The 114,441-nt window shown below is 42.7% G+C and overlaps 1 protein-coding gene and 1 long non-coding RNA gene across 5 annotated transcripts; one reads left to right on the plus strand and one right to left on the minus strand.

The window, feature by feature from the left end:
• Positions 1-15,260: 15,260 nt before the first annotated feature.
• C9H8orf48 (chromosome 9 C8orf48 homolog) lies at positions 15,261-76,330 on the minus strand. 4 transcript variants are annotated; one of them, XM_005279510.5, is made up of 8 exons: positions 76,308-76,330; positions 65,577-65,836; positions 62,063-62,185; positions 45,086-45,318; positions 42,286-42,438; positions 40,741-40,831; positions 28,865-28,948; positions 15,261-17,978 (listed from the first exon to the last, which is right to left on the minus strand). In XM_005279510.5, the coding sequence occupies exons 2-8, from the start codon at positions 65,779-65,781 to the stop codon at positions 17,965-17,967; spliced, it is 903 nt and encodes a 300-aa protein (XP_005279567.3). In that variant the 5' UTR covers positions 65,782-65,836; positions 76,308-76,330; the 3' UTR covers positions 15,261-17,964. The 4 variants fall into 4 exon arrangements, with proteins under 4 accessions (XP_005279567.3, XP_042709194.1, XP_005279565.2 ...); XM_042853260.2 differs by lacking the exon at positions 76,308-76,330 and adding an exon at positions 76,022-76,301; XM_005279508.5 differs by lacking the exons at positions 28,865-28,948; positions 76,308-76,330 and adding an exon at positions 76,022-76,301.
• LOC101942569 (uncharacterized) lies at positions 22,836-36,823 on the plus strand. Its single transcript, XR_254643.5, has 2 exons — positions 22,836-23,153; positions 34,218-36,823. It is a non-coding gene; the product is annotated as an uncharacterized LOC101942569 (long non-coding RNA).
• Positions 76,331-114,441: the final 38,111 nt, after the last annotated feature.

Raw genomic sequence — 114,441 nt, forward strand, 5'->3', positions numbered from 1 at the left:
TCCCAACCCCCTGCCCTGAGCCCCCTCTTGCACTCTGCACCCCTCCTGCATCCCAACCCCCTGCCCTGAGCCCCCTCCTGCCCCCTGCACCCCAACCCCCTTCCCGGAGCCCCCTCATACACCCCGCACCCCTCCTTTGCCCCAATCCCTTGCCCTGAGCCCCTTCCTGCACACTGCACCCCCTCCCACACTCCCTCCCACACCCCAACCTTTATGATGTTTGCCTTTAAAAAAAAATTCCCTGTGTGCACACCCTAATGAAATGTGCTGCGCACGCCTTTGATTATTAAGCAAATAAAACAAAACACGCAAACTAAGCTTGATTCACTAAAGAAATTACTACAAATAGTAATTTCTCACCCTAAATATTGTCACAGGCAGGTATTATTACTCACAGGCTAGATGCCATTCCAGACTGGGCTCAACTCTTCTCCCCTCAGTTCAGTTCTTCTTTCCAGGTGTTTCTCAGTGTCTCTTTGGGTGGGGAGGCAGAGAATCACCACCATGATGTCACTACCCTGCCTTACATCGTTTTTGTGTATGGCGGGAACCCTTTGTCTTCCAGTGGAAAAACACTGGCATTCCAATGGGGGGAGGGGACGGGTCCAGTACCAGGTGCCTCAGTCACATGTCTTGGCAGGGGCATAGTAGCCATTACTCGTAGGCTATCTGGAGCATCCACAGGAAGACTTAGCTCTTTCACAGTCCATTGTCTTTGCTGATGGGCCATAGGCCTTGTCTAGCTTTTTCATTGTTGTATCTGAAGGGCTAGTTGTGGGTGTCACCCAAAGTAACACATTTGAAATATAGATACCGGGTCAATATTCCTAACTTCAGATACTGAAATGATACAGGCATACACATTGGATAATCACATTCAGTAAATCACAACCTTTCCAATGATATCTTACACGAGCCATCTTGCATAAAGTATATCTCAGTTATGCCATATCCATATCATAAGAACATTTCCATAAGGAATATGGAGTGTAACATCACAATACCAACATACGTTGCTAGTGTAGCCCAAGCCTTAGGCTTTCCATCCCTGAAAATGTGGATTCAGATCCAGCTTAGATTTTTTAAGGTCAGAAGGGGACCATTATAATAATATAATCTGACTTTCTGCATAACAGGCCACATAATTTTGCCTTCTATATATGAATATGGGGCCTGATTCTCCTCTCACAGTGGTGTAAATCATCTCTGTTAGAGATATACTGCTGTAAAGCCACTCTGAGAGGACAATCAGGCCCTTGCTGATTTCATACTGGTCTGTCTACATCACACAAACCTCCACCCACCCTGTCTTTGCTTAGGAAAGGCATAAAACTCCAATAAAAAGGGATCAGAAAGTCAGAATTAAGATGCATTTCTACCTGTGCAGGGAAAACTTGCACAACATATCTGACCACATCAACTGTGGAAACATGGTCCAGCTATAACCGCACAAGATTAGAGCCAGGACTCCTGTGTTCCATGGTTGGCTCTGCTTCTGTGTGTGGCCTTGAGCAAGTCGCTTGGACACTTTTGAAAATATTGGTCTAGTAATCATGGGTTCTTTTGTTTCTGATGAGCAACTTTTAGACACAGGGGATCTGATTTTCAGAGACACTGCACACCTGCAGTTCCCCCTCAAGTGAATTGGAATTGTGGGTGCTCAGCATCTTTGAAAATCCAGCTCTAGTTTATTGAATTGAGCACCCAAAAAGTGAGAAACCCCACAACAAATGTGCACTTTGATAATGTAGGCCATAGCCTCCCTGTACTCTAGTTCATCTATCTGTAAAGTGAAGACAAAAATGCTTGCTTCATGGGGCTGCTGAGGGGCTTAATTAATGTTTGTAAATCACCTTGAGATCCTTGGATGAAAGGCACTATATTATTACTGCCTTTTTTAAAAGAAGAAAACGGACATTCTTGTTTCATATAAAGTAAAATTGCAGTGTATGAGTTTGAATGTGTGAAAAGGTGTCTGCCCCCTCAAAAAGTGACAGAGAAGCTAGAAGCAATGTGCCCAAGCATTCAGAAGAGACTGGACTTTTGGTCAGCAAGGGGCATCTTGTTCTCTACTCTGTTCCTCCTGATGCAGTAGACTTTCCCATCAGGCACTCAGCACCCAACTCCATAGCAGGCAGATGACACAATGTGAAAGGTTTGCTGGAAGGATTCTGACAGGTTAAATTCCATTATAACCATGTCATGTTACATTATGTTGGATCCCTTTCCAGACAGCGCAATCAAATGTAACTCAAAGTGACAACCTGCACTGTACCGTGACCTAACTCAGAGTGACAGAAATGCAAAACTCAAAGGACCAGAATCCAAGAGATAGTATTGTGGAGAGGTGGGAGGAGCAAGGTGGTAATTAGAAAATATGCTACTCAACATGGGCATGGAATGCTCAGCTGTCATTCACTCCCTCCTGAAGTGCTGTGGGCTGCAGTGGCTGCTGTTTGTGTCAAATGTGCTTTTGTGAAGGCTCCTCTTTCCTTCCCATTGGGGACTACAACACCGGAGAGCTGCTCATTCCCAGCCAAGCAGCTCTAAACCTACCCAGAATCAGGCAGAATTCCAGTCGAACATCAGCTCAGAATCAGCGTGCTGGTGCAAAGTGATCCACTAAGACCTAATGAGCTCCTTCCACTAATTTTCTTTTTGGGCCTATTTTCCATCTTTTTATAACTAAAATGTCTTTTAATTTCTTCGGTGAATTTGGTACTGGTAATGGTTACCAAACTGACAAACCTGGAGAGTTCAATTATCTGATCGAATCTATCAATCCAATTTCTAATGGATACCTTCACATGGTATCTAGGCAACATTTAGCCACAGAACAGTTGTGGCATAGGCTACAGCAATGCAAGCTCTCCTGTTTGCCTTGCCATTGTGACATAATCCCTCCAGATCAGAGTTATCTATAGGGTCAAGAGGGAAGTCTAGTCTCCATGGCTTATTCAACCTTTGTCCCCATCCACATGCTAAGGCTGCCAACACAGATGTAATTTCATTTTCAATAGGAAAAAAGGTTTCTGTGTGTGTTTCACTAGGAACTGGCCTCTCTGAGACCCCCATTTCATTTCACATAAGCAGGGCCGGCTCTGGCTTTTTTGCCGCCCCTGGTGGGGAGCGCGGCAGGGGAGGGCGCCGAGCCCGGCTGCGGCCCCGCTCTCTCCGGCTGGCCGGAGCGCTGCGGGGAGGGCGGTGAGCCCGGCCGGGGTCCCGCTCTCCCCGACTGGAGTGCCGGGAGGAGGGCGGCGAGCTTGGCCACGGGCCCGCTCTGCCGGGCTGGCCAGAGCGCCGGGAGGAGGGCGGAGAGCCTGGCCGGGGCCCCGCTCTCCCTGACCGGCCGGAGTGCCGGGAGGAGTGCGGCCCCGCTCTCCCTGGCCGGCCAGAGCGCCGGGGGGAGGGTGGCGAGCCCGGCCGGGGCCCTGTTCTTCCCGACAGGCCGGAGCGCCGGGGGGAGGGCGGCGAGCCCGGCCGCGGCCCCGCTCTCCTCGGGTGAGCGCCGCCCCACTCCAGGTGCCGCCCCAAGCACATGCTTGGTAGGCTGGTGCCTGGAGCCGGCCCTGCATATAAGCCATTAGATATTCACTGGACGATAATGACTTTTAGCCATGATAGAGCTGAAATGGATTCCAAACTGTGGCCTAGAGATTGAAGGCTGTGTGTGCTATTTCAATCCCTAAAAAAAATATTTGGGGAACTGTGGCAGGGTGGACTAGGTGCAGAGGTCCCCTGCTGGAAGCCTTGTAGCACTCCATCACCCTGCCCCAGGATAGAGAAGTGAGAAATCCTCCAGGCAGCCTAGAGTGGCTGCAGAAGAGTGGCCAATCAGAAGGGCTGATGGAGCAGTCAATCAAAGTCCAGAAAGGCCCTATATAAGATAAACAGCAGAGCATAAAAGTTCAGTTGCTGTATAGAGCTTGATGAGGGAGGACTGGGTGCCTGACTGACTAGATGAGCAGCAGGCCATGGACAACTCACTACAAAGAGCTCACCAGGCAGAACTGAGCCCAGGGAAGGCTGCTAAAGACCTGGTGCCTGGCTGGATAGAGTAACAGCAGGACCATGAAAAGGTCAGTGCAGGCAGGCTGAGCTCAGGGGACTGAGCCTAGGACTTGGCCAGACCAGGTAAGGGTACCGAGATGGGCCCTGCTGCTCTGGTTGTGGACTGAGGGCTGCTGAAAAGGACACCAGTGGAGGGTACTGAGATGGACCCTGGTTGGGTGGTTGAAGAAGGCAGTGACTTGGGGAAGAAGCCTGAGAGCTAGGGCCCCATACCAGGGCCAAGAAAGAACTTGGACTGTATATGCCAGAAGGGGGGGACAGTGTGTGCCACTTGCCTGGAGGGCTGAGCTGCTGAAGACCAGCTAAGAGAACCAGCGGCAGGGGGAGGGTGCTTATGAGAGGAAAGTGTCACCCTGATGTAAAACCAAAAAATAAAAGCAGGCTCATCTAATTGAGAGAAAGGTGCGTCCCCTGCTGCGTAAAAAGAACTGTTTGCAGGCACTATTGACCAGGGAGAAGGGCATTCATAAGAGGCGGATGCTACCCCATTACAGGGACAAAAAGCTAGTAGAACTTTTTAAAGCTTAAAAACAGTTCAAGTTTGAATTAAATTTGGGACAGTCTTTGGAACTTGTGTTCCTATCCTGAATTACACATTGCATCTACTGCACTGATCCAGAGATTCACAGACACACAAACCTCCAGGTCCATTTTATATCTTCTAATTTTGCAGCACTAATAAGCAGAGCAGTCCATGTCTGTAGAAGGAAGCTGTTGTAGCTTTGGGCAATTGAAAGAAGCAGGAATTAGTACATGCAATACCTGTGTTGAGTAGATGCTGTTGCTGTATTGCCAGCTCCCACAATTTTATCACTGATCTAGTGATATGATATTTTTCTTAAGGCCCCAGATGCTGGAGTTGTGAGACACTCATTTTAATTAAAAAAAAAAAAAGTTTCTAGCCTTCATGGCTGTGTAGAAAATCTGGGAAACATGAATGTAAGGGTTTATAAACCAGAAGGCAAATAGCATTAAACTTATTTTAAAAATCTCGTGATTTTTGAATGCTTGGGATTGGCAAGCCTGTAATGGTTATGTACATATGTGAGGTGTGGCTGCAGAGACCAAAGGCCATGCCTCCACTTTGGAAGACACAGCTTAGGACAGAAGAGAGCCCAGAGGATACAACCAACACCAGTCTGTGGTTGCTATTGTTTTACAGTTATGTAATGTTTACAATAAAATAATCAACTGTTAAATATAAGCTCTCCCTGCATTAATAAGGAGGACACAAAGTGTTTAATAACACAAGCCACTTGATAACACTAGTGGGACCAACACAAGAAAAAAGATGAAGGACCAAAGTCAGGCTGGAAAGTCATTACAGTTTTTGAGTTAGCCTTAAGTCTGGTTGTGACACTGGACCCTATATTCTTCAGTGATATTATGATATGATTAAACATAATTATGATGTATTATGTAAGATAAATCATATGAGGTATCATTGGAAAAGTTATGATTTGCTGAATATGAATATCCTATTTGTATGCATGATCATTCTTGTATCTGAAGTTATAAATACTGTGTATCTGTACTTCAAATGTAGTTACATCTATGTAACCTCCACTAGATGAGATGCTTTCAGTCTAGACAGCTGGTTGCCCTGAATTGGGAAAACAATAGGCCTTAGGAGAAGCTTATCTCCTGGTGATCCTTCCTGAGAACACTCCAGACAGCCTGTAAGTAATGGCTGCTATGACTCTACAAGGACATGTGACCAGGCCACATGATTCTGGACTCCATCTTGGGATGTCAGTATTTTTACACAAATCAGTCTAGGAATCAAGCTTTGAAACAAAAGGTTCCCACCATATGCCAATGCTATAAAAGGCAGGGAGTGACATCTGTGGTTCTTCACTCCCTACACAAGATAACTCCTAGAAAGACCTGAGGAACAAAGACTGGGCTGGGTGAAGTGCTGGACCCAGGCTAAAAGGATTTCTAGCCTGTGTATGAAACATCTGGGGATTCCAAGCTGCAAAACAAGTGTAGCTTGTGCCTTAAGAATCTACAAGTCTGCCTGTACCATCAGTTTGGATATGAATACAGGTCTGTCGCATCTTATGCGCATTTAACATGTGCGATTTCAGCTTTACGCAGTCGGTAAAAACCAAAAAAAGAGAAATAACAATTTTAATACTGTACCTGTAGTGTGGGCGATTCTGCCCGCCATTGAACTCAATGTAATTTTGACTATACGCCGTTTTCACTTTACGCGCTAACAGCGGAATGGAACCCCCCTGTAAGATGACTCGCCTGTAGTAGATGCTCACCCTAGCTATCTAGTATATTAAGCTTAGATTGCATTTTTCTTATTTGCTAGGTAATCTACTTTGATCTGTTTGCTATCACTTATACTCACTTGAAATCTATCTTTTCTAGTTAATAAACTTGTTTTTGCTTTATCTAAACTAGTAAGCTTTGACTGGAGTGTATGGGGAAAATCTCTGTTTGGTTACCACAAGTGTGCATGGTTTTCTTTAGATTGAGGGAGAGGCGAACCGGGTATTAAACCTGTATACTGGCCAGATTTGCTCAGGGCAGGATGGTACTCCTGTGGGGTCCTAGCCTGGGAAGCTGGTGGTTAGAGAGCCTGTGTGTAACTGCAGCTGGGTGTGTCCCTACCTGTGTGAATGCTGGTGAAAGTGCAGACTGGAGGGCTTTGCAGCTTGTCACAGCAGCACAGTGTGAAAGGGAACCTAGGCTGGTGGGTCAGAGCTCAGTGGTACCCCAGTTCCAGGTCGGGGAACCTGTCACAGTGGTTCTTGACTGAAAAGTGACTAAAATGTCATAACAGGCATTTTTCTGCATGTTGATTATATCTTGTGTGATCAAACATGCTCAGAAAAAAAATAAAGATGCTGGTTTTTAACTGTGTAAGGTATCAGAACACAGCTCAACTCTCTCATATAGTAGCAGCAGCAGTAGTAAAGGTGCTGCAGGCTAAATTAAGCCCTCATTCACAGCTGGGTAAACACATTGCAGTCCATGGGTTTACACAGGTGAATCAGATTTGAATTTCGTATACAATGCTACAAGAAGACTCCAGCTCAGTCTCCCAAGGTGGCGCTGGCTCATTAGGGCATATGAGACTACAAAGCAGTAAAAATTATTTCTGTCAATGAATGAAGCAGATATGACTCAGTATGCACAGGGAACAGATCTGTCAGGCTTGGCCATTTGTACACTGTCACTTTTGGAATAAACTGCATTAGAAATAGAATGCAGTTCTATCCTTCTCATCACCAGCTTTCTTCTGTCAAAACACAACCACAACATAGCCACAGTAGGTGGCATTTTTTTTAAATAAGCAGAATTCAGCACATCTTTCGCCCCCCCTCCCCCCCCCCCAGTTTAATTCGTTCTCATTTAAGCCTTTAAAAGTTATTACACATTATTAGCACTTCAGGACTCATTTTACAGCCACTTGCTTTAATCCTCAGCTTATTCAAGTCAGTTCACACTGAGCTGGTTCATAACTTGTTTAATAGTTAATTTGTTTGGACTTCATTAAAAGCTCCAGGCAATGAGGAGGTGCCGATTAACTTGTCAAGTGATTTAAAGTTAAGAGGGGAAGTGGGAAGAGGAAGTTCAGAGCCTAGTAGCTCTTGCAAGGGAGAAACATGAAGAGAACAGGCTACTGTCTTCCTTTAAGCAACAGATGGTCTGGAATCCCACAGCTACAGCCTCAAAGATGTGTATTTGTGGATCATTTATTCTGGGTGTTCAGCAGTTGCTGAGCGTCTGGGACCTGAAATGTGCATGTGAAATATCATCTTTAAGCAGTTCTGTCATTATGAAGACAGATTTAGTTGCTAATAAAACTTAAGCCACTAAAACAGAAGGTTGGAGAAATAGCCTTCTGAGAAGTGGCATATTTGACAGGATTTTTTTTAATTAACTGTCTTTTGACAGAACTGTCCCACATTCCCTGTACAATATAGAATCTACAGCACAACATAGCAGAATTTCAGATCAGAATTTCACAGCACCTTTAATGATACCAAAAATATTCTGAAAAATTGGGTTTTAGGCCTTGTCTATAATAGGAGGGTTTTGTGGATATATTTATACATAGTTAAAACAGCAAAACTCTCTAGCATGAATGCCATTACAGCCGTATAGAAATGCTTATGCTAGAAACCAGCATAAACTACATTAGTGTAAGCACAGTTATACTACATCTATAGTAGGGTTTTTACCAGCATAGTGCTATGAGTATTAAAAAAAAATTGCACCCCTAACTGACATAGATATGCCAGCAAAACTTAAGTGTAAGCCATGCCTTTGCTGAGGGCTATAATACAGAAAATGACAGCTACTGAATGGAGTGTTAAGAGAGCCAGGAGATCCAGTAGCAACTGGCCGGTGGAAAGAAGGGAGCAAAGCACTTCAGGATTCATTTTACAGCCACTTCCTGAACAAGTTGGAAAAGCAAGAAATACTAGGGTCTTTGAAATGGGAAAAGTGACAGTGCTGTGATCACACATGAGTAAACACAACTTTTTACAGGTCAACACTAAATCACAAGCTGTTTTGGGAGCTAAACACATGATCTCAATTTTTTCTGAAGGCACCAGAGCCAACGTGATGGATACCACTGAGGAAAAATTTTCCAGCGACTGTGTTTGGGATGTGCACACACCTACATTGGAAAGGACACGTGCAATCACTTGAAGAAACTCTGACCTGTACATAATGTCAGGAAAAATAGGGTCTGACACCATCACAATATTCAAATCTAGATCCAAATTGTCCCTACCTTTATAATGGGCTGAGCTAAAATCCCTAATCAAGAACTTCGGAGTGGGGAGTGGAGTGTTTGAAATCCAGATCCAAATTTTACAGCTTGAGTCCAGTTATTAGGAAAATGCAGAAATGTCATGGAATCAAAGCAGCAATAGATGATTCCTATAACTGATACAGTTATTAGGTTAGATGTATTAGGCTATGGAATAATCTCCCAAGGGAATCACTGAAAGAATCATTGCCTTAGGCTTTTAAACTAGAATGGACAAAACACTGGCACTTGGGGGTGGACTGGATAATCTAATAGGTCTCTTCCATCTCTAAATTCTGCCATTCAGTAGGCCACATAATCTGTCCTCAGGTGGCTAAGTACAGGATTGTTCTCTGCAGAATGTTCTCTAGTGCTCTGTCCAGTCTAATGTGTGGTAGGGAACTTTATTTCTATTGTTGTTTATTACCTGGGAAATGCCTGGTTCATTGCTTGAGTGCTCTTCAGATGGATAGAGGTTACACCAGGCAAAGTGACTGAGAAATAGGTATCACAAGTCATTCTGCAGTTCTGCCATGTCTTCTTTATTTGGAGGGAGCTTTGTTTATTCTGCCTGTATCAGAAGCCATGTGTTATGTTTGCTGTACCAGGGGTACTGTAGGGTCTCAAAGTGTGATACATGAGCTGTTTGCTGTTTAAGTCTGCATAATCAGGAAGCAGTCTTGTCTGGCAAAATTTAAACTTAAAGATTGCAGTATAAAAGTTTTATAAAAACCTAGGCACTTTTAAATCAGGAGTGCTTAAACCATACTTGCTCAGATATATCTAGTCTGAAGGCATCAGATCCACCTAATTAATCCTCTGCTTTCTGATATTTTAGGGCTGTAGAGTCTGATTCATATTTATTTTGTTTACTTTTCAGTTCACAAAATTTCATCCATCAAACTTCTGGGTGCATGAATAACAGTTCCAAAAGTAACAAACTGATGAATGCTAACCCAGAGACAATGACCATTGCCCGTCCCTCCACCCCACAGATGCATGCAGTCACAGCAGCCAGTTGCTCTATTCAGGTCCTGTCCTTCAAATAAAAGCCTGAGTGAAGAGGAGCGCCTAGCCTCGCCTTCCCTGAATGCCAGCGATCTGGATCTGGACCAACTGGGGAAGTAAATTACTGAGTCTAAAGCCTTTCTCTAAGAGTGCCCATTTCAGATCTAGATAGTGGAAGCCAAAACCTGCTCGACAATGCCAACCGTTGAGACTATCACTTCTGGCATGTATGGAAGAAATTCTGCCAGACAAAGGGGATTTCTAAATAAAATAAAATATGGGAGGAAAATTTCCTTTGCCCCACTGAAAAAAATTTCTCCACAGAAATGTGGTGCAGTATTATTTTATGACTTTCCTGCTAACAGGAACAAGTAACATATAGCACTAATCTTCAAAGCCCCTTACAATCATTAGCAAATTAATCCTCCTAATACCTTGGTGAGTATTATCATTTTACAGATGGGGAGGAAGGGTCACAGAGAAGTTACGGGACTTGCCTAACACCGCATGGCATGTCAGAGCCAGGACAAACGCTCAGGGGTTCCTGGCTCCTAGTCTTGTGTTCAGATCATCAAACAACCACAAGGCAGCAAAATCCATGCACATGGTAAAGAAATTAAATAAGAAAGAGCATAAGAATGAAGGGCACAGAGGACAAAAACAAAACAAGAACAGAAATAATAAAATAATGCTTCAGTTGGAAGATGTTTTCAACCCTGAACTGACTTTCCCTCTAGTTCAGGTAGAGAAAACTAAACAATTAGCATTTATACAGTGCTTTTCATTGTAGGGGATCTCAAAGAACTGAGCAATCACACAGGAATCTCTTCACCACCAAACTGTAGCTACCTCTGGGAATAATGGACAGCACCTGGGAGAAAAACACATGTCAAACCTATGGCACAGTTATGGGCAAAGACACTGGGGAAATCCCTATTCTTACAAAAAATTACCATAAGACCTTTCGTTTACCGCTTTTAAGGTGTCATCTGAAAGAGGCCACCTAGCAAATTATGTGGAATTGAATTTATCTACATGGGAAGGATAACAGAGTAAGCCTATCCTGCCAGGAGTTAAACTGGTGGTTTCTGATAGTCTATATGTTTCTAAAGTCCTGTTTAGAACACTAAGGCTACATCTACACTACAGGGGGGAGTCGATTTAAGATACGCAAATTCAGCTACGTGAATAGCGTAGCTGAATTCGACGTATCGCAGCCGACTTACCCCGCTGTGAGGACGGCGGCAAAATCGACCTCTGCGGCTTCCCGTCGACGGCGCTTACTCCCACCTCCGTTAGTGGAGTAAGAGCGTCGATTCGGGGATCGATTGTCGCGTCCCAACGGGACGCGATAAATCGATCCCCGAGAGGTCGATTTCTACCCGCCAATTCAGGCGGGTAGTGTAGACCCAGCCTAAGTCATCACCCCTGCTATGTGGCCAGACTCAGCAGTAATTCCACCACTGCTGGACATAAAGTAAAACAGTGAAGAGTTCATTAATAGCTGAGAGTTCCACTGGCAGATCCAGAGCCCTAGCATTTGCTCCTCTCTGGAAACCTTTCTTGGGAATTTACAGATAATCTGACACTGAATAGTTTTAAACACTTATTGAAATAAGATACCAGTTTTTCTGCCGAGTGCAGTTTAACATCTCTCCATAAAGTGTGTCACTTCCTTCTTGATGTATTTGTACATGTATCAGCAAGGAAGTGACAAACAGTATTGTGAGTTTCCAAAACTCATCTGTATGACCCTATTTCCTCTTACCTCTGTCTAAGGTTCACTGAACCCTTATGGGTATGAACTAGGAGTCCTTTCTTGTCCTTTTTAGCAATCAGATATCTGCTTCTACAGTTACAGTACCAGAGGCAAAGGATTCAGTGCAGGAAGAATATCTCACACAGGTCAAGGAAACTAGTACCAGAATGAAAAGATTATTCTTTATGCATAACGGATGAAATCCTAAAATCCTCACTCATTTCTCATTCTATTGTTACTCAGGTCAAACTCCTCACTGACGTTAATAGGACTTTGACTGGGGTAAAAGATAAGTAAGGTCTTCAGGATTTGGCCTGACAAACTGTAAACATAGTAATTAAATGCTGTTTGTGATGGCACAAAACCATTTTGTCACTTGAGTTTCCTAAACTCACTGAAATTATCTTTTTAGAATTGCCTAATTTTAATTCTAGCAGGAGAGGTAGAAGCATGGGAATTGTTCCCTAACAGATCAGACCATTGGTCCATTTATTCAGATTCCCTGCCACCAGCTGCAGCCAGTACCTGATGTCATTAGACGATGAACCTCGAGTCCATTACATCTGGCCAGCTGAGCAATGCTGTGCTTTGGGGGAGGGCATGCCTCCTGGATACCTACAGGTGATCCATTTAATCTCCACTGTTATAAGAGATTATCAAATCAAATCTAGACTATGTAACTCTGCAGCCATTCCACACACAATCTTCAATGGGAGTTTTGCAAATGAAACAACTATAGGTCCTAAAATCCTATCCATGATATTTTTCATGATGTCCTTCTGTTGTAAATATTCTAGAAGTGGCCTTGAAAAGTTATTTACATCATTAGTTCCAAATGTATTGACCTTTCTCTTGTATAAAGATTCTAGAATGGGTAAAGTGGAGAGAATGCTCAGATTTCACTCTGCTCTTTATTTCTGAATAATCCAAACAGGACTTCTCTAAGGTTCCATTTCCCTAAGATCACTAAAGAGGTACCTTAAAATGTGGTTCTGCTCTGAAGTGTCTAAGTAAAAACCATACTTTCCTATTCAAAAGACCTGTTCCCTATGTGTATTCAAATATATATTTGCTTATTTTAATAGCTAGTATACATTTTTGCTATCTTTTTTTTACTCTAGTTCAGGGATAGGCAACCTGTGGCATGCGTGCTGAAGGCAGCATGTGAGCTGATTTTCAGTGGCACTCACACTGCCCGGGTCACCGATCTGGGGGGCTCTGCATTTTAATTTAATTTTAAATGAAGCTTCTTAAACATTTTTAAAACCTTATTTACTTTGCATACAACAATAGTTTAGTTATATATTAGACTTATAGAAAGAGACCTTCTAAAAACGTTAAAATGTATTACTGACAAGCGAAACCTTAAATTAGAATGAATAAATGAAGACTTGGCCCACCACTTCTGAAAGGTTACCAACCCCTGCTCTAGTTAGCAATGCAGAGCCTACCCAGAAATGGGAAAGGGAGCTAGAGTGTATTCTGGCTCTAGCATTATCAACAGAATAGTTAACTAAGTTCTGACTGCAGAATCTTTTTTGTTAGTGATATGTGACAGAGCAGACCTCAGCTTGACTCTCAGATCCCATGCTGTGTTTGCAGCTGGCAGTCATGAAGAAAAAAAAAGGCATCTTTTTACTTGTGAACGGGGCACATTTGATAGAGACATCACGGAGACACATTAACCACAAAACCCCACCATGGCGTTTTTAGAGTCACTTGTCAGAACAGAACAGCAGCACACCTCAGAGAGAGGGGTTTTTTTGTATTTTGCTCTATGAAATACAGTGGAGAAAAATGGTGGGAGGAATCCAACAGGCCAACAAAGATTCCATTCTGTGTAAATATCTCACTCCAACCACTCAGTTCCTAACCTTAAAGGATTCCAAAGGCCATAGCTCATTTTAGCATACCAGCTGCTTCCACTTTGAATATGGTGACAGCAGGCAGTGTGAAACTGACATGATTTGGAGACAAGCCAGTTTTATTATAAAACAATATTTATACACACACACACAAATGATATTAACAGAACATTATTCAGGTTACAAAGTCAAGCACTCAAAAAATAGGAAATGCATAAGTAAAGTTGCCTGTGCAAACTTAATTTGACCCCTTTGTGCATATGCTCTATGCTACAGTATTTAATTATATGATTATACACTGTTTATTTCCACCGGACCACTGTATCATGCAATGCACAGAAAGGGAGAATGGGGGACACATGGTGCCTCTGACATCTGGTAAACAGACCCCACAAGTTCAAACACCTCAGTAACTGTCTATAGATCAAAGACCCCAGGCTCTCATTAACACCTCCCAGCATAACAGTACCCCACATCTCACCTCTGCCCATTTTCCCAGTATAGTTTAAAAAGTGGACACCCTGAATGACTTATCTCCCAGACTAAAAGAAAATAAATAAGAAATGCGGTAGGAAGAGGGAAATGAGGGCACATGGAACCTCTGCCCAGAAGGGAAGAATAGGAGACAATGATGTTGGGAGCGAGGGGGACATACAGCCACTGTCATGTGGTGGAGGCAGGGATGGGAGGGCACACAGAGCTCCTACTAGGGTGGAAAAGGGGAGAAAAGGGGGAATGAGAGGGCACAAGGAGCCTCTGACATGGGAGGGCAGGAGGGAGAATGAGATCCTGGAAGGGGTGAATGGGGGGGGACACAGGGAGAAGGGGGGCAATGGCAGCACACACAGAACCCCTGGCATCGGGGAAGAGGGCAGAGAAGGGTATAGGGGAAGGGGGAATGTGGGACACAGAGCCCCAGGCATGAGGAAGGGGATGAGGTGTGGGTTGCAGGGAGTCTCTGAAATAGAGGGGAAGGGAGGGTAGCATACAGGAAGCTTGGGGGTGGGCGAGATGGAGGAATGTAAGGAACCCCTGGTGTGTGTGATGGAGTTGGCCTACAGAAGCAACTAAGTGTTTGAGCCTCCTATACACGCACAGCACAGGAGTAGTCCAGAGCAGGGAGGCTAACCTGACTTTAATCCACTTTTGCATCCTCCCAAATCTAGACTCTGCAACATATGCAACCCTTGCCCAGCTGCACGTAGGTCACAGTACTACCCACAATCTCCACTGCACTATGCACTGCAGCCGTGTCCCTCCCATCCCCAACAGGCGTCTCCTGTCCTTCCCTGTCCCTCCTCCCCCAGCACACTACACTGCCCTATGTCAGAATCAGCATGGAATTCTCCTGGCCAGCTTTTTCCAGTCCCATTACACCACAGCAGCAGCATACGTAGGCTGGGCCAAGGTGGAATGCGGAGATAGAGATAATGATGGCATTTTACTGTCAAAGCTGAGGTTCCAAAACCTAGAACGTATGTGATTTTATGGGTGAAAACAGAGTTTGTTTTAAAAAATCAGGATTTAATAGAAACTCTGGCTTTCTTCCTGAACCACATTAAATTCAAACAGGCTGCTATCGGAAGCAAAGAGGTTTGGATTTTACTGGGTGAGATGGTTAAATCCGACCTCGAGTTTGGGATTCTATATTAAATAAAATGAAATAAAAATGGTTTATAGTAGCTATAAATGTGTTACACTATTATTTTCTGATTGAGTGTAGGGCATGTATCTCTATCATCACATATATAGAGGCACAAATACATACATACAAACATAACACAGACATTTTATTAGCACAATAATACATTTTGCTTTGATTAGCTGTATACATGTATATGCATTTGGAGTGCTAGAATATTAATTTGCATGCATATGCTGCAAGTTTATCTAAGGGCATCAAAACAGGTTACAAACTTTAATGAACTAAGTCTCACAACACCTTGTGAAGTGGATAGAAAATGTTAATTTCCCTGCAATTCTATCAGACTCTTGCATCTACAGTCTTTTATCTGTTTTATTTCACAATACAGTTGAAGACAAGATATGAAAATACTCCACTTTCTAACACTTTTTTGTGGTCAGTTAGAGGACATAAATTGGTGGTGGAAACAGCAGGCTGAATATACTTCAGAGAGCCTAATTCTGAGAAGAGCCTTACTCCTCAGGTAGCCCACGAAAGCTTATGCTCAAATAAATTTGTTAGTCTCTAAGGTGCCACAAGGACTCCTGTTCTTTTTTCCTCAGGTAGCTTTCTGGAATTCAGTGAAACTACTGGAGAAGCATGGTGCTACTGAGGGTAAGTTTTCACTAGCTGATTGCAAATTAACTCAAGGTAGTTGCATGTTTGTAACGGCTACTATGGACACACTCCACACATTTCACCCAGGCTACAAACATTTGTTTTTTTTATGCTAGGGATCATCATTGGGTAAAGAACAAAAGTTTTTAGTGTTGTAGACCAAATACGTGGGGATTGTCCACACTAGCTTTTACAAACATGTTAACTACCTTGAGTTAACTGGCAGTCAATTAACTCCAGGTACAAAAATCTAGTGATGACGTACTCTATGTGCAAGTGTGGCAGAAGTGGGCCCAGAGTGTTGTAGTTCTTTTGCTAAGTGCATGCAGCACAGGCACTCAAAACATGGCTGAAAGGTCTAAAGTACACTCTGTGGCTGTAAATTGAATGTTCTTGCCATGCTGAGAATCCACTAACACAAAGGCTGATTTATGTAATGACATCACAAGCTGTTCATGAAAAATATGGCTCTCTTTAAAGACAAGTGCAACCCAACTATCTGCTATTGCCCTCCAAAAATTCTGGGTTCTCATCACAAGCTGATTTGTGTCATCATGACAAGGCTGACACCACCAGATGTTACGGAACATAATGACAATGTGTTAGCCAAGACAAAAATCATACATACACAGTAAGTAGTTTTTGAACAATTATACCCTCAATAGGGAGTTTTACAAAAGTGTATTTCTTTATGATCCAGGGGAAATGAATGGGTTGCCTCCCATGGTGAGGAGAGTCAAGGTCAGGTAAAGAGCAAAGAACTTAGGAATCTGGGGGTTCAAATAAAGGGAGTCAAAATGTTGACCCCTTGCACTCAAATACTATTGTGATGGGTGCGAAAGAGGTAGAAAGACAGATAAATGCAGACCATAGCAGCAGACTTACCAGAGTTTCCTTCTCCTACAGACCCATCAGAGTAGGTAATTCCCTGCAGAAAAGCCCAGGCACATTTCTTCTATGGCTAAGCTACTGCAGGGATTGCTTGGAAAAGACAGGCAGTTGTTGTAGCTTCCCTTTCGAAGAAAATGAGCCTGTTAACCTTAGATCTGCCAACTGATGGATGGGCCCTTCCTCCCCTCTGAAAGCTTCTCTATTTTCTTTTTAAAATGAAAATCAGAGGAAAAAGTCAACTGCAGATACAAAACAAATGAAGATATGTTCAGTGCCTGAAACTTCATTTACAGAATGCTTTTACTTCTCTGTGTAAAGCGAGAGTTGCCATCCAGAGATGTGATCGGTGTTTAAATTTAACTGGCTCTCTCTATGAGTCAAGAAAGACAACAAAAGAACCTCCAAGAAATGACAAGGTTGGTACTGGCAGAGATCTATTCTGAGATTACTCTGGGTCATTTTGAAAGCATGCTGGATTCTTTAACAGTTCTGTCCTTTGCAATATAGCAGTGTAAAACCTGTCTTACATGCATTAGAATACTCTTATTAGATTTCATATTCCAGAATATTTCTTTTATAGTTTTTTTTTAATCTTCCCAAAGAAACAGTGATTTTCCAGCCAATAGTATCAGGGCTAGAAAATTATGCATGTGTACATTCATACAATTGCATCCCAGTAGTTGACCGCAAGGAAGTTACTCAAGATTTATATGGATGGAACTGAGATCAGAATCTGTACTTTTGTCTGGAAGAGGTGGTAGAACCATTTTTATGGTAGGAACATAGGAATTGACTCAATGGATCAGACCAGTGGTCCATCTAGTCCACTGGCTCTGAAACTGGCCAGTTTCAGATACTTCAGAGGAAGGTGAATTAAACCATCTAATGGAAAATTAAAGACTAACCTGCTCAAAGACGAAGTTTCCATCTAACCCTGTCAGGTAGTGGCTGGATTATGGCCTGAAGCATGATGGTTTATGTCCCCTATACATTTTTTTAAAATTATCCTATCGTATTAACATATTATATTTAACTATGGATGTTCTCATTCCCCTGTGAATGTTGAATCCTACTAAGCTCCACCCCTTGATGCTATCTTGTAGCAGTGAGTTCCACAGGTTAACAATGTGCTGTGTTAAAAAGTATTTCCTTTTAACAATTTTAAATATATTGCCTTTCAGTTTCGAGTGCCTTCTTGTTCTTGTATTCTGAGGCAGGAAAAATAGGAGCTCTTGATTTACCTTCTCCATATAATTCATTATTTTATGTAGCTCTATCATGTTCCTTCTCATTTGCTTCTTTCTGGAAAAAAAAAAAGTTCCCAACTTTTCAATATGCCCTCATACAGAATTCCATGACTACCCCTGTACAACATTACACCTGTTAGTAGGACAATTTGCTGATAACTCTAAACAATTGATTTGAAATCTACTTTCAAACCTCTGTGTTTTATGAGCAAGTTAAAGATAGTGATAACAGTTCATATGGTGACAGCACTGATGTGAGCCATTTTTATACTATGTTCTCTTCCAGGAGTAAAGTGTAAACTGATTTTTCAATAAAATAAATTTTATGTCTACCAATAAAATCATACTTTCTCCCTAATACTGGACAGAAAGAACAACAAATACAAGTTATTGAAGCTTTTTACGTAACTTAATTTTATTTCATTATGTTTGGCAAAAAATCTTGGCTCTTTTCATGCAGTCAATATTTATAACTTCACCAGATGAAGAGGAGATCTGATGGCCTGTTTTTTATGAGAAATTTAGCTTTTAATCACTCTTTTTTTTAAACGTATGTCTGTTCAGTTTTGGATTCCAATAGTTCCATATAAAGCAGAAATCATAAGTAATGGTACATTCCTTTCTCTCTGTAGCAAGGTGAAACAGTAATCATTACACCTAAAGGGTTTTCTGCTGAAATTTTTACATAACGAGATATCACCTTGACAACAAAATAAGTGCTGAAGATAAGATATGGTAAAACATTACCTCGAAAGCAATCCCTATATACCTTTTACCTATGCCACACAGTCAGCGTCAGGCTTAGTTAATGTTTATAAAGCCCTTTAAACCCTTAGATAAAAGGCAATCTAGAGGTGTGAAGTGTTACTAATTATATAATTTTTAAGACATGTAACCGATTATTTTAGTTTATTATCCATTTATTGTGTGATGTTATGATTAATCAATATGTTATATCATATATATTCATTGTATGTTAATTAGAATGAATTTGTAGAATTACAAAAGTATAAGATGGTTCTTCTATATACTGATCAAAGTATTAGACATGGGTAAGACAAGCTGAAATGCAAGAACCTGTAGGATGAGGCCTGCAAGACTTTAGCTTAGCTATTTTAGGCCTTGGAGACAAGAAATTATGACATACGTAACCAGAAAATAACCTGATGCCCTAAGACTATGGGAAAAGAGGTACTAACTGGTAAGATTGCAAAAAATTACCCAGAATATAAATATTAGATCATAAAAATACTGTAAAGTCGCATCTGTCTCTGACATGTGTCTTAACCACAGTATACAGGTTGTGAGTCAGTGCTAATGAGAATAAAGGGAACTGACACAGCCTATAGAAAGTTGGGGTCCCTTAAGTTTCCAGGGGTCACAGACCAATAAGAGAAAAGAGGGTTGACACTTTTGGACATGCGTGGAATGTAAGTCTAGACAGAATCACATTATAAGAAGGGGATGCCCAGAACGGGAAAATTGAGCTCCCAATGGGACACTCCAGCAGGAATCATCCCTCTACAGATGATCAAGCCATGAGAGATCCATCAGACCCTAACGCTATTGTTAAGGATGGGAGTATAACTATATTTGTAACTTGTACATAGGTCTATATAGAATTTCTCTATGCCTGGGTAATCGTAACTTTAATAAAACTTGTAAAAAACAGTCTAGACCTTGTACTTGTGAATGTATGTGTGGTCACTATCTTTGTTCTTTGTGTTCCTAGAGACTAACTCTGAAGCAAGTAGCAGAGGTAACTTTCACGCTGTTAAACTTGAAACTGTAGCTGCCAGAGCCAAACCCACAGTGGTGTAATACCACGTTACAAAATTCACTTTAAATAAAATAAAATGCTACAGACACAATGAGCAGTTGAAATGTCAATAATTTGATTGGGATGCCAAAGCTTTCCATGATAAAAAACAAAGAGCATTTCACTGCAGATTAGGAGAGAATCTCTCAATCCATTTCAGTGCCTGAAGATCTTGTCGAGCTGTTCGTTTTCAAGGCTTCATCTGTCAGAACAGAATATGATCTTTCCTTTGACTTCAACGGGCTTTGGATCAGGCTCATGGCCATTCTGTCTTGTCACGGACGCAACTATGATATAGATGATTTATTGCACCTTTGGATTTCTTAAGATCATCTTTCTGAAGCAGACAGGGTGATGCCACACAAATACATTTTCTATATCATTCTTTTAGTGGGTCAATAGTCTTGTTATCCAGTGATATTCTTCAGATTGGCTGAGTCTGGTCACATGACCACATACATGACTTGAAATAAAGAAAGTTCAGCAAATAGCAAATCTGATGGACTGCAGACCATTTTAGCTTGTTAGGCATGTTGCTAGACTAAAAACAAATGTTGTAGAAAATAAGAGTCTATGTAGCATAAAAATAAATGAGAATACTTTCAAACACTCCCACAGATACAAGGATGTCCTCCTTTTGTCCAACAGTGTTCAGAGACCACACAAAAAAAATACTCTTTCAAAAAAGTGCATGGGGAAGGGTGCAGTAGAGGGGGAGGGGAGCCTATTAAAATGAAGAGAAAAAACTCACTTGCATTAATCCAACCTAGTAGAAGCTTCAATTGTTAGAGCTTTGTAACTGGCCACACAGCTCTTTCAACTGAAAAAGACATTTCAGTAGAAGGGGTGTGTATAACAATAATTTGAAAGTGCTTCAGTCTAACTGCCAAAGCTGGTTTATTTTCTGCTTGTAACAAGCAGAACCCACCACCACGGCACCTCCTGCTGGCCGTCCTAGAAATTAGCTCTCGGCTCTTCAGCTAGTGGTGTCATGCCTGCCATCACTGCTGTCTCCACTCTTTGGACCCACATCGCTCTCCAGACTGCAACATCCTCTTCTGGGCACAGTACTCCAGCTGTGCCCCCACTCCAGTATCTCCCTGCTTCTGAGGGACCAGCAGTCCTTAGTCCCACTACTTACTTCAGCAGCCAACTACAGTTCAAGGTCCAGCACTTCACTTCAGGGGCAAACTGCAGTCTGGATACCAGCCACTCTCCTCATTGGAAGATGGGATGCAAGTGGTTGGGGGGCCCAGGCCCACCCACTACTCTGGGTCCCAACCCAGGGTCCCTGAAGCCAGCAGCCACCTACTGCCCTCATCCAACCTGCTGCCTATTGTCCCTGGGCCACTTCCCTTGTAGCTCCAGCCCCCTCTCAGACCTTATAGCCAGGCCCTAGTCTGGCAGTGGTCAGCCAGCAGCTCTCCCTGCCCCTGTAGCATTTCTTCAGACAGCCTCCTCCCTTGCCTTCCAGGGAGAGACTCCCCTCTGCTCTCCTGAGCAGCCCTTTCTATATGGCCCTTGCCGGCCCTGATTGGCTGCTCCAACAAGCCTTCCCCCTATTGGTGGGCTCAGTAAATCCTTTCCTGATTAGTGGGTTCTGCACAGCTTCCCTGGTGCTGCTTTTAACCCCTTCTTCTCTCTGTGTGGGGCAGCCACCCCACCACACTACTAGTTCGGAAGAGAGAATGCTACTCTGTGGATAGTCACACTCTGTTGGTTGGCTGAGTCATTTTTTGTTGTTTGGAGTGCATAGCCCTTTTCCAAATAATTTTATTTTAACAGAATATATGCTAATCATTTTGGCTTTATGGGGCATCTTTATGGTTAACTCCCTGAGTTTCACCAAAGGCTGGTTTAATATGGGGCGTGGCAGGGGGAAGGGGGTTGATCAGGGCTCAGTCCTACATATCCATTCCCTTACTGATTTCCTTTTGTCTGTATTTTTTTTTATAACCTGTTTGGGATAGGGAATTTATTTCAGCACATAAAATATAGCCTGATTTTCAGAGGTGCTTAGCACTCTTCTTTCCCATTGAATTTACAGTCTAAAACAAAATGCAGACAAAGAAAAGGTGGCATGGGGAGGGATGCAAAATAAAAGCATATTGGAAAAAAGGAGCAACAGTTACTCAGCTTCTATAAATATCAGGCCACTTACAGAAAGCAGGTGCCGAAATATGTGCTTAGGTTCCCAGCTTGAGGCATCCAAGTTTGAACATTTTGGCCACTAAGTTTCATTTATCTAAATGTGATTTATCTAAGTCCATCCTAGATTGTGTGGGGTTTTGAATGTGTATTTGGTGGTGGAACAGACAAGGCAATGACATGTCTGGTCATGCTGTAACAAATCCTTCAGAACAGATGGATAGCTCTTTTCCTAACTACGCTCCCACTGAAGTCAACAGGAGGAGGAGGATGGTGGCCATAGGCCATTGTTCTCTACAGGACACTGCAGAAACTTCTACCACCACTCTTCAGCCACTGAGACACTGAGACCTTGGCTATCAGGCCTCTCTCTTTTGTTTGATCAACAGATGTAAATTGAGAATTGGAATCACAGACACCATTGTGAAAATGATATTATTCCCTGTGGGATTTTGATATGTTTTGGGGTGTATCTATGACTAGATCATACAGGAAACCCTCCAAATATCCAGGATATAGACAGAGGGATAGACAAGGTAAATAATGTTGAGTCCTTGGTTTAAAAAAAAACTGCCCAAAATAGAACAAAACAAACAAACCTGTACAAATCTTAAACTAACAGCCAGTAAAAAAAAAAAAAAAAAAAAAAAAAAAAGGAAAGAAAAAAAAGTGCCAACAGCACTTGGAAGGTGAAAACAGTTCTTTCCCATTCTAATTTATTCTTGACTAAATGAGTAAAACTCGCCTGTTAAAAAGAGCAATAGATTAGCCTGATAAATGACATAGACAAGAGAGGAAAACAGCGATGCTTTTAATTCCTGTGAGTATCTCCTGGCTTTGTCTCAGCCTGCTTTATATGCCTGGATTATGCTAACACTATTAATCTTTGTGTCTATGACTAAGTCGTGGCTTTTTACGTTAGTGACCTGATTTTGCACTAACATGCTCCTCCCAGCTTGGTGAAGCTCCTCATGTGATCCATTCTTCCTCCTAAATAAAGTTGAACATTTTGGCTGGGATCAGTGAGTGCTGCTGAGGTGGCTGGCGTGTGCAGCTATTCCAGCCTCGCAGGGTCTGCAGCGCGACCAACCCGCATATCCAGCACTAGCTGCCTCTCCGTTTTAAAGAGCACGGCGGAGGAGAATGGTTAGTTAACACCGTGGCAGACTTCATGCTCGGGGCTGTTTTGCCAGCCCCACAGCCCCTGACAACCCTCCCTCTCCAAAGTAGCCCCTGGGGCTGAGAAAGATGTGGCCGGGCAAGGTAAGTGCTGCACGGTTCTGATGAATCCAATTGTATCCTTTGTGCGGAGTGGCGGGTTCGGCCGGGGGTGTTTTTGTTTGTTTTTAAACAAATTCTAAACCCTTTATTTTCCTGTTGTGCAAGAGGGCAAGGCGGAGGGCACGTGTGGCCTTTTCCCGGGAAACCTGTCTAATGAGCTGATTTTGTGACCACCTGGGGCTTGAAGAAGGGGAAAGCGTGAGGCGATCAGAGCACTGAACAATGCATGCTCCAGACGTGCCTTTAGTCCGGAGGGGCAGGCGGCTGCATCGCAAAGAGAGCGGCTGGCAGGAAGTTGCAGTGTTGCATTTTGCTTTAGTCAGCTACCGCAAGCCGTCGCCTCTTTGCATAAAACCGGCTGGAGAGAAATTCAGCACCTGGACAGCTCCAGACCCGCACGGCACAGCCCTGCCCTGACTTGGAGAGACAAAACACTTCCAATGATGGCAAAGCTACAAGGCAACCTTGGCGGTTTGCTGCACTTTGAACGGTTTAGTGGACTCCTTTTATATATGACCCAACTCTATATAAACATACATGATGCATTCACACACATGTAACATGCCGTCCCTTTCCCCACACACATACACTATGCACCCTCCCCACACAGCCCCTTGCCCCCTCACAGATAACACGCACCCCTTCCCCCTTCCACACATACATGCCATGCACACACCCCTTCTTTACATACATATAACAGGCACCCTACCCCTCCCACACAGGTAATTGTACCCCCATCTCTTCCACACACATGCACTCATCAGGGACGCCCTTCCACACATGGAACATGCACCCTTCTTCCACACATACAGACAGACACACGTAACATGTAACCCACCCTTACACACATACCATACATTCTCTTCCGCACATACCTAGAACATGTAACCTTCCTTTCACATGCCTACACTCATACATGTAACACACACACTAATATATGTCATGCCCATTGGTCTGAAATGCAGTTCATATAACTTCTCAGTTCTCTGACTGTGCTCTTTTAGGTTAAAGGCAAAGCGAGCCCCCATTAGAATATCCAGAATGTCAAAGGAAAATCTGTCTCCCTCTCCTTCACTGCATTGTTCTTCAGCCTCAGCTCAGACAGAGCCCAGCTCCACTGCACCTTAGTTCTTCTATCCCCAAAAGGAGATTACTTCTGTTTTAAAGTGTGGGTGGGGGAAACAGGAGGCTTGATGCTTTTCCTGCTCTATCACCCTTTATCGTTAGGGATCCAGACAACACCCAGCCCACGGATGGGAGTGGGGGGAAAGAGAAATAAATGTGATCTCCTTCCAGAAATCCACAGATACTCTGCATATGCATCCAAAATACCATCCCTCACTGCCCACCCGCTCCACTTCTTTCCTCCAGCTTGTTATTTTTCCTGCACATCTTGGAAGGTGCAATTCCCACAGTGCTGAATACATTACAGTGTTACGCTGGGTCTATTCACCCAGAACAGGCACACTGGCTGGAATGTGAGAGCCTTGCTTTTCTAAATGAGTTAGATGAGCAATTGAATGTTCACAACATTATCTTCTGCTCTTTGGCAACTTCAAAAAATATTATCCCTGTATGAGTTTCAGTCTTGCCGTTTCGCTTTTTCATTGAAAATCCATGGAAACATCCCATTCATAATTATATTTATCACGAGCATGGTAAAGGAAAAAAGAGAAGGGGTCGGGGGAGAAGAGAGACTCAATCATTCATTTCCCTTTTACAACCAATCCATTAACTCTGAAACAGAACTTTCCTGCATCTGCAGAGAAAATCAGAAGTTAATGGAAAGGGAAATGAAGGTTTTGAGATTTTAATTTATTTTGTGAGGATTCTGCTTCCGGTTTAAAAAAAAAAAAGTTCCAAGCAGCTTTCAGGTTTTTAATCCATTCCTTGTTTTATGGGTTGACTAAAACAATCCACTTGGATCTGGGCTGGTGAGCATTTGCTCTGACTCTGAGAGATGTAAGATGGAGCACTGGGGACAAGCTGATCTTTAAAAAAAATTACCATACATTCACAGAGAGATTTTAAGCATTGGATATGCAGGTTCTGAGAAACATTAGGGTCTGTTTGGAATTCAGAATTGTGTTTTCACAGAATAATGTATCATAAAAATCTAGACCATTTATAGATCTCCTAGTATGCTTGATAATTACCCCTGATTTTGAAAGGTGAGAGAGGTGGGAATCAGTGTAGAGACAGGTATGGAAGGACAAGAATGTGGAACTAAAAGAAGAAAAAAGTTGTCCAAGAAGGACAAAAGGATGCGCCTGCTTGTGTGAGGGACATTTTGGATCTGATTATGTAAGACTGTTTTTCTGACAGGAAAAAACAAATTGTGGCTTATCCTCAAGAACCATCCTATGAGGGGAAATATATTGTATGTAGTTTTGAGACCAGAAATATCAAAACAATTTTAACAATGAAGCCTACTTCTAAGTGCATACGTTAAAGGAACAGACCTGTTCAAATGCTCAGAGAATAACATTACAATACAACATGGTTCTCCATATACTGATTTCCTAACTTGTATTTTAAATAAATTGAATGTGGACACCTGAAAGGAACAACACCCTATGACAGTGGCTAAAACTATGCATTATAGCCCAGAAGGGCTGCTATAGGTAAGGGTTATTCAACACAACCATCATCATTATCTAATCCTACAGGTTCACAACTGCACTGTAAACTATTGGCAAACAAGTTTCTCAGAGCTTAAGACTATCAGCCACCCTTTCACCCCAACATACATACTGAAGTTAAAATAAGTGTTGCACATGTATAACTAGAAAAGCACTGATTTGGGGGGCATTAATTCATAAAAATATGCAGTGCATGAAAGACAGTAATCATGCCTAAGAAGACATTAATGTGTATTAAGTCATAGCTGCACACAATTAACATGTTAGATCACCACAACTGAGAAGAAACCATTAAGGTCAATGAGATAAATATGAATGTCAAAAATAGGTGAAACACAAAACAATAAAATAGGTCTGTTGCCTCATCTTTCCTGTACTTTGAGATTTTCTAGTTTAAAATAAAAAAAATTAAAAAATCAAATATGAATCCTTAAGAGTTTTATATAAACCAGAAAAACTGAGGAAATTCAGTAATCCTTAACATGCTATATTTTGCCTAAACTGAGCAGCAAATATGGTGTATAAAAACACATATTAGAGACTTCTGCAATATATAGGCAAAAGAGGCCACATGCTGAATAGTGCTGCACTAAATCTAAATCATTGGGAATTGTGTGTGCTCAGCTTCTCAGAATTCAGCTCATTGAGCTAGCAAGAACATTAGAATTGGAATTCCAAAAGGATATTAGAATTGGAAAAGGTACAGAGAAGGGCAACAAAAATGATTATAGGTATGGAACAGCTTCAGTACTAGGAGAGATCAAAAAGGCTAGGTCTGTTCAGCTTAGAAAAGAGACAAGTAAGGGGAGATAAGACAGAGGTCTATAAAATCCTGAACAGTGTGGAGAAAGTGAATACAGAAGTGTTATGTACGCCATCATGAAACACAAGAACTAGGGGTCATCCAATGAAATCAATAGGTAGCAGATTTGAAACAAACAACAAGAAGTACTACTTCACACAATGCATAATCAACCCGTGAAACTCGTTGTCATGGAATGTTATGAAGGCCAAAAGTATAACTGGGTTCAAAAAATAATTAGATAAGTTCATGGAGGATAGGTCCATCTATGGCCATTAGCCAAGACAGTCAGGGATGCAACCCTATGCTCCGGGTGTTCCTAAACCTCCAGCTGCCAGAAGCTCAGATTGGATGACGGGCGATGCTTCAGTCTAAATTGCCTGTTCTGTTCATTCCCTCTGAAACATCTGGAATTGGCCATTGTCAAATACAGGCTACTAGGCTGGATGGACCATTGGCCATTTTTATGTTCTTAAGGACAGTGTCAGTTTCAGCTCTGAAGTGACTTGCTTTTGTCAATTTAAATCTGTCCCTAAAAGCTACCTGAAAATACTATAGTGTTTTCTTGGAGAAATTGGTCTCATTAGAGTTGGTGTCTATAGGAACAGGACTGGGTCTTCTGTTGAGTTCATGAATCTCACACCAATGCTGAAAAGAGTATTATGAGTAACACTAAAGGCTGCAGCCTTGCTTTGCAGTGGAGAAGGCAACAACACAGAGAAAGAAATAGGAAATAAACACTATCCCTCCACAAAACGTAACTATTAAAACAGCTAGAAAAGCAAAGTCATATTTCAGAATACAGTTTAATGAAGCTAAACAGGAGTCACCAGACTGAAAACTGTTAGAAGCTGAGTTGTCTCTCTCATTAAGATAAAAATAGAGTAAAGTATGCTAAGAGATTAGGGCTGGAATTTTATAGATTTAATTAAAGAACTAATTGACTTGCTTAAATCTTCATCTAAGTGTCCTGTTATATCACAGGACATAATAGCAAAGGGTTCTTTTTAATGCAAAATGTTATTTTTGGGAGGGGTGTGTGCATAAATATAAGTCTGATGTAGCACAGGTTGTGGCTTTACTTTGGGACACAAGGTTGGGAAGATTAAAATAAAAGTAGGTTGTATTTCTGGACTTCTCAACTAAACTGATCAGGTGCTGATTCCTACACTTAGTGACATCACAAGCATGCCTTGATGAGGCTTCTGCTCTGTCATATCCCCAAGTTTACTTTTAAGTCCTTATCTTAAAAGGCATCCAGCACCTTCTGTGATGTATGAACCACTGTCAGCTCCCCATGACGTTAGCAGGAGTTCAGGTTCCTCAGCTCTTCACAGGTTCAGGAACAGAGGGCCAGTTTTACAAAGGTATTTAGGTGCCTAAAGATGGAGGCAGGCACCTAGTGGGATTTTCAGAAGTGCCTAGGCACTGTAAGTGCTTTTGAAAATACCACTGAAGTGCCTATCTGCATCGTAGGATGCCTAAATACCTTTAAAAATATGGCCGTTGGTCCTGTGCCGGAGACAATGAAAAATCCCTTGCACAACCAAAATTCAGTTGCCAGCCAGAAACCTCATACTATTTGCTTCTTGAAGTCTTTCCCTGTCCCTTATTTGTTCTCACTCTGGTTTTCATCTGCTGTTTTGCATAGGAGTATATTACTCATTGTCTTGCCACACAGGTTCTGAAGGAAGAGAGGCAATATTTACATATCTGGCTTACACCATGATGGATATATTTACTACAAATATCCCTCCATCAAACAGATGTAAAAACAGAAAAACCAGGAACACTATTCCGTAATACAATAAAACACAATATACCATTCAAAAGGCAGCATGAAAATCTACAAGATATCTGAAGGAAGAATGACACCCTATAACTAGATATACAAAAATCCCCAAATATATATTTAAGATGCTACAACTGCTAGAGGTAATACTATTTTATTTAAAAATGGAGGATGTGTATGTTACAACTCAGGGGCCAGACATCTTGCTTGTACTGAAACCAATGTGAATTTTGCCTCTGATTTCACTGGAGTAGAATTATAGCCCACCCTAATAGCCTTAGAGAAGATCTTTTGGCCACTAGTGGATGACACCACTTCTCACATTTGTTGGTGATTTATAAGACCCTCTAATCCATTCCTATTCAGCTGATACAATCTGAAATTCAGACAAGCAAGATCTGGATCAATTACAAAAATGCACAGTATATATTCATAGACTCATTAACATTTCTCATACCTAACCTGAAAATTCTGGGCCCAATCCTTCCAGTGGAGGTAAAGGTCATCAGCACCTCACAATATTCAGCCCTTCCTAATTTAACTGCAATAAAGATTGGCAAAACATAGTTATACAAAAAGGAAATTGGAAAAAAACATGAAGAAAGCTCTGTCTCCGATCCAGTGTTTAGTTTTAAAGGATTCTGCAAATGAGTCAAATGCGAATTGTTAGTTTATTATTAAAAAGCACAGTGATAAATAGAGTAGGCCATATTCTGCTCTCACATACAGGGCAGGCAACTTCCTATATGAAGTCACAAAGCTGTTGATTAACATTAAACAAAGTTATCTTTGTCTGAGGCACTCTTTTATTTGGGGGGAGGGCAAAGAAGGGGAGGACCAAGAATGCTTTTCATGCAAATGATAATCAAACATTCAATTTTTCCTCTATCTCCCAAAACTGCAAGAAAATTCAAAATCCACCTGCTGACTCCCTATTGGAGAATTCCATTTAGAAGTACAGAGAACACACTTCAGGAATGTATATTTGTTCAATCAAATACAATTATTAGAGGCCAACACACAAGAAAAGACAATCCCTGCACTAAGGATCTTACAATCCAATTCTGCTTCCCTAACTCAAATTGAGTAGTACGGTAGCTCAGAATAAGAAGATGCTACTCAACATGAGCAAGGGCGACAGAACCTGACTCTAAACTGTGATACATACTGTATCACTAGCATATCTTTTGTTTCTGATCAACAATCTGAGCCACCTTATACATCCTTAGTGCGAGACATTTTGTCACCTTAAAATTAACGGGTTTTATTCACTCCGTTGTAATGTGCTCAATATACTCGTTAAACGTTATTGGAATTTAGGTGTACACATTATTGGGGTATTAGATCTCTAAGAAAGTGAACTCCAACAATGCTTAAGCAAGAGACACCAAAGACATTTCACTTTCGCTTTCATGATACATGAAAACAACCAAACAACATAGGAAATAATTTGTTGCCCAATATTCAGAATGAACCAAATACATTTGCATTTTTATTGCTGAGGGTCAACTTCAAGGAGGGACATTCTTGTTTTGTGTGAGATTTTTCTGTGAAATACGTTTAGCTTTTAATATATGTTCCACATTAAAGATTTGTTTGTCATTCAAAAGATGCAATGATAACTAGTAAAAAAAAACCCTTTGAAAACCATTTAATTTAGAAACAAATCTGCCTTTGTCTTTTTTTCCCATTTACACTGTAATTAACTACCGGTCCTTGCTTGAAAACTCTCGCTGATTTCAATGGAGCCAGAATTTCACCCTGAGTCTTTAAATTCTAAAAAGTTCAGGTGGTGGAAAACCAGCAGGGGCAGGCAAATTCTCCACTTGGAAGTGTTTTTTCCCTCTACTCTGGCACAAGTTTAGCAGTGTATATGATAAATACAGCAGAACTCTCCTACATATTAAGGGCCCAGGGCTGTTTCTGGTCCTAAATGACTGTGCGAATGAAATTAGGTATTAAAAAAGGGCATAGATCCCACTGAATAGTTTTTAAATGGGAAGTTTCCCCACAAGAGGCTATTGACTTTTAAATTTCAATGGGAGGAGCAGTTGACCTTACACTCACAGTTTGATATGTAAAAAGAACGAGGAGTACTTGTGGCCCTTTAGAGACTAACAAATTTATTTGGGCGAAAGCTTATGCCAAAATAAATTTGTTAGTCTCTAAGGGTATGTTTTCACTACCAGCCGGATCGGCGGGAAGCGATCGATCCAGGGGGGATCGATGTATCGTGTCTAGTCTAGATGTGATAAATCGATCCCCGAGTGCTCTCGGGTCGACTCCTGTACTCCAGCTCGGCGAGAGGCGCAGGCAGAGTTGACGGGGGAGCGGCAGCAGTCGACTCACTGTAGTGAAGACACCACGGTAAGTAGATCTAAGTATGTTGACTTCAGCTACGTTATTCACGTAGCTGAAGTTGCATAACTTAGATCGATCCCCCCCCCCGCCCCAGTGTAGACCACGGTTAAGATGCCACAAGTACGCCTCATTCTTTTTGCTGATACAGACTAACACGGCTACCACTCTGAAATTTGATGTGTGTACTTTTTTGTGTGTGGCTAATATGATGATTTAAAGGCAACCCTAAAGGCCCTGGGCTAAATTTAAACATAGCACTAAGGGTCCCATCCTGTCAGCAAAGGTTTCAGGAGAAAAAATATCAGTTACTTTAATAGAAGCAGATGCTAGGATTTCTTTCTTCTCTTATACATTCACTATGCAGAAAATGTATTAATCTTCCAAGGTTCTGCAACAATTTTCGCAAAATACTGCAGGTGGTTGGAAATTTTAACTGCTATCCTTCTGCTCAAAAGAACAGATCATATGAACACAGATTAATTGCTAAGTGGAGATTGGGATCTTTGAAGGTCATTACTTTTAAAGTACTCTGTTTTACTTAAAAGACTGATGAGAATTACAGATTAACAACACAGTATAGTTTGCACTTTTAAAATGCAGAAGAAAAAGGATGAAATTGCCTCAGTTGGAGGATCTTTTCAGGTTCTTTGTTATTTAAAAAAGGATTAAACACTTTTATGAAAAATAATAATAATATGTGCCATACCATGAGCTAAAATGAAAGTTCAGAGCTACTAATACTCATGTTTTGAACATAAACTGATTGTAAAATACATCCTGGGACAATTCTGATTTTTCATATGTTGTTCCAGTGTCTGTGGGGATCCCTGAAATACCTTGTGCTTTAATTTCATCAGTCAAAAGATTCACAGGGACATAGGAATTACCAGACTGGATCAGACCTATGGTCCATCTAGTCCAGTCTCTGACCATGTCCAGCACCACATGTTTCAGAAGAAGGTTCAAAAAACCTTACAGTAGGCAGTGGGATAATCAGTTATTTTATGAAGGTCTCATCCTGCTCTCTTACAGTTTGAGATTGGCTTAAACCTTGAAACATGCCATTTTATGTCCCTTCCAACATTCTCTTTTAGCATTAACTTTTCATAACTCTGGATATTCTTGTTATCCATAAAAGTGTCCAATCCTTTTTTGAATCTTGCTAATTCTTGGTCTTGCTGTGGCTATGAGTTCCGCAGTCTAATTAAACATTGTGTGAAAAGGTATTTCCTGCAGGTTTTTATAATTACTAGGTGTTTGTTCCAGAGGTAGTTGTACTGCTATACATTTTTTTAACATGTCTAACTCTTCATATAAGGAGTATTGGTTTTGCTTCAACCAGTATTCAGGGTCAATTCTTGTCATAACATGTCAGATGACAACACTGCAGTGTGTGTCTGATGAGTAGAAGATTCAGTCTAGGCAGTACAAAAGCTCTGCTCCGGCTAGGAAAGAGGGGGTATCCTGTGGTTCCTTTGTCTCTCACTTCCCTCCTCTCTATGGTTGCCAGAAGCATGAATGGGAGGGCAGCAATGGATAGCGATATGCAGGAGGAAGAGGCAAAGAAAAGCTTTTCTTTGAGCTACTCCACTGCTGCAGGCGGAGCAGATTATTATTTATCACTGTAGTGCCTAGAGGCCTTGACTGATATTGGGGCCCCACTCTGCAAAGCATGCATAAACATATAGTAAAATATATTCCCTGCCCCAACAAGCTTACAAATTGAATAGACAAGACAGACAAAAGAAGCATTAACATCCCCATTCTACAGATGGGGAACTAAGGCACCTGTTGTTTTCTTATATGTGATTTGCCCAAAATCACAGAGGGAAACTGTGTCAGAGCTAGGAACTGAATGCTGAGACCTCCTGATTCTGATTGTCAAGCCAGTTGCCTTACAGATAAACAGATTCTAAGTTCAGAAAGGACTATTGTCATCATCTAGTCTGACCTCATCCATAACATAGGCCGTAGAACTATCCCTTAACCACAAGACCATTGTTGCTTTTCAACCAAAGAAAGGAGCAAAAATTCAGAGCTCTAGTTTACAGTCCTAAAATATCTTGACATAAAAGCACCCCAATTTTGATTTTGAAAACATGGCCACCTTCACTGATTGTCAAATGGAGCCGGGAAGAATCCCCACTCATCTTCACATTATAGTATTGTATACCTGGCCGGGTGTCTTATGAAGATTTTACATCTTTTTCTGATGTATCTGGTAAAAGCCAGTTAGAGAAAGGATACTACGTTAGATGGATGTTTGGTTGGGTAAGATATGACAAGACCTACTTTTTCAGAGGCACTGAGCATACTCCATGCCCATGGACTTCAGAGTGGGTGGTGGGCTTTCAGTGACACTGAAAATCAGACAGGCAGTTCCTAATGGTCTTAAATCCCTTCATCCCAGTTTCCTGCCTTAGGCTGCTTGACAACGGTGCTGTTTGTGGAGTTGGATAGCATTATAATAACCGTGTTGCTCAAAACCTCCTGAGATATCCTTTTTGAACAGTGCAAACAGTAGACTTACTCATTAAAGAAGCTGGGTGTTCTCCATCTATAGTTTTCTTATAACTATACTTGTTCTTTCCCAACAAGTTTTTTGTTGTCCTAAGCTAAACTAAATGCTGGCTTTTAAACTTTCTTTAAAATAGACATTTATTTTTCACTTTGTGAACATATTGTTTCTAACTGGCAAGAACTGCTCATTTACATCTTCTAACATCAACAGAATGCTAATCTATAGTAAACAGTCTTTATTACAGTCAAGAATGGCTTAGAAGTGCTGTTAATTAGTAAAACAGACCCTCAGTTCTCTGCTAGCCTGAGTGGGATGAGCCACAGCTTTTCATAAGTAGGATCAGTTACAATTGCATCCTGTTATATGGAGAATCTTAGAACAAATGCTTGTGATGCAACATCTCCAAGACCTAATTTTGGCCTTGAAGCATTTGGAAGTCGGGTGGAGGGGGTTTGGAGCAATCTGTTACTTCAAATAAATAGCTCTAAAAATGTTCATCACTCTCCTTCCCAAAAGAAAATGTTATGGGGCCAAATCCTGCTATCCTGACTGGAGGGAGAAATAAATTACTTCAATGGCAGTTCTGCCAGAGTCAGGACAGCAGAGTATGGTCCCTCCTGACTTTATATTGAACTTCAAAATGACACCTGAAGCACAATGAGGTTCTGATCCTGCAAACCCTTCCTCACACCAGTTGTCTTCACTAGACTAACCCCTTTTGACTTCAGTGGAACTGCTCGCATGATTAAATTTTTGCAGGATTGGGCTCTATGTCGATATTCATGGCAAACAGTAATAAAACAATTCTTGTGGTTTTAAGCTATATCACAAGTATACAAAATCAAGTCTTTAAAATTCTAGCTTTTAGCTCATGTGACAGCTGATGAAAGCAAAACTCTTGCCTAACCCTATGTTATTCTTAACCTAGGTAATTTTTCCAGACCCCAGCTTTGCAATCAGTGATGACATCTCTGAATTTCCAGTTTAAAAAGGACAAAAAATAAAATCTCTTCCAGACAAGGTGAATGTGAGAACAAATATTAAAGAAGAGGAAAAAAAATCCGTTCATTAGAATGAAAGATTTTTTTCTGTAACTGATTTTGTTAGAAACTATGATGTTAGAAAAACCAAGTCTGCCTCTCAGCAAAAAATCTGCCTTTGATTTTATTGTCTTTGGGGAATACTTCAGGGGAAAGAAAACACTCACTGTGAAGCAAATTCATAAGATGTAAACTATGCTCATTGTAGCGCTTATTTTTCCTTTAAGCCTGAGGAGGAGCCCTGCCACCAGAATGTTACAGGAAAATTGATTTGATTTTCTCTAATTATCCATTCAAGAAAACAAAGATTCAAAAACTGGCAGTGAGATCAGCAGCTTTTTCTTCTGACAGAGAAGGTGACAGTGAGCACCAGTTTCTGACTTATACACCGTGTGGATATAGATGACGTGCATTGTTAACTTTCTGACACATCCTCTTCCTTATAAACTGCATGGCTTCATAAACAAACAATACTTCTGAGCCCCATCTATGCCTTGAGAAGCCGAGAAAAAAAATTTTTATGGACAACGTTGGCTACATGGGAATCCTAGTTCATGTTTCTTCAGAAATTTTGAGTGAGTGAGAGCAACTACTGAATCCCAATGAGGCCCAAGTTCAATGAAACTCCTGTACCTGCACTTTTGGCTTTGACGGAATATGAAAACTTTGCTAAGCTGAATGCAACAGGAGACACTGAAACTAAACAGCTAGAAGGGTCCCTCTCATCCACGGTTGCACTAATAATAGTGCTGATCATTATTTTCTCTTTGATAATGACATCCTTAGTGACCTACTGTTTCCACAAGTGGCAACTGAGGGGTAAAAAACTGCAGAAAGCGCAGGAGGAATATCAGCGAGACCATGAAAAGAGCATGTTCCAAAGCATGTCAGGACTTGTTTCATAAAAGAAATCAATCCAACATGAAATATTCCTGCATTACCTGAACGTGAAAAATAACTAACTATTGGAAGCTACATATTGAAATGTCCACCTAAATATATCCTGGTTTTACCTAATTTGTAAGAATTTTTAATAGTTTGGAAATTTCCAACGGCTTCCTTATAAGTCAAAAATATTCAGTTGTCTCATTTGTGCAAAGTAAAATAAATGCAACCATGTATTTTAATCCGCATTTTATTTACAAAAAAAACCAGTAGATCAAACCCTGCTGTCCTTACTCTATCAAAATTCCCATGGAAGTCAAAGGGCCAGAGTCTCAGCTCGTTCCAATCAGCATAGCTGATAGGAGTTGATCATTAGCAGATGATCTGGCTCGAAATTTGATAAACTAATGAAAGCTTTATCTGAGTAAGGTCCACAGGATTTTCCAAATTACCACCCAATCCTGAAAGCCTTCTGGGGCAGAACTCCCAAAGACTTCAAGAAGAGTTCCATGCACAGATTGAGCCCTAAGTTTGCTAGCAGACTGTATGTTGATAATAATTCCATTTATTTTGTTTAGGGTCCATGGGAATTGAGGGCACTCAACACCTCACATGATGGTCCCAGACTTATTAAGGAGCATGCAAGCTGAACACACTTTTTTAAAGCTTGCCATTATTTTTAACCAGGCTTACAATGGCGTGTTTCTATTTTTGTAGCCTGTAATGTTATGTCATGCAAAAGATGCCGACTCTATTGTGGGTAACATATGTAAGTAATATTTTCTAACAAAGTGTTGGATGTAACATCAGTATAAGTAGCTGTTTTAAAATGTAGAAAATATGTAAAAAATGCAAACAAAAACCCTGCTCAAGTATATAGCTTGCTTGCAATTACCATTAGCTGGTGCTGTATGTATCTTTAATACTGTGATAATGCTGTACACTTGCTTCTGTAGGCAAAAAAGTTCAATTTAAAAACTGGCAAGAAGATTTAAGATGTAAATGTTCTTAACAGTGCTAACAACAAAAATATGGATTTTCATAGGATATTCTAAAGACAGACTCTGTTACATGCTATGGATCTATTTTACAGTGTATTTATGGATCATACACACTATTCATTGTGAGACCAAACAGTACTATTTTATTAATAAATAAATAAATAAGCAAGCAAGCAGTGAATGCCCATGTCCAGAAGGTGGATAATGCTTTCATAGGGCCTCCTGATCTATTTTATTAGCAACTTGAAAGGCATGTTCTGAAAAGAACAAGGTACCCACTACCTTATTTGGGGAAAGGGCAAAGTGGCATTCCCCCCCCCACCCCTCATAACTCATCAATCCCATTTTCATGTCTGTGTAGGTAAAGACCTATAGTATATCAACTACGTGAGAGAAAGGGACAGTACACTGGGGAAGACAAAAATGCAAACCTAATCCACACATTATTGATATATACATTTGTGAAAATAAAAAACTGAAACATTTTACATTTTTAACAAAATGCCACTTACTATAACATGTATGCAGCAGCAATTTGCGCATGTTTGTGTGTCCAGCTACATTTTTATTCAGTGGAGACAATAAAAGGTCATTTCTTTGTCATACCAGATAATATTTAAGTTGTAACTTGAAGACACGGGGCACATTATTATTTTGAAAACTATACGTATTAGAACAACTTTCACACTCGATACCAGGGTATATATTCTGGGTTAACTGCACTGAAATCAGTAGAGTTAGTCCAGATTTGCAGCGGCGTAGAAACTGGGCACTATGTCCATACGATGATTCATCCCCACAGGAGGGCACTATTCTTTAAAGCAGTAAACCTTTCACTTCATTGCCACCAGTTCAACGCTCCTGACAAACTTTCTATTTGAATGAATGGGATCGGACTGGCTTCATCGGCTCTGATGACATTGGCTACAGTGAAAGGTGTCTCAAGGAAGGAAAGGTGAATTTGTATAATCTTGGCACTAATGAAGCTTTGTAGATTGTTGATCAGGAATGAGTTTCTGACAAGGCAGGGGGCACTAGAGAGCTTGTGGCACTTCTAAACTTCTCTCCCAGTGAGTGTGGCCTGCACACAATGAAGAAATTTAAAACTGCTATGAGGCTTACTGGTGAAGAAACTAGCCAAGCAGCAGAGAGCACAAGGGATCGGAAATGAGATATACAGTTTTTCACCTCTGCCCTTGTTTAAATCCAGTCCAGGTCAGTAGCAATCGAACATCATTACCATCTTAAGGCATTGCAATGGCCTATGGGGAATGAAATGGATATTTTGGCCTATTTTCTAGTGGCAAGCATCCATATCATAGAGTCCCCTCATATAACTGGTGCTCAGAAAAGAGGCTAAGGAATGAATGGTCTTGGAGTTAACTTCATCCCCCTCAGAGTTGACCTCTTCAGGGAGAGGTGGGACAGTTCAGGGGAAGATTGCCCTGCCATAGTAGCCAATGCTGTATCAGTCTGGTGCTAGTTTCAGGATAATAATCTTTCAGGTTGTCAATTCAGCAACATTCATGGTCAGGTTAGCAAGAAATAAAGTGCAGCCTCACAAAAACCATTACTAATGAATATGTAAAATAAATCAGTGTATGTAACAAAAACAAATTACTTCTGCATTTGCAAGATGTTCATAGCAATAAACTCTAGTACTTCACAAATCATTCAGAGGATTAAAAAAGGGTAAGAGTGTGCAGTATGAAAACCAAAAAAGAAAAACTCTAAATGACACTTAACAATGGATGGACTAATTTGTTTCAGTGCCACATCTGCTTCTTGTATGACTCACCCCGCATCCGTCTTGCTCCTTTTATACCCCAATGAGCACAGACAAGGAAACCAGATGAATAATTTTTTCTTGATCACAGTTTTAAAGATGTTTCTCCAGATCAAAACAAAAATCTCTCTCAAAAAAATAAATGGCTCCTGGGGAGTGTAAAAGGAAAAGCACTGATCTAGGCGCCTTTCTGTGGTCTCCATGTCAAAATTCTTTGGTTACTAGTCTCAAGCCCTGCAGGAGTATGAAATAAGTAATTTACAGGGCAAGCTCTCTCATTTGCTTCATACTGTACATCAGCAATAGCTGCAACCAGGTAACAGAAAATAAGTGTTCAGATCCCAGAGTTACTGTTGATAAAATATGAAAGAGAAGAACTCCAAAACTGTTCTGAGCCTGCAGTACTGAGCAGCAGAAAAAGATACACACCACAGACCATACGGCTGCTGAATTTTTAAATGAATTTTCTGAACGGCCTCTCTAAATTGGGTGTGAATGGTGCACTGCGGGAAAATAAAATTGGTAAGTGCCTGATCGAAAGAACTTATAATTCAGTGTATTTACACAAACAGTTGAGAACTAAGAGTTAAAAATAAATACTTCAAGATTTCCAGTGACAATCTGGACAGCAAAAGCAGAGTTCAAATGCACTGTTGTGTCCTGTCAACATGTATTTAAAACCCTGTATCTAATATTCCCTGTTTTTAGTAGTGAAACAAAGCTACACAGATGTATTATTTTGCACTGTGTTATGCAAGGGTAAATTTTCAGAGGGTCTTAGGCATGGCCTCCCTTTTTGTGTGTGCACTTTGCTACCACTGCTCCATAACAGAGCCCTTATGAGACGTTACGTTGAGTAACGGGGGAACTTTTGCTAATGGAGTTCAAAAAAGGTCAACAAAGAATTAGGCAGAGTTTGGGAAGGGAGGGGAAGTGGAGTCACAAGACAAATATGGGGCAGAGATGGAATGTCTAATGTGAACAGGGTTATAAAAGTGGAAAATAGGAGACTTATGGGGGATTTGAAGATACCTAAGGATGGTGCATTAACAAAAAAATCCAGTGGCATCTTGCTCACCATATAAGATAGCTATATAAGTTGCAGTCATGATCTAAAACTGAAAGTGATGCTAATGGGAGTTCTTAGGATGGGCTACTATGCCCAGAGGGTTGCTAGAAGGTGGAATAAGCTGCCAGTGAAAGAATGAGAACAGCTAGTATTAAAGAATTTAAGACTGCTCTAGAGATTCACTGAAGGCCTAACCTACTCAGGCAAAACTAATGAAATCATTCATGGAGGTTATTCATACCACAAGATCAAGGATAAGCTAAGTGAACCTCTAATTCCCGCCATCCTAATTTATTTTCATGCTTTATATTGATTTGGGCATCGTGAAACCATGTGGCTAAACACACAACCCTGGGTACACTGATCTGATAGCTACAGTACATAGTATATGTAACAACTACATACCTGTAGTTTGTTTAAAGAGAACATCAAATCAACCCCATCAATAGATTTTCTTTTACCAAAAGGGAAAAAAATGCAACACCAAAGTACCATTCTAATGTCTTAACAAGCCACTGAACTATTAGACAGTGATCTCCTTCATATACACATTGGATAGACAAATGTCTTCCCAGATCCTCAATTGCTGTGGAAGGCCCAAACATGCTGAAAACATGGAGGTTGCAGAGGCCAGCGGGTCTGCAACTCAGGTGGATCCATTGGCTACACATCCCCGGTGAGGGATGATGGAACGCGCTACAGCTGTCAGTAGACGCCATGATGGTGATCATAGACTACTTAGTGGTCATAGTTGTGCTGCCCACATGCCTTGCTTGGAGTGAGCAGAAGGATTTCATTTGTTCCTGCTCCCAGAGATCTCCTCTGCAAAGCCCCTTTCCTTGGACTTCCTATTAGTATCAGACTTTCACCCAGAGATAATCTCAATGAGATAGTGACATTCCTTTTCGATAGAAAGTGACAGCAAATGCATCAGCAAATTCAGAAAACAGTCAAAATATTATCTTAATTGACATTTTATTCCAGTTTTATTCTGTATTTTGTTTTCTTTCTCTTTCTAAACATCCACCACAGACAGATTCTATGATTAATTTAATGCCATTTCTTGTCCTATTGGCATCCTCAGGGTTACTGATTTATTTCAGTTCATATTCTCATTATTTCAGTTCTATAAATGCCCAGTTTCATTTTATTCCTTTTACAGTTACTCTGCAACCTTCTCTTTCTCTCCTCCACCTGGGGCTCTAGCTTTCAATTTAACAGGAAGCAGAAGGTAAAGATTGAGCTGAAGCCCAATAATTACACCTCCCCACCCAGAAAAACAGAACCATCTATTTTTTGTACAGATGGAAGAAGCAGTGAGCTGCTCTGAAATCCCATAAGCAAACCCACAAATACAATAGTTATTGCTTGTCAGAATAATAATAAAAAAAATGTCAGCTTCCATAATTTGAAAAATGTATTTGGTTGGATTACACTGTATTGCAGCTTTTGCATTCGGGAAGGACACAGAGCAGGACAGTCAGCTGGAATCCTGTGCTCTGGGAATATCTGGTTCTACCTGCAGGAATATTTGCCCACTGATCAATTTGTCACTAACAAAACAGTTCTCATTAGTAGCCATTAGGCACATGAGTGTCACCAGAAGATTTTTGCCAGCTCCTACATTCTTTGATTAATGCTCATCATAACCAGGCTCTACACTTTCTGACCTTTCTCATTCAGTCTTTGCCATATACTCCTTGGATCCTCTGAAAGCTTGGGGAGGTTTTTGTGTATTTCTCCTATGAGTGTGAGCGAGTCCTGAAATGAAAGAAAACAGCAGTGAGGCATTTTATTTTGGACTCCTACCATCTGTCACATACTATAATGATACAGGCCATCTTAAGGGCCAAATTATCCCTTGTGCAGAGCTACCCATAGAAGGGCCAGCAAATTTAATGAGTTACAGTTCACAATATCCTGCAGAACATTGAATCAGAGAATGAGGATTCTCCCTACATCAGAGTGTACAGGATGTGACAGACAGCAAACCAGAGAAATCCCAGGGATCTCAGGACATCTGAGATGGGCAGGGGCAAAGAGGCTCACTGCCTTTATTCAGTTCCCTAGGTGCACACCCATGCTGTCAGGGCCTACAGCAACCCACTCCAGAAGGCTTTCCTAGCATGAAAGTAGGAATCCATGGGACAGAATGCTAATCGGGTCAACATTATCTTCCAAGAGGAAATCCCTTTTGATCTGTCGATGCTGCTGCAGACCAGCCATCTCCCCAGGCATAATACAGAAACAAAGAGTCTGAATAGCAGAATATGGGGTTGGAAGGGCTTCTGTAACACTGACAGATAGAAAGAGTATGTTGCAGAGCCACTCTTCCTCCTCTTTCCCTGAGTCTATGGCCAGTTTTCACTAGGTCTTACTCCCCTCCGTTGCATCAGGTACTCATGAACCTTGATGATGAGCATGGTGTAAATACTTAGATAGGTTAGAATGAAGAGTAGTGGGAAAACCAGCAACTACAAAACTCGCTTCAGGTACAAAACAGGGTGATTTGAGAATCCATAAGATAAGAGATGAAGTGTGCATGCCAAGCAGGAGAATATTGTAAATGAAAAACTTCTGCATTCCAAATCTACAATTCACAAGGTGGCTGCCATCTTGAGCTCATTGAAGCTGTAAGGAAAAATAGACAAGGTTTCTATCTGAAACCCCATGAGAATGCTTTTTATTTTGATGAAATTCAAATGGCAGCACCATAATACAGTCATGGTTAAGAAAGAGCAGTAGGAACAGCCTCTGCGACAGTAAAACTGCCTCTGCATCCATGCAATGTGGCAGTCACCTTGCACCCCAGTCCTTGAAAAGAGAGAAAAAGGGATGGAAGCCTGTGTGGATGTAACCAGCAAGCATCATATAACAATGATATAATTTACTATGTTCCTGGCTAGCCAATCAGAAAACAGATCATGGGAAATCAATCCAGACACGCCCAATATAAAAAACCTCTGGAAAATGGTGAGCCAGATTTTCAGCTGATGTAAATCAGAGTAGCTCCATAGATATGATCAGCACAAGGTGAGGATCTAGCCCCAGGCAGGTTAGTAACGACATAGGGCCAGATTCCATCCCAACTCACATTGCATGCAGGTCTATGCGACTGCATGGTCATAAATCAGGATGCAATTTGCTCACGGATTCCTCAACTGCAAGTGTGTACAAAATGCACCGGAGTGTTTGTTTTAATAACATTTGCTTACTTTGACATAAATCTGTTCTTCTAATTTATCTTGGAGTAAAGCTTTCTCCACTAAAGTCTTCTTTTGTCTGAGAAAGGTAATCTTGGCCAGTTCTGTCCATTTTTTCTTACAATCATGGCATTGTGAAGGCTGGTGTAGTTTAGTTTCTTTCACCTGTAAAATGAGAAGTTGAAAAAATGAACGAGTAACATATATCTTAGCAAGGTGATTGCTTCTATTAAAAAATAACAAATAAAAAATATAGATATATATAGCTTTTGAAGAGAAAGATTTGCTCTTCTAGGGAGCCATAAATTACTTCATAATCTTTTTCACAATATCATCTTGATGAGCTGGTCTGAATGACTTTTACACTAAACTACATTTGCTTTCCCCCATGTGCTACCCTTTCTAGCAGCAGTAACTTTGTTTCATTTAAGGTTAATCTGATTTTTTTCAGCCATCATATCACTGACTGGTAATACAACAGATTTTTCTTGTAGCAGGCTAACTGAAACCTACATGCCATCTTTTAAAAGATAATAAATATCTTCACAACTTTTAACAAGAAAAAGAACCCTAAAGCGATATTGGTTCAAATATGTACATACAGTTCTGAATTAAAACCAAAGTAAAATTGAACAAGCAGTTTCCTTCAAGTGTTGAATAACAATATTTATTAAAGTGTGTTAGCTTATTTACCACAAAATCTTGAGTGTGCTTAAAGGCTTTATACAAATCTCAGGATATATATCTATATAGGATTTGATTCTGATCTCACTTACACAGATGTAAATCAGGACTAACTCCATGGAATTACACCAGCGTAAAACCAATGTAAGCGAAAGAAGAGTCAGGCTTACAGACTGTAACAAATTTATTAGTAGCTGTTTTTTTTATTACATTTTAGTGTAGTGAAAGGAGGTAAGTAGCTGTAATTTCAAAACTTAAAAAAATGAAGCTCTCGGTATCCCAGAACTGAACACCAAAAAGAAAGAAACAAGTGAAAAAAAACAACCCCACTATTCTCTGCTCACTTGGCACAGAGTTAGCTGATGAATGGTTTAACAATTACTTTTACATGCTGTATGGCAGTAAATTAAAGCAAATGTATGTGGTAGTAACTGAAGCAAAATACATGACTGCAGTTATTATTCACCACTCATTTTTTGGTTCTATCAAAATTATTCTCCGATGCAGACATGCTGTACCCATTTCAAATGAGGCACAAACACTTTCCAACACCAAGATTTATGGGTAAAGGCATCTGTAGGTGATGACTGTCACAGTAACATATTCAACCCCCCTTACAAATACAAAGTTAGAATTCAAGGATCATTGGAGAATAAACAACAGTTTTGTGATTCCTGACACACACACAGTGGAAAGAGGCGTTGTTTGTCTCAGTCTGCCTGTCCTATGGGAAAGGAGCACTGGGCTGGCAGAAAAGAAAAGCCCTTCAAACTGTTAAAATGACACATGCACATCTTACCAAACTCACTGATGCAACCCAGATTCTATCAGGCACATTTTATTCTTTAGGCAAGTGTTAAAAATTAAAGGTTGGCCAAAAAAAAAAAAAGATCAGGCATTTAGGAATGTTTCTATTAAAATATGCCTAAACACTTCTTGTTTTTCGTGCAAAAGAGTGACAAATAAAAGCCAACAATTTTCCATGTAATCTTAGCTTAAAAGGTATTTTGCTAATGTGTCATTCACAGTGACGGGCTAAAGCCATACCTATGTGCTAAAATATTTTACCTTTGTCTCTGTGGATATTATCTTTTTTATCTAGGAACACTGATGTCAGTTTTCCAATCAAAAGCTAAACCATGCTACAGGCCAGATACATCCACGGCCAAGTGACCCTAAGGTGAAGATCTATCTAGCAATATTTACCCTTCTGAAAAAACACTCCCCTACTGCCCACATTCATATATTCCCTAGAGAAGCATGACCTCAGGAGAGACCAGAGACTGCAACCGAGAACAGGCATAAGGGGTGAGCTTTTTTGTGCCCTCCCTTCTTGCAACCAGGAAACATCTGGCCCAAAATGTATTATATATTTACACATATTTCTGGTTTTGTGCTGGTGTCCTGATAGCCACTCCTAATTCCGGACTACAATAAAGAGTTTATACAAAAGGGGAGAGGAAGGGCTCTCATATTTTACTCTCCCAGGCTGCCCGGGAGGCTTCAGTCATCCACCACTTCTTTTGACTGCAATCCTGTCAACTCTCTGTGGCTGAAGTAGCAAGACAGCTTCTGACCTCTTTTGAGCAGAGCCAATGCCACTTTGTACATTAACCAATGGGGGCACTGTTATAGTGGGGATGCCAAACCTCCTGGACAGTGAGCACGTTTCTCTGATGCTGCCCCCAGACTCCACAAGTCACTTCCAGAACAGTTCTGTACACAAAAGGGCAAGGGCAGCCTGACAAGCATTACTTACTACTCTACTCCCCAGTTAACCTAACGGTCATAGAGGTTGACAATAACTATCCACCCCTGCCTCTGTGAATTACTCATATCGTATATAATGTCGCAATGAAAAATCAGAATTTTGTCAGTAGGCATCATTTTATATAATTTTGCTATTTATTAAAAGCATTTCTGCAGCATGGTCTTTAATGAGAAAATCAGAAACACAAATCCTGCAGTCCGCACTAAGGCAAAACTCACAATGAAGTTAATGGGAGTTTTGCATGAGTAAGGACAGCAGGATTTGGCCCATATAGTTTCAATTTTTCTTTAGGAGCCCTCCAAACCAACCAACCAACCAACCAACCAACAGGCATGATTTATGTTTTGGTTACAGTACCTGTTTCATTGTCTCACTGATATTTTTCAGATGGATTCTGTTCACTAGCTGATCAGGAATAGTACAGTTCAAGTCACCTGTCACTGGCTTCTCTGAAGTGAATCCATGCTGCAGATCTTTATGTTTGCTGCTGTTTGATTGCTTAGAGTTCAGCTGATGATGGATCTGGCTTATCTTAATGGCGCAAAAAGACTGCAGAGCATCCAGTTCTTCATCTGATACTTCAGTAATTTCTGTCAACAGTGCATCATCAAAACAAAAATCGCAATTACTATATCAGAGAGGAGAAGAATCTCAAGTTTTCTATTGTGACCTCTTATCATGTAGTTAAAAAAACCCTGCAACGTCAGGTATGAAGGTATTTGCATTCATAATAGCAATGCAACATTTACATGTAAATCTGGTACAATCCATTTAGAAAAATGCAAAGTATAAACACCTCTATGACGCACCAAAAAGGAAACACAGTCCAAAAGGAAGGGGATAGGATAAAGATCACATGCAAAGAAAGTACTTGATGTAGAGCACACAAGACAAATGCAGATTTACTAAAGTGAAAAAGTAAATGTGGTAAATAAAACAGTACAGAAGTTACCCTTAGTTTAGACACTTAATACATTAATGGAGACCATATGATTGCTTAATTTGGATTTAACCCCTTCTTAGCAGGAACTGCAATCTGCTAGAGCAAAATTCATTAACATTTGAAGTCAGAACTCCAGATCTGATTGCAAACCACACACACATTTAGTAGTTACAGTTCTATTAAAAGCTACTGCTGGAAAACATTTAAAATATATTATATAATCTACAGTTCATCTTCACACATTTTTTTTAAAGGACAATGTTATTTCATTAGCAAATACTTTCCTCCCAAGTTTCAATGCTCATCTAATAAATTCTTTATTTGGTTCAGTTTAAACATCATCTTTCACTCTCTCATTTCCTTCTTCCTTTCAGGTGGCATTTAATAATAAATAAAAAAGTGAGAAATTACAATTAAGATAGTAGCGTAATAATGAATTTAAGGCCAGACCCAACACCCATTGAAGTCACATGAGTCATTCCATTGACTTCAATGGGCACTGGATCCAGCCCATAAAGAACAGATAAAATGAGTAACAAATTTCTTGTGGTTACTATTTGCATATTTCATTAGCAGCATGCTTTGTTGAGTGATGGCTCCATGCAGCTTTCATCTGTTGCACTGTTTTTAAGTGTTTTATGGAGGATAAAGAGTATTTCTCTATATCCACATTCAACTTGCTTTTGCATGATTGCCAAAACCCAACTGCATGTGCTTAAATTCATATTATTCAGAAACATCAAGCTGTGCCCTGCCAAGTCTATGTGACAGTGTAATTGTACCACTGTAACAATTCCCTCCTATAGGCTGTTCCCCTCCTTTGTCGTATCTTGTCTAAAATTTGATCGTAAACTCTTCAGGGCAGACACCAGGTCTTCCTCAGAGACAAACACCAAGATTCCAGAGCTACATCCTAGCACCTCGCACAGTACTGCTCCAATTCTGTCTGGTGCCTTAGGGCATCCCCACAATACAAATATTAAAAAATAATAAGCTAGCGTACAAAATTCCTCTTAAATATGTTGTGATGAATTTAATGTGACGTCTACAAGATATAGCTCTGGAATCTTGGAAGGAAACAGAACATCCTTTCAGAAATGCAGCCTATCTTTATAAAGAGCAAGCGATCTATATTTAAGATTAAGTGAAGTTGAAAACAGTAAGCCTTGCTTTATGGATGACAAGAAAAGCGAGTGATCTGTAACAGCCACAGTTCAGAATCAATTATAGCAAGGTAATTTATTCCTCCTTATGACTTGGTGTATCAATTCCACTAACGACAAAGCAAGACATGGTATTACCTCGTATCCCACTTACATGAATAAGAATGAGCCATACTTTAAAAGCAATACAACAAAATTGCCTTTTTCTTAGGTAAGATCACAGAGGTTTGACTGGAAAAGATAAGTGCAGCCATCAAGTCCTTTCCCCTACAAGTGCAGCACATAGGCCATGTTACAAAGTTGGACTGATACACTGGAGAGGCATCGAGTTTTAATTACACTAATCAACTGTGCACATGTTCACATGTACTGCTCTCAGAATGGATAAAGCAAAAAAGAAAACTACTACTGCAAAAATTCAGTACTTGAGTTTTATTTATTTCACAGAGATACATATATACAACATACTGTGAGGAATCACAGGGCTCAAACCCGAGCCCACAGGCAGCCCTCAGGCAACGACTGCCACCCAGTAGCTCACCTGAATAACTAGGGAAGGGTCCAGGGAAGGACTAACTCACAGAGGGCCCCATCTCCAAATCTCCTGCTTGGGGGAAACATCCAGTCCCCCGACTGGCTAAGGAGTACTATATAAACCAGGAAGTAACAGTAGGAAATTGTCTGCACAAGAAGAAATCTTTGGCTGGCTGCGATGTTGGACGCTTCCTACTTACCTGTCTGCTGAGCCCTCCCTTCCTATCTGCTTCTGTTTCCTGCTTCTCTGCATGCTCCTGGTTCCAGTCCCCCATTCCAGACCCCCATCTACTCCCAGTTCCTTACTACTGCGGGCCCCTGCTCCTCTGCCTTACCCCGATGCTGTCTCTGGCTCTGACCCCTGGCTCGGCACCTGACTCCGACTCTGACCTTTGGCTTGGTACCTCACTCTGTCTTTGGTTTTGACTCTCTGCTCTGACCATTAGGCTTGACCCACACATGCCCTGGTCATTGAACATACTTTTTTTAATGCATGTTAATAAGGAACTTAATGTTTTTTTACAGAATCCCAAGTCAATAACAGATATTATGTGCAGACTTAAAAATTACAAATGAACACAGTCGAAAACAAAACAGTTGAAAACTCAGCTCTTCCTTTGATTATCTACCAAGACTCTGACAGTATCATAAGCACCAGAAACAGCATAAGGAATTGCAGCACTTTCAGCCACGTTTGGAATTAATTCTACCATAACCTGATGGAAGGAGAAACACAAAATCCTGAATGAAGTTTCTGAAAAGTAAAAAGTTCTTCAGGTCACTTTTAAGCAACTTCTCCCTAAGTCTATGTATATATTCTTTAATTCTCAGACAAGCACAGAAATTATAGGAAGATAGGAAATACCAAATCCGATCAGGTCCCCCTAATCTGGTGTTCTGTCTGCCAATATCAAATGATTAACAGGAAGCTGCAAGTTTAAGGTTGATTTTGAGCCATCATGCTTAAGGCTTAAGCCACTAGACCAAATTCTGGTCATGATCCTCAGAATTGCTGTAGGTGGTCAACACCGCTTAGGCTCAAGATCCCTAGAAGGGTTTTCTGTTCCAAACCTAGTTCCTCTTAAAATCAAGTGAGAGGTAACTTCACAGAACCTCTGAGGATTGGAGCAGTAGAGGACTTTCTCAGGCAGGGCTTAGAGACAGAAACACAGCCCATACACTTCTGAACATTTATTCCCTGTCCTAGTAATAGCTGGTACATCATCTTTGCCAATATCTATTTACATACTAATCTGTGGGGGTAAGAGGGAGTCTTCTTTTTTCTTTGTCTTTTTTTATGGGCATGTAAAATATATAGTTTCATTATCATGTTAAGGCTGGGCAAAAAGATTCTATGCATAGGCTGGTAAATATGCGCCACTTTGCAAGGCTGCCCTAAAAACTTTCACCTTCCTTTTAAAAGGAATTTTCTAGGTGGGAGGTTGTGCATAGAATCATTGTCAAGCAATGACTAAAATCATAGCCTGGCAAGTTAGGAGTTAACATACAGCATGAATGTATATGGCTCATTTGAATTAAAATGTAATTAAATGTATTCTGAAACAGTGCCTTCCATATGCCAGTCTATCATAGCACTTTACCAAGTTATATATTAAATTTTAATAAAATAAAATATAGGCGTTCATTCCACATCTCACCCCATTTTAAAACCAGCCTAACTTCATTAACTTAAATGGCATTACATCTGATTTGCATCAGCATATGTTAGTTCAGACTATGCAAACACATCAAATGCCATGAACACAGCAAAAGCTCATGCTCACCTTTGGCTTCTTAGAACCCTCTAGCAGCAAGATCCAATGGTTGGAAGTTGAAGCAAGACAAATAGGGATGGAAATAAGGCATAAACTTTTAACAGTCAGGGTAATTAACCACAGGGATATTTACCAAGGGTTGTAGTGGATTCTCTATCACTGGCAATTTTTAAATCAAAGCAATGTTTTTCTACGCTCTAATTCAAAAAGGAATATTCAATGGCCTGCGCTATGCAGGAGGTCAGACTAGAGATGATCACAATGGTCCCTTCTGGCCCTGGAAACTATTAATCTAGAAATAAGAATCAAATTTATTGTGAGAAAGAATGTTGGCAAGGGCTGTGAGATTGTCCCTTATTCCTTTAAATAAGCAATGGGATCTTCGACTCTCAGATGCACAACATATCATAAGTCACTGATTTAATGTCTCGGCAGACACAATCAATGTCAGACTATTTTTTTAAAATGAACAGTTGGAGAATCTTGGACTCAAATTTTACTGAAACAAGAGGCAGCTAATAAAAAGGAATGAGTTAAGTTACTACACACTGTAAATTTGTAAAAACTGGTATTCCATACCATTGTACATTGTTATTAATCTCTAATCCTTTCAGATTCCTGCATATATGTACAGTATTTGCCTGTCTTTCACATGCTAAGAAAGGGCATACACAGAGTGTTTGGTTTTAATACAGTTTTCTTCTCTGTCTTCTCTCTCTTCTTTCCATCTTTGGGCTAGACATGCTTGAATGCTCACTCTCCATTTGCAGTGGCAGACGTAAATGTCACTGTGTATCTCTCTACAGACAATCCCTGACAGTGCTGATTATTGTTCCAGAAACATGCTTCACTGATGCTTGGTTTCCCAGGACCCTGCATGTTGGGTCATCCCCAAGTTCTTATTTTCAGGGGCTCGGAGAAGGGCATCAAAATAGAACTGTATTTTACATACTTCATAATATCATAAAACATTGAACATTAGGGAATTCAAGCACAACAAACTGAATCACCCAGCCGCTCTCATTATAATGGCATTGAACACACACCATGTAGATAAGTAAGTCGCTGTGTTTATATTTTAAACCCTGCTTTGTGGTTTATAACTCACTGACCTACATGGTTTTTGCTTTCCACATGGAATTCCCCCCCCACCCAAAAGAGTTTGAATGTTATATAAGTGAAAATAAAATAAAAAGAAATGTCTAGTTTTTCAGTGTTTGATTTATTTTGCACTTTTTATTATTCAAATAAAAACTTTGATTTAATACTAGAAACTTGGCAAGCATTTTGTTGTTATTTTGTTCTACCAATTTCTGGTATTTTAAAAACAGAAATTGTAAAATGGGTAAAGGAAAATTAATTGTGAAAACCAGCACCCATGCTTGAATGATAAGTGCTGTTCAGAAGGATTTTAACTCTGCATATCAAGATCGATTTTCAATATTGTCTAAATATGCAGACAGTTCAGATATGGATTAACAGGCTGTGTGCCTAATAGGCAAAAAGGGAGTTCACAATATTTGTGTATACTGTATAATACAGAGTAGCTACAGGCTAGCTGGTAAATCAGGTTACTATTATTAAATATAAGTATTTGATCATTTGGAGCCACATCTGGTAAGGTGTGAATGCCTCCTGCCTGGTTAAGTTAAGACTGATGTCAACAGGAATTGAGGGAACTCAGCACCTTGCAGGATCAAGGTCTTCCAGATGAGACATTACAAAGGTATTTGTCTTTGCTTTATTAGCTCTCCATGGACATTAAAGCTTTAATAGTACTTTTCTTAAGGGTGAGGGTTTATAGATTCATAGATTCTAAGGGACAACTGTGATCATCTGGTCTGAGCTCCAGTATAGCAAAGGCCATAGAACTTCCTCATTACCCTTTATCCTGCAGGGTTGTGCACTAGAAGTTTACCTCAGAGGTGGCTAGATTTCAGTGGCATAGTACATATTTGTGAAGTGCTTTAGGATCTCTTTGGAGGAAAGGTGCCTGTGGTGGGGCGGCTGCCCCACCCCCATGTGAGAGGGGGCTAGTGTAGGCCAGAGCGGCTGTGCAGGTCGGCAGCCAATCAGGGAAGGGCCTACTGAGAGCCAATCAGGGCTGAGATTAGAGCCAGCCAATCAGGGCTAGGCTAGGCCCTATATAAAGGCTGCCCAGGCCCACAGTAGGCAGTCTGTCCCAGACCTTTGTGGGGGAAGGTCTGTCTCCAGAGCAGGAGATCAGCACCTCAGACAGAGCAGTGCTGGGCAGGCTCTGGGGGAGCATAGGAAGGTTCTGGCCCAATACCTACCAGACTGTGGGCCCTGATAGAAAAGGCCTAGAGGGTGCGAGGGGCCAGATGGGAAGTGGCCCAGGGACAGTTAGATAAGGGGAGAGGAGAGAAGGGCAGGGCGGCTGCCACTAGAGGGTCCCTGGGTCAGGACCCAGAGTAGTAGGTAGGCCTGGGTTGTTCTCCCCTGCCCCTCCTTGCAGGGCCGGCACCAGGCAACCAAGCACATGCTTGGGGCGGCACCTGGTAAGGGGTGGCCAATCTTGGGGTGGCGGGGGGCAATGCAGCGCTTGGCGGCGGCAGCGGGGGGGGTGTTGTGCGGTGCTCAGTGGGGGGTGTTTGGCAGTGCTCCGCGCGGGGGCGCGGTTCAGGAGTGGAACGCTGCGCAGGGGGTGGAGGTGTTCGGCGGCGTGGCGCTCCACGGGGGGCGGGGGTGTTCGGCAGTGCGGCGGGGGTTGTTCGGCGGTGCGGCGCTCGGCGGGGGCTGTTCACCGGCACGGCGGGTGTTCGGCAGGGGGGTGGGGGCTGTTCGCCGGTGTGGCGCTCGGCAGGGGGTGTTCAGCGGTGCTCTGCGCGGGGGTTCAGCAGCGTGGTGGGGGGGGTGTTCGGCAGCGCGGTGGTTGTTCGGTGGGGGGGGGGGTTTGGTGGCGCAGCACTGGTGGGGGCTGTTACGGTCGGGCGGCGCTTTCTTTTTGCTGCTTGGGGTAGCAAAAAAGTTAGAGCCGGCCCTGCCCCCTTGTACTGCATCTGACCCCGCAGTAGGGTGGCCAAAACAAACTGCAACTAGCCCTTGAGACAAGGGGCTAGACTTTGGAGGCTGTGGTTGGCCACTGAGGCAGGTGCAAGGACTGTTGCTAACCCCCACCCCTTGGAAGGGGGTGAGGCTAGACTAGGGGGCACCGTTGGAGGGCAGTGGTCTGAAACGGATGTCGCCGAGTGGGGAACAACGTGGGTCCGGACACCAGCAGAGAACAGAAGATGGATGGGACACCACCAACAGAGGGTGCTCCCCATGGACTGAACTAATTCCTGGAGTGACCAGCGGGAGGTGCCACAGTGGTGAGTCCAACTCTGTCACAGTGCCATATATTATTTTACCTGACAACAGTAAAATTGTTGAGCAAACAAATAGACAGATTAAAAGAGAAGACTGGCTCTGTGTTCTTAACTAGGTCAATTGTGTGCAGCTATTGCAGGGAACTAAAATGTATATATCCCTCGTGTTTCAGGGAACAAACTGGCTATGTCGGCAGGGGTAGGGTGAGTCTTGTCAAGAAGTAGATCCTTGAAATCATATTGCACAATCAAGAACATTATGAGAGGGATGCCTCTCCCTTCCTCTGAGTGTCAGCTGTAAGCCAATGCAGTACAAAAAACTTGCAATTCAAACTGGAATAAACAGAATTCTTGCCCTGTCCTTCCCAACACAGGGGAGCAGTTTTCTGGGGGCTCATGCAGGAATTCAACCCCCCTGCATGTTGCAGAACTGTAATCCATGGTGCTGGAGGTTTTGGGGGAGAGGACAGTGAGTCCAGGTAGGCAGCCATTGGATTTTGTCTGTGTGATGTAGTCTGCTGCCACTCCACAGTTTATGCGGGGGGAGGGTTCCATCGCCAAAAACCGTCTCTTGAATCCCTCTCCTACAACAAGCCTGTTTACTTGGGTTTGGCATCAGAACCAGAATATCAGCCCAGAGGCAACATACCTGACTAGTTCACTCTGGTGTGACCCCTCATATGTTTCTATGTATTCCATAACCCTTCATGTATTTGTCGTATCTAAGTACAACAGAACGGGTCAGCCTTAACTATTCTGCATTGCCTCTTTCCTTGAGATGACAGGAAGCCGGGATGAGTAGTTACAGCAAAGGCAAAGTCCAAAGGTCTGGGACCTCTTTTTGGCACTACTTTAGGTTTGTTGCATGACCTTGGAAAGTCATTAAGTTTCTTTATGCCTTAGTTTCTCTCTCTCTCTCAGTAGAATGGGAGATAATACCCACCCACCACTCAGGGATGTTGTGGTGATTAATTCATAAATGCATGTTATATGCTATCGACCAGCACAAGATGATCCTGGTTTGCCTCTCAATCTTACAGCTCCTTAAAGCTGGGTAGTGTGTTAAATATGTCAATAGTTACTGTCTTTGGGCATGTGGAAACCTGTGCACACAAAAATGAGAAACTAGATCTATTCAGCAGACAGGAATATATGAGGCCAGGTTAAAAATAACAACCTCAGATTCACAAAAGTTCTCTCTGCTCCCCTTTATGCACATATAAAAACCATACACCACTGAAATAGAAGTTTACATGTACTCACTGCTTGTATCTATATTAGCCTTTTTTACTCTAAAATTTCCCTGTGTTGCTACCACTGGTACAGCTCCATCCAGACCAGTGATGGTGGAAGTGCTAGTGTTGACATGTATTTTAACCACCATGTCATCAAACCCTGCTCAGAACCGTTCTAGACAACCCAGTGGCTAAAATGGATATATTAGAGCCCTCACTGTTGCTTCAACTGATGCAGTGATACCATATGGGAGAAATTTTAAGAGGAACAAGCTTAGCATAGACAAGCCCACAGAGGTGAGATTAGACTTCTAAATTAAGCACTTGTCTAAACCTTTTTATTAAATTCTCCCAGTTAAACTTTCAGAAATACAGATATCTGCAATTTAGGAACTGTTGCTTTTCATGGTAAATTTTATAGTTGTTAGTCATTTTATATAGGTATATGACATCTTTTTATGTACAATTAGCAGGGCAGGTGCTACCATTAAGGCAAACTAGGTGGTTGCCTAGGGCACCAAGATTTGGGGGTGCCAAAAAGTGGTGCCCCCAATTTTTTTTTTAACAGCATTCCTGGGCTGGGCTGCCAGCGGCGCGCTGACACGTGCGGCTCAGACTCCCTCTCCCAGCACAGCGGTTGCTCCACTTCTCCCGCCTCCCAGGCTTGCGGTGCCAATCAGCTCTTTGGCGCCGCAAGCCTGGGAGGGGAGGAGAATTAGAGCAGGGGCGGCGTGCTTGGAGGAGGCGGAGCAGAGGTGAGCTGGGGGGGGGGGGGGGGGGAGCTGTCATGGGGGAGGGGGAGCTGCACCTCAGGGCGGGGGGGGGGGGCAGGGAGTTACCACAGGGCTGGGGGGGGGGGGGGCGCAAGGTGGAAGTTTCACCTAGGGCGTGAAACTTCCTTGCACGGGCCCTGATAATTAGCATACAGTCACTTCTGAAGTGCATGTACTCAATGAAACAGGCTAAGGAGGTAGGAAAGAATAATAAAGAGAAGCTTTCTTATTTTCTTAAAGCAAATATCCTGGTTTTATCTGGAACCTGAAAGAAGGAAAATTACAACTTAAAACATAAAAGGCTATTTCAGGGTATTCCCATAGGCAGGCACGTGATTTATTCATATCTAACAATGTCACTAGTAAGATTTGGAAAATTTTTGCTGCACTACTTGAAGAATAATATTTCAATGTGTATACTGATAGAATTTCACTAAGTTTACTGATGGGACATTAATTATACAGCAGTCTAGTACCAGATGAGCTCATCTTCAATTATGTATAAAAACAATTAAGAAGTAATCAAGGTAGTCTCCAAGTAGATAAAACAATAAGAGGCTCTGACGGCTACAGACTATAGCATTTATTAACTCCAAGAGGAATAGACATTTGTAGACCACATCATATGAAACTCTCTCTCCCCTCGCCCCTGCCTCCCTTAATTTTCCTTCATTGCACTGGTGATAAATACAATTATGGATGCAAGGTATTAAACCTGACAATCCCTAACCCTGAGGGGGGAAAAAAATCAGAGGTGAAAGATTTCCTTAATGCTATATCATTACTTATCACTCCTTAAATGAGCACAAATTAGTGGGCCCTGGAGTATAAAGATCTTTCTAAATGAGAATTATATGATTCTGACGTATTTTAAAAACAGTGGTCTTAGAGGGATTCCCCAGATAAATCCTTAGTGCCTCTCTCCTACTGACGAGACATGATCCACAAAACTGTCTGTATTTGTGACTGTCTTTTGCAAGGTAGATACACCCTGTCACACACCCTTCCCCTCAGGATAGGACCCGGTGGGGGCCCTCCCTCTTCATCCTCTCCTCCCACCTGGGAGAAGTGTTCATTAGCATGGGCCCTGCCTGGATGATGTTGTACAATGAACTTGTAGGGTTGAAGGGAGAGGTACCACTGCATAAACTGGGCATTTGTGTCCTACATGGTGTTGCACCACCAGAGGGGTGCATGGTCAGTAACCAGGTGAAAAGGGCTCCCTATCAGATAATACCTCAGGGCCTTGAATGCCCACTTCACCGCCAAGGCCTTCTCAATCATTGAATATTTAGTCTCCCCGGGGAACAGTCTCTGGCTTAAGCAAAGCATGGGATGTTCTTCCCTATCCAGCTCCTGTGACTGTACTGCCCCAACTCCGACTTCTGGGGTGTCCGTCTGGAGGATGAAGGGTTTTGAAAAATCCAGATGAAACAGGAATGGTTCCTGCATACCAGTTGTGTGGGTGCAGCAGTCAACCCATCAGCCATTGGAATGTGGCTGTGGCCCCATGCAGTTCAAACAGCATGGTGACAAATTGGTATGAGCTGAACCATGTAGGGAAGGCCATCTTCTTTCACGATGTCAGGGTCAGAGGGTGAGTATCCCTTGGTCAAGCCTAGTATTGATTAAAAAAAAAAATTGCACTTCCCAGCCATTCCAGCAGCTCATCTATCTATGGCATCAGGTAGACATTGAAATGTGAGATGGCTTTGACCCTTCTGAAGTCTATGCAGAACCTCACTGGCCCGTTGGGCTTTCACTCCAGGACTCCCAGGGCAAGCATCACCTCAAGCTCCTTCCAGACCACTTCCCACATCTTTTTGGGAAGCGGACGGTGGTGGTCTCAGACCTTCTGCCCTGGGCTGGTGGCTATATGGTGGCTGGTTACATCCATCTGCCGGGGGGGTTGACAACACGGTGGCGAAGGCCTGGGCCAGCTGTTGTAATTGTAGCTGTTGCTCTGGTCAAGGTCTTTCCCAATATAGCGGTCCCAGCTTGGGTTTGTGAGGGTAAGGGGTGATCAGCAGGCCTTCTCAGGCCTTCTACACTTTCAGGAGCTTAACATGATATATCCAGAGATCCCTCCATCATATCACTAACCAGATCGCTTAATCCACTGGTCCCACCCTCTGAACTACTTCAAACAGTCTCTGCCACTTGGCAAGTAACTTGGACTCTGACAATGGCAATAAGAGTAGAACGCTGTTCCTGGACTCAAAGGGCCACAGCTTGGTCCCCCAATTGTACTTAACTTCTTGGGTTCATTGTGCCTGAAGCAAATTCTCCAGTGTGAACCCTGGAGACATTCCCAAATCTATAAGATATAGGGGACTGACCCCATGACCCTGGACTTCTCCCAGGTGTCTCAGCAGGTCCAAGATCCCCCTGGGCTGTCTCCCATAAAGGAGGTCAAATGAGGAGAATCCCATAGAGGCCTGGGGGACCCCACTGCCATGGGTAGTCATCCACAAACTTCCTGAGCATGGCCTTCAGGGTTCTGTTGAACCTCTCTACCAGGCCATTGGTTTGTGGGTGGCTCACTGTTTTGAGGGCTCAGATGTTTGATAGGTGGCACAATTCTGCCATCATTTTAGACAACACATTTGTTTCCTGGTCTGTTACTATCTCCCAGGGTACCCAAACCCTGGCAAAGATCTTGAGGGTATGGTGGGGGCTGTGGTCGCACATAGTGGGACAGCCTCTGGGTACTGGGTTGCATAGGCCACAACTACAAGTATGTAACAGAACTCTGACCTGCCCTTCTCCAAGGATCCCACCAAGTCCATGCCGATTCTCTCAACGGCATTGCGACCGGGAGTGGGATCAGAGGTGCCCCCAGTATCCCCCTCAGGCCGGCTTGCTGACACTATGGGCACAAGACACAAGTCTCGCACCTCCTGTGCATGCCAGGTCAGAACTGAAGCGCCATTATGACATGGGGCCAGAAAGGGTTAAGCAATTTGCACGCTAATTGACTCAGATTCAACCTTTAGAGACATATTGATAATGTTTGTGGTTTTGTGTGTGTGTGTGTGTGTGTGTGTATATGTATATGTATATGTGTGTGTGTATATATATATATATATATATATATATATATATATATATATAAAAAAGAATGTAATCCAACAGCTCCTGTCTATTGCTGTAATCTCAATTCAGAGATCAAAAGAAGATATTAACATTTAAATGAACTGTAAATATAGTGATATCACTGTCTTGATTTCTCTGAATAGATAGCAAATCACCTGCAAATGGCAAAGATAGGCAACTGCCTTATGTTAATCCATGTAGTTAATTAGTGGTGATGCTTAGGAAATAGAAGGTTACTTCAAAAGCTTATTGTTCACCCAAGGACTGCATGGGTCAAGAGGATGCCCAGTAAATGGATAAAGGGCTTTTGAGACCTGATTCTTTCATCTCAGATCTGCTTAAGCTTAATTCACAGCCCTGATAGTGAATATTTGGACACTGAACTATAACCTGATGAACTAATTCTAAAAATGACTCCTTAGCAATTCTAAAGCTCACCATATCTACTATGAAACTAACCTAAGTACTGTATTAATTTCTGTATGTATAATCTTTTAACCAATACACTCTTTTCTTTTTTAATACATTTTAGTTTAGCTAATAAGAATTGGCTGTAAGTGTATATTTGGGTAAGATCTGAAATATTTAACCTGGGAGGTAATGTGTCCAATCCTTTGGGATTGGTAGAACTTTTTATATGATGAACAAGATTTTCAATAATCCTCATCGTACTAGACTTGGCTGTCTGGGTGGAAGCCCAAGGCTGGATTGCTTTAAGGAAACTGTTTTGGCTTCTGTGCTACCAGTAAGGTATTGTAGAAGCTGTTTTGTTGCTGGCTTGGTAAATCCAAGTATTAGAATAATCACCAATTTTGGGGATTGTCTGTCCCATTCTTTACAGTTTGCCTTAATTGAGCAATCTCAGTGTGGCTTCTTTGGAACCCTAATCACAGCCACCCTTTGCAAGGTTTTTTCTCACCCCGCATGCCCACCCCAGGGCACTGAATGGGCCAGCCGTAACAGGACTTCTTGGAATCTCCAGAGGACCAGCAATTATCGGAGGTTCTCTCGTGCTTGAGGATCCTTGGTCCACCAGTAAAGGTGGTTGTTATGGACCTCAAAATGTCCCCTAAGGTAGCCGTTGGTGTATGCCCTCCTCCTCTTCAGGGTCTGACTTGTTTCAAGGCCTTAGGGTCAGGTCTTTCCTCTGCTCCCTTAGGAAGTTCCTATCAACTGCCAGGCATTCCTGTCCAGCTTCATCCAATACAGGGCATTATACTGGTGTTTGGGGGATCTTCATACGGGTCTTCAGGGCCCAGAAGTTCCCTCTTTGCTGGCCCAGGGTTCCCTTCCTCTAGATTTGGTTTTCCCACTCATGCAGGACTTCTCTGAACCATGCCAGTCGTTTCCCAGGATCACTGGGCACACAGTGCTGGGGGCTAAGCCAACCCAGCATACTTCACCAAGGCAGCCTCAAGGTGCAACCTGGCAGTCAAGCCTGGTCATACATCCCCGTGGATGCACTGCAGGTGGACAGGAGTCCCCAGCAGGTCTGGGGACTTCGCCAGGTTAGCCCAGACCAGTATCTGACTGACTGCACCCTGAATCGATGAGAGGCTGTCACCAGGGTGCTATTCACCCACGCCTGGCTATGGCTGCAGTCCATAAAACAGCAATCACATTGGAAGTGCCCCTCTTGACTACACTCATAGCATTGGCTTTTGGGTATTCCCATGCACGGGTCAGGTCTCAGTACCCCAAGACCACCTGATGGGACTCTCTCACAGAAGGATGGATGTGTGGTTCGGCTCCCGCCATGAGTTGGTCGGCTGCAGCCCTGGCTTGTTCTGGGGCCTCTCCATTTTGGGCCTATGCTTCCCTCTATTGGCAGTCCGGCCCCTGCCCCCCGGGGTTCCCTGGTTTAGGGTTCTGCTGTTAGTCCTCCATCAAGAATACCACCTCTGCAAGTTTTGCCAGGTGGTGACATTGCACCCAATTTTTTTTTCCCCGGTGGGGAGGATCTGGGTGAATTGCTCCAAGGCTACCACTTCCATCACTTGGGCCCTAGTCAACTTCTCTGGGTTTAGCCATCTCCAGCAATAGTCCTGAAGACACTGAAACACTGTCTGAGGTCAGGCTCCGAGGGAGGGTTAGCATTCCTGGCAGAACAGCTGTCAGTAGGTGTTGGGGCTAATGGCGGTGTGGCCAAGGATGATTGCCTTCACTTTAGGGTTATCCAGTACCTCATGAGAATCCAAGTTATGGTAGGCAGACTGTGCTAGGCCAGTCAAATATGGAGCCACCAGGGTTTCCCAGTGCTCCGCAGCCATCGGATGGCAGTGCTGACCCGCTCAAAAACGACAAGGAATGCCTCTGGATCATTGCTGGGCCCATCTGGCTGAGTTGCACCAGTACCCCACCAAGAAGTCCCCTGCCTCTGGTCCTGCCAGGGCAAGTCTAGGTGGCCTAGTCAATTGCAGCAGTGTCGCCATCTGTTGCACCAGGCACTCCTTCCGCACCTGGTGTTGGGCGGCCAGCTCCCGGACCAGCTGCTGTTGCTGCTCCTGATGCTGGGCCATCTGGAACTGTTGCTGGGTGGCTATCTGCTGGCCTGCTGCTGTTGTCATTGGGCCACTTGTTGCTGCTGGCTCTCCAGCATCCACTTCAGGAGCTTCTCTGTTTCCATATCCGCCATGAGGGTTTCATCATCTGTTCCTCCTTATCTGGACCTTTTAGCACGTCCCTATCATTACCTGCATTCTACACCAAGTGTCGTAGGCTAGATACACCCCATCACACTGTCATGTATGGCATTCCTGAGCTCTGTAATAGAACAGTCAGAGCTACAGACTGGGAGTCAGGAATTCTGACTCAAGCATGTGGCCAGTAGCCACACAGTTAAGTGTGGATTTTTTTTTAAAGGGGTTTGGGCTCATGGCCCCTTCCCCTCCCCGCTTGTGTATGGTGGGGTTTTTTTTTTTTTGGTTCTTTAACCCCTCTTCACCATAAAGAGTTGTGGACCCAGATACCATAGGACTTCACTTGGCTGAGATATGATTGTTGGATCAAGGACTTAGGGATGACCCAAAAACTTGAGTTCGTTCACTCAAGAAAATCCACTTTTACTTCAATTGTTGGCAAAGTCCTTGTTTCATAATTTTTTTTTAAATTAAATAACAGTAGCTCTGACCAGTGTTCCCTCTAACTTTTCCCACCCATGTACAGAATGAATTTTGTTATGTGCAGCAATATCAGTGCACATAAAAAAAATTAATGTGGTGAGGGTGGGGCCGAGGGGTTCAGAGTGTGGGACAGGGCTCAGGGCTGGGTCAGAGGGTGAGGGCTCTGGCTTGGGGTGCAGGCTCTGGGATGGGGCCAGGGATGAGAGGCTTGGGGTGCAGGAGGGTGTGCTGGGACTACAGTGGAGAGAGAGCACTCCCACCAACCCTCTCTCCCAGCAGCAAGCACCTGGGCTGGAGAGGAGAGGCATCTCTACCCAGCGTGGCAGCTCTGGGCCTGAGGCTGCAGGATAGGTGCCCCTCCCCTGGTCCCCGCAGGTCCGGCCAGGGCTAGGTTCAGGGAGGGGCACCCCAGTCACTTCAGGTCTGGGCCAGGGCTAGGTTTGGGGAGGGGTGCCCTGCAAGAGGCCCAGGCTGGGCTGCTCAGGTTTGGGCCAGGACAACTCAGCCGTGGCTGGGTCTGGGCTGGGCCAAGCCACCTGGGTTCGTGCCACGCTGCCCCAGCCGTGGCTGGGTCAGGGCTGCCCCAGCCAGGTTCAGCCCGGGTAGGGGCCCCCTGGCTGCAGCAGGTCCAGACTTCAGCATAATTAGGGCCAGGGGCTGCTCTGGCTGTAGCAGGTTGGGGCCAGGGAGGGGCACCCCTCCCCAGGCAGGTCCCCAGGCAGGTTCCCTGAGCGCCTGTGTGGCGCTTAATAGGCTGCTGCATGGCCAAGTGGCCCTGCAGCTTACCGGGAACTTAGATTCTGACCTCCTTGGAAAAATCTGAGAGGGACTTAAATAGCTTCCCCGGAAGACAGCACTCTTGTAGGCATGCCAAGCACATGCAAATAGCATTTCTCACTCTATTTACATAATATTACTACTTTGTCTTGGTTAAAGCAGTTATGTTGTCACAGATTAGGAGCAGCTAATGTTATAGCCAACCGAACCACTGCGGGGGTGGGGGGAAACGTTACATTTCATTAAACAAAATGTAATTGAAACAAATTTTAAAAAGAGAAACAAATTCCAACCAGCTCTGTAGCTGGTTTAAAAAAATGCATCCGAATTTTGAAGGTTTTTTTTAATCTAAATTTAAAAAAAAGTCACGCAACTCTAGTGACTAATGTGCCTGTGGGGTCTCCAATATCACTATTTCACAGATAACAAATTTATACAGTATGTAGAAGGCAAAGAGGTGTCTCTAAAACAAACTTACAGGAGGAATAAATTCTTTCATTTATTGGACAGACTTGAAAATATACACACTAAAATATGAGAAATTCAGATTTAAAAAGCAATGATTATAATACAGATTTTGAACTCACCTGTGTGTGTTTTGATGATAGATTTGCCTTGCTTAATGCTATCTTTATTTTTGAGATGGCTGATCCATTTTCCAGTCAACTCTTTTTCTATCGTTTCTGAGTCTGATAACTCAGAGTGATCACCTATAAAAATAAGTATCAGAGGGGTAGCCGTGTTAGTCTGGATCTGTAAAAAGCGACAGAGTCCTGTGGCACCTTATAGACTAACAGACGTACTGGAGCATAAGTATTCGTGGGTGAATAATCACTTTCTCAGATGCATGTAGTGGAAATTTCCAGAGGCAAGTATAAATATGCAGGCAAGAATCAGTCTAGAGATAACGAGGTTAGCTCAATCAGGGAGGATGAGGCCCTCTTCTCACAGTTGAGATGTGAACACCAAGGGAGGAGAAACTGCTTTTGTAGTTGGCTAGCCATTCACAGTCTTTGTTTAATCCTGATCTGATGGTATCAAATTTGCAAATGAACTGAAGCTCAGCAGTTTCTCTTTGAAGTCTGATCCTGAAGGTTTTTCGCTGCAGGATGGCTACCTTTAAATCTGCTATTGTGTGTCCAGGGAGATTGAAGTGTTCTCATACAGGTTTTTGTATATTGCCATTCCTAATATCTGACTTGTGTCCATTTATCCTAGGAGAACACTTCAATCTCCCTGGACACACAATCTCTTCATTTTACCCCCCCCCCATGGAGATAAGGTATGGGGGGGACACCCTGATATTAGCCCCCCTCCCCTGCACAGCAAGCAGGAGGCTCCTGGGAGCAGCTCCAAGGCAGAGGGCAGGAACAGCACAGGCAGTAGGGGAAGGGACAGCTGAACTGCTGGCAATTGGTACCCTGCTGGGCAGCTGCTGCACAGGGAACTTAGGGGAGCAGGGAGCTGATGGGGGGGGGGGGGGGGGGGCTGCCTGTCCACCCTGGTTCCAAGCCCCCACCAGCTAGTTGCAACGGGCTGCTCTTCCTGCAAGCAGTGGACAAAGCAGGTGGCTGCCAAACAATGTTATAAGGGAGCATTGCGCAACTTTAAACAAGCATGTTCCCTAATTGATTAGCAATGTAACAATGAAACAACCTTAACTGGGATGACTTTAAGTGAGGAGTTACTGTACAGACTTACATTGGAAAATCCACACCCCCTACGCAACACAGTTATACGGACTTAATCTCTGGTGTAGACAGTCCTGTCAGAGGGAGAGCTTCTCCCATCAACACAGCTATCGCCTCTTGGGGAACTGGATTAACTGTGCTGATGGGAGAGCTCTCTCCTGTCAGTGCAGAGTGTCTTCATTAAAGCGCTACAACAGTGCAGCTGTGCCAATACAGCATTTTAAGCATAGACCTGCCCTAAAACAAGCATACAGCACAGCTGAAAACAGTCAAATCTTGCAGATTTCCCCCCCTCTTTAACAAGTATTCTTTACAAGAAAAGGCTGTCTCTTTTTATATGTATTCCTTTAACTAGTCAATTTCTTCCATATTTTACTTTTGTGCACTAGATGATTATTCCTCTAGATGTGCTGTTCTGGCTGTATAAAGAGCACTTAAAAAAAAAACCTTCTGCAGAAAAAGGAATAGTTTATTAAAATGTATGCACTAGGAAAACAGAGATCCAGAACCAAGTCACTAAATTTAACATATCAGACAATTCACTTAAATTCCATCGTATCTAGTCCCAAGGCTGGTTGAAAAAGGAGGAGGAATGGTGTCAGGCTGGCAAACTGCCAAAGAAATCAATTAAATGAGTCCTTACTATGCCACATAGGAACTAGGGTGTTTCCCAGATGGAAGGACTAGAAGAGCTGACCCCAAACAGATGGAACTAAGGCTAGAAGAAGACACTTGTATAATGTGGCATGAACAAGTCACCAAGGCAAACATTATCTCATTACGCAAATCTTTGACACATTGATCTATAAGGCTAAATTCTGCCCTTGAGTGCACACTATTTCCATTTAAGACATGTGAATCCAAGGGCAGAAATTGGCCTATAGTAAGCTTTCATGCCTAAATAAGTTTTATGCTGGATCCTTAACTGTAGCTGTGCTAGTTACTTTTGTAGAGAGAAAGGTCAAATGTATTGTTGGGTCAGGGAGGGAAGGAAAGACACTAAAGATACAGCTATACTGCAATAAAAAACCCCAAGTCTCAGAGCCCAAATCAACTGACTCAAGTTTACAGGACTAAAAATTGTAGTGTAGATGGTTGGGCTTGGGTTGGAGCCTGGGCTCTGAGACTCACTCTCTCTAGGGGTTTCAAAGCCCAGGCTCTAACCTCAGCCCCAGTTTGAACATCTACACTGCAATTTTTAACCTTGCAGCCTGAGTTCCCCCAAGCCTGAGTCAGCTGACCCAAGCCAGCCATGGCTGTGCCCTGGGTATTTTATTGCAGTGTACACCTACCATAAGAGCACTAGGATAAAAGGCATATTTTTTGCTAATGTGTTAAGCTAACAGGTTTTAAAATTCTAGTTCAGACAGGGTTAACTATATTTTAACATTTGTTAGCCGGCCAACGTGACCCCAAAGTGGGAGGCTGGGTTATGACACAAACAACTACCGCAAGTTAAAACGCAACTTACTCTGTCTATATTAGCTAAAGTGGTTTAACTAACACATTTTAAAAACTAAATTTATCTTAGAGTGGACAAGCCCTTATACCAAGAGAATGTTACAGGTTTAAAAATAGCAGCTGATCAATGGCTTGAAGTCACCACTGTATCTCCCAGACTAAACAAAAGGGTAAAAAGGAGGCTGCAGGAGGATGGGGAACACTACCAAAATGTCAAAGAAGGCAGACCCCCTATTATGTCAGTAGTTTTATCCTCCTCCCTCTGCTTCTTTTACCCTTACCTGCTGTAGGTTTGTTAATGTTACATATATTTTTAGAGTAATAAGGTGGGTGATCCAATATTTTATTGGACTAACTTCTGATGGTGGAAGAGGAGAAGCTTTTGAGCTATACAGAGCTCTTCTCTGGGTCAATAAGAGTTCTGTATAGCTCAAACTTCTCTCTTCCACCAACAGAAATTGGTCCAATAAAATATATTATCTCAACCACCCTGTCTCTCGTATCCTAGAACCAACATGGTTACAACAGTACATTTTCAGGTCTTTCTCCAGTCTACTTTTAAATGTCCCTAGTGATGGACCTTCCACAATTCCCTTGGGGAAACTATTTTTACAGTCCAGCTATTTTTCTGAAATGGGAATTCAGTCAAGGTATCTTTAAGACCTGTTTATCATACCAATAAACTCCAGCACACAGTAAGATTGAATAAGGACTTCCATACCTAAACACTCAATTTGGTACATTATACCTCCTCATATACTCTCCATTAAGTCTTGATTCAGCAAAATTACAGAGCTGGCTGAGGAAGCCAATGTTTTGAGGCTTCTGTTGCTGTGCACAGCAAGAAAATTGAATGTAATTTTTATTTTGTTTTCGCTGATCTGTGCCCTTCTGTGTAATTTTAAAATTGGGTGGAGGACTGACTCAAATGCACAGAAACCTTGCGTACCTTCATCATCCTGGCTTATTGACTGCCATACGCTTTCAGATATATCTAACACAGCAGCAGGCCACTCCAACTCCTCTGTGGAACAATAAGATTCAAATGGTTCACTCTCATATTGCCTGCAGGCTTCCTCCTCCTCACTGAAGGATTCAAATGTATCCTCAAAATAGTCTGAAAGAGTAGTGCTGCAACTCTGGCCTGATTCCATCTACTCCTCTTCAAAGCACCGAGTATTCAATCCAGCTGGTCACCAAAGTAGAATACTAAAAATAATAAGAAAAACCCATAACAGATTTGGTAACATATGGCTCTTAAAAAGATTCACCTGGACTACTGCTCTGTAAATCAACAGTGCAATTTACTCAGTCAAGTTACAAATAGCTGTTACAGACGTGTGTGTGTGTGTGTGTGTGTGTGTGTGTGTGTGCAAGGTGTAGTTCAACCTCAAACAGGGCCGGCACTTCCACTAGGTGACCCTAGGCAGTTGCCTAGGGCGGCAGGATTTGGGGGGTGGCATTTTGCCGCCCTCGGCAGAAATTCGGAGGCGGGGTTCCTTCCGCTCCAGGTCTTCAGCGGAAATTCGGCGGCGGGTCCTTCACTCGGTCCAGGACCCACCGCCAAAGTGCCCCGAAGACGCGGAGCATTGGCCTGCTAAACCCAGGGTTGTGAGTTCAATCCTTGAGGGGGCCACTTGGGGATCTGGGGCAAAATCAGTACTTGGTTCTGGTAGTGAAGGCAGGGGGCTAGACTCGATGACCTTTCAAGGTCCCTTCCACTTCTAGGAGATAAGATATCTCCATATATTAGAACCCCCGCTGCCGAATGCTCAGAGAAGGAGTGCTGCCGCCAAGGAGGAGCACTGCCACCTAGGGCAGCAAAAACTCTGGCACCGCTCCTGACCTCAAAATATGAGTCTGAAATAGTTATTTCATGAATTTGCAATATATCAAAATTTAAGTGCTTTTATTTTAACTTCATTCCAGATGTACATACCCTATAACCTACTACTGCAGATAAGAACAGATCATTACTTCAGCCATAACTGTACTAAAAGTGGCTTATCACGGTAGTTGCTCACAAAAGATTAAAGCATACACTTGAAGTCTACTGATATCAAAACTACCATAAGATAACATCATTTAATTTCTAAAAAAGTGCAGAACCAGACAATTTGTCAAATTAGCTAGATTTCTATTTTTTATACTTTTCACAGATTTACAAATAGTCTGAGGCCAAGTTATGAATTCCTTACTTACTGAAGTCAATGGACATTTGCCTGAGTAAAAACAGACAACCAGATTTTACCAACCTTATTCATAGAACTATTATGTGTAATATATGGAGTAATGTACTACTCAATGTAAACAAGGTTGTAGCCCTAAGTAAGGAATTCAGGCTATCCCCCTTTACGATGACTGCCTTTGATAGCTTAGCTTTCATAAAAGGCTTTAAAAAGAAACCATGCAATCGTGGTATTAAGAATTAATGTTAAGAATTTACACTAAATTGTGGGTAAACTTTTTCATATAAAGATGAAAAAATGACCAAGAAATTGAAATTGTTGCTGTGGATTTTTATCTCTCTCACTGGCCACTCAGAAATACAAAGAGTCCTTGGACTACTCAGCTTTGTTTTGAAAACTGGAAAGAAAACAAAGATTTCAACTGCTTGATATAATTAAATTAATGGGGATTTATTTCAAATTTGAAAAAAGAAAATGAACAAACAAAAAACCAACCCAAACTGTGGGAAGAAAACAATACTCACATACATAATTGGTCATTAATACATTTTAAAGCATCAGATGTGCTTACTTTATCCTCTTTCATTAGGATTATGTCTTAACCATTTCCTCCATTCTAATCATGGAAACGCTCTACTCAATTTAGGTACTGTTATAGCACAGCAAACAGAGAATTAGAAGCAGCCTGATCAGTTTTTTGTATGCCTACAAATGTCTTCACATGATAAAGTACTTACAGGTACTCTTCCTTCCCTAGTCTTTAATTTAGGTTGTTTAATAAAATATTAATCCCACACTTCTTGAACAATAAAAATTGCCATCCATTTTAGATCCAATTTGCATTTCTTGTTCATTCATGTAAAACAGATCAGTTCCAAACTTCAAATGCCCAAGTCAAATAAAAAAAGGCCAATCTCTATTTAAATACAGCTCAACCTCTTATTGAAAAAAGATTATAATTTAACAAAACAATTGGTCCTTGGAGAGAGAGTCATTATTTTTCTTTATCTGAGGCTAAAGATTCTGAGAACAGGTACTTGCATGTTAAAAATGATTTATTCTGTGAACAAAGTCTTTATAATGGCAACATTTAAAAACAGATTCACAAAAAATAACTCCAATGAAGGAAGAATGCTGGAATGAATGATTAAGGCCCTAATCCTGCAAATATGCAGGTGCTTAAATGTTAAGCAAGAGTAGTCCCACTGAGTACTCAAAATATATACTGGAGCAAGATTTTCATGAATAAGGAAATAGTGGGTAGATCACTATCCTAGTGGAAGAGGATAAAACAAGCAAGATCACGTTTTAAAAATGTATCCATAGCCAATTATGTCTAGAAATGATGTTTTTCTTCTGATACTGTGTGGTGGGTTTTTTTGTCACCAGGGCTATTCAGGTGCTTAACGTTATGCACTAGCATTGGTCTTTACAGGATCAGGGCCTACACTTAAACTCTACACTGCATACAAACATTAAGTTGGCACAATAAGAAAGCAAAACACGGATACACAACTAATTAGAATGCTTGAATCTGCAGTACATACATAAGGTGAAATCCTGGATCCATTAAAACCAATAGGTGCCACTGACTTCAGCTGAGGCAGGATTTCACCCATATTTAACTTTGCATTCAGACACGCATGTAACTGCCATCTTTGACCTCAATGGAAATTTTCCCTGCATAAGGACTGCAGGATCAGACCCCACATAGTCAATAGCTCACTTTTTCCCATTGATATAATTATAAAACTAAAGTGATCTTAGCTGAATACGCACCCTCCCAATGCCATAAAGCAAAAGTTTGCAACATGGAGATTTAATTTCCAAATTGTGTTGCATTCAATGTTCTAAGTATACTCCTAAATTTCAGCTAACATTGATCTGTGTATAGTGGTGAACAGAAGTCCAGAACACACAGGGCTTGAACTTGTTCTCACTGAAGCTAATGGCAGAACTCCCATTGAGTTCCATAGCACAGGATCAGGGCCAAAAAAAAAGAGGATCTATTATAGCTGGCTGAATGGTGTGACAAATTAATCTGAACCTTGTCCATATACAGGCATTTGTAATTTCTAACCAGAAATATATTTGTAAATCCATTTTATATGGGTCATGTTGCAAGCCTATGGGTACAAGAGCAGAAACTTAAACGCTCTCTAAAAGCGTTACTTCTGTCAATGTTATGTACCTTGAACAGTTGGTGTTTTTAAAAAAAAAAAAAAAAAAGTTATGGGAACTGTGTATTGATAACATCACCTATGGCATTTTGTTTGAGACAAGCTGGGTAATAATCTTTGTAATGTAAATCCTCTGGGATTCTTTCATCTGTCCTCAATTTTAAGTATACAGTTATAACATGCATAAGAAAATATCTGACCTGACACCAAGTCACATCCACGTATTAGCTAATATCAGCTTGCCAAAGTAAACATATGAGTCTAATTAAACAAACCCTACATATCACTAAGGGCCAAATTCTGCCACTTGGGAACCCACTGCCTTCACTGGCATTGCACTGGTTTATGGTATGTGTCCCTGACTGAAGATCTGATCAATAATAGCTACTGCTCCTGTTCTCCCGGGCTTCAGAACACAAATGTCCATCTCCTGTAGCTAAGTCTGCCTTTATTTCTACTGTCAATTCTGAATGAGCTAATAATGCCAAAATAGTTTTTAAACCCATAGATAATAAATTCCTGAGATACTGTCCCCCAAACATTATTTTAGCAGTCAAGACAGTTCTTATATTAACTCAATATGGGACTCTTGAAAGTTCATATGGCAAGAAACCTCTTTCCCCAAACTCTAAATGTTTTAATTTTGTTTGTTTGCTTTTTAAAATTAAAAATCAGCAGAGATGTAGCAAGATCTAGATGTGAGGATTTGTTGGACTTCACCATGGGTCTACAGAGCACCAGGTGGGCAGTGCTTCCATGCTGCTAATAGGCAGACTCAACAATGCTACTGTCAACACCCCATACATTCTGGAAGACCAATCTTTGCAGGGAAGTACCACCAATGGTAGAGATGACTGGCAGCTCCACTTGATAAAGTGCAGGCATCTTTGTGTCTGATGATAGATTTTAGGGCTACCCCTCTCCCCTCCCTTCTCCTTGTTAAGGGTTTGATAAGGTTGTAGCTGCCTGAGGAATGAGGATGCCTTTTTGGGTACAGTAGTATCATCTCCCTCTCCCTTTCTTTCCCAGCTGCACAGGTGAGTTTGGGGTCATGGTCCCTTTCTCCCTTCCCTGCAAACTGCTGATCCAAGGAGTTCATGACTGCAATTATAGCAAAAAAAGTGTATCTTCAAAGTAAAATTTATCGGTAGAATATGTTAATGAGGTAAATAGTAATCAGGGGCAAGGATAATTATATTCAGTATAGGGTTATCAATATTCATTGTATGGCATTCATATTACTCCATAAGGGTTTTGGGGATGTTATAATAAATGTAGATAAAGAGTATGATGTAACTAATTCAGTGCTTACTGGACAATTGGGTCCAGGGGAACAAGTACCGCAATAAAGAAGCCCATCTACTCAATCTGCCTCTGGGTCAGCCTGTTTTTCTTCCAACAAAATCCACTAACTGGGGAAGTAAGGATTTGAAGAGGGGGTTTCCTACCTCTTAGGTGAGTACTCTAACCACTGACTATATAGTAGTCCGATGTGGGGACTTTCTCAATCTCTCCTATTGACACTGTTCCTATGTCTCTAAAGAGAAAGTGGTTAAGGGGGACTAGGGACTGGACTTTGGTCTCCCATTTGGGTGCCCTCACTTCTAGGCTACAGAGTCCATCTCTCTCTGCCCCAGTGACTGTTCCACTGTAGATAAATACTTAAACAGACATTAGATCAGAGAGAGTGAGAGTGCCTCTGGGTATGGCTACACTGCAATAAAAAACTCAAGGCATCACATCCCAGAACTGGGGTCAATTGACTAGAGCTGCAGGGCTAAAAATAGCAGTATAGACATTTGGGCTCAGGTTGGAACCCAGACTCTGAGACGCTCCCCTCTCATGAGGTTTCAGAGCCAAGGCTCCAACCGGAGTCCTTTGTGCCCATGTCAAATGACCCAGGCTCTGAGACTTGGTGCTGCAGATATTTTTATTACAGTATAGATGTATCCTCTGTAGCCTGGTGGGTAGGAAGTCAAGGCGCCTATCTCAAGCTTTGTGGATCACAGTGCTGTTCCTGTGACTTTCTAGGTCCCTAAAAGTTAGGCACCAAGATGCTGACTGCTACATTGCCTAAGTCCCTTTGTGGATCTGGGCCCTACTGTCTAGAGCAGGATTCCTGGGTTCTATTTGCAGTTCTATATGCTTGACTCACTGTGAGCTTGGTGAAAGCCAGATTTTCAAAGATATTTAAGCATGTAAAGATGCAGTGGGATTTTCAGAAGTGCCAAGCAACTTAGGCACCAAACTAGTATTAATTTCAACTGGTGTTTAGATATTTAATCCGTTTAGGTGCTTTTGAAAATCCCACTTAGGCACCTAATTGGATATTTAAGCACATAAATACCTTTTAATATATGGCCCTTATGGGCAGATTTTCAAAGATGCTCTACTTCAACTCCAACTAACTTTGACAAACTGCCAGTACTCAGCACCTCTGAAATTAAGCCCTAGGCTTTGGCCTGCCCATCTGTAAACTATCACACATGGAGGTTGTGAGGCTCAATTAAGGATGGTTTGTAATGTATTAAGCTTTAAGAGCTACTTATGGAAATGCAAATTAGTGTTTCACAGCCTATTGTCTACTGCATCTGTTAGTGGCTGCCATAATGATGAATAGGTTATGAAGGCAATAGGATAGGGTCTCAATGTCAGATTGTAAAAGGGTTTCTATTTTGCTTTTAGGCTGGTTCAACAATCAAAACTTTCTGATCTAAACTTCTAATATTAATAAACATTGATGTAATACTTCTGCTTGTTACAGCAGCATTAATGCAGGATTGAAACTGGTTATTGAGTTCAAGGCCATGGGAAGATAACAATAAGAAATGCAAGCTGGGAGTCAATTAGTACTCTAAGGCGCACACTTGCCTAATATCTTTGGTGTTAAGTGAAGCTTCAGCCACAGCAGGCATAGAAGGGGAAGGAACTGGAGGAATTCAGCAAAATGATGGATTGGCTGAGCTGGAACCACTTCACAACATCAGATGTAACCAACCTCGCCTTGTCTTTACAATACAAAGTGGTAAGTTACTAAACAAGTTGAATTGAGTATTAGCAGCAACCTTTCACACAATGCTGGAATATCCTGGAAAGCCAAAATTACAGCTAAACAGACTTCAGACCACATTAGATGTGCTCCTATTACAGCAGGTCTTATGTAAAATAATGAGGATGTAGCAGATATGTACTCACTTTTGCAAACAGCAGGTTAAATTCTCTATTGAGGGCTTTGGGAGGGAGGAATCGTGGAGGTAATATGGTTTGAAATTCTCTGTAGTAACTCCCTGAGCCAGCTACAGAAGTGGCAACAAAAGGTGGCTGTAACATGAGGCCAGAAAACATGGGAAGGTTCTCTCTTCTCTCTTTGTAAGCATTAATTCACACTCCAAATGGGCTACCACATTCTCTAACTAGTTAAAGCACTAGCAAGTAAAATCAGGGAAGAAACTATTCTTTATGTAGATTAGTGTTTGAAATAAAGAAAAAGAAACATTCAAAAACTTGTAATTCCTGTGCAGGATGAATATTTTTGTAAAGCTCGATCACAAAGTATAATACTATAATTTGATATATTTCTCTTTTGGAAATGGATTTCACAAACCACATGTTCTGAACTAGAGCTATTCAGCTATTTTTGATTTAATATTTTTAATTGAAAAATATTGATTTGTTGAAATCAATTTTTTCTTTTTGCAGGAATGTACCAGCTTCAATGAAACACTCGTCAAGAAAGGTTTTTCACATCCAGGATGTAATTTAACCCCAGAATAGCCAATTGTCCAGTGATTGGGCTAATCACCTGGGATGTGGAAGACTCTAATTCAAATCTCTGCTCTGTGTAATTTAGATCAGGATTTGAACCAGGGTCTCCCACATACCAAATAAGTAGCTCCTTAACCAGTGAGCTATTAGCTAATGCGGGAATAAGGGTTTCTTGTTGCTTTTCACACAAAGCTTCTAAATGTTTCAAGTTCATTCCTATGCAGAACAAGAAAACTATTTACCACCCAGCACTATTCTGGACATCTTTTAGCAACACTGTTCTGTTGGCACCAGCATCAGAACCACTTGCAGTCTTAGCAGCAGTATGTTTCCAATGATGAACAAATGTCAGCAAATTAATTTGTGCAGTCATAGCCTTAGTCTATGTCTACACTAGCACTTTTGGCGGTATCACTTATGTTGCTCGGGTGTGTGTGGGGGGGGGGGACACCCTCTAAGCGACATAGTGTTGTCCACACTGGTACTTCTGTCAGTGTAACCTATCTTGGCAGGAGAAGCTCTCTTGCCAACATAGCTACTGCCACTTACTGGTGGTGGCTTAATTATGTCAATGGGAGAGCTCTCTCCCATATGCACAGAGCAGCTACGCGAGCAATTGCACAGCTGTGCCATTGTAAGCTCGCTAGCGTAGACATGGCCTAAGTGAGTTCTGCTTGCAAGATATGTAACTTGTTAGATGGAAGGGAACAAAATTTACATCACTCATTTCAGTCCACTTCCTAACAATGGTCAGAACAGTGGTCCATTTAGCTGAGTATCCTGTCTTCCAACAGTGGTCAGAGCCAGCTGCTTCAGAGGCAATGAACGGAACAGGGCTATTTATCGAGATCCACTCCCCATCAGCTAGTCCCAGCTTCTGGCAGTCAGAGGCTTAGGAACACCCAGAGCATGGGGTGACATCCCTGATCATCTTGGCTAATAGCTACTGATGGACCTAATCTCCATGAGTTATCTAATTCTTTCTTTAACATACTTTTGACCTTCACAACATCTCATAGCAACAAGCTGCATAGGTTGACTGTATGTTGTGAAGTACATCCTTATGTTTGTTTGAAACCTGCTGCCTATTAATTTCATTGGGTGACCTCTAGTTGTTGTGTTACGTGAAGGGGTAAATAACACTTCCTTATTTACATTCTCCACACGATTTATGATTTTTATAGACCTACATCATATCCCCCCTTACTTATCTCTTCTCTAAACTGAACGGTCCCAGACTTTTTAATCTCTCCTCTTACAGGAGCTGTTTCATACCCCAAATCTTTTTTGTTGGCTTTCTCTGTACTTTTTCCACTTCCAATGTATCTTCTTTGAGATGGAGTGACCAGAATCACACACTGTATTTAAGGTGTGGGTGTACCATGGATTTATATTGTGGCATTGTATTTTCTGTTGTCTTATCTATCCCTCTCTTAGTGGTTCCTAATATTGTTAGCTTTTGACTGCTCTCTTTTCCCTTGGAACTCTAGTAGTGACATCATCTTCTTTCAGAATACTCCCTAATTTTATAGTAAAGGAAGGTTTTACAAAAATCACATTTTTGTTTATTAGGCTTATGTCACATAGAAATAAGAGCTCATCAGAGAAGTTCACAAACACATGGAAAACTCACTATGCATAAAAAAAAAAAAAAAACACCTTTAAGAGGTACCATGTGAGTTATGGAGGCCACAGTTTCCCCTTGTGTGATATTGGTGACATTGCGCTTGGAATAGTGTGTACAATTCTCAACACCCCAATAGAAAAAAGACAGTGACAAAAAGCAGAGGAGGCTGCTTGTGATCAGGAGGACAGGGACGTGTCAGGATTTGATAGTATGACCATCAGGAATGGGGATGCTTTCTACTGGTTAAGTTGGTGCTCTAAATTACCATCAAGAATATAATGGATTTAGGGGGTGTTTGTCATTAAGTGTTGCAGAAATGTTTAGTACCCCTGGGCTGAATTATGGCTGCAGAACTGTTTGGCAGTGGGGAGGTGGTTGAGAGGCAACTAAACTAGGCATTGTAAGAAGGTTTGGCAGTTGAGAGTAAGGGGGAAAATAGAGTTGGGGGCAGGTCCTGTGTGGGTGTTTCAAATATTTTTCTTCTTGTGTGTGCACTAGAAAACAACCCATATATTTGCATGTAATAACAGCTACTACATTGTCACTGAAAAATACCTATTGGGGATCTATAATTCTGATTACTCAAATTCCAGCTGTTGTTCTTATTAGAAATAAAAAGGCAGCTATTAAAAAGGAAAAGAAAAGATGTGTCATTAAGGGAAAAGCAGCTTGAAAATTTCAGTGCATAATATATATATACTTTTTCCAGGATCCTAGAGCAAACTATATAAGGGGACTGCTTTCTTCATGACTGAAAATGCAGCTAACTCTGGGGTGGAATAGGGCAACTCACAACTAAATTATCCAACAGTTTAGGACATGAGCTGATCAGCACTGTACTCAATTGAAACCAAAGGGGAAATGCAGGGAGGCAGAATGCAGTGACTCAAAGTGGAAATTGATCAGGAATACATTGGTGTTACTATCCCAATTCTTCCTAAATAAGCTGAAGGATCTTTACATGGCATAAATATTCCTGAAAACTGGAGAAAGGCACAAAGAAAGCACTTGAGGAAAATACAGTGAAGTACAGCAAGGCTCAGGACAGGAATTCTCAAGCTCAGGATAAACTTCAGAGCCTCCCAGTCCATGTAACCAAGCAGCCTACATCCAGTTGCTGCAGAGTGCAGGAGGGAGGAAGAAATAATGAATGTGGCCTGCTGCTCCCATCCATTGCTGGACCTAGCCCAGCAGTGTGTACTCATGCTTTGCATTAATCCTCTGGTGCACATCCCAACGCGCTCACACCCCCTTCCATCGCAGCACTTCTAGGACACACTGAAGGACAATACCACAATGAACTGCCAAGTGCTAACACAACTTCCTGCAAACTGGAGTGTTGCCTTCCCCATTTAAGTTCTAAGCCAGGCTTGATCCCACGGGGCATGAGAGATACAAAAGGCCAGCACATCTTGTGCCAAAGATGCAGCCAATGTTATTGCAAAGGCTCCTGCACTAAAATCCCCCCTCCACTAGCAGAGGAAGACCCCCAGACCCGGGGAGGAGCTGTGCCCCCACCCCGGAACACGGGGAGAGCCTCAAACCGGGGAAGGGGCTTTGCATCGCCCCCTCCCCCGCACGGGGAGAGCCGCTCTGGGGGACGAGACGCCGAACGGGGAAACCCCGGCCTCACCTCCTCCTGCAGGCCGCTCCCGTTGCCCAGGCAGCCAGCCCGGCCCGGCCTCTCTCCCCGCCCCGGGTGCGGCGGCGCCTCACCTCCTCTCCCGTCCCCAGAGCCCGCACTTGGGTTCCGAGCGCGGCCGCTGCCCCCGGCTCTCTAACCGCGCAGGGCGGGGGCCCGACTGGCTCAGCTGCCGCTACTGCTGCAGGGGAAGGGGGCCCGGACTCCGAGCCTGCCAGTGACGGACGGAGAAAGCGCCGGGGCGGCCCCGGCTAATGGAGCTCAGCCTACGACTGACCCCAGCTCGCTCCGTGGCGGTAGAAGCCCCCAGGGCCGTGTCCGCGTAGGGTTGACAGCACATAAGAACGGCCCTACTGGGTCAGACTGAAAGGTCCATGCCGCCCAGTATCCTGGCTGGAGTTGGCTGGCAGTGAAAACCCGCCCTTTGTTTGCAAGTCGCCTTAGAGAAGACATAGCCGAGGGGTGCAGGCAAGGAGGTTCATAGAATACCAGGGTTGGAAGGGACCTTAGGTGGTCACCTAGTCCAACCCCCTGCTCAGTTTTTTTTGCCCCAGATCCCTAAATGGCCCCCTCAAGGATTAAACTCACAATCCTGGGTCTAGTGGGCCAATGCTCAAACCACTGAGCTATCCCTCCCCCTAACAAATTTCCCTGGCCCTGGCCTGCCTCCCACAGCATGTCACTGGCGTGTTTTGTCCTGGTCTGTGCTACACGCTGTGTTTGGCTTGCGCTGTTGGGGTCACGTTTGGACTGTGAGATCTTCAAAGTAGGGACCTCATCTTCGCCCATGTTTGGCTAGCATTGGGCACCTTTTAGCACCCTGCGGCCCTGATCTTGAAGGAGGCTTCTGGGCATTGCTGTAATACAAAAGAATAATGTATAACAGACAGGTTAGCCACTGTAGATCAGGATACATGGTGTAGCTAATGACTGCATAATTGGAGGGAGACAGTAAAGAGCAAGATGGAGATGGATAGGCAATGCTTTGGAGCAATGGTTCTCAGGCTGTGGTCTACAGAGCATTTGCTGGCATGTACAGAGAGCTGGCTGCTCGCTGTATGCTGGCCCTTCTTTCTACTCAGCCTGCCAAATCAAAAAAGCGACACCTGCATTAAATACTTTCCTCATATTATTTTTTTTCCGTTTGTGAAATTGCTAAAGATGCTACAGAGATTTTGTGGCGTGACAGTGAAAGGAGAACACACTTATAGTTGTGGTCCACTATGAGAAAATGAATATATATATATATATATATATATATATATATATATATATATATATTCAGAAAGGTCTGCCCTCTATATCAAGAAAATGTGTACCATGTGCTAATACATCTCTAACCCAAGGATTCACCTGTTATTTATTGTTGTATTTCCATGTGAGGAGTTTAGTGAAGCTAACAGCATAGTAAGATTCCAAAATGAATAAGAACACAATTTGGAGTAATTTAAGATAGGCTTCCTGTTTTCATGCTCTGGGACATAAATGATCACCAGCTTAGGCCAACCTCTTCACAGTTTCTTCCAGATCACTAATTAAGATATCAAATAAAACAAAAACTGATAGAGCCTTACAGTTCACCACTAAACACCGTTCCCCACAATTCAACACTTTCTCATTACCAATTTTATGAAAATAGGTAATGACTTTAGGTTACTGACTTGGTCAGAATTTGAATTGATTTCCTAGAGATGAAAGATTCTGACATTTCATTTCAATCTCCTGATCCACCCAATCCCTTTTAAATTCATAATTTTGGTGCATGAAAAATATATTACTCCTAACAGGTTTATTCCTTTGACATTTATTCAGGGAAAGTATTGTCTTCACATTTGAGTCATTTGGTTTGGAGTCCAGGATACAAATAATTTTTTTTTTGTCTTTCTTAAACAGGTCAGTTTATCGTTGTAATGTACCATTTGATGCCTAGGAAGTTCATATTTTGAACAGCATATTCTTTGAACTGATATTTGTTTCTAAAGGATTTGAAGATGCTAATGGATGGCCCAACCCAGTTATGTCAGAGGATATTAAGATTTGCTACCACTAATGTACTGGAGTTGTTTCTATACAGAACCGTAAATAGTGTTGTGTGAGAAGCACTGACAGGCTTTTACTGCAGCTCATCTCTTCTTCATATGTTATGTTTAAATTTAACACGATTGTTGAATGTCTTAATACAGGCAAATGCTTTCTGATGTCTCAATCCACTAAGACTGCAATATCCCTTTTAACCATAGGGCTGCATAAGAATCCATATTCGATAGGTGTGTGCATTTCCCAGGTGACTGTAATCCAGTTAACCTTGTGGACAGAACTAATTGGGCTCTCATAATGAAATTCATTACCCAGTGGTGGACTGGCCTCACACCATACTCTGATGATGGGTAAAATTTATGTAACTCATTATATACCCAGGTGTTTTCACCCAGAAACGTCAGAACTCAAGTATTTGAAATCTGAGAAATAAGTGTTTAGAGTTAAAAATATCAATAATTTTTGTCTTTACCAGCATAGACATTGAAAGTGCTGCCAAGTAGCACCCAGACTCTGTAAATCATTGAACAGAATACTTAACTTAATATTGCACAGAAAATGATATGGAATGTGTCTCTCTCTGAGGGGTTACTGCAGAGGGCTGCTGCATTTGAAAATGGTGGTTTCAATTCCAATTAATCCATATCTTCAATTAGGAAATGGACTGGTCTGCGGCTTAGTGTTGTTTGAGACTGGCAGTTGTCCATGGCGGATCAGAAGTTGTGCACACAGATGAAATATTAATAGCCATCATTACTATACAGGTTTAAGTAGATTGGAATTAAATGGTGCCGCAAGATGAAATGGAACAAAAATGTTACAGATCAGTGTTTGTGAGAAACTGAAGAATTTTTCTAATGGGTAAATATTGAATTTTATAGAATTATTTAAATCTTGAAACTAAGGGATTATTCATATTCTGGTAGCTATGGAAACATGCAGTTTATGTAATCTTGGCTTGGCTACTTGGCTGAAGGACATGCTCCTTGTTAAAATTAAGTGACTTAATTTCATAAGTATTTGGTGCCAGGCAGAAGGGAATAGGGACTCCATGGTAAAAAATATTTAGAACTCCAGTCATGAGCCACTGCACATAAAAAAAGAATCATTTTATTACAGTAAAAGTAATGGAGTGACTGGCAGGTGTCTGTTTTTAATTATGCTCTGCCTGGCAGAAAGAAGACACAGTAGGGTTCTACTTCCATTGAGCTACAGAATAGGATGGGGAGGGGCTACAATCTTTTGTTAAAAAGGTAAACTTCCTTTTTAGAAGCAGCCATACTGTCTTGTATTGTGATCTTGTCAGCTTTTATAGGCAAAGTTAGATCAGACTTGGTAAGTATGTGGATGAGAGACTTCCAAGAAAAGCACTGGTCCTGAAGGAAGTGCTATGAGAAATCAAGTAATTAGCATTTTTTGCTCCATGTCAGTAACAAGTCTGTTACCTCCATGTGGTGCTAGAGGACATTATGCTGCTGAAAGTGTTGTCTTTAGATGAGACTTAAAACAATAAGATACTTTACCACTTTGATACTAAGGATCCCAAGTCTGTTTTTGCAAAGATTTGGGCATTAGGCTTTGTGACTTGCCCTAGATTCCAAGCTGCGTAATTATATTGTGCTTTCTTAATTTTAATTTGCACTTTCAAGTGGATATATTATTATTTACTTTTTGTCCTAATACGCTGTGCTGTTAAACAGCTGACACACATGTTCATCCTCACAGTTGGCAACATTTCAATGGGAAAGGCATATGCAGACTGTAAGATGCTTTTGGATCCTTCTCATCTTATGATTACAGTGTAATTAAAATACGAGACACAAAGCAGATCATAATTCAAATAAAACAGTCCTAAAATTGGTTTGAGGAGCTCATTAAAATCCATAGGAAAGTGCAGCCACTTCCTCCCACCAGCACTCCAAAATGATGATAGACTCGCCTTTCTGTGTGAGGAAACACACACACACACTATCAAACTATTTTTTTTTCATTTATTACACATTCAAACCTTGATGGGAAACTGTGTGTGGGGCGGGGGGGAAACAGCATCTGAAAAAGTAAGTTCAAAACAAATGTTTTTCAGAGAGTGATTTTTATGGTAACGCTTGTGAGTTCAAGAATATGTAATGCAATGTCAGTGATTTTTCAGCATCCCAAACATTTCCAGAGAGTATGATGCCTTGTTCTTTTGGAAATTGCATAGCTAAATTCATGATGTTCATGTTATACATTTTATCAATTTCTCCAGCAAGGTCAATTAAAATCTATATGTCATCTGTTTATCAAGCAGCAACTGGCAACCAAACTGGGTCAATAACAAAGAACAGTGAGTTCCCTGTTCTAGTATTAAGCTGTCTTCAAAATAACTGCCTCTGCCTGCACCTCCATGTCCTTGAGTTCCTTAGGTTTGAGTTTCCTCTACCTTACACAGGTATAATTCCACTAACTTCAAAAGAGTTACTGCTTGTGACAGACTGAACAATATTCTGCAACATCCTGGACAAATCTTGTGGAATTAAGATAAACTTTACTGAATTAAGTTAAACCTTATTGAATTAGGTTTAATACCTTTAGTGTCCATTGTATTAAAAATGCCCACCCACGCTGCTTCTCACCACCCCCATTGGCCCGGGACGGCGAACCGCGGCGAGTGGGGGCCACGATCGGCCGAACCTGCCATGTCAGCAGGTAAATAAACTGTCCCTGGCCCGCCAGAGTACTTACCCTGGCGAGCTGCATGCCAAACGTTGCCGACCCCGATATATAGTAAATGCTTGAGTTTTCTTCCTTTTTTATTGTTTTCACTTGGGATTTTTCCATGGACTTTTCTGAAGCATTCCCAGCCTGCTGCTAAAGGGAGAGCTTTTCAAGGGAAAGCAGAGCTCAACACAGGCTTCGCTCAGATCAGTACTGGAAGCAGCTAAGCAGTTTTCCTCAATAATAGGTTGGCTCCCTTTGGAATCTGTCAGACTCTGTTTCAAAATGATGAGCCATTTTGACACGTCAGTAAATAACTTCTATTAGAAATTGAAGCCTTTCCACAGAAACACAGTGTTTAACTTATCGCTGTACCATTTAAACACAATATTTAACTGGTTTCTTAACTAGGTTTTTATATCATGCTTATCACTGTGTTATCTGAGAATCCTACAGATTCTAAAAGAATTAGCAAGGATCGCTGTTTCTCCCCTGCCATCCCTCTGTTGATTGGTTACTATCATTATTAGAGAAATCCAAGCTGAAGAAGTGACTTTGTATGTTATTTCAAAGACATGGAGATTCATGGTCTTTCTAATATTTTGTTTAAATGAAGAACACAATCACAGACCAGTTTCTGAGAAGTCTTCTGTGAGCATGAGTCTCACCCTTGTGGTTCAGCATTTGATTGTTCCAGAGCAAGGGTTCCCAAACTTGGTTTGCGGCTTGTTCAGGGTAAGTCCCTGGCGGGCTGCAAGACGCTTTGTTTACCTGAGCGTCCGCAGGTATGGCTGCTTGCAGCTCCCAGTGGCTGCGGTTCACCATTCCCAGCCAATGGGAGTTGCGGGAAGCGGTGGCTCAGCCTGCGCCACTTCCCACAGCTCCCATTGGCTGGGAACAGCGAACCACGGCCACTTGGAGCTGCGAGTGGCCCTACCTGTGGACACTCTGGTAAACAAAGTGTCTCGCGGCCCACCAAGGGCTTACCTTGAACAAGCCACAAACCAAGTTTGAGAACCCCGGTTCCAGGGGAACAGACTAGCTATTACAGATGGTCATACTTGTGGAGGAAGAGGCAATTTTTTAGGTAGCTTGGGCTTATCCCATCAGGGCTTTGAAAAGTGGCACCAGAACCTTGAATTTGGCATCTGGTCACAAGCAGATGGACATTTTCTTTAGTTAGAGCAGGGGTGGGCACACTACGGCCCGGGGGCTGCATCTGGCCCTTCAGACATTTTAATAAGACCCTTGAGCTCCCACTGGGATGGGGGGGGGGGTCCAGGGCTTGCCACACTCTGGCACTCCAGCCGGGGAGCAGGGTCGGGGGCTTGCCCTGCTCCACGCGTGCCGTGGCTCCACACAGCTCCTGGAAGCAGCGGCATGTCCCGCCTCCGGCTCCTATGTGAAGGGGCAGCCAGGGGGCTCCACTCCGCACGCTGCCACCGCCCCAAGCACCGCCCTCACAGCTCCCATTGGCTGGGAACTGCAGCCAATGGGAGCTGCAGGGGTGATGCCTGAGGACAGGGCAGCATACAGAGCTGCCTGGCTGTGCCTCCACGTAGGAGCGGTACGGGGGTCATGCTGCTGCTTCCAGGAGCTGCTTGAGGGTAAGCGCCGTCCAGAGCCTGCACACCTAACCCTGTCCCGTGCACCTACCCCAGCCCTGATCCCCCTCCTGCCCTCCGAACCTCTCAGTCCCAGCCCAGAGCACCCTCCTGCACCCCCAACCCCTCATTCCCAACCCCACCCCAGAGCCCGCACCCCCAGCTGGAGCCCTCACCCCCTCCTGCACCCCAACCCCCAATTTCATGAGCATTCATGGCCCGCCATACAATTTCCATACCCATATGTGGCCCTCGGGCCAAAAAATTTTGCCCACCCCCGAGTTAAGAGTGTATATATATGTCAGTACACATACACACCCTATAGGGGGCATGTCAGGGAACAGGCAATAAACTCCTGTTATATTTGTATTTTGGGGTGATAGACTAAGGCAAACATCCCAGACATTTGATATTCTGACTGCACTGCTCTACAGCCAAAATGCTTCTGAAATAAATGTAGTCTAACTTTACTAATTCTGGGTCACTGAGAATGAAAATGATGCTTAAAATTATTGATTGGCTCTAGTTTTCAAGATATGCTATTGGGTCAGTATATATGACCCTTGACTTGGGAATGGCGGAGGATAAGTGAGTTATAAAGGGAAGGGATCTCAATTTAAACCAGAAATGACTAAAATACATCTTTGACCGGATCTATGAATAAATCTATGACTGGGTTTGGACAGTACTTGCTTTTTAGGCAAAACAATGAATGATGCAATCTGAAGCTGGTATTGCGTCATAACCATACATGATATGAATTGCATCATGTTATTCCTAGGAGTCATAGATGATGTAATCATAACGAAGCTTACATCACTCTGCTGAACAAATTGCCCTATATCAGCTCTAGAAATCATACAGTGTCGTGCTCTCTTATTTGTCAGTGTTTGATTTTGCAAAGGGACACATTTCTGTTTAGCCAAAGTGAGCAGAGATGCCTCATACTTGTGTGAACAGTGCAGATAACTTCTGCTATGTTTGTGGTGAAGTGACTTTTGCATCACAAAAGCACAGTATAACCACTATGGTTAAGAAAGCCTATCACCTTTATTTTGGCTGCAAAATTGGAGATCAGGACAAGAGGTGGGCCCCACACATATGCTGCAACACTTATGCAACAAATCTTCGCCAGTGGTTGAACAGGAAAAGGAAATCTATGCCTTTTGCAGTGCCAATGATTTGGAGAGAGCCAACAGATCATACCAGCAATTGTTACTTCTGCATGGTGCCTCCAGTTGGGAAAGGTGTGTCAAAGAAGAAAAAGTGGACTGTGCATTATCCAAACATTCCATCAGCTATACGCCCAGTACCCCACGGAGAAGGACTGCCGGTTCCTGATGCACCAGAATCATTCTCACTTGAGTCAGACGAGGAAGAGGATGAAACTTCTGGTCCTGAACCATCAATGTCACAGGACCCACATTTTCTCCCATCCTCCTCCTCTGAACCACACCTCATAACACAAGGTGAACTGAATGACCTTGTCAGGGATTTGGAACTACCCAAGAGTAAGGCAGAGCTGTTTGGGCTCCAGACTACAGCAGTGGAATCTCCTGGCAGGTGATGTTAGGGTTTCCATGTTCCATGACAGTCAAAAGGATCTTGTCCCATTCTTCTTCATGGAAGGTGATCTTGTAGCCTGCAACAAGATCAGTGGTGTGATGGCAGCCCTCAACATCGTTCACAATCCAGATGAGAGGAGACTGTTCATTGATTCATCGAAGACTAGTCTTAAAGCTGTTTTACTGCATAATGGCAATGTTTTGCCATCAATTCCAGTTGGTCATTGTAAGAGGGTCCGGACTCACCCCTGCGGCGCCTCCTGCTGGTCAGCCAGGGAATTAGCTCACCAGCCTCTGGAGCACCCTCTGCAGGCCGGTGATCTGCCTTGTCCTCTGCTGGCGCCCATGTCCCTCCCAGGACCCGGTGCCCCTATTACTGGGATGCTGCCCCCTGGCAGTACCCCCACACTAGGTCTCCCCTCCCTGGGGAACCCCTACCCACTATTCCCACCTTGCCTCAGCACTAGGCCACTGCCAGTCACCAACTAGCCCCCGCTCCCTGGGGCAGACTGCAGTATAGGCCACTCATCACTGGCAAGGAGGGTTTGGACCTGCTGCCTTGGCCTTGCCCTGGGCTGCCCTGGCCTGCCCTCTGCAACCCCCAGTACCCCTTGACCTTCCGCTAGGCCGCAGCCTGGGGCTATCCAGGCTGGAGCTCCCCAGCTTCTCAGCCTTTCCCCAGCCCAGCTCCACTACAGGTACCCTGTCTAGCTCCCTGCAGCCAGGCCCTTCTCTCTCTGCACTCAGAGAGAGACTCTGAGCTCCTGGCTCCCAGCCTCTTATATAGGCCAGCTGAAGCCTGATTGGGGCATGGCCCCAGCTGCAGCCACTTCCCCCAATCAGCTCAGTAGCTTTTCCCTTTGCCCCAACCCTCTGCCAGGGCTGTTTTAAACCCTTCCAGGCAGGAGCGGGGTAAGCACCCCGCTACAGTCATGCAGTCCATATGAAGGAAACCTATGACAACATGAAACAACTTTTGAGGTGCATAAACTATGACCAACATCAGTGGCAGCTTTGTTGCGATTTGAAGGTTGTTGCTCTCTTGCTTGGTCTGCAGACTGGATACACAAAGTACTGCTGTTTTCTCTGCGAATGGGATAGTCGTGCAAGAGATTCCCACTACATCAAGAAAGATTGGCCACTCCGACAGTCATTGGAGCCTGGGAGGAAAAGTGTTCAGCATCCACCACTTGTTGAATCAAGGAAGATTGTGTAAGGGTGGTAACAAATCAAGCTGGGTCTGATGAAGAACTTTGTCAAAGCCATTGACAAAACACAAGCAGCTTTCAGGTACCTCCGTGGAAAATTTCCAAGGTTAAGTGAAGCTAAGATAAAGGAAGGTGTCTTTGTTGGTCCTCAGATTTGTGAACTTCTTCGAGATGATGTATTTGACCATGCACTGCGTGGCAAGGAAAAGACGGCATGGAAAGCCTTCCAGTTAGTGGCAATAAATTTTCTCGGAAACAACAAGGCAGACAACTACAAGTTGTTGGTGGAAAACCTCCTCAAGGCATACAAAAGCCTTGGTTGCAACACTTCACTAAAGATACATTTTTTGCACTCTCATCTAGATTTTTTTCCACCGAACTGCGGAGCAGTGAGCGACGAGCACGGCGAGCGATTTCACCAGGACATTGCAACAATGGAGAAACGCTATCAGGGCAAATGGAGCCCATCAATGCTTGCAGAATATTGCTGGACAGTGACAAGAGATGCTCCATTTAATGAATATAACAGACAAGCCAAGAAGCGCCGAGTAGACACTGAATAGGACTAAACTATGTACATAATAGTTTTTTGCCTTTTGTTTCATAATAAATTTTATTTATATAACCCTTTTGGTGATTTTTAAAGTGTTACATAAACAGGACAGGTGAAATATTATCATGTAAAGCAACCATAAACACATGAAAAGACCTAGGTTTACAATTTATGATTAAAACTCTATCTACACAATATACATAGACATAAAATGTAAAAACTTAAATATCTTAGAAATAGTAGCCAAACAGTTGTTTTAATTGTCATATTTGAATTCAGCACATCAAAATACATAATAAATAGCACATTTTATCTCTGAAGCAGACGACTTCTCAAAAATTGTAGACCAGTATATTCTGTCTGTATGTCTGTCTAGCTCATTACTATATTATCTGTTCACTTATCCTTCTCTCTTGTGATGTGGATGGCAGTTCACTAGAAACTGAGCTGGTGCTACCAGCTCCTTTTTGATAGCTAGCTGTGGCCATCAGATATCAATAAGATGCCTACAGCTCCTCTTTTGTGCACAGACTAATGGCTCTTAATTGAATGGTATTGCAACCACCAAGCAGGTTTGTCATTCCCTCAGATGCATTTTAATTGATTGTAGGAAAAAATGAGATAATTTTTTCCCCAACTAACTTTAAGTGAGTTCCCATTAGCACCAGGAATTTCAAAGTCATGTAGCTTGATTATGGAATATATGTTAACTTAATTTATTAAAATATCTAATTTCTTAGGGATAGGCAGAGTTCATATGATGAATACTGTCATGTATTGTTCTGAGCAGATTGTACATAAAAAAGCAACCAGTGTATAGATATTGGGCCAAATACTGCATTGATTCATCACAGAATCTCAAAGCATATTTGAAACATTAATTAAATTCTCACAAAACCTATAAGTTAGACACTGTACAGAGAGGGAAACTGAAGCACAGAGGTTAAATTATTTGCGCAAGTTCACACAGAAATAGAATCCAGGGGTCCTGACTCCTCGTCCCTTGCTATGACAAGGCACAGATCTTTCATACTTTCATAACACTCCTAATCTGCTCATGAAAATACATTCCCATTTCTGATTTTCTTATTCCTTTCACATTGGATACATTATCATGCAGGGTGAATCGCCATACCATAGAGTTCTTGGGTACATAGCAGGATAAGCCCTTAAAATATATCTTATGCTATTTCTCACAGTGTAATATGATGGATATTTCTGAAGAATAATTGCATGTCTTTCACTTTACTGGGTCTCAGAACCACCTACAGGAGGGCGGAGATAGGTGTCAGGAAAGGAGATAGATGGCAGAAAGCTAATACTCAGTTGGCAGACAGGTTAAATGATGAAGTGCACCGGGGGTTGCCAATGTCTGTGCATGAAAGGGAATTTTCAGCATACCTAAAGAGCAGTTCACAAATCCTGTCAAATGCAGTTAATGTCTTGTTATGTCAACTGGAGAGATGCATCATCTTTCTCCGTTTTTTAGATGCTTCTTAAGCATTATAGTCTTCACTAGATGACATCATACTGATCTCTGTGCAACAGGTTTCCGTGATACCACTATACAGTATCAAAAGGGGCACGTGGGGGAGATAGTATCCTAGACTTAAAATTCAGTTGTCTGAACTTAGGGCACCATGTACATTTGGACTGGAGTGGGAAAGCAGGGACCAACTTCATGAATTACCAGAGCTGTGTTATTGCCCTGGACTCCATGTGGGCTTGGACCAAACCCCTCCAGTTCTGTACAATTCCTAACTTTGGGAAAGTTTGCTTCCAGCTCCTCTGTTGTTGCAGTGTGTGCATGGGCTTATGAGATGTGGTAATGGGGTATGGAACTTTTCCCCTTTGGGTTGCCAGTTCAAATGCATGTCAAAGCTGTAGTAACCTAAAGCCACTACCATGTAATACTGGTTCACTTGTAGATGTGGAATGAATTGGTGGTCTGCAGCCAGTCCCTTCCATAAGTGATTAGTCTAAGCTATGAAGTTGGAAGACATTTTGTGTCAGCCACAGTGCCTGAGTCCAGCAATTTCAGTGAAGAATCTCCTTTATATTCATTACAACCAAGTCCTGTCCCTTCCTTACTATGAGGCATACTACCAGGTTTGCATCACAGAAACCACCACTAACTGGCCCTCCTGTGGGCAGTTTCTGCAGAGAGGCCAAGGACTAAATGAGCCATGGAGACTGAACTTCCCTTTCATCCCTAGAGGGTCATGAATCATATTAGGATTGAAGCATATTGGATGGCAGGAAGCAAAGCTTGCACAGCCGGTCCCTAATCTAGTGATAGATGCAGGATTTCCAGGCTCTGTCCTAGGCTGCCAACTTTTTCCCACACTAAATTTCTTTTCTTTTCTTTTCTTTTTTTAATTATCTTTTATGGTAAATACCAACTTTTTTTCTAATTTGGATGCAACTTGAAATAACGGCAAACTCCATTTATTTCCAGTGTCTGGAGACTGGCCCCCCATAATTTATTTAGCGCCATTTCCATTTAAGTTGTCCTGTGTTCGTCAGGGATTTCCATGTGACTGGCTGACAGTGGCAGCTGTTTACAGGAGCACAGCTGCCATCTCTGGGAATTCTGATCTTCACAGCCATCAGTAAGGCACAGACCCTGACATTTAGTGCTAGGCTATGCAAGCATTTCATATCTGTTACCACTTCTTTTTCCAGGCATTTTTACACTGTTTACAACAATACAACTTAAGTGTCACTTCTGCACACTAAGATGTGTATTTTTAATTGCAAAGTAGAAAAAAAGATAGTGTCAAAAAACAAAAATCCAAAAAAATCACTGCATAAAGTGCTGCTTCTGGACAGCAGTCTCAATGGCTTCAGATGCCTATTTATTATTTAATTTGCATAGTCCTAATATGTTTACTGCAGATTTTTAAAATTTCCTTACATATTGAGGCATCACTACTGCACCATCTTACAATCCCTGTCAGAAAAAAAGGCCATTTTGTGGGCTGAGTGAACTGCAAGTTTATTTAGCCCATACACCAGCTCATGACAGACAGATCTGACCTTTCCCCATTTATATTCAGTTATATCATGTATAATGTGGGGTTCTTGAGATGTGTGGATGGTGACGTATGAGCTCCTAAATTGTTAGAAGTGGAAGGACTTGCTGTATGTCCTTAGAATAGTGATTTCCCCCTCATCTGCAATTAGGCCTCAGATTTCACCTATGATTTCAGGGGTCTGGTTGAATTATTAGCAAATAGTTTGTTCAATGATTGACAGGGAAGAAATAGTGAATAATTTGGTTGCTTGGCAGTTTAAAAATTAATCCTCACAGACAATGAATTTGACTATTTGAGCAGCTCTAGTCATCATTTGGGCATTCTTATTATAACAGTTCCTCTGATAGGTACCTTGACTAGCAACTGCTTCAAGGAGTCCCTGGTTTCTTCATCTAATTCTTCTTCAGTGTCCTCAAAGGCTCCACAATGAGATGATCAGGTGAGGAGGGCTGGGCTGAGCATTGGGTTATCTGGGAGAAGTGAAAAGCAGTGAGCACACTGTGTGCTGATGTTACAGGGAGTTTGGCACTAAATGTGGGAAACACAACTCACATCCATGCGCACAATGACCAACAGACGTGCTGTGTTAGAACTTATTTAAGACAACGCGTGATAAAGCACTAGCATTACCAGTGACCATAAATTGTTTAGATTCAAGTGTAATTCGATATGTAGTCTACGTGTGGTGCCAACGCCAATACTCATTAAATTATAAATCATGCAGTATAGCAAGGGTGGCCAAACCGTGGCTCATGAATCACATGTGGCTCTTTTAGAGTTAAAATGTGACTCTTAGAGCCCCGCACGCCCTCCCCACCCCTGCTCATTCTTCACCTACCAGACTTTGGCAGGGGAGAGGATAGCTTGTGACCTCGGCCTTGCAGCAGAGTGCTGGGGAAGGGGCTTCTGCCCAGCAGGGAGGGGGGTTGTGGTGTTTCAGCCCCGCAGGGCATGCCTGCCAGGGCTCGGGGCTTCAGCAGGAGTGGGGCTAAAGCCCCACACTCCGGCAGGTGCCTCCCATGGGGCTGAAGCCCTGAGCCCTGGCAGCTGTGCCTCGGCTCTCAAACTTCTGGAGATTGTCATGTGTGGCTTGGAGGGTCAGTAAGTTTGGCCACCCTTCCAATATAGTGTCATGTGCATCTGCTATACTATGAGAAAGTAGGCAAAATGCAGAGCAAACGAGCAAGAGTATTGCTCTTGGGTATAATACAGTGCTAAGTATCAAACCATAGGAAGATGCATGTGTCCCATCCCCCTCTCAAACTTTGCAAGGGTAGAAGACTGAATATCTGTAGATAGCATGTCCACAATTTAAAAAGCACCTGACTTTTCTGAGCACTTTATTGTGCAGGATCAACTATCAGAGCAGTAAACTCCTTATATAGTAACACAGGTTTTGGATGAATATTCATGCTGGTGCTTGTGGATTTGAGAACTACTTTTGATGCTGTGCTGACCAGGCAATCCTATTATAACATCTATATCTTTATGCTGAAGCTTTCACCTTCTTCACATCTTACCTGGATAGTAGACAGCATCAAGTTTCTTTTAATGAAGGCACTTTATTCAAACCCCTGCTCTTAGTTGCAGATAGAATTCTCCATGGCTAAGGAAGTGGTATGATATTCTTGCCCAGGCTAGCACTGAATATCAGAGTATGACATGACAAAAATGGCTGTGAAGGTCAGAATTGTAATAGATAGCAGTTGAGCTCCTGTAAACAGCTGTCACCACTAGCCAATCCGCATGGAAATCCCTGACAAACACAGCACAACTTAAATGGAGATGGCACTGCATAAATAGAAGTAATAATAGCTACACAAGACAAATAATTCTTTTTGTTGGTCTTTCCTAAATAGGTCAGTTTATCATGTCCCACTTGGTGCCTAGAAAGTTCATATTTTTAACAGCATAATTCTTTGAACTGATATTTGTTTTTAAAGGATTTGAAGGTTCTAATGGATGGCCCAACCCAGTTGTGTCAGAGAATATTAAGATTTACTAACACTAATGTCTTGGTGTTCTTTGCTGCACAGAACTATAAATAGTGCTGTGTGAGAAGCACTGATAGGCTTTTATTGTAGCCCATCTCTTCATATGTTATGGTAAATTTTAAACACAATTGTTGAATATGCTTTCTGATTTCTCCTTCCATTAATACTACAATATTCTTTAACCATAGGGCTGCATAAGCATCCATCCGTACTTGATCGATGTGTGCATTTCTCAGTTAACATTGTAGACAGAATTAATTAGGCTCTCTTAATGAGATTTATTACCCAGTGGTGGAATTGCACTTAATTCTTCAAGTACAGTGGACATCAGTTTCCAGGGCTGTCAGTCCAGCTTCTTTTACCATTACTAAATTTACTCTGTGTGTGTGTGTATTAAAATAATTATGATTCTAAAACCGTTGCATGTTTTTTAAATCTCACCATAAGACATCATTGATTTGTTTAGCTTTTCAAATGAACACTCCTCCCTTGCTGTAAAGGGCCTTGGGATGACTTTTTGCTTGTAAAAAGTTCAATAAAAATGTAAAGTTGTTTGTGACCCAGCTTCACTCTGATAGTCAGAGATGAAAAGCTGGTGGTGGCCACAATCTCTATTTCCTACTGTTATGGCTTTGCCATCACTATGATGAATTTCCAGAGCATAGGTTCTGGCTGTGATCAGTATCACTGGCCAGTGTCACTTGCAGGTTTCACAAAGGTTCAGTAATCTCTGGTCAGTAATATAGACTGAAGAATCCATACTGCAGAAATTTAATTCTGCTAACGTTGTCCCTGCAATTGGGTCTTGTAATGCAAATGACACTGAGTCAAAATTCCACAGATTTTTTTAGAAGACACGAAATAGCTTGTAACCACATTAGTATAGACCCTATAACTTCATAGTGATTACAGACTGTATTGATTGTACCTCATAATTATGCAGGAATTTATCAAATAACCTCAAGAACAGTTACAGTGTTCATTGCAGTGTTTTAGAACATTGCAATGTTATAGAATTACAACAATCTAGTGTCGAAGTAAATATCCAATCCCCACTCATTGCATTTCATTACGATGCAGTTACAAAGAGACTTTGTGCTATTTTTATGATTGATAGAAAATAAAGCAACATCAGGTTTTTATTCAGAAATTTCGTATTTCTCAGGAAATATCTGCTGATGGTACTATGCAGTTGCTGTATGAGCAAATATACCTAGCTCTTGCTTTTTAACCGAGATAATACTTAGCATGCTACCAGAGGCCTGGTGTCCTGCAGATACACAGTGCAAGGGAGCATGCCAGACTTGAGTGAAAGGATGAAGGTATTATTCAGTCAATGGAATGACAAAAAGGTTTAAGGAGCTATTGACTGTATTGCAGCATCCTGTCACCAAACTCAGCCTGTGGTGCCAAGGGATGATAAGACTTTAAAAAATGTTTGAATCAGGGAATGATGTATCTAGCTCCTAATCCTGCATGGTCAGTACATCCAAAATTCCTGCTGCATGGGAGTTTTGGGTGTATAAGGAATGCAGGATGATCCCTTTAATGAGCAGCATTATAGGGTTTAATAAAAGAGAATTTTAGCTTTCTTAAATATCTTTTACAGGGTATCCAGAAATGGGTTGCACAAAAGACTATAAGTAGCAGAGTCTAGGGAGTCAATTTTGCCTGCAGATATGCTGATGTAAATGGAAGGAGACACCTGTGTCTCTGTGGGCAGAATGGTGGCCTGCATGTACAAATAGAGCAGCCGTCCCATCACAAGCTCAACAATATCCAAAGATGGAATTCAGTTGTTGGAATGAAGGGATGCCCCCTTTCATTGAATCTCACCTCCCGTCATGACAGGCATCGTGGCTCTCTCTTAAACAACCTGGCATAATCCTAACACTTGATCTCACCCAATAGCTTTCACTAAGAGAACATAAACGTGTTGGGCAGGAAACTGGGGTTATCTCCTTTGTCTTTTGGAAAAGTAACTTGGTATCTTTCCCTTCCACCTGGATCACAGGAGTGCAGAATACTGCCCGAGCACCACCAGCAGCTTGCGGTAGCCTAAAATGTTTTGCCTGTAGCTGCTCTCTCCTATTGACAAGGCAAAGAGTAAAACAAAGCAGATCAACTAAAGGTGCTTATTGCCAGTGATGCCTGTTAACTGAGGATACAAGTTCAAATGAATAGGCATGTTGCATATTTTTACTTTTGATGTTAAAAAAATGCTAATTACTATATAAATAAGGTGTCGCGTTCAGGGTCTTGGCAAGTTGCTAATGTGGTTTTGGCATGGCAAAGTTTGGGCATCTATCAACTCACTAGAGAATCACCAAAGGTGCGCAAGACAGACCTTGCTTTAACACTTCATCAGAAGATGCCACTTCTCTCCGGGTTTTTCTCCCGCACTCTTTTACTACCATTCAGTGTCTACATTTTATTGCTCTTTTGCACATTAGCAAGTGGTCTGTGTCTTCACTCTTTGCAGTTGAGTCCCAAGCTCAGGGCCGGCTCCAGGCACCAGCCCAGAAAGCAGGTGCTTGGGGCGGTCAAGAGGAAAGGGCGGCACGTCGGGCTGTTCCGCGGCAATTCGGAGGCGGGTCCCTCTCGGAGGGAAGCACCTGCTTCTGAATTACAGCCGAAGAAGAAAGCGGCACGGTGGAGCTGCTGCCGGAGTGCTGCCGATCGCAGCTTTTTTTTTTTTTCCCCGCTGCTTGGGGCGGCAAAAACCCTGGAGCCGGTCCTGCCCAAGCTGCCAGTAAATTTTGAGGAGATGGCGCTCACACATGTAACAGCTGTCCAGCTGTGTGTAGGTTTTGCAGGGTACTGAGATCAAGCCCCTCTGTGACACCTGCTTAGTCCCAACAGGAGGCAGCAGCTATTTAAAAAGAATACTGTCTTTTGACTGTTAGAATAGAAATTATAACACCAAAACACATCAGTGACCTAGGAGACCTGTAGCATGTGATGTTTTCAATCAAAGTCATAGCAGTGTCCTGCTGCCAGTATTTTAACAAGGGACTCCTACAACCATTTCCCCCTTTGGCCTAAGATAAACTGTGTCTAGTAGGAGAGTGTGCGCAACACAGGGGAGGCTGAAGGGACTAGGAAATCTATTAGTATTCAGTGTTCCCCTTTTAATAAAATATTCTTTCTCACTACCACAGCCAAGTACGGAGGCAACACCACTGGGCAAATAGTTACATTAGGCTGCATTTTATTCCTGAACAATGTGCCAAGAATCTTGTTAGTATAGCAAAATGCTCAATCTCAGGGGTGCTAGAACAATTGTTATAGTGGGGGCGCTGAGAGAGCCATTGAACCAAACTGTAAACCCTGTATATAATGGAAACCACTTCAAGCCAGGGGGTGCTGCAGCACCCCCCGCATCTTTAGTTCCAGCACCTATGCTCAATGTGTACGATTTGAAATGGGACAAGGAGTGGGGACTTTTTTAGGGCAGTCTGGGGATATCCTTCTCCAAGAAGGTTTTGGTGCAGTCCAAACCACTCCCAATGCAACATGTTTGCTCTTCTGAAGATCTTTGAATCCCAGGATAAGGTTTAATGAGTTCTCTGGCAGAGTTGCTTTAGTCGGCATGCAGAGAAGGGGTGACTCCATCATGGAGCAGGTAAATCATCCCTGCTTTCCCTTCAGTTTGGTGATAGAAATTTGAACAAGAGAGCCTCCTCTTTTCTGAGTCAGAGAAAAGAAGCACAAACTCCTATTCAGAAAAGCACCAGTGAAGGGGTCATTCTGCTCTCATTGTACTCAGTGGCAAAATGCCAATTAACAGAGACAAGATTAGAAGCAGCAAACCAAATACTCTGCAAGCAAGGTCCCCTTATCCTCCCATGACTCAGTTCACGGCACAGACTCAGTGCTCTGAGGAGGGTTGTTATTGTCTTTTTGTCTTCATTAAAACAGAATTAATTTTTGCTTTTTGGAGGGTAATTACTTAGAGCTTATTTCGATGTTTCCAAACAAAGGTACTTTTAAGTTGTAGGAGCATAAAAAAGATAAAAGTGCAGTACTGTAGTTGTTAGCTCATAGAGGCAATTTAAGGGTTAAGTAAGTAAATTTTATTATCCTTGTTACCCCTTTTGACCTCAGTGATTAGCTCATATTCAGGTTCTGGTGGGTTGTTTCTATTAGGAGGAGAAATTGGTGATGGAGTCAGATATTTCCTTGGTACAATTCTGTTTATTTACAAAGAATGAACACAAAGTCCTGTTTCCACAAATACAGTAAAAAAATCAAACAACCCAAGGTAGTTCCTTTGCTCACAGTTCCAAGCCTCTTTCCATCCAACACTGCCCCCAAAAGCTCTCCCTCTTGGCTTTCTCTCATGGCCACATCACCAGTGCTTCTCTTGCTGACTGCTTCTGCTCCCAGACACACAAACCTCCATGAGCACTTGCATTCAGCCCTGAGGGAAACCTCCTGCAAACACATAACTCAGCTTCTGACCAGCCTTGTGTGTTGTCTGTGCTTTAAGCAGAGGCTGCTATTGTTTCAGATATTTTATTCTAAAAGAGCTTAACTGCTTCTTACATTTCTCCAGAATGAAAGGCGACTGTTATGCCCACCAGAATGACTGTTATGCCCACCAGCTTCAGTGAAGTTCCATTCAACTGCCAGCATAGCAGCCCCACTTTACAGAGGCATAAATGGAGGCAGTGAGGATGCGATCCACGAAGGCACTTACGCGCTAAGGCATGACTGCGATCCACAAAATTCCCACTTAGCTGCTGCCTAACCCTGTAGGTGCCTAAACTCACTTGGCCCCTAAGCTTTTGCCTCTGGACATGCAGACCACTGTCTCACTCTAGACACCCAGGTGCCTCTCTCCTGCCTAAGCCCCAGAGTGATTCACAAATGTGGGAAGACAGGTGGCCAAATGCCTAAGTGTGTGCAGGGCCCGATCCAGAAGGCATGCTCAGAGGCTATCTGCTGGATCAGACCCTTCAGCTGTGTTCACACAAAATAGCCCAGTTAGTGCCCTAGCCACTAGGCTATGATATATTCTGATGTCCCTCAAGCTCGCCTATTGAAGTTGTTCCACTTTTAATTAAATAATTGAATAATTAAATATTAATTGGTCCAGATAAAGAGTTAGAATGACACTATAGCCTAGTGGTTAGAGCACTCACCTGAGAGGATTTGAACAGGGATCTGCTACCTTTCTCCTTGTCAGGCAGAGGTGGGAGAATTGAACCACAGATCTTCTACATCCTGAGTGAGCACCCTATCCACTATGCTAAAGAAAGGCAGTTTTCTCCTTTCCCATCCCCCTGGCTGTTTTGTGTGCACCCATCTGGTAGGTAGCCTCTGAACATGCCTACTGGATTGGGCCCTGCGCATGACTTAGGCAGCTCAACACTTATCTCCCCCGGTCTGTGACTCTCAACCAGAGACAGGTGCCTCCCTAAAGCCCAGACTTAGGTGCCTTTCTCTGTGAGAGGACAGGGTTTAGCATGCATCCCTCTTGTCAGCACCTTCCATTGACTAGCATGATGGTTTGTGGATCTCATTCCTAGGTGCCTATCTCTCCCCATTCATTGTATAGGAGCTTAGGTGCTTAACTTGGGTTTGTGAATCGCAGTGTTGTTCCTGTGATTTTCTATGTGCCTAGAAGTTAGGCGCTGTGATGCTCAGTGTCACAATGCCTAAGTGACTTGCCAAAAAGACCTAGAGAGAGTCATTAGCTGTGCTGGTTTTAGAAGTCTGGACTTCCTGGCTCCTCATCCTGTGTTCTGACCACAGGACGTATCTCTCCAGCAAACATTTCTTACTTCTGTATCTGAGGAACCACAGCTTCAAGGGTGTTTGAAATCCAAAACTGGATTCAGATCTAACTTTGCAAACAGTTCCTATCTTCATAAAGGGCTGAAGTAAAATCCCAGATCTGGACACCTCCAAAATGTTTGCTATCCAAAATCCAGATTTGAATTTTATTGCATAAATTACTTAATATATACAATACATTATACTTATGCTCAGCTGCATATATTCCATCCAGTGTCAGAGAACTTGTGTACTCTCAGTTTGGGCGAGACAAGAGGCTTTGGACTATGCTTCATAATCTTTTAAACTAATATAAGGGCACCTACAGTAGAGGCGAGATTGAGCGGTGTGGGTGTTTGTATACACTACTGAAAAATAAAGATGTTAAATTCAGTCCTTCAGAAAGTAGGCTGCAGCCCCTCTTTAATTATCTCACAGTTTAAGCCTTCCTTTTCCTTAGGATACTGTAGAATAAGAAATGGCAGACTTAATGAGAGTAATTATCAGAAACCATATAACAAAGCATGAGGCTGACCTATTGACCTAGTCCCTGTACTTACTGTAGCTTCAACAAGTAATCAAAAGGAAGAAAAGCAATTAGGATGGAGGTTAAATGCCCAGCCACCAACCTCAATGTGAAAAGAAATACAGGCCATTTTGGCTGTTTTGGGTCTTCAAAGGTGAACTGTAAAACACACACAAAAATGTGTTTGTGCTTCTTGATCACGTATAAAAGTGAAGTTGTAAAGTCCAGGAGGATTTTAAAAAATTGCTTTTTTAAAAAAAAATTAGGAATGACCCCTGTGTTTTAGGAGGACTTAGGTAAGATCTATGGAAGACTTGGATGATGCCATCACTGGAGACTGAAACTTGATCTACAACTCTAGGTTCCATTAGGGGAATGGAGTTGATGTAGGAGCTGTCTGCACTTAAAATGCTACTGTGCAGGGCCGGCTCCAGGCACCAGCTCGTGCTTGGGGTGGCAGATTCTAAGGGGCGGCATTCCCTCGAATCTTTTTTTTTTTTTTTTGCTCTGCCGCTCCGGCCGCCCCGCGGGTTTGTTGTTTTTTTTGCTTGGGGCGGCAAAAAAGCCAGAGCCGGCCCTGCTACTGTGGCACAGCTGTGCCGCTGCAGCACTTCAGTGTAGTCACTGCTTATGCTGATGGGAGGGATTCTCCCGGCGGCGTAGATAATCCATCTCTCCAAGAGGCGGTCTCCACAGGGTCTTAGGTCAGCTTAATTACACCACTGAAGGGTATGGATTTTTCACACCCCTGACTAATGTCGTTAAACCTACCTAATTTTCTAGTGTAGACCAGGCCTTTAGGGTAAGTCTTCACTGCAGTTATCCTAGGCTCCTACTTGGCTATTGTCCCTAATTCCCCTTCTACCCACACGAAAACCTGTCACCTGAGTTAAGTGGTGCTTCCAGCTCAAGCTAGCTGGCCTGCTGCGGGGGTTGGGTTAGAGCCTGGACTCCACTTTCATTTGGGTTGGTAACCCACCCACTTTGCAGTGAGAACGCAGGCTAGTCAGTCTTCCAATGCCTTTCCACAATTCCCTCCAGCCCAGGATGCCCAGTAGAGCAAACAAGTTTCCCACAATTCAAAAGACTCCTATAACTCAGCTTAGTGCAACACAGAGACTCCAGAAGTCCCAACAACACACACAGGGGAGTTTAGCACCTGTGAAGACACAGTTACTTAGGCAGGACATTGGAATGTGCCTACTGACATCTAGGCTAGGCTAATGCAGGTGCTCAGAATCTGGTACCAGTCACCAGGTGCCAATTCTGCAGGATGACATACTCACACAGTTTTATACTGTAGGAGCAAAGGGAGAGTTTTGTTGAACATTAATGGAACAATGAGGTTCTGATATCTATACATCTTAAAAAATTGCTATACTGAAATGGAACAGTAATCTGGTATTCTTGGACAGTGACCCGTGCAAACTGCTTCAGAGAAGCAGTATCTGCCCCACCTCCAGAATAAGCCACATTGGGCAGTAACTATTCACTGAAGAGAAAGGAAGCTGGAACTGACACAAGCTGGAGATCAGTCTGTGCCCTCAAGCCTGGGCAACAATACCCCACATAAATTGATCCTAGTTAATAAAGGTCATTATAGTGCTCTTCCAAAGGGGCTTTTGCTTTGCTAAAGGAATGAAAAAATAAACATATATTACAACATTGTCAAGGGCATGAACTGAATCTTCTTTCTATTTATCCACGTGTGGTTTATAACACGAGCCATGGCTTGGGATTCTCTACTTACCATCTGAAAATGCTCAGCAAGGTCATCTTCAAAACTTGACTTCTCCCTCTGATTCATTAAAAACAAAAACACCGACTCTCTCAAATACCTGATCCTGATTATGTGGTGGCCACGTGTAGGAATAATGTGCTGCAGAGGACAGTTACTCATTAGTCACCCCTTAGGAATTTTTTTTTTTTTTTACTGCTTCATAACATGGGGCCCATATTGTATTAGTTGATTCTTGTCACAAAAGAGGAGTTTAGTCTCACCATGATAAACCTGAAGCAAGGCTTTCTTTTTTGAATAATGCCTTGGATCTAAACTAGTATTGCAGCATATAGTGGGGGGGAGGGAGGAGGGGAATCCCCATCCAATTTCTCTTTGATTGCCAAGTTTAGCGGGGTGGTCACCCGTTCCTGCCTGGATGGACTTAAAACAGCCCTGGAGGGGGGGGGCCCCGGGGGAAGTAAGCTCAGCTGTGGCTACGCCCCAATCAGCGCTCAGCTGGCCCTTATAAGAGGGAAGTGGGCCAGGAGACAGACACTCTCTCTCTCGCCTTTGAGAGGGAGGGGCCTGGCTGCTGGGAGTGTACCTGAGGTGGAGCAGGGCTAGGGGAAGGCTAGAGGCGCTCCGGCCTGGAAACCCCCAGGCTGCAGGCCTAGAGTAAGGCTGAATAGGTATTGGGGTTGCAGGGGGCAGCCCAAGGGTAGGCAGAGGCAGCAGGTCCAAACCCCCCTTGCCTGTGATGAGTGGCTTATATACTGCAGTCTGCCCCAGTGAGTGGGGGCTAGATGGGCACTGGGCAGTAGCCATATACTGAGGTGAGGTGGGGGTGGGGGTTCCCCTGCAAAGGGGAGACCCGGAGACTGTGGGGTTACTGCCAGGGGGCAGCACCCCAGCGGAAAGGGGCACCAGGGTCCGGGAGGGACGTGGGGGCCCAGCAGTAGCGAGACACCGGCCGATAGAGGGCACTCTGGAAGCTAATTCCTTGAGAGGCCAGCAGGAGGTGCCGCAGGGTGAGTCTCACACTGTGACACTGAGTAATTTGAATGTAACCTGGTCATGCATTAAAGAGACACGAAACACAGAGTTTCTGTTTATTACTGTGTCTGGGATTTACTGTGTCTGGGATGTTGCCTTGTTGGGTTTTTAATTCTGATGACATGAACTTTGTTATTTTAAGTAAAATTCCTGTCCAAGACCAGCAAATCCTCTCTGGCCTTTCCTGGTTTAATAATGTGATTGCAGATGCGTCTTAAGAGTTTACTAGGATGGCTGGATGCGATGTTGCGACACAACAGTTATTATTAATGACTCATGTTCCCATGAATCAAGGATGGGAATTTCAGTTTAATCACTGCAGGTTGGAGTTATGAGGTTTTGCAAGAACAAAACGTATTTGCAATTATGTGAGTAAAGCCTTTTGGGAGCAGTACTGTTTTGAGATCTAAAATTTATCTTAGAATATTATTGGTTGTACATGCTCTGACAACAGTGGAGAAGGAGAAGCGCAGTTCTTAACTTGCACCGCAGGATCCCAACATCAGGAAGCCATGCACTGTAGTGGTAATTTGATGGTTTAGTTCAGAGGTGACCCAAAAATTCATCTGACGAAGTGGGTATTCACCCACAAAAGCTTATGCTCCAATACATCTGTTAGTCTATAAGGTGCCACAAGATTTTGTTGCTTTTTACAGATCCAGACTAACACGGCTACCCCGCTGATACCAAAAATTCAGATACTCTCCCTGACCTTCTGTCAAGGCTGCTTCCGAACTTTAGGGTACAAATGTGGGGGCCTGCATGAAAACTTCTAAGCTTAGATCTGGTCCGCTGCCACCATCCTAAAGCTACTTCCCTTCCCTGGGTAGCCTTGAGAGACCTTCACCAATTCCCTGGTGAATACACATCCAAACCCCTTGGATCTTAAAACAAGGAGAAATTAACCATCCCCCTCCTTTCTCCCACCAACTCCTGGTGGATCAAGATCCAAACCCCTTGGATCTTAAAACAAGGAAAAATCAATCAGGTTCTTAAAAAGAAGGCTTTTAATTAAAGAAAAAGGTAAAAATCCTCTCTGTAAAATCAGGATGGGAAAATAACTTTACAGGGTAATCAAACTTAAAGAGCTCAGAGGAACCCCCTCTAGCCTTAGGTTCAAAGTACAGCAAACAGAGATAAACACTCTAGTAAAAGGTACATTTACAAGTTGAGAAAACAAAGATAAAAACTAACACGCCTTGCCTGGCTGTTTACTTACAAGTTTGAAATATGAGAGACTTGTTCAGAAAGATTTGGAGAACCTGGATTGATGTCTGGTCCCTCTCAGTCCCAAGAGCGAACGAACTCCCAAACAAAGAGCACAAACAAAAGCCTTCCCCCCACCAAGATTTGAAAGTATCTTGTCCCCTTATTGGTCCTTTGGGTCAGATGCCAGCCAGGTTACCTGGGCTTCTTAACCCTTTACAGGGAAAAGGATTTTGGAGTCTCTGGCCAGGAGGGATTTTATAGTACTGTACACAGGACAGCTGTTACCCTTCCCTTTATAGTTCTGACACCTTCTCTATTCCTCTTGGGTCTGCAAAATTGAAGTCAGATTGTACCACAGGCTCATGTTGCGAGTGATGGAAGTGCACTTGCTGCCATATCCCTTTTGGAGGATGAAGCAATGGCTCATCCCTGGAGCTGGCTGGTATAGAGAAAGGGGACAGACCCATGGTCCATCTCCTTCCTGACCCTATTATTCATAAATGTTTCTATTTCATGGAGCCACTGGTGTTTTCCACCTGCTTCTACCTCCATTCACTGTGATGTGCCTGGCAGGTTTGGTTGTTTTCCTTTCTTTCTGACAGTTGTATCTGGAAGAATGATCTGGCCACTAAATCAGACTTGGAATTAGGAGACCTGGGCAGCACTCCAAGCTCTGCCATTGCCTTACCAAGTGACCTTGGGTAAATCACTTTACCCCCATCTCTCCATCTGTATCTTCACTTTGCCTCCTTCAGGAGGGCTATGAGTCTTAATCATAATGGTTCTAAAGTGCTTTGAGAATGCTTGGCCCCTGGGTCTGGAATTCACTCCCACAGACATCAGGATCATCATGAACGTAAGCAGCATCTTCAGAGTAAAATGCAAATCCTACTTCTTTGAGGAGTCCACGCTAACGCCTCTGAAAAGAAAAGTAAGGCCAGTCCCTGCTGCCTGAATGGAAGGGAGAGAAATATTCTGTTACATGAGCACTTCATAAGTTTGGGAGGCACTGAGATACTATAATAATGGGCACCGTGTGCTCTTCAGATGGAAGGCTCTATGGTTTTAGTACTATTTTAGATGAACCGCCACAATTTTGCAGATTTGCATTCCTACATACACACAGCACCGGAGAGCTAAGCTCTGGTAAGCAAAGCACTAGGGAAAAGAGGCATCGCTTAGAAAAGATTAAATTCCAGTGGAGAAAACATCATTTGTATTTTTCTTGTAGGAGACCATGTGCTCTGTTCCCACAAACCTCAGAATACAAATTAAAATAATATTGTTGAGGCAAATAGCTTAGGAAGCTTCCAATAAGGATTAAACAATTATATGAATAAGAAGAGCATCTACAGTGACACTAGGTACAGGACCGGCTCTGGCTTTTTTGCCGCTCCTGGCGGGGAGCGTGGCAGGGGAGGGCGCCGAGCCCGGCTGTGGCCCCGCTCTCCCCGACCGGAGTGCTGGGAGGAGGGTGGAGAGCCCGGCCGTGGGCTTGCTCTCCCCGGCCGGCCGGAGTGCGGAGGAGGGCGGAGAGCCCGGCCAGGGCCCCACTCTCCCTGACCGGCTGGAGCGCCAGGAGGAGGGTGGCCCCGCTCTCCCCGGCCGGCCGGGGGAGGGCGGTGAGCCCGGCCGGGGCCCCGCTCTCCCCGGGCGAGCACCGCCCCCCTCCAGGTGCCGCCCCAAGCACATGCTTGGTAGGCTGGTGCCTGGAGTCGGCCCTGCCTAGGTAGGATAAAAATACATGTGCCATCAAACCTGCTGCTTCAGGGCATGAATAGATCACCAGTTAGGGTAAAGAAGCAATTCCACAACCACCACTAGCCTGGGGCAGGTGTATACATGGCCCAAGATTTTCAGCTGTAACAAGTCACTTGGGGTGCCTCAATTTCTAGGGACACAACCAGACACACCTTAAAGAGTCCTGCTTTCTGAAACTCAACTCCCTTTAAATGTGTTAAAAGTTGGCCACCCAAAATTGATAATCCTTTTCAAAACTCTTGGCTAGGAGATGTTAAATGTCTCATGAGATCAGATATGGGGCAAGTTGTGCTGAGAACAGATTTATTCTTATTTTTGGAGTTCTGGTAATGTGCTCACCCCTGTACAGAACCTGGAGTAAACAAAGCACCCATTCCAAGGAGTTTATAATCTAATAAAACAACAATAGATAATAAGGATTAAATGTGTTTAGTGTCACACAACATTTTCCCCCTTAAAACATTGATTTACATTGGAACAAACCTGCAGTCACCAGGGCACTTTTTGGTTGTCACTATGCTGTATATTGAAGCTACTCATAACTTTATGGTGCTGGAATTCGGATCCTCTGCACCTAAAACACAGGTCCTTAACACCTGAGCTACAGGAGAATCTCCATTAGTTCTCATCAATACAGGACCTATGACACACATCTGAACAGTTCTGATTCAATCCAGCAGAAGAAAGTGGTACATATATATACATACCATTGCAACTACAGTGTTGTTACCACTATGTTTGTGAAATTATCATTACAATGAGGATAAATTAGGAACACACCTTAATGGGAGTACAGGGGAGAAAATATATCTTCTTTATCTAAATTATCAGCAGAGAATTTCTCTCTTTCTCATTTCATAGCCCATTGACTAGAATTCCCATGCCACAATCTTTTAATAGAAATGAAAAATGTCCTCCTAGGCAAGGAAAAATAAATGAAAAGATGATTTGCTTGGACAGATCATCTGGAGAAGGGGAATCACTTGTGCTTGTTTATTCAGCAAAAGAAGCTGAGGAAACAATGAGGGAAAATGACTAATGTTGTCCCAGGAGATACATCACACTTTATTTGACAAAATGCATTTCATACGTATTATACCTCTATTTGTTTTTTTGTTTTTTGGTAGTCAAGGCACTGAAATAAATGTTTTTCTCTTGTAATAATCAGCTCTGTTATTACTGCCTGATGGGACTTGTGTGTATATATGAGGATTGTGGTTTGGACAATGTAGAACTCATCTGTGGTTAGAACTGAGTAATCACCTATGCTTTGTCTCTGTAAAATAGAGGCAAACTATCTCACCGATTAGTGAACCCTACCGCCTCCAACTACAGGACTTTCTCTCATCAGTTATAGGGATACCTCTGACAGAAGATGTTGCTGGAAATCTCAGCTTCCTTCAATATACTTTTGACTCCCCTTCCTGCAGTGATAAATCTTGTGGCTGTGATTCATAGCAATGCACTGTCAATTCCATTGTAGCTCCCAAGGACAAATTTATAAAGAGGATGCAATACATTGTCAATGAGACCATTTACAGGAATGGTCACTAAACCTAATCCCAAAGCCGATCTTTTTGGATTCTGTAGCTAATCTCCATTAAAATGCTGTGATCATCCCAGGGGACCTGCAGAACTGAGGCCTACATTTTTCAGTGGTTGCCACTGTAAATTAATCCACATAAAAACCAATACAATAGCCCCCTTTATTCTGAATGACCTCAGTCATTCTGCAAATTAGAGGGAAGAGCTATCTAATTTATCCATCAGTCTTAGGTTTTACTATGGCACCACTCACCACAGTATCTAAGAAAGGATGCATAGCTTTGCCCATCACCATAATTCATCCATCTTTTGGGTGGATAGTAACAATTTTCTTAACACCCCATAGCAATACCACACAACAGTTTAGGGAACACAGTGAAGCAAAGAATACTGTATACCAAAAAGCTGTTTAGTGAGACAGATTGTAAATGACCGTAGTTGCTGTTTGGCTAGGATACTGGGGCTAAGATCCCCAACTCTTATGAAAAGTGAAGTGGGATCTTTCAGGACCTTGGTTTTACATTGCATCCAAAATATAATCTGTATTCCTGATAGAAACAAACAGGTCTTGGGCTCATTAATTCTTTGAAAAGTTGGCAGAATCCCATGCAGTCCTCCCTGGAGCTTCAGCCCTGAACTCAGCACTGGGCAGGCAAACACAGGAGGAAGCCATTTTCAAGCATTTTGTTTTAAAATGTATTTGTAAATGATCAGTCTAGGCACAGATTCTATAGCTTATCTGGGGCTCCGTAGCGATCAGACTCAATGCTATGGGAGGAAGAGAGAGGCTGGTGGGAGGAGTGGCTATTCTCTGTAGCACCATTCCCTCTCCCTGAGACAGCAGGTAAGTGGATGCTGATTCTTCACTGCCTTGCTCCTGGTTTTATCATTTCACCTGTGCAATGCTCTAACCCATAATCTACCACTCACTTTGCAGAGGTGTACATGATGACACAAGGCCCCCGTGAATGAAAACACGATGCTCCTCAAATAGCTTTTTGTATTTATTTTTGTTTTAATATTTCAATTGCCTATCTCTCACCATCAGCAGTAGCAACAGACTTTTCCTTTATGATCCATTGTTTCACATTATATTGTGTCTTTTTAAATAGGAGAGGCTCCTGAATAGGGTGAGGGCACCAAAATAAGAACCTAGATAGCTAGCTGAGCGATCTATAGAACCACATTAGCAGGAGGTATTCAGATCATTAGCGAGTTGGCAAAGAACTAAACCTTTGACCTGGGAAATATGTTTGTACTCTGCTCAGTCAGTGAACAGTGAAAAATCTCTTATCTAGGACCACCAGGAATGTGCTTTTGAAGATACTTAACGGAAGTTAACTAGGTAATGAATTATATTGGTCCCTGGCTATTTAGTGTTTTCATCCAGACATATCAATACACAGCTTTTCCCTGGAGGCTTAAGCTCACCAATTATCCTTCCTTTGGTTCATGGTATTGATTTAACAGAGGCTTGTTTGATATATTTTCATATTTATCATAAACAAAAATACCTATAGATTTTATTTGTTTATTTAGCATGTGCACAGTCATCTAGCCAAGCAATGGCATCTTCAGTGGCATGATGCAGTTCTTCTAGGCCACCGCTGAACCTCGTCAACAGCATTCATCGACAACGTGCATCATCGTCTGTGTAGCGCCACTAGGGTGACCAGACAGCAAGTGTGAAAAATCAGGACAGGGATTGGAGGTAATAGGAGCCTATATAAGAAAAAGACCCAAAAATCGTGACTGTCCCTATAAAATCAGGACATCTGGTCACCCTAAGCGCCACAGCTGCACAAAGGAAGTCCCACGTTCTTAGCTTTAATGGCACATATCCTAAAAATGAGTTTCTGAAAGTTCACAAAGTAAGTATTGTAATCATCTTAAATGGTGCATGTGCGTACCATTGCTCCCTACTGGATAGAATCAGAACTGCTCCTCTGCGTGTCATAGGTCGTATTCTGTTAACAACTAGTAGGGATTCTTTTTTCGCTCAGACTGTCAGGGGTCTATGATCTTAGAGCAGGAGGCTGAGTTTTAGCCCCAATGATACCATCAAATTCGGAGAGGCCTTGGTGCCAAAGTGGCCACAAATTTGTTTGTGGATTTTAGCGTGTTGGAGTTTAAGAAGCAAAGCTTCTAGAATGCTTGGTTACTGGTTGTTAGAGAAAGCATTCTGCAGCCATCTTCATCAACATGTAGCGATTCAACTAGCATGTCACTACAGGTCCCAGCTCCTGTGTTCAAAACCCAGCAGGTTTGTAAGGTGGCCACCTCTGATATGTTAAGCCCATAAAAAACACCAGGTGAAATTCTTATCAGGAAGGGGTTTGTTAGTTTTTCTTCCTCTGAGCCTTTGGGCTCATCAGCTGATTTTCTTTTGGAAAGTGTGTTTACTCTGCATGATTTGACTTCTCATAGAGTTAATACTGAACCAGCAACCCACAGCATGGGGTCAACCAGCAACCCTTCCGCTGTGCTAGAGGAGGTGCTGTCTTTTGGATGAGTACTAAAACCAAGCTCCTTAACACTCATTAAAGAGCCCATGGGACTTTACACAACAACAGGGGATTATTCTCAGTACCTTGGCCAAATTTTAATTGGGGAATATTACACACTACCTCTGCCTCCCAACCTTTCAGCTGGATACAATGGACTAGATCCTCAGTGCACTTGAGCAGCACTTGGCATAGCTGATGGCTTGTGGGGAGGGGAAAGCACAGATGCCTTTCTCCCATTTCCCCACCTTCCTTGATCCTAGAGGCAGGTAGGGTGGATACCTCAGCCTAAGGGCTCTTGCCCTAGCCTTTACTGACAGTAAAAGCCTGCTACTGTCAGCTCAGTATTGTTAAAGCACAGCCCACTTTAGTCAGCTCCCTTTGAGTTCCCGACATCTCTCTGCAGGGAGACGTCCCCCACACCAAGTGGGGCCAGGACCAGATAGCTTTACCCTACTTGGAGGGGCGACTGCACAAGGGGAATCCGCAGCTGACTGCTTTAGCCAGCTTTCCCTCTGGCACAAAGGGGACGGAGCACGGTCAAGGATCTGGCTCAAAATATTTTTCACATCTCCAAAGATGATGTAATTTCAGCTTCAGACAATAGGGAAGTATTTTAAAACCTTGGGCAACATATTTTGCTGCTGCTGCCCTCCGAGGCAATCTATATGTAATTTATAACAACATGGGTACACAGCATGAGATCTGTAGTCTACCACTATTTAAAATTCTACTTTTTTTAGTCCTATGAAATACCTACCAAGCTATATTTTCTAGGGTACTTTCTCTGCACTTTGAATTAGATGAGATATATATTGTACAGATTATTGGCTTCTTCTCCTTCTGGGGCTTCTCTTACAGTCGATAGGAAGCTGCAGCATTGTCAGGAACCCAGCTGTATGATTGCTCCTCTCTATCCATCTTAGGTATTTACAGAGCTCCAAGCCCCTGAGTATCTAGGCATCTGCCAAATTACAAAAAGGTTATTTGAAATAAAATCCTCAGCATAGGACAATTGGAAGTGGCTGTGTTCTCCCTCTGACCTGCACAGGCTACCAGTCATTCAATGGCTGTACCACAAGGTCGCATTGTTGATGTACAAAGTCATTATCTAGGGCCAAGTTACTTGCAGGACTATCCCCCTGTGTCCCACCAATATAATGGAGAACACTCGGATTATACTTGTGCTTTGGGCTGAAGCTCACGCTGTCTCACACAACAGCAAATCACTCTGGGAAACTTTCTTCATGAGGACGTCCATCAGAGGCCTTCTATTGCTGATCAGCTAGCTTCTCGCTCTTGCTGTTTGCGTCAGTTTTTTCAATGCCACTTAATATCAACTACCTTTCTGCATTGATAACCAATGGCTTTTAAAGCACTAGATGGGATGTACCATCTACTTACAAATTACCAGACCTACCGTGAAAACTGTTTAAAGGGGCTGACAAAAAATTAGCTTCTTATCAGAGGCAGATTTTCTACTGCAAGTGAAACAGAATTGTATAAAGTAAGGTAGGGGATTCTCTAGTGTGTTCTAATAAGATGAGAAGATGCCTTATAAGGGTGGCCTTTTATACAGACTTCAGTGTATTTTTTTATACATGATGAAGTGCTAGACAGCTACCAGTCCACCTGGCTGCCTGAGGTACAATAGTTTAGCATTTTAGAAATCCATACACTACTCCTATCAAATAGAGAGAGGAAAAAAGGCTCCCACAAGTGCAGATTCCTTGCTCAGTGATAGGAGTCTTTTCACAATTTATTCAGTTAACCCCTTGCAGAAATTCTTTCTCACTGGAAAAGCTTGGTGTGGAGATTGTGGGGTTTTTAGTTCAAACCTTGAGCATGGTCACTGCATACCAAACTGCAAAATAAATTTGTTCAGATTATTGTACTTATAAAAATTCTCAAGGTGAGCATGTTTATTCCTACTAAAACCAACAATCTAATTTCCAAAGCATCACGAAGGGCTTCACTTGTAGTGCAGTATTTTCATTTGATAACTTACCTAAATTAAGAGGTAGTATGGTCTCAATAGAGGACTGAGAGCCAGGAACTGCTGAGTTCTAATCGGGAATCTGAAACCGACCCTCTACCTGGCAACTCACTTAAGACTCAATTTTCATAAGTGGCTTCTGATTTTGGGTGTCTCCATTTTTGTGTGTCCAATCTGAGACACCTAGCACCTGACTTTCAGAGGCACAGGGCACCCACAGCTCCCAATCACTTCTGTTGGAGTTGTGAGTGCTCAGCATCTCTGAAAATCTGACCCCAGGCATTTCAAGTTGGACATCCAAAAATGGAGACCCCAAATATCAGTGGCCACTTCTGAAAATTTGGTCCTTGATCTCTGTGCCTGACTTTCCCCATCTGTTAAATGGGGATACAGATATTAACAGTGGTCATTATTAACAGATCAGCATTTCCCACCAGTTACAACAGGTTGATATCTGAACTCCCACAGTTTCCCTTGTGCGTAGTGAAGGAAATAAGCATGATCTGTTTGCACATGTTGATTTTTTTTTTAATAGTGACCGCTGTGCTTAACAGGAATTTTATAAGGAATCATAGAATCATAGAATATCAGGGTTGGAAGGGACCTCAGGAGGTCATCTAGTCCAACCCCCTGCTCAAAGCAGGACCAATTCCCAACTAAATCATCCCAGCCAGGGCTTTGTCAAGCCGGGCCTTAAAAACCTCCAAGGAAGGAGATTCCACCACCTCCCTAGGTAACGCATTCCAGTGCTTCACCACACTCCTAGTGAAATACTTAATGTCTGCCCCAGAGCATAAGAGCTGAGTGGCAAGTAAGAAGGGGGCTTGGCAGAGCTCCTCCACTGGTACAGGAGCCATTAATGTTCTTATGTCAGTGGCACAAAATTAGCAGCTCGAAGTAGTTTCAGGGCCAGGGACTCTCAATCTGGGAGCAGAGAAGAGAATCTGGCAATAAAGTATCATATAAGCCCTAAGTACATTCAACTCCTCTTACTACACTCTGTACCACAGAATGGATCAGCTACCTTGATTGATACTCACAAAACATTCTACTGTTTAAAAAATAGTCTTTGCAATTCCACTGTCATTATTCTAACATTCTGGAGCTCTGGTGCATGTTCATCCATGCATTGCTCTCTCTCTCTCTTTCTTTTCATTGTTGCACTTGTGTAGCAGACATGAAAATTATATTTTCAGGTGAAAGATTAATTTGATAGCCAGAGAATGTGAGCGAACCACACAGGGAAATTAAGAAAACCTTGTTTAATGCAGTTAATTGAAAATTATCCATGAAGCCTTAGGAGAAATGTCTTTACTTTTATCTACTCGTTTTTTTTAAAGAGGCACAACCCCGCCCCCCTCCACAAACAAAACAAAAGAACAGCCCATCCAGCAGGTTCATTCTAGGTCTGCGAGGCAGAGATTTTTGACAAAAACAACATGAATTTGTTTCTAAATCTGCCTTTCCTTTATCTTAACTTATCTCTGAGCCCCCAGTGTGATAGGATCACAGAAGTGGGCACTGCACAGATTTTGGATTAATTTTCTCAATGATTAGGGCAGCAGCATATGCAAAGCATCTTAGACTCTTCCAATGGAAGCTTATCATGCAGGCTCTTTATGTAATAGCTGATTAGAAAGTGCCGTTTATATTAAGGAGATGAGGGGGATGGAAAGAAAAGCTTAAAAGATGAGCCTGGCATCTGTCATAAAGTCCATGGCAAGTTAGAGATGGGCTTGAACACCAGAGATGTTTTTTATTGCGGGAAGGGGGGTAGCTAATTGTAGAGAGAGGAGCTGTTTTTTCCCCATATACAAATACCAACCATATACTTTCACTCTGAATGGCTTGCATTATAGTTTGAGACAGCAAAACATGAAAGAACAAAAGTAAAGTCTCCATTAGAGAGCATGTAGTGTCCCTGTCTCTTGTGTGACAGTCTGTATTGAACAGATTACAAAACAGCTGCTGGCATGTCTGCAAACAGCAGAGTCCTTTGAGGTTAAAGGGTGGTCACAGCTGAAAGACTGGGGGTTGCCAACTCTGATTCAGAATGAGCCACGGCAGGGAGAGAGCAGAGATCTTCCCCCTATAAAGAGCTGCAGGAGGTTGCAATGAAGCAGGGAGGGTGTTGAGTTTTGGCCAGGTAAAGCCTGGGAGTACTGGGCCCAGTTCCTACTAAAGACCCTGAGTGGGAGAAGGGGTTGGGGGCCTGGAAGTCGTAGGGCTGAACTCCAGCCATGTAAGGCCTGAGAGACTTTGAAATCAGAAGAGGGGCTGGAGACTCCCTGCCTAAAGGGAGAGAGCAACTGAACTGAGGTTGTGCTTATGCCCAAATAAATTTGTTAGTTTCTAAGGCCTGGTCTACACTGGTGGGGGGGAGGGGGGAATCGACCTAAGATACGCAACTTCAGCTACGAGAATAGTGTAGCTGAAGTAGACGTATCTTAGTTTGACTTACCTCGCGTCCTCACGGCGTGGGATCGACTGCCGCTGCTCCCCCGTCAACTCCTCTTCCGCCTCTCGCCGCGGTGGAGTTCTGGAGTCGATGGCAGAGCGCTCGGGGATTGATTTATCGTATCTATGATAAATCGATCCCCAATAGATTGATCACTCCCCGCCGATCCAGTGGGTAGTGAAAACGTAACCTAAGGTGCCACAAGGACACCTCATTGTTTTTGCTGATACAGACTAACACGGCTACCACTCTGAAACCTCAACTGGGGTTAGCACCTGGATGTAAAGATTCAATAAATAGGACCCCAGGAGGGGAATGTTTTAATTGCCTGTGGATGGTGAGTTATTCAGGGGCCCTGCAGAGGAGAGAAATGGGTAGCAGGGCACCACAGAGTGAACTCTGGCCATGAGGGGTTGCTAAGTGAATGTCCACCCTGGTACAGTGCAGTCTAGAGAGCCCCAGGGTGACAGTTACGTGGCTGCACACAATCTAAGGGCTATTTGTGAAGTTCATAGATTCATAGATTCATAGATTATAGGACTGGAAGGGACCTTGAGAGGTCATCGAGTCCAGTCCCCTGCCCGCATGGCAGGACCAAATACTGTCTAGACCATCCCTGATAGACATTTATCTAACCTACTCTTAAATATCTCCAGAGACGGAGATTCCACAACCTCCCTAGGCAATTTGTTCCAGTGTTTAACCACCCTGACAGTTAGGAACTTTTTCCTAATGTCCAACCTAGACCTCCCTTGCTGCAGTTTAAACCCATTGTTTCTGGTTCTATCCTTAGAGGCTAAGGTGAACAAGTTCTCTCCCTCCTCCTTATGACACCCTTTTAGATACCTGAAAACTGCTATCATGTCCCCTCTCAGTCTTCTCTTTTCCAAACTAAACAAACCCAATTCTTTCAGCCTTCCTTCATAGGTCATGTTCTCAAGACCTTTAATCATTCTTGTTGCTCTTCTTTGGACCCTTTCCAATTTCTCCACATCTTTTTTAAAGTGCGGCGCCTAGAACTGGACACAATACTCCAGCTGAGGCCTAACCAGAGCAGAGTAGAGCGGAAGAATGACTTCTCGTGTCTTGCTCACAACACACCTGTTAATACATCCCAGAATCATGTTTGCTTTTTTTGCAACAGCATCACACTGTTGACTCATATTTAGCTTGTGGTCCACTATAACCCCTAGATCCTTTTCTGCCGTACTCCTACCTAGACAGTCTTTTCCCATTCTGTATGTGTGAAATTGATTTTTCCTTCCTAAGTGGAGCACTTTGCATTTGTCTTTGTTAAACTTCATCCTGTTTAACTCAGACCATTTCTCCAATTTGTCCAGGTCATTTTGAATTATGACCCTGTCCTCCAAAGTAGTTGCAATCCCTCCCAGTTTGGTATCATCCGCAAACTTAATAAGCGTACTTTCTATGCCAATATCTAAGTCGTTAATGAAGATATTGAACAGAGCCGGTCCCAAAACAGACCCCTGCGGTACCCCACTTGTTACGCCTTTCCAGATCTGGATCCAAACTTCTCCAGAACTTGGGCTGTATTTGGGTCAGAAGACCCCTCTCTAGGCTGAAACAATTATCCACAGAAGATCTCCAGCTATAGTGGCATGTCCATATTGGATCCTGGTGCTATCTCATTCACAGTGTTCCCCAGATACCTAAAGATGAAGTACAAAGGAACTGGAATTATCAGCCATGTCAGATGGAGTTTAGCCCATGCTCTCAAACTTTGTTAATGCATCAGGTGGTCTGAGAGAAAACCGCTTGGATTAAGTGCGCTTTCAGATCCATACAAGCAAAGAGAGAGTAAGCTCCTTGGGGCACAGACCAGTGCTTTGTTCTGGGTTTGTACAGAACCTAGCAAAAAAGGGTTCCGGTCCATGACTGGGGCCCCTAGAGCTTACAGCAACAGAAATAATAATAAACATGGACCGCTGCATTTCTGGGCTTTAGCATTTGAGTGGCAGATAAAGCCATTCCTTTTGATGGCATCTGACAAAATAAAAACCTGGCTTAGGAAAATGCAGCATCATTATCTCTGTGTATGGCAGCTTCAGGCTCAGACATTTCTATTCAGGCAGTGGAGACCTGAACAGTTCCGGAGGAAGAGATGTGGGTGTGGTGTCGGCCCACTGAAATAATCAGCAATTGAAACTATAGTCAGAGAGCCATTGACTCCAGCAACTTGAGTTCTGATCCTTATCAGTCCATCCCAACAAATCCCATATCAGTACATAGGCGTCAGTTTCTTCAGCCTATGGAGTCCCATTTATTTTAGTGGAAACTCACTCCATTAGCTCAGCTTGCAGTCTCTGTCCAGCCCCATTTGCACTACAGATAGAACCATGTCAATTGTAACCGTTCTCTGATGCAGGGCTACAACAAGCAGAGTCCAGCACCTACCCACAGCAGCAGGGCTCCTGCCCATGTCAGCCTGTCCATGCCTACTGCACTGCACTGCTGTGTTTGCATCAGGGTATTCTGGTGAAAACTGGGCAGCTATCCCATGGTGCTTTGAGGTCAGAGGGCTGGGGGTATTTTTCACATGGGGCAAATTCTTTGGGATGTACTTCTGCACAGACACGTAGGAGGCAAGAACACTGCCTAACCCAGTTACAGAGGCATGGTTAGGTGATGACCTTCAGCAGAAGCATAGTGTGAGAACCTGATCCAACCTGACATCTGCCCTGTTCATGAGCAGTGTCAACCTATGGACCAGGTCTACATTAGACGCTTTTGCTGGTATAGTAATGTTGATTGGGGTATGGGGTTTTTTTGTATGACATTCCGATACTGTCAAACACCCTAGGCTTCATGCAATTATACCAGCATAAAAGTCCTTTTGCTGGTATTATTTATTTTGTTCTGGTATTATTTATTTGCACTCTTTTGCCAGTATAAGCTGCATCTGCACTAGGATGGGGTGCCAGCATAGTTCTGCTAGCAAACCTTTTCTAGTGTAGAATAGGCCTTGTTTAGGAGCCACCTGTCCTACTACTATAATCAAGTTAGGTGACCCAGTTGCAACACAGTTAAAAGTTGTGGTGTAGATGGGACCTAAACAGCATTAAAAAGATGTGGCTAAGTCTGATTTACACTACATCTTTTAACTATATTGTAGCCCGGTCTGCTGTTTTTCAGAAAGGGCCT

This window comes from Chrysemys picta, chromosome 9, assembly GCF_011386835.1.
Source record: "Chrysemys picta bellii isolate R12L10 chromosome 9, ASM1138683v2, whole genome shotgun sequence".
Taxonomy (NCBI): Eukaryota; Metazoa; Chordata; order Testudines; family Emydidae; genus Chrysemys; species Chrysemys picta.

What these genes read in the sequence shown, in the direction of transcription:
- C9H8orf48 (XM_005279510.5), bottom strand. Translation starts at nt 65,781, where the DNA reads ATGGAATCAGGCCAGAGTTGCAGCACTACTCTTTCAGACTATTTTGAG. An exon ending in TATCATCAAAACACACACAG is followed by an intron (nt 45,319 to 62,062) that starts GTGAGTTCAAAA and finishes CACTGTTGACAG; the next exon opens with AAATTACTGAAGTATCAGAT. An exon ending in AAGAACAGATTTATGTCAAA is followed by an intron (nt 40,832 to 42,285) that starts GTAAGCAAATGT and finishes CTTTCATTTCAG; the next exon opens with GACTCGCTCACACTCATAGG.